The sequence below is a fragment of the Microtus pennsylvanicus genome, chromosome 11 (genome assembly GCF_037038515.1).
Source record: "Microtus pennsylvanicus isolate mMicPen1 chromosome 11, mMicPen1.hap1, whole genome shotgun sequence".
Taxonomy (NCBI): domain Eukaryota; kingdom Metazoa; phylum Chordata; class Mammalia; order Rodentia; family Cricetidae; genus Microtus; species Microtus pennsylvanicus.
The window spans coordinates 26,131,963-26,233,865 of NC_134589.1; the positions used below are offsets into that span (position 1 = coordinate 26,131,963).

General features: G+C 46.1%; 3 protein-coding genes and 1 pseudogene across 5 annotated transcripts; 2 read left to right on the forward strand and 2 right to left on the reverse strand.

The window, feature by feature from the left end:
* The first annotated feature begins 9,344 nt into the window (after positions 1–9,344).
* Atp5mc1 (ATP synthase membrane subunit c locus 1) lies at positions 9,345–12,126 on the forward strand. Of its 3 annotated transcripts, none has more exons than XM_075990982.1 (5): positions 9,345–9,442; positions 10,027–10,073; positions 11,075–11,161; positions 11,454–11,632; positions 11,905–12,126. In XM_075990982.1, exons 2-5 carry the CDS (start codon positions 10,035–10,037, stop codon positions 12,017–12,019), a joined length of 420 nt encoding a protein of 139 aa, XP_075847097.1. In that variant the 5' UTR covers positions 9,345–9,442; positions 10,027–10,034; the 3' UTR covers positions 12,020–12,126. The 3 variants fall into 3 exon arrangements, with proteins under 3 accessions (XP_075847097.1, XP_075847096.1, XP_075847095.1); XM_075990981.1 differs by having other exon boundaries at positions 9,418–9,512; XM_075990980.1 differs by lacking the exon at positions 9,345–9,442 and adding an exon at positions 9,450–9,641.
* Positions 12,127–20,739: 8,613 nt separating this feature from the next.
* Ube2z (ubiquitin conjugating enzyme E2 Z) lies at positions 20,740–34,957 on the forward strand. The gene is made up of 7 exons (XM_075990983.1): positions 20,740–21,171; positions 23,069–23,141; positions 24,988–25,175; positions 27,574–27,685; positions 29,631–29,743; positions 31,295–31,385; positions 33,005–34,957. Exons 1-7 carry the CDS (start codon positions 20,849–20,851, stop codon positions 33,173–33,175), a joined length of 1,071 nt encoding a protein of 356 aa, XP_075847098.1. The 5' UTR covers positions 20,740–20,848; the 3' UTR covers positions 33,176–34,957.
* Positions 34,958–35,931: 974 nt separating this feature from the next.
* Snf8 (SNF8 subunit of ESCRT-II) lies at positions 35,932–46,588 on the reverse strand. Its single transcript, XM_075990984.1, has 8 exons — positions 46,435–46,588; positions 46,111–46,161; positions 41,912–42,050; positions 40,505–40,609; positions 39,857–39,929; positions 38,185–38,326; positions 36,963–37,037; positions 35,932–36,151 (listed from the first exon to the last, which is right to left on the reverse strand). Exons 1-8 carry the CDS (start codon positions 46,486–46,488, stop codon positions 36,014–36,016), a joined length of 777 nt encoding a protein of 258 aa, XP_075847099.1. The 5' UTR covers positions 46,489–46,588; the 3' UTR covers positions 35,932–36,013.
* Positions 46,589–51,581: 4,993 nt separating this feature from the next.
* LOC142831566 (uncharacterized) lies at positions 51,582–76,774 on the reverse strand (annotated as a pseudogene).
* Positions 76,775–101,903: the final 25,129 nt, after the last annotated feature.

Consider the following 101,903-nt stretch of genomic DNA (forward strand, 5'->3'; position numbering starts at 1 on the left):
AAAACAATGATAGATAGGGGCCAGTGAGATGACTTGGAGGGCAAAGGGACTAGTTGCCAAGTCTGACCGTCTGAGTTAGATCCCCGGGAATTCAAGACTAGCCTCGGCTGTAGTATGAGGAGACCCACTCTGACCACTGCATGCAACCACAGCACTCAGGAGGCAGAGACAGATTGATTTCTTTCTGTAAGTTCAAAGTCAAGGTTAGCCTCGAAGAAAAAATAAGTTAAAGCATAGACTCTCTCTGGCACCTTATCTGTAGTGGATGGACTCCAAGACCCCAGTACATGCCTGGAACCCAGTAGACAGAACTTTGATAACTGTGGATCTGGTAATGATGAGCTAAGCTATTAAGTGACTGACTTGCTGATAGCTTGTACCGGGCAATGCTAGACAAGGGGAAGATTCCCCTCCAGGGACAGGACATGACGGTACAAAATTTCGCCATGCAACTCAGACTGGTGTGCACATTTAAACTGCCCTTTCCCATACAGCATCCTCTCTCCGCCTACCCTCACTTTCCCCTCATTCTTGATGCAGATATTCTTGTAGCTCAGGCTAGCCTTGAACTCACGATGGCGTCAAAGAGCTTTAACTCCTGATCCCCCTGCCTCCATTTCACAAGAGCTGGGTCACAGGTGTTTGCCATCTCACTGTTTCTGTCATTCTGGAGACTGAACCCAAAGTTTCATGGGTTAAGGAGGTCATCAGATCCCCTGGGACTGGAGTTACAGACAGCTGGGAGCAGGCATTTGAATATTTTTATTAGGGGCCAGAGTTCTAACTTTTCAGTCATTTTGCTTTTCTATTGTTTCAGAATCTTGTTGTGCAGCCCAAGTTAGCCTAAAATTTATGTCAATCTTCCTGCCTCAGCTTCCTGAACACCAGGATTACACCTGTCTAACTTTAAATATTCCCATTAGAAATATAGCCGGGCAGTGATAGCGCACACTTTTAATCCCAGCACTCGAGAGGCAGAGGCAGGTGGATCTCTGGGAGGCCAGCCTGGTCTACAGAGCACAGGCACCAAAGCTACAGAGAAACCCTGTCTCGAAAAACCAAAAAAAAAAAAAAAAAAAGAAAAGAAAAGAAAAAAAGAAAAATTAAAAAATTGCCAGAGGTGGTGGCGCACGCTTTTAATCCCAATACTCAGGAGGCAGATGCAGGCGGATCTCTGTGAGTTAGAGGCCAGCCTGGTCTGCAGAGCAAGTTCCAGGACAGGCTCCAAAGCTACAGAGAAACTCTGTCTTGAAACACCAAAAAGAAATAGAAAAAAAGAAAGAAAAGAAAAAAGTAAGAAACCATTGTGAGCTTGGGCTGCTCACAACCACCTGTACCTCCAACTCTAAGGGATTCCACACACTCTTCTGGCCTCCTTGGGTACCTACCACATGTGGCATGCACTTACACACACACATACACACACACACACACATACACACACACACACACACACACACTTCAGCTCACTCACACAAAAATATAAAACATTTTTTAAAAGTTCTTTGAGGCGCCGGGTGGTGGTGGCGCACGCCTTTAATCCCAGCACTCGGGAGGCAGAGGCAGGCGGATCTCTGTGAGTTCGAGACCAGCCTGGTCTACAGAGCTAGTTCCAGGACAGGCTCCAAAGCCGCAGAGAAACCGTGTCTCTAAATACCAAAAAAAAAAAAAAAAAAAAGTTCTTTGAAGCCAGGTGTGGTGGCACATGCCTTTAATCCTAGCACTTGGAAGGCAGAAGTAGAGTCAGACAGATCTCTGTGAGTTGAAAGTCAGCCAAAAACAAACAGGGGCTGGAGAGACGGCTCAGTGTATAAGAGCACTCGTTGTGCTTTCAGAGCCTGGGTTCAATTCCCAGCACCCATATAGCAGCTCACAACTGTCTGTAACTCCAGTTCCAGGGGACCTGACACCCTCATACAAAATATATACAGGCAAAACACCAGTACACATTAAATAAATAAATCTTTAAACAAACAAACAAAATTTGAAGATTGGAAAGATGGTTCAACAATTAACAGCACTGACCGTTCTTCCAGAGGTCCCAGGTTCAATTCCCAGCACCTCTGGAATTGGAATTACTCTACCAGCACAAACCAGTACACATACGATAAGAATAAATAATATTAGCCGGGCGATGGTGGCGCACGCCTTTAATCCCAGCACTCGGGAGGCAGGTGGATCTCTGTGAGTTCGAGACCAGCCTGGTCTACAGAGCGAGTTCCAGGACAGGCTCCAAAGCCACAGAGAAACCCTGTCTCGAAAAACCAAAAAAAAAAAAAAAAAAAAAAAGAATAAATAATATTGTTGTTGTGACTGGAGAGACAGCTTCATGGTCAAGAACACTGGCTGCTCTTGCAGAGAACCAGTTTCAGTTCCAATTCCTAGCACTCATATGGTAGCAAGTAACCATCCCTAACTCCAATTCAGGGGATTCTCATCTATTTTTGTTGTGGTTTTTGGTTTTTTGTTGTTTTTGTTTTACAAATCAAGGTTTCTCTGTGTAGCCAGGCTGGCCTCGAAGTCAGAGATTCACCTGTCTCCCAAGTGCTGGGATTAAAAAGGGCACGTGGCACCACTGCCCAGCATATACATAAATATTTTAAAATATATTTTTTTGATTTTTCGAGACAGGGTTGCTCTGTGTTTTGGAGCCTGTCCTGGAACTCGCTCTTGTAGACCAGGCTGGTCTTGAACTCACAGAGATCCGCCTGCCTCTGCCTCCCAAGTGCTGGGATTAAAGGCGTGTGCCACCATGCAAATATTGCAAAAAAATAAAATAAATAAATATTGCTTTTGCAGGGTGGTGGTGGCACATACCTTTAATCCCAGTACTCAGGAGGCGGAGGCAGGCAGATCTCTGTGAGTTGGAGGCCAGCCTGGTCTACAGAGTGAGTTCTAAGGCAGGCTTCAAAGCTACACACAGAATCCCTGTCTCGAAAAATAAATGATAGATAGATAGATAGATAGATAGATAGATAGATAGATAGATAGATAGATAGATAGATAGATCTTGCTTTTAAATGTTTTTTGAGGTTTTTTGGGGGGGTTGTTTGTTTGTTTCTTGGTTTTTCTTTTTTTTTTTAAGATTTATTTTTTATTATGTATCCAGTATTCTCAGTATTCTATCTGCATGTCTGCCTGCAGGCCAGAAGAGGGCACCAGATCTCACTACAGAGTGTTGTGAGCCAGTTGCTGGGAATTAAACTCAGGACCTTTGGAAGAGCAGGCAGTGCTCTTAACCACTGAGCCATCTCTCCAGCCATCTGTTTCTTGGTTTTTCAAGACAGGGTTTCTCTGTAGCTTTGGAGCCTGTCCTGGAACTAGCTCTTTTAGAGCAGGTTGGCCTCGAACTCACAGAAATCTTCCTGCCTCTGCCTCCCGAGTGCTAGGATTAAAGGTGTGCACCACTACAGCCCAGCTAAAACGTTTTTTAAAATAGCAATTAGTGTTAAATACTGTTGTAGTTTGCTTTCTGCGGCTGTGATAGACAACATAACCAGAAGTAACGGGAAGGAAAGGGCTTACTACATCTTACAGTCTACAACCATCATGAAGAGAGGCCATGGCAGGAAGCTTGAGGTAGGAATTGAAACAGAGGCCATGTCAGAACACTGCTTACTGCTTTACCTGACTGTGGTAACCTGAATGTAACTGGCCCCCATAATCTCATATGGAGAGGCACTGTTAGGAGGTGTGGCTTTGTTGCTCTCTGAGGCGCACACGATGAAGCTCCGACCCAGAATGGACGTAGGCTAGAATCTCCCTGGTAAGTCACCTCGTGGGCTACACAGATTATAAGAAATGGGCTAGCCGGGCGATGGTGGCGCACGCCTTTAATCCCAGCACTTGGGAGGCAGAGGCAGGCGGATCTCTGTGAGTTCAAGGCCAGCCTGGTCTACAAGAGCTAGTTCCAGGACAGGCTCCAAAGCCGCAGAGAAACCCTGTCTCGAAAAACCAAAAAAAAAAAAAAAAAAGAAATGGGCTAGTCCAGGTGCGAGAGTTAGCCGAGAAGAGGCTAGAAGAAAATGGGCCTTCGAGACCAGCCTGGTCTACAAGAGCTAGTTCCAGGACAGGCTCCAAAACCACAGAGAAACCCTGTCTCAAAAAACTAAAAAAAAAAAAAAAAAAAAAATTAAAAAAAAAAGAAAGAAAATGGGCCAAGCAGTGTTTAAATGAATACAGTTTGTGTGTTTTTATTTTGGGGCATAAGCTAGCCAGGCGGCCCAGGGTGCTGGGGACGCAGCCCGACGGCTCCTATTCCAACAAAATGGCCTTGTTTGGAGGAAGTCTGTCACTGTGGGACCCGGCTTTGAGGTTTCCTATGCTCAGGATACTGCCTAGTGTTTCAGTTGACTTCCTATTGCCTGCAAGATTTTTGTTTGTTTGTTTGTTTGTTTTTTTGTTTTGTTTTTCGAGACAGGGTTTCTCTGTGGCTTTGGAGCCTGTCCTGGAACTAGCTCTGTAGACCAGGCTGGTCTTGAACTCACAGAGATCCGCCTGCCTCCCGAGTGCTAGGATTAAAGGCGTGCGCCACCATCGCCTGGCTTGCTTGCAAGATTTTTTTTAAAGAATTATTTATTTATTTATTTATTTATTTATTTATTTATTTATTTATTTATTATGTATGCAGTATTCTGCCTGCACGTGTACCTGCAGGCCAGAAGAGGGCGCCAGACCTCAGTACAGATGGTTGTGAGCCACCATGTGATTGCTGGGAATTGAACTCAGGACCTCTGGAAGAAGAGTCAGTGCTCTTAACCGCTGAGCCATCTCTCTAGCTCCCTGCCTGCAAGGCTGTAGGTCTCTCAGCCACTCCTCCAGCACCATATCTGCCTGCGTGATGCCATGTCCCCCACTATTACGATGATGGACTGCACCTCTGAAACTGTAAGCAAGTCCCCTCAATTAAATGTTTTCCTTATAAGAGTTGCTGTGGTCATGGTGTCTCTTCAGAGCAATAAAAATTCTAAGACACCCTGCCCCAGCAAAAACTGCTAAGACTCCCCCCAGCTTATTTGTTGATGTCTTACATATTCCAGGACCACCTGCTCAGGGATGCCACTGTCCACAGTGATCTGGACATCCCACATCAATCATCCATCAGTCAAGATGTCCCCATAGACTTGCCCACAGGCCGAGTTGATGAAGGCAGTTCTTCAGCTGAGAGTCCCTCTTCCCCACTGATACCAGCTTGTGTTGTGTTGATAAGAAAGCATACCCACAGGGCTGGAGAGCTGACTCCATGGTTAAGTGTGTTAAGAGTGTTTAAGAGTGTTCTTCCAGAGAACTGGTTCCATTCCCAGCACTCACAAGTCAGCTCACAACCTCTGTGACTTCAGTTTCAGGGATCCAATACCTTCACACAGACATACATTGTTGGACCCTAGCGTCCAAACACTGAGGAGGAGTCACCCCCAGAGACCACCTCACACACCACAACCGATGCAAAAGCATGAGGATTTTATTAATTCTGTCATGACAGGGTCCCTCAGCATTTGGGAAGCCGAGAGACCCCGAATAGCTGGTACAGTCTACTTTTAAAGGGGCCACAGAAGCAAGGGGGGTCGTTCTTTGGCTATTCTGATTGGCTTATTCGAAAGGGCTATTACCAATAATTGGCTGGAGAGCTGTTGCCAGATCAGATGAGGTAAGAGGTCATTTTGACCCCGTTTCCCAGGGGACTGAATCAAAACATACGTATATGGGTAATTGTTCAGGAACTGAGTATGAGCATGTGTAGCTGTTAGGTCCTTGGTTCCCAGGGGAGGAGGGGAAGCACTATGGCACGGAGGCTGAGAGGATTCAGAGTTGTCAGAAATGGCTTCAGGATTGTCTTAAAGTCTTACAACATGAAGGCAAAAACACTAATGTATGTAAAATAAAATTAAAAACAAAAAACAAGCTGGGTGGTGGTCGTGTATGCCTTTAATCCCAGCACTCAGGAGGCAGAGGCAAGTGAATCTCTGTGAGTTCAAGGCCAGGCTGGTCTACAGAGCTAGTCCCAGGACAGCTAGGGCTACACAGAGAAACCCCATCTCAAAAAAAGAAAAAAAAAAAAAGAAAGAAAAAGAAGAAAACAAAACCCCCCACAAAAACCATACTCTCTTCTGATATCCTAACCATATTTATTTTTATGTGTTTATACGTTTGTGTGCCAGTGTGTGCATGTGTCTGTCTGTGTAGGCCAGAGGACATTCTATCCTTTCTCAGGTACTTTCTACCTTTTTTTTTTTTTTTTAAAGATAGGACCTGGAATTTGCCAAGCTAGAGAACTCCAGAGAGCCACGCTGCCTTCTCTGGCAATCCCCAGCACTGGAATTACCAGTCATGCCACTATGGGTTCTGGAATTCAGCTCTCTTTACTGAACTCCCTCCCCAGTCCCTGGCATCTATCTTTTTTTTTTAATCAGTTGCTTGGTGTTTTTCTGAACAGAGAGCCTCATTACACAGTCCTGACTGATCTCGAACTTGCAGTTTTCATATTTTTACATTATGAACCTTTTCTGTTTTTTAAATATATATATATATATATATATATATATATATATATATATATATATATATATACCTGAAATTTTTATCAGTATTATCACACTTGTAATTCTAGTCCTGGGAAGGCAGAGGCAGTAGGATCCACTCCAAATGCAATAGCAGGTTGATCTGTATAGCAAGTTCCTAGTCAGTCAGGGTTACATACCAGAGACAAGGTTGTCTCTGAAAGAAAAAAAAGGAAGGAAAAATTATTCTTTTTTCTTTCTTCTTCTTCTTCTTCTTCTTCTTCTTCTTCTTCTTCTTCTTCTCTCTCTCTCTCTCTCTCTCTCATTTTGATTTTTCAAGACACGGTTTCTCTGTGTAGCTTTGGCTGTCCTGGAACTCGCTCTTGTAGACCAGGTTGGCCTCGAACTCATAGAGAGATCTGCCTGTCTCTGCCTCCTGAATGCCGGGATTGAAGGTACATACTACCATACCTGGCAAGAAATATTCTTAAATTGGGCATGATGGTGCATGCCTGGAATTGAAAGCCACCCTAGACTACATGAGACCCTGTCTAAAAAAAGAAGGAAAAGAAAAACATCATGATTTTATTTTATGTATATTCCTGCTTACTTTTAAAGATTTTTATTTTAATTATGTATATGTTTATATATCTGCATGTCAATGTGTACCTGAATGTGGGTGCCTGCAATGCCCAGAGGTCATTTTGAATCTCCTACAGACAAAAATGGAGTTATAGAGGGCTGAGAGCTGCCTGACATGGATGCTGGGAACCAGAGTTCGGCCCTCTGGAAGAGCAGCACATATTCTTAACCACTGAGCCCCTCTCCAGCTGCTATTCCTGCTTATTTCATTTTTTTGTGTGTGGGGGGCAAGGTTTCTCTCTGTAGTGCTGGCTGTCCTGGACCTCACTCTGTAGAGCAGACTGGCCTCAAACTCACAAAGATCCACTTGCCTCTGCCTCCCGAGTGCTGGGACCAAAGCATGCACCACCACCTCCTGCCTACTGCTTATTTTGTAAGTGGACTACATAGCTGATTTACTCGGGGCTGGTAAGATGGGTCAGAGGTAAAGCAATAGTCTTCCAAGAGAGACAATAAGCGTTCAATCCCTGTAACCTACGGTGGAAGGAGGGAACTGAGAGCTGTCCTCTGATAGCTACAGTGCCAATGTGGTGCCCACAGTTGAAACTCACAAATACAGTAACACACACACACAAACACACACACAGGGCTGGAAAGGTGGCTCGTCAGTTAAGAGCACTGTCTGTTCTTTTACAGACCTGGGTCTCATTCCCAGCACCCACATAGTGACTCACAAATATCTCTAACTCCAGTTTCAGTGAATCCAATGCCCTCTTTTGGTCTACTAAGGCACCAGGCCCTATGTGCTACATACTCATAGGCATGGGCAAAACACCTATACACCTTAAAAATTTTTTTAAAAAAAGTTTATTTAAGCATTTCCTATCACTGAGCATTTCCTTTTCATATTTAGTAAACTCTGTACAAGACATGGTGGAGAATGTCTTTAACCCTAGCACTTGGGAGGCAGAGACTGGGGTAATCTCTGTGAGTTCAATCTCCGGGACAGCCAGGACTACATAGAAGGAAGGGACTTGTCTCAAAAAACCCCAAAGCAAAAACTCTGCGATGCACATCTTTTTTTTCCCCCCTGAGAACCTTTGCATAACATTATTTAGTACAGGTTCCTAGAAGCGACAGTACTGGGTCAAAAAGGGTGCCGTATATAAAGGTTCTCAGTGACTCAAGGATTACTGGGTCAAAGAGGATGGCTCATTCATAGCATTCCAAATAAAAACACTGCCAAACTGCTTTCCAGGAAGGTTTTCTAATTCATACCAGCTGTGTGGGAACTGCGTTCCTAATTCTCTGCTCCTACCCTTTGTGCTTGTGGCACCTATGTGTGGTTTCGTTAGCGGGGTTTTGCTACTTAATCCAGACTGGCTTGGGGCTTGTGCGCTAGTGAGTAGTGCTGTCTTCGCCTTCTGTTGCCTGGATTTATAAACATGCACCACCCAACTTCTTCGCACGCTCCATTCTACCTAGTACTGTTTTCTTTTAGAATCCGCCTCCGTTATAATTTTCTGCCCCCACCTTGCTTTTTTCTTTTTCTTTTCTTTTCTTTCTTTCTTTGTTTTGTTTACCTAAACTCATGAAGCTGAATCTGGCCTTGAATCCCTGATCTCCCTGTCTCCACCTGCTAAATGCTAGGATTACAGGTGTCAAACACCAACCCTGGCTTTTAACTGTGTTTTGGGGGAAAAAAATCCAGTTTGTAAGTCCATGTCTGCTGACCACTGACAGAGGCCCACAAGAGCAAGCACACTACTTGGAAATTTTCCAATCTCCCTTAATTCTCAGGCGGAAGCGGAGATTTTTACAAATCACTATGGTGGAATATACCGCAAAGGCGTCGGCTTTCCACGCCGGGAAGCAACGTCTCGCGGGATCTCGGTGGTCCTTGGGCCCTCGGACTGGACTACAAACCCCAACATGCAACGCGCTCCTAGGTCCGAGCCACCGAATGAAAGCGCGGAGCCCGTGTCACGTGTCCGTCTACGTCAAGCACCCGGTGGTCTCTCTCTCCCACGCCTTTTTCTTCCGCTTGCACCTTGGTCGCCATTTTATGTTGAAGGTTGTAGAACCTCCAAGTCTTATCGACTCTATGGTGGAGCATTTCGGAGTTCGACCAATCCTAACACCGATCTCGGAAAAAGAACCCGCCTTTATCCGCAAGGAGGCGGGAATCGCCACGAAGCTCCTGTGGAGAGAGAGGAAGAAGCTGAAAGTGACCAATAAGAAAGAAGGAGTTGATGACGTCAACCAATTGGAACGCGGGAAGATAACGGCCAATGGGAGTGGAGGGACCCCGGGACACGTGGGTGGGGGAGCCGAGCGCTGAGACCAAGGGCTAAAGCTGGGAGGTGAGTCAGTCACCTTGAGCAGCCAGAGTGCCGTGGGCCGAGCAGGGGCTGCAGGGGAGTGGGAGTGCAGGTGACTTGGGGCCGGGAGCCAGGGCTCCGAAAAGCCAGGGCTGGGCCACGTGGAGCAGCATTCGTCTCCAGGGACGGGGAAAGACTGCGGGAGTTTTTAAGCTTTACCAATTAATGTTAATTACCAACGGTAATGAGCGATAAACGGCCGCTGGGGAGAGTAGGGGACAGCTATGTAACATGGGCAGGATCCTGCACGACGTCTGCCAGTTTCTGCCTCCAGCCTTCCCGGGAGACTATTCCTTTTTTGCAACATTTCCCTCTTGGGGCCTGAGCCGCCTCCTTTATTTCCGATCTCAGTTGCTGTTCTTCTGCAGACCCGCTCCGCAGAAAGTGTTTGACCCCGGAATCGGCGCTGTCCTTCTGACCTCTAATGCCCTCCCTAGCTTGGGCACAGGAAAAGAGGGGTCGGGGAAAGCCAGCGGAGGTGGATGGGGACGACTAAAGGTCGCTACGATAAGCAGACAACCAGGCTTTCATAGGAATTATGGTTTTTTTTTCCTCTTTTCTTGCAGATTGAAAAATGCAGACCACCAAGGCACTGCTCGTTACTCCAGTTCTGGTAAGCTGCGGCTCCGGGTTACCCTATAGTGTCGTGTGTGGAATGGGAGCGAGCTTGTGTAATGAATGGAGAAAGAGGAGCTGGCGCCCATGATGGTGATGGCTCTTTGGGGAGGCCATAAGATTTGGTGCAGGTAACCTATCCTTATTCAGGCCTGTAAACTAAGCTTCGTGGCTCTCTGAATGTCCTCAGAGAGACTGCAAATGACCTTTTATTGTAGCCCTGGTTTAGATATGTAGCCAGACAACCGGAAAACAGTTTTTCTAAACCTTGCCTGCATGTTCAGTTCATCTGGAAAGCTTAACACTCCCAGTGTCCAGACTGCACCTTAGACCAATTGCATCAGACTGTGAGAATAGAGGTGGAACTCCAGCTTTTTTTTTTTTTTTAGAACTCCCCAGGTGGTTCCAATGTTCTGCCAAGTTTGACAGTCATTGAACTAAATGATGTGTCAAGAAATCCATTTCACTGGGGTCTCTCCTAAGATGGCTATCCCCAGAGCCAAACCAGGCTTTCTGGCCCACTGCATACAGGCCATGTTGCTGTGAGTGCGTTTTAGTAAATTTCTCCCTTTGGTGCCTTTTGTTATCTCAGTACGCTTCCTATAGCTGACTGGATGTTGGAGTCTTACTCTATTCTAGGAAGTTGGTTAAAGCTGTGCCCTTGGAAATGAACTTTGGTACCTGGTTTGGTTTGGGCTTGGTTCTGAGGATTGCGCCCAGAGCCTTGTGAGTGCTCTCCAGCCTGATTCACGATGTCAAATGGTGCTGGTGCCACTGCTGGCTACTGTAGACTTTCAGGACAATTGTGTCCGCTGCAGACCTACTCAAGAGAAATAAGAACAAGTTAATTGACCTTGAAATTCGATGAACTGGTTTTGACAGACTCTTATCATTATCAATTAGATTTGGTTTTGGTTTTTCTGGTTTTTTTTTTTTATGTATTTTGGGTTTTGGTGTTTGTTTTTGATTTGGATTTGCTATGGCTTTCTGGTTTTACAGATCCGCTCCTGTACCAGGGGTCTAATCAGGCCTGTGTCTGCCTCCCTCTTGAGTAGACCAGAGGCCCCATCTAAACAGGTTAAACAGGTAAGGAAGTAAGGCTCCTCAGGCTCTCCCTAGGCAAGACTGAATGGGTGTTAGGAGAATTGGAGAATCTATGATGCTCTTGTAATTCTAAGACTCAAATAACAGTCATAGATGTGACTTGCCTTGCCTGAAAATAGGGCTGACTTTCACCCTGCAAGCAGGGTATTCTGCCCTTGTCAGGCTCTCACAGCTGTTTCTTAGCTTGGGTGGGTGGGGTGAGAGTGGAGCCAGCCCCCTGTCAGGTGCCTCACTGCCCCCTTGTTCCCTTCCTTCCTCCTTTCCTCTCTTCTAGCCTTCCTGCAGCAGCTCCCCTCTCCAGGTGGCCAGACGGGAATTCCAGACCAGTGTTGTTTCCCGGGACATTGACACAGCTGCCAAGTTTATTGGTGCTGGGGCTGCCACTGTTGGTGTGGCTGGATCCGGGGCTGGCATTGGAACAGTGTTTGGTAGCTTGATTATTGGCTATGCCAGGTAAGTTTGGGGCTGCCCATAGTATTTTTCAGTATAAGTTCCACCCGGTTAGGGCAGAAACATAGCAGGAAGGGGGCCTTTGTGTTGATGTTATTTACCCCCTATTTCTCCAGTGGCCTAAGTCAGAATTGAAGTATGTATCCCACCTGCCACATGTGAACTTGCCAAATTGTTAGTCTCCTTTCCTAGCCGTGTAGGCGAGGCCCTTTTGGGATAGTAGCATCTTCCCCCCTCCCCTCTCCTGGACCCTCACCCTTTCGTGTCCCTGGCAGGAACCCGTCTCTCAAGCAACAGCTCTTCTCCTATGCCATTCTGGGCTTTGCCCTGTCTGAGGCCATGGGGCTCTTCTGTTTGATGGTCGCCTTCCTCATCCTCTTCGCCATGTGAGGCTCCATGGGGTCACCCAGCCGTCCCTGCTGCTTCGACTCCATGCCGGTCCTGGTGCTGGAGTGTGCTGAGCTTTACCATTAAACAACAACGTTTCTCTAACCATATGCCTGTGCCTGTCTTTCTGCTCTGTGGGGCTGGAGGAGCCTTTGGTGGAATGAGAAGTCACACTTGGGTCAGCCTTGGTGATAAGGGTCCGGGTGTCTCTCAGAACAGCTATGAAATAGCCTGGGTAGTCATGGTTGGTACTTTATCCTTTTTAAGTCCCATGTTACTGGCTTTTGTTTTGTTTTAGTTTAGTTTAGTTTTGTTTTGGCGGGGAGGGGGTCTTGTTTTATTTTGTCAAGTTCTTAGGACCTTACTGTGTGGCTCTGGGTGGCCTGGAACTGGAACTTTCTATGTAGACCATGCTAGCTTTGAAATTATGAGATCCACCTGTTTCTACCTTTCCAGTGCTGAGATTAAAGGCAAGTGCCACCACCGCCCAGCAGCAGGTAACATTTTTTTTTTTTTTTTTTTTTTTTTTTTGGTTTTTCGAGACAGGGTTTCTCTGTGGCTTTGGAGCCTGTCCTGGAACTAGCTCTTGTAGACCAGGCTGGTCTCGAACTCACAGAGATCCGCCTGTCTCTGCCTCCCGAGTGCTGGGATTAAAGGCGTGCGCCACCATCGCCCGGCAGCAGGTAACATTTTTGAGGAGCTTAATTTGCAGCAAACTCTACTAAATGTTCAACAGCAATCCTATGAATTGTAGGCATAGCCATTAAACTTGTTCAGTACATGAGGGACCTATGCTTTAGGGAAGCAAAATAATTTGTCCAACACACTGAGCAGGTAAGTGGAATTAGCCTACACTTAAACATGCTACTCATTCTGCCCCCTCCCTCCTAATCTTCATTTCCACACAATTTAAGGTAGCATATTAACGTGTTGAGCTGGTGAGATGACTCTGGGGTAAAGGTTCTTTTTTTGAGGCAAGGTTTCTCTATGTAGCCCTGGCTGTCCTGGAACGCACTCTGAAGACCAGGCTGGCCTCCAACTCAGAGATGTGCCTGCCTCTCTCTGCCTTCCAAGTGCTGAAATTAAAGGGTGTACCACTATACCCACCTGAGTAAAGAAAGGTTCTTGCCACATGCCTATTGACCTGAGTTTGATTCTGGGAATCCATAAAAGATCAAGGTTGGGGTCAGCCACTTTAATTGTATCTAATTCACCGTGAGTTTCATTTTTAACATCAATAACTTCGAAATGTTATTGAATAAACAGAAGACAAGTTTCTTCTTAGAGAATCTATAATCTTTGCATGAGACTGAGGGTACTGTTGGAGGGTGTCACCTAATGAATTGCTTAGCTTCGTGTAGCATCTTCTGTGCCTGGGCCTTCCCTCACCCTCAGTTGGCTAAAATGGCACTGATAACCAGGTAAGATAGTGATTAAACTGCTGCCACCCCCCTGGGGTGTGGTGTGTATAGACACACTGGCATGAGAGTTTTTGTGTGCATGCGGGCACTCAGGCCAGAAAAGGCTGTCAGATCCCCGGCGACAGGAGTTACAGGCAGATGTGGGTAGTGGTTCTGAACCCACTCTGCAAAAACAGTATGCACTCTTAACCATTAAACCAGCTCTCCCATAAGGAACAAGTTATTTTTTTTAAGTATTTATTATGTATACAATATTTCATCTGTGTATATGCCTGCAGGCCAGAAGAGGACACCAGACCCCATTACAGATGGTTGTGAGCCACCATGTGGTTGCTGGGAATTGAACTCAGGATATCGGAAGAGCAACCCATGCTCTTAACTGCTGAGTCATCTCTCCAGCCCAGAACAAGTTATTTTTATAAGTAAAGAATCCAGCCGGGCCATGGTGGCGCACACCTTTAATCCCAGCACTTGGGAGGCAGAGGCAGGCGGATCTCTGTGAGTTCGAGGCCAGCCTGGTCTATAAGAGCTAGTTCCAGGACAGGCTCCAAAACCACAAAGAAACCCTGTCTCGAAAAACCAAAGAAAAAAAAAAAGAAAATGTCAAATGGACTTGGGTTGGAAATGTTGGCTTGCTGCATAACCTTGGGTGAATTACCGAATTCAGCACAGTGATAAGAACAAGTTCTACAGTTTTATTAACCAGCTATGCACCCTTAAGACAGGATTCCCCACCTCTGTGCCTTTTCCTTGGTTTCTTTCTTTTTTTTTTTTTTTTGGATTTTTGAGACAGGGTTTCTCCGTAGCTTTTTTAATCGAGTGCTGGGATTAAAGGCGTGAGTCACCACCACCCGGTGACATTTTCTCCTGTATTTCTTGCCTTTGTTGTGTAGGGACCAGGTAGTTCAGTGGTTGGCTTAGGGTGTTTCTGTTCAGTGGGGCAGTAGGAACATAGCTTACAGCCACTAGATAGCAGAAGCAACAGGCTCTCAAGCTGACTACCATTGACAATGTCCTCTTATTTGGTTTTCCTAAAGAAATTCCCCCAGGGTTACCAACCAGTGCTAAGTCCCAAAACAGACTGGCAGTCTGAAGCCAAAGACAAGGAACAGGACTGAGGTTGGCCTGGCAAAGTGTCACCAAGGGAGCAATAGATGAGCTGGCAGTGCTGTTACAGAATACCATAACTCTTGGGACACGATGCTGGCACCCTTGCCCGGTCACTTGCTTTAGAGGTAATCAAAGAACACTCCCCAGGGAAAGTAGTTGCTTTTTCCTTCCTGTGAAATACCGGGAACCTATTTTTCTTCAAGAGACTGAGAAGGGGGGCTGGAGAGATGGCTCAGTGGTTAAGAGCATTGCCTGCTCTTCCAAAGGTCCTGAGTTCAATTCCCAACAACCACATGGTGGCTCACAACCATCTGTAATGGGGTCTGGTGCCCTCTTCTGGCCTGCAGACATACACACAGACAGAATATTGTATACATGATAAATATTTAAAAAGAAAAAAGACTGAGAAGGATCTTCCCTCCAATCCCAGGCTTTACAGACTCTTGCAACTGACTGAACTTAACAGATCAGCAGGGCTGGGAATCTGGCAGATGGACTCTTGGAGGGGAAAATGCTTTCATATCCACTATAGGCTAGTTAGTATTATAACCTCCACTCTAAGCCTTTTTAGGATCTGTGGCAGAGGAGTTGGTGCATGCATGAGATTATTTTGCTTATTGCAAAATACTTGTAAATGCAATTGATCTTAGGGAGTTTGTGTGAATAAACTGCTCTGAGAAGAGCATAGGAACCACAATCTTGGGAGCTGAGCGTGAGTCTGGCAGTGTGGCTCAGTGGTAGACTGCCTGCCTAGCTAGTGTGTTTGAAACCCTGGGTTCCATTTCCAGCGAGAGGCAGGGAAATCAGGAATGCATGGGCTTAAGAGGCAAGCAGAAATACAGATCTCAGCCCTGTCCCATCCTAGTTAAAATGTTACTATCTCCTCTGGTGACTTCATCTACTGTGGTGATATGTTTATGTACGTGTGTCTGGGTATGTGAGTGTAGGTGCCTGAGTTAGTCAGAAGTGTCATATCCCCTGGAGTTGGACTTTCAAGCCCTTGTGAGCTGCCCAGTGTGAGTGCTGGGAACCAAACATGGGTCCTCTGCAAGAGCAGTTATGCACTCTTAACTGCTGAGTCATCATTCCAGCCCCTGAACCGGAGCTTTTACATGAGTGCTGGAGATCCTAACTCAGGTTCTTGGGCAGCAAGCACTTTCCCAACTGGAGTGTTGTTTATTACATTATTAAACAGCTATTGTGAATGTGTGTGGTGGCTTATGCTAGTAAGCCCAGTACCCCAGGAGGATGCAGACAGTAGAAGTAACAAGCCTTTGCTGTAGCTAGGTTCAAGCCAGCCAGGCTTATGTGACATCATACTTCAAACACCATCAACAGAACTGAATATATTCATGTTGGGGGGAGTGTTTTCAGTTATTAAAACCTTTCAAGTATCTGGTCCAAGCTCTGATTTTTCCTTAGTTCCAGGTTTCTGATCTAGTAGGGAAATGTTCATGTATTCCTGACATCGCACCAAGACAAAACCCTGAGTGCTGGAGGGAAAGGAATGCCTGCCTCCACAGCCCTGGGAAGTGGGAGAAGAATCCTCATGGTGCATCTTTGCAGAAAGTGATCTGAACACATGTCAACCCCTGCTGCCTGAGGATGACACCTGCAAGGTGTTAGCGAGTTGTACTGGCCCAGTGCAGAAGTTGGGGGGATCTAGAGGGGGACACTCGGGAAGCTGGCTCAGCTGTCAGCCAGTCCCACAGGGCATAGAAGTAGTTCCAGAAAGCCTGCACTGCCCTCTAGCCAAGTTCCCTGTGGAAAGGAGCCAGATGTTGCCTTGAAAAAGTCAATGGAGACTGGAAGGAGTTTGCCAGCTTCCTTTCTGATCACGTGTCTCCTCATATCACCCCCACCCCCACTCTCTAAGTGTCCTGAGTCCCTCTGGTGGGTGGTGAGCTGGTCCTTTAGTAGCTGCCATCTTCAGCAGTCCCTCAGGCCTTGACTTGCAGGTTCTTGGTGGAAAGTTTGGCTCAGCACTTTAAAAACAAATACCTAAGGAAGGGGTGGAGAAGAAGTGAAATGCTGGAGATCTATGGCCGGGGGAAGGGCCTGTGGCCGCAAGGCAGGGCCTCCTTCCCATCCTGCTGACCTTTGTGCAGCAACCTAATGGCCCTAGAGCTACAAGGACAGAGGCCCCGGGCTTCTCTGTTCTAGAGGAGGCCCTAGCTAATGGCCAGACGTGAGTAACCAAACCACTGAAATAAAGTAGCAAGTGCTATAATAATAAAGGATGAACAACCAACCATAAGAACCAGAAGAGGGGGTAATTAAAACTAATTCATAATAATAATATGCCTGGAAATGTTACGGCTTGGCAGAGAAAGTGGAATTCATCCGGCTTTAAAAGATGTGTAAGAATAATAAGCGTTTATTATTAGCCCTGGGCAGTCATTGTGTCCATTCATTATCACGTTTTCTGCTTTTAGTATCTTCAGTTATTGTCCAGTTTTACTATGAGGAGCAGAGGTTTGGAGAGGTTAAGTAAGATTTCTTCTGGTAAAGCAAGAAGGAAAGAGTATTTTAAATAGAAAAAATATTATGTAGAAAGGCCTAAAATAGCTGGGCATGGTGGCACGTGCCTTTAGTCCCAGTACCATGGAGGCAGAGATAGGTGGATTGCTGTGAGTTCCAGGCTAAGAGAGCTATATAAAAGGGGGACGAGGTAGAAAGGAGAAGGCGACAAGTCAGGGAGGTGCCAATTATCCTTACAGTGCTTGTCACTTTTAAAAACACTGGTACTGGGCTGGAGAGATGGCTCAGTGGTTAAGAGCATTGCCTGCTCTTCCAAAGGTCCTGAGTTCAATTCCCGGCAACTACATGGTGGCTCACAACCATCTGTAATGAGGTCTGGTGCCCTCTTCTGGCCTGCAGGCATACATGTAGAAAGAATATTGTATACATAATAAATAAATAAATATTAAAAAAAAAACAAAAAAACACTGGTACTGGGCATGGTGGCTCGCGCCTTTAGTCCCTGCACTCTAGAGGCAGAGGCAGGTCTGCATTCAAGGCCAGCCTCGTCTACAGAATGAGTTTCAGGACAGCCGGGGCTACACAGAGAAACCCTGTCTGGAAAAATGAAACAAAAAACCCACTGGTGCAAATATCACTCTCATCCTCAGAAAAACCTCAAGGGGTGGTATCTTCTCCTCCATTGTATAATGCAAAACAAACAAAAAAAAAACAGAACTTTAAAGATGGTGGGATTAAAAAGTAATCTTTGGCCAAGTGTGATGAAGCATGCCTTTAATCCCAATACTTGGAAGGCAGAGGCAAGTAGATTCCTGGTCCGTATAGGCAGTACCAAGACTGCACAGTGAGACCCTGTCTCAAACAAATCACCCTAATCTTTTTGGGAGGTGTGTTAGTGAGAGGGTCTCATAGCCTAGCCTGGCTTCAAAGATATATAGCCAAGGGTGACTTTAAACTCCTTACTCTCCTGCCTCTTCCTCCCAAGTGCTAGGATTACAAGATTGTGATATCATGACTGGCTCTAAAAGTCAAATCTCCTAAACTAGGCAAGCATGGTGATGGATGCCTGTATCCCAGCCTTGGAGGCTGAGGAAAGAGAAAATCCTTTCAGATTTGAGGCCAGCCTGTGTTACAGGGTGAAACCCTGTCTCAAAAACCTTATTTCTTATGTCTGAATCTTAAGGCAATATTCTGGTTATTACCCCATCATTTCCAGATCTTGAACTTGAAAAGTGTTTTAGCCAGACATGGTGGTGCAAGTTTATAACCCTAGCACTCAGAGGGCTGAAGACCAGTAGGAGTTGGAGGCTCATCTCGCTATGTAGGTAGATGGAGGGAGAGAAGAACCATAGTATAAAAGCGAGAACACACAGAGGAATTCCTCCATTCCAAAGGCAGGTTTGGGGCCTCTGTGACTGGAACCAGGTTTGGTTCCCAGCACACACATAGGGTTTCACAATCATCCACAACTCCAGCTACAGGAAATCTAAAAATGCCCTCTTCTGACCTCCATGGGCACCAGGCACACACTTGGTACACAGACATGGATTCAGGCAAAACGCTCATACATGTAAAATAAAATAATGTTTTAATAAAATGTTCTCATTAAAAAGAATCAAGCCCAAACAAAGATACATCAACAAAACATGGAACCACACTAAAATATTTTACTGATTCACCAGGTGGTGGTGGCACACCACTTTAATCCCAGCACTCAGGAGGCAGAGGCAGGTGGGCTCTCTGTGAGTTCAAGGCCAGCCTGGTCTACAAGAGCTAGTTCCAGGACGGACACCAAAGCTACACAGAGAAAGCCTGTCTCGAAAAACAAAAAAAAATTACTGATTTTATTTACTGTTAAGTTCCTAAGATAAATTATACTAAGCCCTATGCTGAATTCACAAATAACAAGACAGAGTCTCAGGTGTGTGCGGTTAGAGGGTGCAGAGGGCAGGGCAACTCATCCCAAAGGACCATAATTAGTAAAATGACAAGGTAATATGTAGGGAGTGTGGGAGTAACGGTGGCACAGAGTGATCTGAACTTGTCTGGAGTCAGATGCAGTGCCGCCACCTGCTCTCAGTGTGATCCCGTGTGTATGCCTGACCTTTGGATGCCTGCTCTCTTCCCGCTTGTCAGAAAAGGCTAATAACAGGCCTCACATCATAGAACTGGTGAAAGGAATAAATAAGATGAAGCAGATAAAAAGTGTGTGGCCCGAAGCACTCGATTAGCAGCTTCAATAAAATGTTAGCTATTTCCAGATCCCCAGGCCATTTGAGAAAATGCACAAATAAAGAAAACAACGGGCTTTTGGGTTTTTAAGAGACAGGGTTTCGCCGAGTAGCCCTGGCTATCTTGGAACTCGCTCTGTAGATAAGGCTGGTCTCAAACTCGCAGAGATCTATCTGCCTGCCTCTGCCTCCCAGTGCTGGCATTAAAGGCATGCACCACCACTGCCTGGCTTGGAACCCAGGCTTTTCATTTGTTGGTTTTTATTTTTTGAGACGGGGTGTCCCTTTGTAGCCCAGGCTGACCTTGAACTCAATTTGTGGGACCAACTATTCTGGAACTCATGACCCTCCTGTCTCCTCAGCTTCCTTAGTGCTGGAATTACAGGCATGTGCCATCCTAGGAACCAGGCTTCTTTGGAGTGTTGGGGAGAGAATATCGGGGAGACCTAATCCAAAGTGAGGCCCTGGGCATTTGTTCTAGAATGAGTATTCATAAATGTACTGAAAATAATATGAGTATTTCACTGGCTGTAGTGGTTTATGCAGGTAATCTCAGCACTGGGGAGGCTGAGGTAGGCAGCTGTATATAGAGACCTTGTCTCAAAACAAACAAAAAATTCATATACTTTGCTGTAGAAATATCAGTATGTTATGAATGTTGCCTCAGTCCAGCTGGAAGGGTTGTCTAAATTCTCAGGCGTGTGGTACCACTGGTTTTCAGGCAATTTTATGAGACCGTATACACACACGTTCTCATATTCGTGTCTGGAGGACGCGGTTTAAGGTCTGTTCCGCTTAGTCATAAAATTAATTTTCTTATTACAAATCTCAGTATAGCTCTAAGAAATTCAGAATTTCAAACCCTTAATTCTAGTATTAGCGGGGAGAAAAAATACTGAGCTTGGAATCAAGCTTGATGTTTGACTCCCTCTACCTAGCTGTCACAATCTCCAGGGCAATGCCTAGCAACAGCTCCTGACCGTAAGCAGGCCCTTCATAAATAAAAACTGAGCAAACAGAAACGAGGTGGTGTTTCATTCGCAGGTTCTCATTCCGTTTTCCCTCTTGGTCCAGCCGCAGGCAGAGGGCAATAGTAGTCCTTGGTGGAAGACAACGAGGCATGATCCATCACAGAACCGTGGAGACGCGAAGGACCCTAACTTAGTCAAGCTTTCCCTTAGAGGCTGGACCTCAGTCCTACCCTAGAAGAGCATCCGATGGTCCCTCCCTTTAAAGTGATAAACTGTGGCTCTCTCCATTTCTCTGAACCTCCTCCGCCCAGATCAACACTTGAACATGAAGCCTTCCACGGAGGTGGGCTGCCAGGGCCTCCGGAGGAGAGCCGAACTAGTGCCAGCCTGGAACGACTAGTCCGCTAGCCCCCGCCCCCAGCCCTGGAGGACCGTGGGTGGACGCTCTGGCAGCACGCCTCTCTCTCGCTGGTCCGGGAGGAGGTGGGCGGAGCCAGCGCCGCCCGGGCTGGGGAAGCGGAGGGTGGGGACACTCTGGCCCGGCTCTCGGTGGTGCGGGAGCAGCGGCCGCTCTGGTCGGCGGACGTGCTGCTGAGCAGTCCCGGAAGCGAAGCAGCGATGGCGGAGAGTCCGACTGAGGAGGCGGCGACGGCGACGGCTGGCGCCGGGGCGGCAGGCCCAGGGGCGAGCGGTGTTGCCGGTGTGGTCGGCGTTAGCGGGAGCGGCGGCGGCTTCGGGCCGCCTTTCCTGCCGGATGTGTGGGCGGCGGCGGCAGCGGCGGGCGGGGCCGGGGGGCCGGGGAGCGGCCTGGCTCCGCTGCCAGGACTCCCGCCCTCGGCCGCTGCCCACGGGGCCGCGCTGCTTAGCCATTGGGACCCCACGCTCAGCTCGGACTGGGACGGCGAGCGAACCGCGCCTCAGTGTCTACTTCGGATCAAGCGGTGAGCCGGGGTTTTTCCTCCCTCAGCCGGGAGCTCCGGGACTCGACCTTCCCCGCCCCCCCCTTCCCCATCGGGGCTCACTCCCGCCTCATGTCTTCCAGGCCCAAACCCTGCGGTCCTTCGCTGACGGGGCTTTAGTGTCCCTCCCTCCCTCTCTCTCCTCAGCACTCAGCCCTGCACGCCCAAACCATCCACGGTGCCCTCGGGCATACCCCGCCCCTTGGCGACCTCCGGCGAGCCTTGCGGCTCGGTTCTGGACGCCCTTTCCCTACCCCCTCCCATTCGCCCGAAACCCGACCCTTTTGCTCTTCGGTAATGTTGGGTCCCGCCCTTCGCGCCTCCTCTCTTCCTTACCCCACCAGCCTACCTAGAGGCTGCCCTCAGGCCCCACCCATAGGTCCCCCCTCATCTCTTCTGGAACCTCGCTTGGGACATACTCTGCCCGCATTCCTTGTTGCAGACTCAAGCCAGCCTTCTTCTTCTTCTTCTTTTTTTTTAAACCTTACCTTTCCTCAAATCCCCACCATATGGTCCTTTCCCCAGGTCTAGATGGCCTTTCTGACTTTCCAGGTCTTCTCTTGAACTCCTTTTTCGGTCTCCCGAAAGCTGCCCCACTCTCACACCTGTTCCGGAAACTCAGAGTTCCTCCCCTCTGCTAGTATCACTTTGGATTGTATTAGCCTATTCAAAAACTTTTTCCCTGTATTTCCCCCCTGGATTGTCTGTCTGATTTACTTTTTGTGAAGCAGATACACTCTGTTCAAATGTAGGAAACAAAAGGCCTATGGCCTTTCCGTGCTTGTTTCTTGGGTGACTGATTTTAGATCGTATCGCTTCATAGATGAATGTGTTTTTGCAAAAGTGCTTACTTAGTGTAATACCTATTGCATGGGAAAGGGTAGCCCTGTTGAACAGCTTCCTGATGACCAGACTTGACTCTCTTCATGCCCTTCATAGGCATTATCCTGAACATTCCAAGTCCCTTCAGGTGTTTGCCCACCTACATATTTTTCAAGTTTCTAGTAAATAAACTACACCGTGCGTTTAAAGGACCTGGCCCAGTGCCTGATACAGAACAGCAACTTCACAGAGATTTCCACCTCTAACTTCAACACAGAGTTTGACCCCATGGCAGTTTGATGCCCCAGTCCTGATACACCTTTGAGTTTGGCACAAACATGTTTTTGGTCTGCTATCCTACCATGTCTCCGGACTTCCTCATAATTGACTTTTCCTTGAGCCAGTTCTCAGCTGATCCATTCTAGTTGATTAGATAATTACCTAGAAATTTCATTTATCCTGGTTACTAAATGTCATCTTCTAGATAGGAAATTGTCATTTCAGAGGGTTCCCTTCTCCCCACCATGAAGAACTCTATTCTGTTAGTTTCCTGGAAACACAGACCATGGTGGACTTACTCCTGCAGTCTCCTTACCAGCAGAGGTCCACCATGTGGCTTTTGGAACAAGTTTAGGAGTAGACTTGATGCCTTCCCAATTACTTTTTTTTTTTTAAGTCTCTGTGCTTGGTTGTAGTGCCTGGGAATCTGGGAAGTGGATGGGAAGTAAATGAGCTTCCATGTAGGAAGAAGTGAGAGGGATGTGGCTTTTCCAGGATGACATCTGTTTCTGATCCCATTGGGATGTTGGCTTATTTTTTTCTTTTCAGTGCCCCCCACCTCCAAGGAAACAATGCCCCTTTGATAATAATTTGCTCTCTGCCCGCCTGACGAGTATTCAGATGAGGTTTCTCAGCCAACAAGACAGTGCAAACATTTGTGGTACCAAGCACCAATTTCTCGAAACCCCTGGGCTCACTGAAGTGATAATAGCTGTCCTGCTCCAGGGTTTTTCCCTTTTCTCTCCTCATTCCTCCAACTTCTCTTGATGTTATACAGGGATATCATGTCCATTTATAAGGAGCCTCCTCCAGGAATGTTCGTTGTACCTGATACTGTTGACATGACTAAGGTATGTATCTTGATGGGGTGGGGGCAGGGGAATTATTGGAAAATTAGACTCATAAAGTTGAAAGAGCCTAAAACATTATTTAGCTTTCCTCTTGTAATAGTGATGAAATCAAAACCCCAAGAAAGTAAGTGGCTTGTCCAAAGTTGCACAGTGAGAAGTGGAGCAGAATCTTGAGTGGGTCTGTTGTTAGGGTACACACAGGTATTGTTAGGCTTGGAAAATCCTCAGATTGACAAGATGTGCCTCTTGTTCCAGGCCACTCTTTCCCTCTCAAATGCTCCACCCTAGGTGATAAATTATGGTCACCCTATCCATTGTACCCCCAAGCTCTTGTTCCATCTTAGCATCTTGATTTTTACTATGGTACTGCAAGTCAGGTGCAGGGAAAGCTGGGGATGTGGTCATCTTGGTTTGTGATAAAGGATCCTTTTCTAGATACTAGATTTAGAGTATCTCCCTCTCCCAGAGACCTGTCCTCTCTTATCCTCTACACAGAATGATCTACATAATGATCATATTTCTCTGGCATATGTACCTAGGCTTCTCTATCATTGAATGTTCTCAGGAGTGAATTTGGACATATGCTGTTTTTGGGAAGAAATCAGATTTCCTAAATCTAGTGTTTTAAGCAGTAACTAATGAGTTCAGATTTCCTAAAGTAAAAACTCAGCTTTTGTATTCTAATATACTTTTTTATTTTAAATAGACTTTTTTTTAAATTGATTCCCCCCACCTCCTTTTTTTTTTTTGTTTTCACATGGTTAGAAATGTTTTTTCCTGGGACATGGTGTCTCCAGTCAAATGCTAGAGTAATATGCCAATACTTAAGGCCTTAGACTTGATGCCAGTTGACTTTACTATTTCCAGAGTTTGCAGACTAAAATATAGCCTACTGTGTTGCCAGGACAAGGTAGGATTATAGATTGAGGCATGGGAATGCAAGGTCCTTTCCCCTTTGGCTGTTATTCTGAGCATACTTAAGTTGTTAGAAGCCTTTGAAAAAGAGGTAGAATTGAGCCAACTGAGGTTTGCTTCTCTTCTTGAAGGGAGATTATGTCCAATAATTACAACTTGTGGAGGAAGAGAACTTAATGTTATGTTTTAAGGATTGGTGATATATATATATATATTTTTTTTTTTACAGCTGTGTTGGGGGGTTTTGGGGGATGGTTTGTTTTCTTTTAATGTACTCCTGAGTTTACTCATTTTTCTTTGTATCTCTGACATGGAAGTGGTAGTTTAGATCCTCTGGAGGCAAGAAGCAGATACCTACCTATGCATCCATTGTAGTCGTCATTTCTGCACTGTTATTGGTGCTGGTGCTGTAACCTCCAATCCTTTTCTTCCATTCATCTTACTTCCCCTTCCTATCATACAAACATAGAGTAGAATTGTGTCATAAGCATGGTTAACCTTTGCAAATCCAAACATCCTAGTAAAAATATGTATTAATTCCTTAAACATAAGAAAATGCTATTTTACATGTTTAGGTTCCATTTGTTGTCCATACACCAATCAGCGAGGTCTGATGGGGGAAAAACAAAAACAAAACCCCAACCTTTAAGGTAATATGGACAAGGGTCATTTTTCACCTTGGGCTTTAACTTTTGAATATAACTCCAAGTGTGAGGTATGATGCTGTCCCACTATAGTGAGATTCACTTAATTTGAAGACCCACTTATGGGAGTGAGCCTCCAGGCAGTTCATTCTGTGTGGTGAGGACTTGGAATATGAACACCAGGCAATGCATGTTCCTGGTGTGGGTAGCAGGTGGAAGCCAGGAGGGGCTGTGGTGGGGCATCACCTCACAATTTTGAGATTTTGAGATGGGGTTTTATTTTACAGATTCATGCATTGATCACAGGCCCATTTGACACTCCTTATGAAGGGGGTTTCTTCCTGTTCGTCTTTCGGTGTCCACCCGACTACCCCATCCACCCACCTCGGGTCAAACTGATGACAACGGGCAATAACACAGTGAGGTTTAACCCCAACTTCTACCGCAATGGGAAAGTCTGCTTGAGTATTCTAGGGTAAGAGGAGATTTCTAAGTGGCCAAGTTGTTATTAGCAAATAATCACTTTAGAGCAGCCATCATCAACTGTACCTCAACTGAACCCACAGCATAAAAGTGGTCAACTCTTTAGTTCTCAGGATGGTTCCTGACTGGTGTCATTCTAGATGGAAAGGAAGGAGTAAGATCAAATTATTATATATAAGGAATGTCTTAGGAAGTGGTCTACAAGTGTGGTGTCTGAGCTGCCACAGCAGTATCTGCAGACTTGAAAGTCCCATTCTATGAGATGTACCAGAAATTTTGGAGCATGCCAGTGGTCTGCTTTTGGGGCTATGCGAGTGATTATGCTGTACACTCCTTTGAGAACTAATCCCTTAGAACATTAGGGTCTCACTTTTTTCCATAAGGCTCGAGAATGACTCTAGGACTGTTGTATTCATGTAGGGGGTGTCTGATTGGAGTCTCCGAATGGGTGCCTTTGGAGGCGGTGGTGCTAATAATGTTTATGATAAAATAATAATTGAATTTAAAAAATCCGAGTTTGGATTATAGCAGTTATGAAACAGGTATCAAGTACACTCCCTGGATGCTACTGGGATGTTGCTTTGTGGAATTTTTACTCATTTTGTGTCAGCTGCTTTTGTGAGTTTAAAATTCAGAATGAAGAATGTCTTGTAGCATGTTTTAGATTGTTCTTTTGTGATCCAGAGTTCCTTGAGATGGAGAATAAATACGGATTGGATGTTAAGAAAGTCACCTAAACTGGTGATCCTGTTTGTTTCTTCCATCTAGCACATTTCTAGGTTTGTGTGAGAAAGGCAGCTAAAACATACTAGAGATATGGTTCGTATTTTTCTAGAATTCTCAAATCTAAGGCTATGATATACTATAGTCTATACTGTTGATAGATGACAGTTGGAAGTCCCTTTGAAGGAGAGTGCCCATAATAAGTCTTTCATCTTATTAGGCTACACAAGTGTCTCTGCTGGTGGAATTGGGTGTATGTGTGTGTCCCTTGGTAATATGACAGCTGAGTCTTGGGGTTGATGTGAAATTTGTTCCTGAAAGCGTCAGTGAGCTAACATGAAGCCATTTTGGATACTTAAGAGCCATAGAAAGAGCGGGCAAAGAGTGGTGGTGGAAGAAGTTTGTTGCATGGAAAAGACCCATCCAGAAATAGAAAACTTACAGTTAAGAATCATGGAGTAGAAAAATTCTTAATATTTTTAGTTGGCTACATTAGCTTTATTGGCTTACTTCCTTCTCTTCATACCTAGAAAGAATCATTGAGCTGACTGGCTGCTGAAAGAAATGAAATGAGAGCTGACCGTGTTGACTTGAATTCCTGTCCATGTACAGTGGGAAGTAGAAGGCAAAGTTGCTAGGGAACTGCTGGGAGAGAGCAACCTGTGAAGTTACTGTTCCACACCCCTGACTCAGGCCTTCCTCGAGTGTAGAAGAGAAAAGGCAGTGCTCAGTTAAATAAGCTAGTCTTGGCTCAGGTTGTGTTCCGCTTCTCTCTCTCATGGCATCTTGTTTATTAATTGATCTAAAATAAATATCTACAATGCATGGAAGGGCTGATCTCTGTTAAGGCCAAGGCCAGTATGGCCTATGTGCCAAGTTCTAGAACAGTTAGAACATTAGTGAGACCCTACCTCCAAAAAAAAAAAAAAACCACTGATGTCCAACTGACCCACTTCTTTAATGTCTGATGTGGATGTGGTTTATTTAGGAGTGGTGTATTGCATACCTGTAATCCCTGGAATTGAGACAGAGACGGGAGAGTTGCTTTTAAGTTGGAGAATAGCCAGGGCTATTCCAAGACCCAGTCTAAAAAAAAGATTGTGTGGGGTATTTTCCCTGGTGTTCAACTTGTTCTCCACATTGTGAAAATGTACCTACCACCTTCCTTTCTATGTTAACAGAGTTGTGTATCTTCAGAGATTTATCCTGCTTGGCTTGTTATAGAGCAGAGTCCTTGACCATGAACTTCATCGTGTAGCCTTATAGACAACAGCTTTAGCCACCTTTGTGCCTCTGATTAGCTGTTTTTCCTCCACCAACTCTGTCACCACCAATAAATAAATAAGCATTTTGAAGTCACAGGTTAACATTTAGACAACCTTTAGAGTTATTTTTATTAACTTTGATCCTTGTTTTGGTAGGGTAATCTTTCTTGGCTACTGTTTCTCTTCTAGCTCAAAGAAAGTCTTTTCAGAGTTGTCTTGCTTGCTCTCTGTTTCCTTCTGTTCTCAGTTGATAGAAGGATATAGGCCTTTGACTGTTCTGGTAAATGAGAGTAAGACAGAAGCTGGGAATTTCCCAAGTGTTAATAGTGAAAGAGAAACTTCCGGTGAGTCCCTGGCTGTTCTCTGCATCACCCTCTTCCTGTCCCTCTGCTGTATTTGCAGTACATGGACTGGCCCTGCCTGGAGCCCAGCCCAGAGCATCTCTTCTGTGCTCATCTCCATCCAGTCCCTGATGACTGAAAATCCCTACCACAACGAGCCAGGCTTTGAACAGGTAAGGACTCTTACTCTGTGTGCTGAGGCCTGCAATATCAGAGACTATAGGTGCTCTGAGCTGCCTCTTGAAAGTCTTTCTCTTTTTATACTAGGATAGCCCCACATAACGCCAGTGTAGGAAAGAAAGGGAACTGACATGGATGCTGTTTATTTGTGAGAATTACAGTAACAGCTGGGCATGGTAAAGCATGCCTTTGATCCTAATACGAGGGTTGCAGAAGCAGGTAGATTTCTGAAGTGAAAGTAAGCAAGGTCTATGTAGTGATTTCTAGGCCAGGTAAGATTGAATAGTGACACCCTGACTTAAAAAAAAAAAAAAAGAAGCCCAGCGTGGTGGTACACGCCTTTAATCAAGTGTGTGTTATGTGGTGTACATGCATGCACATACGTACATGGCATGGAAGCCAAAAGAGGGTCACCTGAAGCTGAAGTTGCAAGAGATTGTGAGTTGCTAGATATGATTGCTGGAATCCAGACTCTGGCCCTCTGGAAGAGCAGCAAGTGCTCTTAACTAGCCTCATAGACTAGATTTCCTTGCTCCAGTCTTTCCCAATACTGAGAATCACAAATCACAGACCTGTGTCTTTCTCTAGCTGTCTATTATTTTGGAGATAGAAAGTGTACTATATTATTTGTATAGTTAAAGGTGCTAGTCTTGGGTCAGGTGATGGTGGTGCATGCCTTTGATCCCTGTACTCAGGAGGCACAGGCAGGTGAATCTCTGATTTCAAGGCCAGCCTGGTCTACCAAACAAGTTCCAGGACAGCCAGGAATGTTACACAGAGAAACCCCGTCTTAATAAACAAAAAGTGGCAGGGGGGCTAGTCATTAGTAAAGGCAAGAATATCCTAATTAGCTGGGCGGTGGTGGTGCACGCCTTTAATCCCAGCACTCGGGAGGCAGAGGCAGGCGGATCTCTGTGAGTTCGAGACCAGCCTGGTCTACAGAGCTAGTTCCAGGACAGGCTCCAAAGCCACAGAGAAACCCTGTCTCGAAAAACCAAAAAAAAAAAAAAAAAAAAAAAGAATATCCTAATTAGCATTGCCAAAAAAAAAAAGTCATAGGAAATGCACATTTACCAAAGGTAATGCTGTGCTATTCCTATATATGTGTATTGTTTAATGTTTATGCTAACTATGAGGTAAATATTGTCCTAATTTTCAAGTAGGCGATAAAGGATTTTATTTTGTTTGTTTTTCAGATGATCTCATTTAGTCCTTATTATGTGTGTATTATGCACATGCATGTTTGGGGTAGAACCCTATGGCCAAGTGCTGTATAACTTATTTACATATGTCTAGCCCCCAATTTTTGCCTTTTTTTTTTCTTTTCTTTTTCTGAAACAAGGTTTCTCTTGTGTAGCTTTGAAGCCTGTCCTGGAACTAGTTCTTGTAGACCAGGCTGGCCTCGAACTCACAGAGATCCGCCAGCCTCTGCTTCTTGAATGCTGGGATTAAAATTGCACCACCTGGTGGATCTGTGTGCCTCTGCCTCCCAAGTGCTGGGATTAAAGGTGTGCACCACCACCACCCGGCAATTTTTGACTTCTTTTTTTGTTTGAAAAGTTAAAAGGTTCTTTCTTTGATAACTTACAGTAGATAGTGGTGGTGGGGTGGAGCCCTACAGACATGAAAAGGAATTAACCAGAAGCCTTCAGTATTGTTCTCCATTTCATCCTTACTTAATAGGTCTTTCATTGAGGTAATCTAATGGATCTGGTTTACTGGTTACAGTCATTTGACCTATAATAGAATGGCTGTTTTTATAGAGAGAGAGGCCAAGGATCCGAGGTTTAGTTGTTTGTTTTGGACCTACAATGGATAAGGTGTTCTTGGACCGTGTGTGTGTTTATTTGGGTCATGTACCCTGTACTAATCCTGAGTATCTTTGTACTAACTTTTCTCCTTGACTAAATGGGTACTATGGTATTTTTCAAATTATAGGAAAGACATCCAGGAGACAGCAAAAACTATAATGAATGTATCCGGCATGAGACCATCAGAGTTGCAGTCTGTGACATGATGGAAGGAAAGTGCCCCTGCCCTGAACCCTTACGGTATGTGCCACTAAGTGTCCATCCATTTTAGAGAGTCATTTTGTACCTGTGAGGACCTTTGCATCAGAGTCCGTTGTTAGTAGAAAGAGGGAGGATTTATTAATTTATTCATCCATTTGTTTATTTATTTATTTATTTTGGTGGCGGGGGGGGGGTGTTCAAGACAGGGTTTCTCTGGGTTTCTCTGTGAGTTCGAGACCTGCCTGGTCTACGGGAGCTAGTTCCAGGACAGGCTCCAAAGCTACAAAGAAACCCTGTCTCAAAAAACCAAAAAAAAAAAAATAGTATGGGCCAGGCAATGGTGGCCTATGCCTTTAATCCCAGTACTTGGGAGGCAGAGGCAGGCAAATCTCTGTGATCTCTGTGAGTTCAAGGCCAGCTGGGTCTACAGCTACAGAGAAACCTTGTCTCAAAAAACAAAAAAAAAAAAAAAAGAGAGAGAGAGTGGGAGTGAGTGTGGAGTATGATGGGGAAGGTAGTGCATATCTTCAGAGAGCCTCTGATTTGATGAAGGGGTGGAGAGAACCCAATGAGAGTAAACTCCATTAAAACCAATTTCAATGCCAGGATGGTGCATCCCTGTAATCCCAGCACTTGGGAGGCAGAGGCTGACAGATCTCTGTGAGTTCGAGGCCAGTGTGGTCTTCAGAGTGAGTTCCAAAACAGTCAAGGCTACACTGAGAAATGTGTCTCAAAAACAAAACAAAACATTTTTTTCTGAGTGCTAAAACTAGGTGAACTTACAACAAAGTCAGTTTAAATTTCCTAAGAGGGAGGAAGGTTGTATGTATGTATGTATGTAATGAGAGACAGAGAGAGAGAGATATGTGTGCGTGCGCAAGAACTCTTGGATACCAGAAGTCAGATCCCCTGGAACTAAAGTTACAGACAGTTATAAGCTGCTATGTGTGTGCTGGGACATGAACCCAGATCCTCTGGAAGAATATCAGTGCTCTTTTTTTTTTTTTTTTAAATTTTAATTTTAATTATGTACATGTATTTTTTTTTTTTTTTTTGGTTTTTCGAGACAGGGTTTCTCTGTAGCTTTGGTGCCTGTCCTGGAACTAGCTCTTGTAGACCAGGCTGGCCTCGAACTCCCAGAGATCCACCTGCCTCTGCCTCCCGAGTGCTGGGATTAAAGGCGTGTGCCACCACCGCCCGGCTGTATGTTTTTTTTTGCCCATGGATAAGCACAGGCTAGAAGAGGGTGTCAGATACACTTGAGTAGAGTTCAAGCAATATGAGCCACCTGACGTGGGTGCTGGGAAACCAACTCGGCTCTTCTGCAAGAGTAGTCTCTTAACTGCAGAGACATGTGCAATTTGGCATTAAGATTAGGAAGTGACTGGGCAGTGGTGGCACATATCTTTAATCCGAGCACTCAGGAGGCAGAGGCATGTACATCTTTGTGAGTTTGAGACAGTTCCAGGATAGTCGGGAATACTCAGAGAAACCCTGTCTCAAAAGGAAAAACAAAAACAAAAAACCCTAAGATTAAGAAGTGACTGGGACTTGTGCCTCATGTTTCTGACTTGTCTGTTCAATTCCCAGGGGAGTGATGGAGAAATCCTTCCTGGAGTATTATGATTTCTATGAGGTGGCCTGCAAAGATCGCCTGCATCTTCAAGGCCAGACCATGCAGGTACTATAGTATTTTCTTGCTAATTCTCGAAGCCCCACACAGAACCTGAAGAATCCTCCAGGTTCCATCCGCATCTCATAAAATGTTACAGCCAAAGAATCCTTTGTCATTTGAGGAGCTGAAGCCAGCAAAAAAAGACTGCTTTGCTTAAGAAAGTGTGTGGAGATGATTTCTAGACATGGCATAGTCATACTCAGTCAAGTTGGAACAATCTGTTCTGGAACATACATTACAACCTTTCTTTAGTCCTTTCAGCTCTTCCAAGAACATACAGACTGCTGAGAACCTCAAATATTATAGAGAATCACTGTTGGAATTCTGACCCTGACCCTAAGGACTCATGGGGAACACTGTTGTAGGGTAGCCTTAGGTGTGTAGTGTCATGTTGATTCCTGCTCTAAAGGTGGTAATAAGTTCTCTGCTTGTACTGGGGAAATGTGTGCTGGCTTCATATAAGAATAGGCTCTGGGGCTGGAGAGATGGTTTAGAGGTTAAGAGCACTGATTGCTCTTCCAGAGGCCCTGAGTTCAATTCCCAGCAACCACATGGTGGTTCACAACCATCTATAATGAGATCTAGTGCCCTCTTCTGGTGTGAAGGCAGAAAACTGTATACATAATAAAGAAATCTTAAAAAGAAAAAGTAGGAGACATTAGAGGAAGCCTGCCCAAGTCTGTTCTCCATGAAGAGATTTCGTCACTGGTACCTTTTAGCAATTACCAATGTTGAGATTGTGAAGAAGTGTTCAGTGAGGTATGGGTGAGAGGAGCAGTTTCTGGGGAGATGGCGTGGGGGAAATGTTGCCAAGGATGAAGGAACATTTGAAGAACTGATAGTCCCAGAGTAAAGCTAAAATCCTGCCTTGAAGACTATAACCCTCATGAGTGAAAAAGGTGGACCATTGATACAGTGACCATTACTGGCACCCACTGATAGCTGCTCCTAAGACTAATGTTCAGTTGAGGTTGTAGTTGGTTGAGGATTTAGTTCATTGGTAATACACTTGCATAGAATGTACGGGACTTAGAGAATGAATCTTTATAACCACAAAAGGTAAACATGGAAGAAGTTTTTGTTTTGTTTTTTTGTAAAGAATTTTTTTATGATGGATTTAACTTTATTTTATGTGCAATAGTGTGAGGGTGTCAGATTGCCCTGGAACTGGATTTACAATCACTTATAAGCACTGACTATCCCTCCAGAGGACTAGTAACTCCAGTTCTAGGGGATTGGAATCCATCTTCTGAACTCCATGGGTACTGCACATATGTGCTCTACAGACACAGACATGCAGACATTCAGGCTATGCACTCGTATACATAAAATAAAAATAAATAAGATCTCAAAACAAATTTATTTATTTATTTTTTTCCAAAACAAATTTAAAAAGAAAACACAGACCCACCTTCTTCCAGTCTTCCTTGATACCTCATAGAATTTCCCCCATATCCTCTATTGGCTTACTTTTAAAAAGAGTGCAGACATGTTTTAGTGTGAGCCCAAGCTAGACCTGTTTGGGGCAGTAATACACTTTCCTGTGGACCCTGTGCTGCACTGTGCATCCTCTGCCCCTGTGCAATAGACGTGAATCTTGCATCCCCTTGTCTTTTCCTCCACAGGACCCTTTTGGAGAGAAGCGGGGCCACTTTGACTACCAGTCCCTCTTGATGCGTCTGGGACTGATTCGGCAGAAAGTGCTGGAGAGGCTCCATAATGAGAATGCTGAAATGGACTCTGATAGCAGCTCATCTGGGACAGAGACAGACCTTCATGGGAGCCTGAGGGTCTAGACCCTGCTCCCCTGCCCCTCCCCCAACTCGAAAGTCCCAGCAGAGCCCCTCCCCTCACCCCAGGGACGGAGAGGCACTGTGCATCTCCCTTCAAAAGTGTCGGCTTCCCGGCATCCCGCAAGATGGCAAGAAGCAAGCAAACTCAATTCCAGGGTTGGGGGTGGGGCTGTTCCCAATCTGACCTCCTTGGTGCTGGAGCACCTGGGGCTATAGTCAATCCTGGATCAGGGCCAGGGCACTTTTGCAAGAGGACCTAGAATGGTGGCCTCTGGCAAAGCTAAACAACCAACACACCTCTCTGCAGGGCCAGCTAATTAGGGACAGGAGAAGACAGAAAATGAGAACCCAAGAGGGAGCATGCCCAAGTGGTTTATAGGGATAGCTGGGAGTTTGGGTGGGGTGCTGTCTGTGACACTTAAGCAGTCTGGTTGGTTATCTGTTTGTCTTCAGTCTTGAAGCAGGGCTTCCCAACACCCTTTTCCTCCCTTCTCCCATTATTTTCCATGGTCCAGCATAACTTTGTTTTTCCTAATTTATAGTCACTGTTCTAGACAGACCAAAGAGAAGAACAGTGGTGGGGTCTGGGCTGCTGATCAGTAAGCTTTACCTAGCACCTGAGCACCTTTCTCCCTCGCACCATTTCCTCAGCATTTTAGGTTACAGGTGGAAGGTAAGTCCCACTGGGACGGAGCCCAGGTTGCTGTTAAGCCTGCACAGGTGTCAGAGGAAGCTGCTTACTGTGTTCCCACAATCACTGATTTGAAAGGTTCCCAGCACAGGCAGCTGCAGCAAGTATGGGATTTGAGCCACTACATAAAATAGTCTCTTACAGATTTTCCTGAATACTAGTCAAGGAGGGTGGTTTTCTTGGGGTAGAACACGGGGAGACTTGATACTAGACCCTATTTTGTTCAGCTGTTCTTTTGTATTTTCATCCCAGTCTGTAGTTCTGTCCTCCCTTCAGACACCCCCCCATCCCCTGGGGCTTTGTGAGCATGGAGAGCCAATGGCAAGGAGGTTGTGGTGGGGACTGGAGACTCCTCCCTTTATCTCTCCCCTGTTACTGGCTCTGCTCCTTTTTTGAATTTAGCTACAGTGATCCTTCAGCTGGTTGAGTCAGAAAAACATGTTTTCAGTGGCTTGGGATCAGAGGAATCCATCCTTCCCAGTTTGATACAGTTCACACTTTTCAGGTTTGCTGTTCTGACTCCTAGTAGGTAGTTAGTGATCCATGTGGTACAGGCCTCCTGCACTATCCAGCCCCGAGGAATGCAGAGAACTACCTGCCCTGCCCGCTGCTATAAAGGTCTCTGCCTTGTGGATCATGGGACTCCCTAGAAGATACAGGGAGAAGATAGGGCACAAAGAGGGACCTCTTGGGAGGGCAGAAAGAAAACTGGACAGGGACAGTTCACTTGGGGAGCAGAAGTTTGTTTAGGCTACCTGGAGGCTGGGTCTGATGTGCAGACTTGAAAAGAGACCCTGCTTCCAATTTCCCTCTTCCATTCCCAGAGCTAGTCCAGGGCCGAGAAGAATGACTTTGGTCTGTGGGTCCAGTGTTGTCTGTCATCCATTTAAGTGTTCCCACTTTGAAGTGACAATCTTCTCCTTGGCCCTGCCATGGGGCAGAGCATGGCTGGCATAGCAGCCTGACTTTGATGCCCTAATCTTAAGTTGAGGAAATATATGCACAGGAGTCAAAGAAATGTCTTTATATCTGACTGTACATAAATGAAGTTTTCTTTTTTCCTTTTTGGTGCAATAAAGTTTGTTTTGGCAGAAGGAGGAAGCACCTATGGGTGTGGGAGGGTTTGTGTAAAAACATGAAATCAGTGTTTACTTCAGCTGGGCTAAGAATTGCAGGCGGGACGCCTGTTCCTAGATGCTGAGGACTGGGGTTTCTGTGGGAAGTTGTTGTGTCTAGTTTGAGATTTGGAAGAGGAGAGTCTCCATGTGCTGTGTCCAGTGGATTCAAAAGTAGCTTTCAAGACTGACTGAGCATGTCCTGTGAGGACAGTTTGAGGTAGAGATGGGCCCACGCTATGGCAGCCAAAAGATGTCTCAGCGTTGAATCCACTGTATTTCAGTGTCTAGGTGGTGATCAAGCACTTTATAAATACTAGGCTATAAATTTGAGCCTCCATTGCCACCTCATTCACTTGCTTTCTGAGGTAAGCTTTTCCTCTTGGTTGATCATGAGTGTAGGAAATGCCCAGTGCAATTAATTATGCCCATCTAGCCTGTGCCGTGAGGACAGGGATGGGGAAAGTGGGCTCTGGGGCTAGTAGAGCCAGACATTAGCTTTCACAACCTCTGGCATTCACTACCCCATGAATCATACCTGCTTGCTGGAGGCTGCTTCAAGGCCGAATGGGCAGTGACGTAAAAGAGTAAGGTGGGGACTAGCAGTTGCCCACCTTGAGTCTATAGGAGCTGGTAAGGAACCCGAACAAAATGCAGTATCAGCTGCACCGGACTTCAGATCCTTCAGTCTGGTCTCAAACTAGAGGGTCCACAGAAGACACTGAAGCTAAGTCACAGTGACTGTGAGAGCCTAGGTCCACAGGGATAGGAGTGAGGAAGTTTGCATTAGTGGAGTAATAATTTGAGCTGTATTAAGGCCAGACACGAGACACTGCTTCTTGGCCCAGCGCTGTGGGTTTGTTGGTGTCCTTTTATGTGTTGTTACTCAGGTTATCTTACTGGATAAAAGATAAATCCTGGGGGGGGGGGCAAGGAAAAACTTAGGATGAAGCTTTTTTTTATAAACAAAATTGTCCAGGTTTATTCACAGGCAGGTCCCCTTCTGACTGCTGCTGTTGTCCTCTCCACACTCTGTCAAGGGAAGGCTTCTCTGGCCTCCTCAGCTGAGATCTCCTGCGAGTAGAGATCTGTGAAGAGAGCTGGCAGCCAGTAGTGGGCCTCCCCTGGAGCCTGCAGGTCCAGCCAGGCTAGGCCTTCCTTTAGCAGGTGTTCCTGGAGAGAAGAAGAGGGCTGAATTGAGGAGAGGGATTATGGGTACCTCTGAAGAGCTAAGCAGCCCCTCATCCACTTTAGCATATGCCTGCCTTTGTTCACACACCTAAATGGGAACAATGTTTCACTTTGGCCAAGATGTAAAAAACAAATGGCACCAAGTATTTTAACAGCTGCAGGAAGGTAAAGCTGCAGTGTGATAAAGATGGTGGGGTAAGGCACAACTCCAGCAGCATATGCTATATGCTGTCAGTCACTCCTCTCCAGCTCCTCAGAGCAAAGTAGGGATCAGGGTTCTGGATGGCTTGGAGATAATATGCAGGGAGCAAATGGGAGGGACTAGCTTCCTAAAATAAGCTGTGTCCATATTTTATGTTCTCTCCATTTTATAGATAGAAGTGCAGAGAATTGCTGGGATATGGAAAAGGTATTCTAGCCTAGGTTTCACTAGTACGAATTTGTATATACAAAACTATCCACCATATAATATAAATTTTGTAATTACAGATAATTACCTTCAGTGGTTACCAATTTTTGCTCTGTGCTATTATTTCCAGTACAAACTATATCACTGTCTTGACTGACCAACAGCTCCAGGTTTCATGTGTCCAGGAAAGCTAGTGGGTATCATTGGTCCCTTGGTAGTAAGTTTGCGTATCAAGGTAAGAGGCCAGCTTTAGGAAGCTCTGCCTTCTCAGTGCTACCACAGAAATGCTGGGCTTCCTGCTAGTGCTTCAAGGTAGCAGGCTTCAAGGTAGGAGGGAAAGAGCAAAGCTGCTCTTTGGGCGCCAGACCATCTCCTGTCACATACCAACACTTGCCGCGCTCGCTCTGTCTCCCACTTGAGACTGGCTTTGATTTCACTGACAGTCACGTACCCATTTTTCTGAAGGAAAGAGGGATAGGAACTGAATCAGTCAGAGTGTTCATTTCCTGGGGCCTAGCACCTGCAGAGAAGCAGGATTTAACAAGCCTGAGCACACTGAGAATGGGAAAGTTGCCAGGAGAGAAGTGACTTTCAGGAGATAGGATGGAGAAGGACTGGTCCAAGGCACTAAGATCCCAAGATACACCATCATAGGGAACTCCAGAGTATGCCAAGAGAAGATTCCAGATGACTAACCAAGAAGGAACAAAGATAATCATAAATTTCATCTAAATATTGGGCTGGAGAGATGGCTCAGAGGTTAAGAGCATTGCCTGCTCTTCCAAAGGTCCCAAGTTCAATTCCCAGCAAACACATGGTGGCTCACAACCATCTGTAATGAGGTCTGGTGCCCTCTTCTGGCCTGCAGGCATACACACAGACAGAATATCGTATACATAATAACTAAATAAACATTTAAAAAAATTTTTTTTAATCTAAATATTTAAATATAAAGCCCCTGCGCCACATCACCCTACCCTTCCTCCAACATTGAATGAAAGCCCCTTGCTCATTATGTTTTATATTACAGAGTTAAAAATGAACACATCAGGGCTGGAGAGATGGCTCAGTGATTAAGAACACTGGTTGTTCTTCCAGATGGACCCAGGTTCAATTCCTAGCACCCACATGGCAGCTCATAACTGTAATTCCAGTTCCAGGGGACCCAATATACATTGCAAAACACCAATGCACAAAAGTAAATTTTAAAAAACATCTTTCCTATGTCATGGAGATGAGGATGTTGGGGGATGTTTATGCTCCAGGCATGCTGAGGAACTGAGTTGGGGGGCTGGCAAAGTTTTAAATTTGTGAGGAATCCACAAGCGTTTGAGACATCAGAGGGTCTGTCTGCTCCAAAAACTTGTCTGCACGACTGCCTGCCTGACTAGACTAAGCTCAGGGCAGAGACTGTACCAGTCTCTCTGTCCTGCAGCCTAGATAGGTGCTCTGCACTGCAGTTCTCAATATTAATGTCTGTTGAATGAGCACAGGCATGAGTAGTTCACAAGACAGTCTCCACCAAAGACCTGAGCAATGGGCAGGTGCACACTGTTCCTGACTCCAGCCCAGGCTGCCCCTCAGTGCTTTTTAAGGCACACCCTACCTCTGCCAGCTGCAGCACAACGGTGTGATCCATATTGAGCTCAGCTGGAACAGACTGAATGAGGTAAGTGCCGCCCACGGGGATGATGCCAAAGCCAGTGCCCAGCGCTTTCAGCTTCTTGATGGCCCTGATCAGGTCGTCTCTGGAGTGAGGAAGAGCAGCTTCAAGACCCTTGGCAGATCAGGCCTGACACTCAGATGCGTAAGTGAAACTGACCGAAGAGCCACCAGGCTGGAGTGTGAACTACAGCAAGTGAGAATGCTTGTCCATCCGTAAAGGGCAGCAGCTGATTACTGCCACATTTTATGATTGTAGTTGGAAACTCATGAAGAGAAAAAGAAAACTCCCAGAACCTGTGCAGATCATACACAGCCAGCACACAAGGAGGTTCATGTCCCTTGCCAGAGAAAGGACATCAGTCGTTTGAATGCCCTTCTGAGCCCCGAGGAGCAGACTTAAATCTCTTTGAATACACCAGCTCACCTCCTCTGAAAAAACTGATGTGCAAAGAGCATGGCTAATAGCCTTCTGCCCCTGCTTTCTTTTTCAATAATCCTGGTCTTCATTGTTATTTGAGGCAGGTTTCTTGGGAGCTACATCTAAAACAGCCATTTATTTATCTTTTCTTAGTTGGATTCACACAGTTGGATCATCTAGGTCAATTTATGCCTCATTACCTCACCCTCAACTTGGTCCCCAGCCTTTTTAGGTGCCTGTATTAGTCTCCTTGACACCAAATAATCTCAACCCATTAAAAAATTTAACATAGCTGGGTGGTGGTGACATACGCCTTTAATCCCAGCACTAAGGAGGAAGAGGCTGGTAGATCTCTGTGAGTTAAGAGGCCAGCCTGGTAACTGAGCAAGTTTCAGGACATCCAGGGCGGCACAGAGAAACCTTGGCTCGGGTAGAAAAAAAAAAGTTTACTGTATACCCGATGTGGTGGCACAGACCTTTAACCTCAATACTACTAAGGCAGTGGCAGATGGAGTTCTCTGAGTTTGAGACCAACCTGGTCTACATAGTGTGTCCCAGGCTACACACTCGGGGGGAAAAAATAACCACCACACACAAGAAAAGAAAAAGGTTTTATGGGGCTAGGTATATAGTTCAAGTGATGGAGACCTTGCCTAGCATAAGGACCTGGGTTTGATCCACAATACCACCAAACGCAGAAAAAAAGGAACTTATTTTTATCATGCAGAAGATGGCGAATGGCTCTAAAGTTAGCCTTAACACTAGAGGACTAGGAGGAGGGTGTTGTGTTCTTTCTAGCCCAGTGTACTGCGCTCCTGTAATTCCAACAGTCAAAAGGTGGTGGGGCTGGAGAGAGGGCTCCACAGTTAAGAGCTATTCTTCCAGAGGACCTGGGTTCAAGTCCCAACACCCACAAAAATCTCTGACTCCAACTCCAGGGAATCTGAAACCACCTTAAGACCTCCTTGGGCACTGTACACACATAGTACACAGACACAAACAGGCAAAAAAAAAAAAAACAAACCAAAAACCCATACACATAAAATATAAGGAAAAAATGTGTAGCTGGGTAGGAGATCAGGAGTTCAAGGCCACTCTGGGATCCTTAGTGAGATTCCAGGACAGTCTAGGCTACACAGAAACCCTTTCTTAAAAACACTCTGTAATACCCCAAGGGACTGGAAGCAGGACCTACTGGCTGACGTCCTGAGCAAACTTGCCCCTTCCTTTCAACACCTGCTGATGTAGTTCCTCCAGAGTTATCAGACCTGTTAGAGAGGGCAGAAAGACAATAAAAACACCACTTCAGATATATGGACCCTCTTCCACTCAACCTCAAACAACAAAGGTCACTCTAGTTCGCCAACCTCTCCTAAACTAATAGGCCAGACCATAAAAGCGAGGACTGGGACCCTGTTTCCATAGGGAAGGCCCAGGAAAATCTGAAAATGAAGGCAACAGATGAACACGGTGGCTTCCCCCAGGATTCCCTCACTCAGGAGACAAAGGTAGACCATGAGTTCCAGGCTGGCCTGGGCTACGTAGTCAGCCAACCTTGTCTCAAACAACAAAAAGACGGCACCACCAGATGACCGATTTGATTGTTGTTTCGTTTGAAACAAGGTCTCTGCCTGGTAGAGCCGACAGGCCTCCAACCATATAAGCAGAGTTGGCCTCCAACAACTCACAGTGACTATGAACTTTTTTTGAGACAAGGTCTCTCACTAAATAGCCCTGGTTCAAACAGCTAAGATATGCCTCAAGACCTTGCAGGCCTTCAGGCTATAGGATTTTAACAAAGGAAAACAGAAGAGCCCAGTCTACAAGACCGAACCAACCTTACCTCCATTCCGATGTTTTAGGGCCAGGCACACTTCAATAATCTGGACGCCCAGCTCATAATAGAAGTCGCCAACGCCCAACATCTCAGACCAAAACCCTTTTCCAGCTGAAAAAAAAAAAGTTGTATTATTCATTTTCATCCCTTCTTTTAACACTAGATTAAAGCTTCTAGCCTGTGTGAGTCTTCCTACCTAACCCCAGGTCCTGCCTTGCTTACTACTGAAGAGCTTCTGAGCCAGTCCATGCAGAGTGCATACCTCAAGTCCCAGCGTTCTGAGGAGGGAGGCAGGAGGACCAACAGGTTCATAGCAAGTTTGAGGCCAGCCTGGGCTACATGAGCTCCTGTCTCAAAGTGGGAATGGGAGAGGAGCAGAATAACAATAACTCAGTAGGTAAAGTGAGGCCTTGAGTTTTATCCCAGAGCCCATGTTATAAAAGCCAGGCATGGAAAATGTGCCTGTGACCCAAGGACAAAGCAGACAAGCACATCCCTGAGACTCACTTGCTAGCCAGCCTAGCTACTATGTGATTTCCAAGCCCTGAGAAACAACAGCCAAAGTTGTCTTTTGACCTGCACCCCCACTGCCCACACACAGAAGCTCCTGATTATGTCCTGGTAAAACCCCCTCACTGTGAACTGAAAATGCATTCGAGGGAGCTATAGTAGCACACAACTGTAATCCATCATTTTAAAGCTACAGGATATAGCTAGTTTGAAAGCAACCTAGTCTATATGAGATGCTGAGTTCAAGGCCAGCCTAGGCTACACAGTGAATTCCAGGCCAGCAGAGCTACATAATAAAATTTTCAAAAGGAAATGGGGCCGGGAGGAGGGGGGCACACCACTGGAGATGCCTCAGCAATTAAGAGCACTTGTAGCCAGGCAGTGGTAGCGCATGCCTTTATGCCCAGCACTCGCGAGGCAGAGGTAGTTAGAGCTCTGTGAGACTGAGGTCAGCCTGGTCTACAGATTGAGTTCCAGGACAGGCTCCAAAAGCAAAACAAATAAATAAACAAAAAAACCCAAAGTAGCCTCTACTACAGCTCCAAAGAGTTCTGACGTCTCTGACTCCAGAGGGCACCTGTACTCACGTGCACATCAGACCCCACGCTCATGTACCTCAACATAATAAAAAAACATCTTTAAAATACTTTCCTTTTTCTAATAAGAGGAAAGTCAGGGAAAGAGAAAAGGTGCACTACAAATTGTCCAAGGAAAGTTGATACCCACAGACTACAGCCTGCACATCAGAAGGGCACACACCATCCTCCTACATGCTCCCTAAACACACATCCTCCATATTTCCTTGCTGGCATCTAGAGAAGCCCACAGAAGTGAGGTTAACAGGGGAGCTTCTATCCCTTAAGGGTCTTACGAGAACACCAGGCCCCACAGACAGTCCCTTACAGGCCAGAGGATCCACCCCAATGGTAGCACACATGTCTTGGAACTGAACTCGAAACTCAGGGTTCTTGCGGATCTCTTGCTTGTGCTTGCTGGCAAATTCTTCTAGGTTGGTCTTAAACATGTCCAACTGTTTTGACATCTGTTAAGAAAGACAAGCGGGAAAATCTGAGCAACCCAAGTGTAATCAAGGCTAAAGATAGGTCCCTAGCCTGGTGGCAGAGAAAAGTTTAAAATAACCAGTGTCTGGCTGGTGAGATGGCTCAGCGGTAAAGGTACTTGCTATGAAGCCTGACATTCTGTTTGTTTGTTTTTTTTTTTTATTTATTTATTTATTATGTATACAATGTTCTGTCTGTGTGTATGTCTGCAGGCCAGAAGAGGGCACCAGACCTCATTACAGATGGTTGTGAGCCACCATGTGGTTGCTGGGAATTGAACTCAGGACCTTTGGAAGAGCAGGCAATGCTCTTAACCACTGAGCCATCTCTCCAGCCCCGAAGCCTGACATTCTGAATTTTATCCCTGGACCACACATGGTGGAAGGAGAGAATCAATTCCTGTACATTTAAATTGTTCTCTGACCATCTCACATGTATTGTGGCCGAGCCCACATACTACACACAAATAAATGCAACAAAAAACAAAAAGAAGCAGTTTCCTTCAGATCCATCACTACCCTATTTATTATGTGCTTTCTCTTTCTGTTTGGGTCCTTTTCTTGAGACAAGGTCTCATGGAGCCCATCTGCGTTTGAGCTCACTGTAAAACAGTGGAAGATGATCCTCTGGCCTGTACTCGCCTGGTCCTGAGATGGTGCGCATGTGCAGTGGTGTTCCACTCCGTGCTCTCCCTACCTATACGTAGCACAGTTGTGTTGCAGGCAGAAGGGAGATGATACTGTCTCCTCCATTCTAAAATCTGTATTTGTGTTCAGTATCCCTGTCCTGAAGAGCAACATGCATGTCTAATGCATTTTTCTCTTCTTCCTGGAGAAATTCATTCAACTGAAGGTACATCTAACAATCTGTTTTTTTCTTAAAAATGAAAGAACAGAATGCTCCTGCAAACAGAAATGGTTTGGCCCTAGAAGAAAGGCTGGGCAGGAAGAGTGAAGACTAAGAATTGGGATTGTATTGGTTACTGAACCTTTAAATCTTGTGCCTCCAGATAAAGAATTGCTATGGTGGAGCATGCTGGAGCCCAAAGCCATGTATAAGCCTTCGGAGATTGCAGGATCTTTATTTGAGCTGTATAAACTCTCTCTGTGCCTGATTAACAAAGAACAGCTTTTAGGCTACTGAGAGGAATCACTCCTGGTCCAACATCTCCTTATTTCACAGAAAATTACTCCAAGTCTCTGTGTTCTCTTAATAACCTCTCTCAGTTAAAGCTCATGTGCCATCTTCCCTAGAAACAAGAATTTTTTAAATTTTAGTTATTTATTTTTTGGTTTTTGATTTTTCAAGACAGGGTTTCTCTGTGTAACTTTGGAGGCTGCGCTGGAACTTGCTCTTTAGACCAGGTTGGTCTCGAATTCACAGAGATCCCCATCTGTGCTGGGATTAAAGGCATGAACCACCACCGCCCAGTCTTAATTATTTATCTTTTAATATTTATTTATTTTATGTGTGCATGTTTGAGTCTATATACGTGTACCACATGTGACAAGAGCCTAAAGAGGTAATACGGGTTTTGGATGCCCTGGAACTGGAATTACAGGCACTTGTGAGCTGCCACGTGTGTTCTGGAAATCAAAACCGGTCCTCTGCAAGAGCAGTAAGCACTCTTTTTATGAGACAAGGTTTCTCTGTGTAGCCCTGGCTGTCTGAGAACTCTCTCTGTAGACCAGAATGGCCTCGAACTCATAGAGATTCACCTACTTCTGCCTCCCGAGTTAAAGGCAAATGCCACCAACACCCTGCAGGATCTGACATGCTTCAGGCTTCTGCAGGCACCTGCATGTATGCATGCAAGCATGCTCACACATAAACACAACAATCTGTCTTTTTAAAAACTTAAAATGGAGCCGGACGGTGGTGGCGCATGCCTTTAATCCCAGCACTCGGGAGGCAGAGACAGGCGGATCTCTGTGAGTTCGAGGCCAGCCTGGTCTACAAGAGCTAGTTCCAGGACAGGAACCAAAAGGTACGGAGAAACCCTGTCTCGAAAAATCCAACAAAAAAAAATAAAATAAAAAATAATAATAATAAAGACTTAAAATGGCCATGTGGTGATAGCACAGGCCTTTAGTCCCAGCACTCAGGAGGCAGAGGTAGACAGATCTCTGTGAGTTTGAGGCCAGTCTGGTCTACAAGAGCTAGTTCCAGGACTGGCTCCAAAGACTACAGAGAAACCCTGTATCAAAAAACAAAAACAAAAAATGACATGTTAGGTCTATTTTTCGTAAGATCAAGGGCACATTTAAGGCTGAGCCACCTCCTCCGCTTCAGGAGTCACGATACCCTAGTGCACTCTGAATCCACACACAAAAAGGATGATGCTAGAGAAGGAACCTGCATCAACTCTCCTGCGCATGCCCAGTGTTGTAAATGTCGGGTTCAGCAGGTCAGGCGTATTCTCAGTACTGTGAGATATTTAATAGAACCTGTGAGTTGAAACAGCTCAGTGATGGCACACAGGCGCAGCACATCCCAGGCCCTGGGTCTGACAAAGAGCCCCCTAATAATAATGACAACAACAATAATAATAATAATAATAAAAGGATTTGAGTACGGTGCTGTACTTGAGTCCCGGCAGTTGGGAGGCTGAGGCAGGTGGATATCTGATTTCAAGGCCAGCCTGGTCAACACAGCTAGTTCCGCAGCACTGATACACAGGGGGACCCTAGCTCAAAAAAATAAAAAATAATAAAAAATAAAAAATAAAGGAGCCGGGCGGTGGTGGCGCACGCCTTTAATCCCAGCACTCGGGAGGCAGAGGCAGGCGGATCTCTGTGAGTTCGAGACCAGCCTGGTCTACAAGAGCTAGTTCCAGGACAGGCTCCAAAACCACAGAGAAACCCTGTCTCAAAAAACCAAAAAACCAAAAAAAAAAAAAATAAATAAAGGAAAGAAAGGGCCGGGAACAGCTACTTTAATCCCACACTTGGGAGGCAGAGGCAGGAGGATCTCTGTAAATTCAAGGTCAGCCTGGTCTATAGAGTGAGTTCTGGGGCTGCCAGGACCACATAGAGATAGTGTCTCAAAAACAAAAAAAAAAGGTGCAAAATATGAAAAAAAGGTGCCTGCTCAACAGACTGTTTAACCTTGAACAACACAATTCTTTTCAATCATTGTGACTAAAGATTATCGTTTAAAATGGCTTATGTAATAGTATGATCTAGAAAACTTTCTGTTTCACTTCTTTAGACACGCTTCATGGATCCAACTTGTTTACACTTTCCTATTGCAATGCACGTCCCACTGCAATGCTATTTGCAAATAAATATCAACATTCTTAGGGAGAAGTTATTCTGATTTTTTTTAAATTTTTTATGATTTATTTATCTTTATTTTATGTGCATTGGTGTGAAGGTGTCAGATCCCCTGGAACTGGATTTTCAGACAGTTGTGAGCTGCCATGTGGGTGCTGGGAATTGAACCCGGGTCCTCTAGAAGAGCAGTCAGTGCTCTTAACCGCTGAGCCATTTCTCCAGCCCAGTTATTCTGATTTTTAAGGAAAACGTGTTTCAATTTTTGTTGTGCTGAGAACGGCATTCAAGTGCATGTTAGGCAAATCCTCTAACTCTGAGCTACATCTCCAGCACACTGATTTTTTTTTTGTTTTGTTTTTTGAAATCTAGGGTGACATGGAACTGTAATGAGGCTTGAACATGACCAACCACATATGTAAGGAAAACAGAGGTCCGGGAGTGATGGGTAGCATATGCTACTCAGGAGACTGAGCCTGGGGAACCAAGCACAAACTGGAAGCTCAGCCTGGGCAGCAAGGTGAGACCCCCATCTTAAAAAGTAAAACAATGAAAAGGCAATAATCAAGTAAAATAAAAGGGAAAACGGGGAAAACACACAAGTCTAATCACTCAAAAATCTTAGCTATTATTAGCGAATCCCTAAAACGAAATCTGGATTTGAGTGACACCCAATGTTTAGTTCAGTCTAGACAGTCTATAACATCAAAACTATGCTGAGTAGTATTGTTCGATCTCCGTTTCTGACTCGAGCCTGACAATTACTCACCTGGGCCAGCTGGTCCTCGGCCAAGACGGTCCCTCGCTCCTTGTACTTGGCCTGTAAGACAAAAAGCCCGGCATGAGTTCAGACAGTGAGCGCTAAGGCTCCCATTGTGCTGCCACAGCTTTAGTATGTAAGGGTAAGGATCTGTCTTAAATAATAATTTCATCGGCGGCTTCCTGACACTCCAGGGCACTCATTCCGGAGCTCCGGAGAAGCCTGTCTTCTGCCAATTGTTAGAAGGCGATTTATGGGAAGACAACTCCGCTCCGGGAGAATTGGGTGTCTCGCGGGGAGAGTAGGCTGCGGCCCACCCTCCTCCCTGCTCACCTCCGCGAGTTTCTTCTTGGCGATGGCGCCAGCTCCCACCCCGCGCCGGTGCATCCCCACCCCGGGCCGGCGGGCCGCCCCGCAGCCGGGACACCAGCTCTCTGCGTCCCTGGTTCTACTGCCGGCTCCCAACGCGGAAGCCCGGTGCCGTGCGTCATCCGCGAGCGCCGGAAGTCGCGCGCCCACTTCCTGTTGCGAGTCTTGCGCGGTGAGTGGGGGCCCCCCTCGCTTTTTCCTGGGGCCACGTTGCACGAAGCCCTGACGACGTCGAAGGCGCGAACCCTGCTATGTGTTGTATTTCTCTATGCATCCACGAACGTGGCTGCCTGCTGTTCTGAGGCTCCAGCGCCTAGAGAGCAACACATGCTTCTGGGACATCACCAAGTCTTGTGTTGACCATGAAAGGAGCCATTTTTTTTTCCAGACAGGGTCTAACAATACATCTTTGGCTAGGCTGGAGCTCACGTTGTAAGCCAAGCTGGCTTCGAATTTACAGAGATCTCCTGTTCCTACCTTAGAATGTTGGGATTAAATGCATGTGCCATTACGCCCAACTGAGGGATTAAAGATGTGTTCCACCACCGCCCAGTTTAGCTGTACATTCTTAATCTAACTCAAAATCTCTGCAAAAGAATTCAACAGGTAAACTTTATTAAGTCGGAAAGCGTTCTGTCCTGTGTCAGACGGGCTTACTGCATGGACTTCTTGTCTGCCTCTCACAGGCAGTGTGATGCAGTTAACACTTGCTACCATGTTAAAGAGCTGGTGAGGCTTTAGATGAGATCACTGCAATTAAAAACTAAATAGAGAGTCTTTTACATTGGCTGGCTTGTAGAAAGAACATTATACAAAGGGAGAAAAAAGTATATAACTCTTTTTGAGTCTTTGTTGTTCCCTTAAAATATCCAAGACCCCACAAATGTAGATCCAAACTTCCCTCTGAGATATTAAATCCTTAGCCGGGCGGTGGTGGCCCACGCCTTTATTCCCAGCACTCAGAAGGCAGAGGCAGGCAAATCTCTGAGAGTTCGAGGCCAGCTTGGTCTACATAGTGAATTCCAGGACAGCCAGAGCTACACGGAGCAACCCTGTCTCAAACAAACAAAAATGTAATTTCTATCTGGTAAGTACAACTGTAATTCAAGCTCTTGGAAGACAGAAGAACCAGGGGCTCAAGACCAGTCCTGGCACCCACTTCCCACACAAGCAAACACTGTTGTTCTTAAGAGTCCACATATAGGGACTGGAGAGATGGCTCAGTGGTTTAGAGCTATCTTCCAGAGGACCAGGGTTCAGTTTCAGCACCCACATGGCAGCACACAGCTGTCTGTAACTCCAGTTCCAGGGGACCCAACACCTTCACACAGACATACATGCAGGCAAAACATCAATGTAAATAAAATAAAAATAAATTATTTTAAAAAAAGAGTTCACATATAGAAAGAAATTAACAAAAAGATAATTTTAGCTGGGTGGTGTTGGTGCATGCCTTTAATCCCAGCACTTGAGAGGCAGAGAGTTACAGAGAAATCCTGTCTCAAAAAAAAAATAAAGAAAGAAAGAAAAAATAATTTTAAATGCCTGTCATGGTGGCTTCATGCCATTAATCCCAGCACTCAGGAGGAAGAGGTTAGCAGTTCTCTAAGTTGGAGGCCAGCCTGGTCTACATAGTGAGTTTTTCTTTCTTCTTCTTCTTTTTTTTTTTTTTTTTTTTGAGGCAGGGTTTCTCTGTGTAGCTTTGGAACGTGTTCTGGAACTATCTCTTTTTTTTTAGATTGGATATTTATTTAGTGTGTTGTGGAAAAGAAGGGGAGAGGGAAAGAGAAGGGGAACAAGGAAAGAACAGAGAGAGAGAAGAAGAGGGGGAGAGGAGAGGAACCCTGGCAGCAGCTACCTCTTTGGGAGAGAGCTGGAAAAGAAAGGTGGAACTAGCAATTGTAGACCAAGCTAGCCTTGAACTCACAGAGATCCTCCTGCCTCTGGGATTAAAGGTGTGAGCCACCACCAACCAGCCCATAGTGAGTTTCAAAACAAGAATTACATAGTGAGACCCTCTCTCTCAAACACAAAAAACAATAAAAATGTGAAATATAAAAATAAATATTTAATAATAATAGTGATAATAGTTTTTTTTTCCAGACAGGGATTCTCTGTGTGGCTCTGGCTGTCCTGAAATCTGCTTTATAGACCAGGCTGGCCACAAACTCAGAGACCTGCCTACCTCTGCCTGCTGAGTGCTGGGATTAAAAGGCGTGTGACACAACTGCCTGACTAAAACCTATTTTTATTTTTTTAATTTTTTAAAAGATTTATTTATTTATTATGTACACAGTGTTCAGCCTCCATGCCTGCAGGCCAGAAAAGGGCACCAGATCTCCTTACAGATGGTTATAAGCCACCATATGGTTGCTGGGAATTGAACTCAGGACCTCCTGAAGAGCAGTCAGTGCTCTTAACCTCTGAGCCATCTCTCCAGCCCCTAAAACCTATTTTTAATAAATCCTAAAGGCTTCACTAAATATAGTAATAAGAAGAGCACTCAGCATCAAAAGACACTTGCCTTGATGGCAAGCCTGATGACCAATCAAAAGTGGCATCATTGAACCCACGTGGTAGAAGGAGAGAACCAACTCTTGAAAGTTGTCCTCTGTCCTCCCCAAGAGCTCCAGTGCACACACATGGATGCAAACATGCATGCCCATGCACACAGGAATACACATAAATAATAAATAAATGTAAAAACTATGTAGTAAGGATGAAGGCACAGCTCAGCCTTTAGTTGCTGTGTGGCTCTTGCCCAGGGAGAGGGGAAGAGGAAAATAAACCTCCGAGCAATGAGGTTTATTGCATGGTACAGTCCTCAGAAGCTCCAGAAGATTAGAAGGGAAGAAACAAAATCACCAAAAATGCATGAAAATTTAGAAGTCATCCAGACATGGTGGAGCACGCCCTTTTAATCCCAGCAGTTTGGAGGCAGAGGCAAGCAGATCTCTGAGTTCAAGATCAGCCTGGTCTGACCAAATCAAGTTCCAGAACAGCAAAGGCTACCGAGAGAAACTCTGTCTTGGAAAATAAAGAGTAAATAATGACGATGATGATATTAATTTCAAAAGTCTAAAAAACTTAAATGTTTTTAAATTTTATATGTATGTATGTTTTGCCTGTGTGTATGTATACTGTATGTGGGCAGTGCTCTAAAATGCCAGAAGAGGGCATCAGATCCCTTGGGGCTGGAATTCTAGACAGTTGTGAACTGTCTTGTAGATGCTGCGAATGGAATCCCAGGTTCTTTGACAGAACAGTCAGTACTCCTAATTACCTCTGAACCTACCCTCCAACCACTCCCCCAAAATATTAAATTCAAATTGTATTTGTAAAGAATATATAATTTTGGGTTTTTGAGACAGGATTTCTTTGTGTTTCTTTGTGTTCTGTAACTTGCTGTTGTGGACCAGGCTGGCCTTGAACTCACAGAGATCTGCCTGTCTCTGCCTCCCAAATACTGGGATAAAAGTTGTGCACCACCATTCCAAGTTAAATTTCTGTTTTAAGATAAAGTCCAACTGTGTAGCCCTTGCTGCCCTTGAACTCACTGTACAAGCCAGACTGGTTTCAAACTCAAAGAGATCTGCCTGCCTCTGCCTCCAGACTGCTAGGATTAAATATGTGGGCCACCACACCTGACATTTTATTTTGTCTTGAGGCAAGGTCTCACTACATCATCCTGTCGCTGCAGTCCAGGTTGCTTCAGACTTGTAGCAATGTCCCACCTCATTGTCCCCAGGGCTGTGTTTCAGGCCTGCACCATCCCTTTGAGGCCTGAGGCCTGACTGCTACCTAGCTCTTGTATGTACTCTCCGCATTGCTTGCCTTCATATTGACTTTTTTATTTTTTAATTTATGAGTTTGTATGTGCGTCTGTGTGGGGCTATACATAGGTGAGGCCAGAAGGGCATGTTGGATCTCCCGGAGCAAGAGTTATAGGCCAGGCCTGGCGGTGGTGGCCTTTAATCACAGCACTCGGGAGGCAGAGGCAGGCGGATCTCTGGGAGTTCAAGGCCAGCCTGGTCTACAAGAGCTAGTTCCGGGACAAGCACCAAACCTACAGAGAAACCCTGTCTCAAAAAAAAAAAAAAAAAAAAGAGTTATAGGCCATGTGAGCCACTGGGAGAAGGTTCTCGGAACTGAACCCGGTTCTCTCATTCTTACCACTAAATGCTCTCTCCAGCCCATTCATTCCCTGGCATGTCCCCCAGTCTCACCTTAAATGCCATTTTCTCACCACATTACACCTAGAAAGAACTATTCTGGCTGGGCGGTGGTGGCACATGCCTTTAAATCCCAGCCTGGTCAGATCAAGTTCCAGGACAGGACCCAAAGCTACACAAAGAAACCCTCTCTCAACAGCCAAACAAAATAACAAAAATTAGGACTTTTCTGTCTTTCTCCACGCAAATCATCACGCTGTGTGGTTAGTAGTGTGTGTGTGTGTTTGAAGATGAAAGCTTGCTGGCTGTGGAACGATGTATGTGTGTGTGTTTGAAGATGAAGGCTTGCTGGCTGTGGAACGATGCATGTGTGTGTGTGTTTGAAGATGAAGGCTTGCTGGCTGTGGAACGATGCATTTGTCTCCACTGCTTGGAAGGCCCATGTATGAAAGAGCCTGCCTTTATTTGTGTTTGCTTGCTTTTGAAACATTAAGGCAGCCTGGAGTAGCTAAGTCTGTCCTTGAGCTCCTGATCCTCCTGCCTTCCCCTCTGCAGCACAGGTTTGACAGGCTTGTGACATCATGCTTGGTTAGCATGAAGGGCTGCATTGGGTCAGTCTGCTTCATGATTACAAACAGTGATTCCGTCGGAATCCCTCCTGTCTGCGTTGACTTTCCAGTATGCTTGCAGCATGCGCAGAGGCATGACTGGAAGTGTCGCTTTCCTCTGGAGGCATGGACACACCCAGGATACACACAACCGTGCCCAGTAAGGGCTCAGCTGACATTTAAATAAGTTTTCAGAATAGACACCAGGATTTACTTTAGCTCAAGACTTTATTGGTTTGCTTCTCTCAGACACTTTGGACTTTGGACCAGGGCAGAAGCAGGAGCTGAGCAAGCAAAGGGCAGAGTCCAGTCCTCCTCTGAGCTAGGTCAGTCACTCAGACCTGGAAGAGGGGAGACAAGGAAAGAGAGGTGATTACCAAGAGTCAGCGCAGGAAATTTATCCTGGTGCCCAGGCATAGAGAAACCACTCCTACCTGCAAATAATCTTTCTTTGTTTGTTTTTGAGACAGGGTTTCTCTGTGTTTCAGCTCTGGCTGTCCTAGAACTTGCTTTGTAGAACACAGACTGGCCCCAAACTAAGACATCCTCCTGCTTTTACTCCCAAGTTCTGGAATAAAAGGTCTGGCCACCATGCCCAGATACGGTTTTCTTTTTCTTCTTTTTTGTTGTTTTTAGAACTCACTGGTATAGACTGGACTCGGGCTTGTAGACAATCTTAATGAGGTCCTCCCGCCAAGGGCTAGGTGACAGGTGTGAGACCCACCCCAATTATATCTCTGATTTTAATCAATATGCTGAGGTTCTGAATGGGTACTTTGCTGGTGTGTGTTTGGACATAGATCTGAATGAGGTCTAAGGATAACGGTGCGTGTAGTGGCACACACCTATAATTCCAGTGCTGAGGAGACACAAGGATCATGAATTTGAGACCAATCTAGTTTACACAGGGCACTCTGGACCAACCTGGGCTAAGACTCAGAGGTAGAGCATTTCCGTAGCAATTCCAGAGCCCTGGGTTCAATTCCCAACAAGACATACATGTGCACACAGTCAATGAGAGACAAACACACACATATTGTGTGTCACCTGGAAGCCTAAACTTCTAACTAACAATCTTGCAACACCCCCATAGCCTGGTGTCCCCCTCCTGAGCCGGCAGAGCTCTATTTGGTCCACCATCCAGGCCAGCAGCTCTTGAATCAGCAAGCCCCTGAGCACATCTTCATCATTGGGGTTCTTGGGCAAGGAACTGCACAGGAGAGAGATTGCAGGAGCCTAGATGATTTGTTTTTGGACAGAGTCTCACTCTGTAACCCTAACTGGCCCAGAACTTACTATGTAAACCAAACTGGGCTGCCTCTGACTCTAGAGTGTTGGGATGAGAGCATGTGCGAACACCTGCTAGGGAGCAACACAGCTGGCTTCCTCGGGCTATCTCCACTCTCAGACCCCTAGCCTCTTTTGTGTTGGGCCCTATCTGGTTCTGTACAACCACAGAATATATGGACCTCAATTCAGGCACAATAAACCACAGTATTGCAGTGACATAGCTTATCCATCCACCTCTAAAAGCATCGCAGACTGCATCCCAGTGACCCCAGAGACCATCCCTGAGCATCCATTCATCACTTCTTCCCAGAACGGGAGGCTGATTTCAGGGGTCTGGCTTAGGGAGAATATCCTGGATCCCAAACTGCCTTCCTGAGGCTTGGCAAGGAGAAGCCAACACTAAGGTCCCTCATTCCCTGCTCCCCTGGCTACAAGGAATCCATGAATATCATTGAGTCACAAATTTTAGAAAGTCCTCAGGGCATCCTCCAGGACTTCACACTTTTGAGCTTAGAGAAGGGGGTTCCTATGGGGGAGTCCCTGCACTCCTCTGCAGCCTGAGAGAGGGCGCTGCTGTGGATCACTTAACCATAAAAGTGTGTTATATTTGTTATGTTGCACATGTTTAATTATGTAAAGACATGCTGCTGTTTCACCTTGCCTGTCAAAGACTCCTGATTGGTCTAATAAAAAGCTGACTGGTAGAGGCTGGAGATATGCCTCAGAGGTTAAATAAGAACCGTGGCTGCTCTGTCAGAAATTCTGCATTCAATTTTCAGCAACCACATTGTGGCTCAAAACCATCTGTAATGAGACCTGGTGCCCTCTTCTGACCTGCAGGCAGAACACTGTATACATAATAAATAAATCTTTACCGAAAACAAAAACAAAAAACACAATAGCTGGAATTAGAGGGATAGCAGGAACTGTCAGGCACAGAGAACAAACAGAAGGAATCTACGCTCTGGAGAATAGGGAGAGGAGAGCGAGGGAGAAAGAAAGGGGGGCACCCAGGGCCAGGGACAGCCACCCAGTAGGTCACCAACTAAGAGCTAATGGTACAAGCATAAGCTAAGGCCGAGCATTCATAACTAAATCAAGTCTCCCTTCACGATTTGGGAGCTGGTTGGTGGTCCAAAGAAAAGACCTGCTGCAGGGAGCAGTGAAGCCAATGGGCTGGAGGCTGTTCCCCCTCTCTCCTCATGGTGGACTCACCTCTGTTGTCCCTCTGTCTCCTCATTTCTCTCAGACTGTCCTGCCTGCTCCAAGGCCTGGGCCTCTCTCTGGGTGATGTTGTGTTTCCAGCTGGTGAGATGAAGACGATTTGGGGGTGAGCCGACTGGAGGAACAGTTGGAAGTCCCCCACCCAGGGACACTGACATCTTTGATACCTCAACAGTAGGAGCAACAGTGCCTCTTCCTCCACATCCTAACCCCCCAAACCCCACCGTGACTGCTGTGTTCAGTTGCCTCCCTCATGGAGGGCTCCTCAGAATCCACCAGGCTGAGGAAACAGCAGCACAACAAGGTTTGGCATAGGTTGGAGAAGCACAATGGTGATTTATCTACAGAGTCTGAAGCCAACAGGAACCCAGCTCCTCCTGCCTTCATCGCCAGACTTTTATGGTCCCTCTGAAGCTTCTACGCTCTTCTCTATTTCCTCCCCTTAGAAATAAAGGACAGGAGAACACCTCATCTGCAACAGACATCTCTATTGCCCAGTCAGAGACTCAGGACATGGCCACTACCTCCTCCTCATTGACTAAAAGGTGTCTGTGGGGTTGTGCACCTCACAGTCTGTATGGTCTCCTAGGAGGCAATATGAACATAGCAGAGTTTGGTGTGGGGACAGGAGGGCACAGGGAGTTACTTACTTGATCTTCTTCCCCTTCTGGGCCAGCAGCCAGTTCACAAACTCATGTTGGCGGATCTTGTCCATGAGGATGCTGTAATCGCTGATTAAAGTCCCCTCTGCATACCTCGGGCCTCGAAGCCGGAGGCTACCAGATATAGCTTGGGATCTGAGAGGCGAGAGATAGAAACCAGGATCTCAGGGATGGGAAAAAGGTTGGGGACATCACATTGCTTGATTTAGTTCTTTGGTTCAGAGTAAGGAACTGAACTCAACTCACTGTGAGTAATCCCAGTACTTGGAAGGCAGAGGCAGGAGGATCACTGAAAGTTCAAGGCCAGTCTATACTATGTAATAAGAGATCATCTCAATAATAGTAAGAGTGAAGTAATAACAATAGTATTCAGCACTCAGGGGGCATAGACAGACCAAGCTCTGTGAGTTCAAGGCCAAGGACAGTTAGAGCTACAGAGAAAGAACACCCTTGAAAAAATATCAATAATATGAATAAATCAGGGTGGTGGTGGCCCACTCCTTTAATTCCAGCACTCAGAGGTTGAGGCAGGTGGATCTGTTTGAATTTGAGGACAGCCTGATCTACAAGAGCTATATCCAGACAGGCTCCAAAGCTACACAGAAACCCTGTTTCAAAGCAACCAAAAAAAAAAAAAAGCAAAACCAGGTGTTGAAGTTAAGTCTCAGAGGCTAACAGGACCATCTGCTCTACCAGAGGACCCAGGTTCAATTCCCAGCACCCACATGTCAGCTAATAACTGCCTATAACTACAAGATCTGACACTGTCACACATACATGCAGGAAAAACACCAAAGAACATAAAAATAGAGTAAGTAAATTAGTAAAATAATAATAATATTAATAGTGAGTTCAGGGACGGGTCAGATTGTTTTGCAAATAAAGGGGTTTGCTATCATTCCGGACAACCTGAGTTCAACCCGCAGGACCCACATGATAGAATATCCAAAAAAATAATAATAATAACAATACATGATTTCATCCCAACGCTATGAAACATATTGTTTGTATCCCTGCTCCTTTTTTTATATTTATTTATTACGTATACAATATTCTGTCTGTGTGTATGCCTGCAGGCCAGAAGAGGGCACCAGACCTCATTACAGATGGTTGCGAGCCACCATGTGGTTGCCGGGAATTGAACTCAGAACCTTTGGAAGAGCAGGCAATGCTCTTAACCACTGAGCCATCTCTCCAGCCCCCTGTATCCCTGCTCCTTAAATGTGTTGTTTTTGTTTGTTTTCTTGTTTTTCTAGACAGGGTTTCTCGTGAAACAGTCCTAGCTGAGCCAAACTCACTTTGTAGACCAGGCTGGCCTCAACCTCACAGAGATCCACCTGCCTCTGCCTCCCTAGTGCTGGGATTAAAGGCGTGCGCCACCACTGCCCTATGAGAATGGGGTTCCTATGAGGGAGTCCCTGCACTCCTCTGCAGCCTGAGAGAGGGCGCTGTCGTAGATCACTTAACCATGTAAAAGTGTGTTCCATTTATTTATATTGCACTTGTTTAGTTATGTAAAGACATGCTGCTCTTTCACCTTGCCTGTCTAAGACACCTGATTGGTCTAATAAAAAGCTGACCAGAGAGGACGGAGAGAAGACTCAGAGGGAATAACTAGTCCTGGCTGCTCTTCCAGAGGTCATGAATTTAATACCCAGCAATGACATGGTGTCTCACAACCATCTTTAATGAGACCTGGTGCCATCTTCTGGCCTGTGGGCAGAACACTGTATACATAGTAAATAAATCCTTAACCAAAAAAAAAAAAAAAAACCCAATAACTTGGCAGTAGAGGGAGGGCAGGAACTGTCAGGCAAAGAGAACAAGTAGATGGAATCTAGGCTCTGGAGAAGAGGAAGAAAGCAACGGGGAAGAAAGGGAATCACCTAGGACCAGTCAGCCCGTCAGTTGCCAGCTAGCTTCCAGTAGCCAGACACAGCTTAGGAAAAGGAAAAAAGCCTCAAAGAAAAATGTAGATAAAGAGAAACAGGTTAAGTTATAAGAGCTAATGGTACAAGCATAAGCTAAGGCCGAGCATTCATAACTAAATCAAGTCTCCCTTCACGATTTGGGAGCTGGTTGGTGGTCCAAAGAAAAGACCTGCTGCAGGGAGCAGTGAAGCCAATGGGCTGGAGGCTGTTCCCCCTCTCTCCTCATGGTGGACTCACCTCTGTTGTCCCTCTGTCTCCTCATTTCTCTCAGACTGTCCTGCCTGCTCCAAGACCGGGGCCTCTCTCTGGGTGATGTTGTGTTTCCAGCTGGTGAGATGGAGAAGATTTGGGGGTGAGCCGACTGGAGGAACAGTTGGAAGTCCCCCACCCAGGGACACTGACATCTTTGATACCTCAACAGTAGGAGCAACAGTGCCTCTTCCTCCACATCCTAACCCCCTAATCCCCACCGTGACTGCTTGTGTTCAGTTGCCTCCATCACGGAGGGCTCCTCAGAATCCACCAGACTGAGGAAACAGCAGCACAACAAGGTTATTCATAGATTGGGAGAAGCACAATGGTGATTTATTTACAGAGTCTGAAGCCAACAGGCAACCCAGCTCCCCCTGCCTTCATCTCCAGACCTCTGGAGACCCTCTGGGGCTTCTACACTCTTCTCTATTTCCTCCCCTTAGAAATAAAGGACAGGAGAACACCTCATCTGCAACAGACTGCTCTATTGCGCAGTCAGAGACTCAGGACGTGACCACTACCTCCTCCTCACTGACTAAAAGGTGTCTGTGGGGTTGTGCACCTCACAGTCTGTATGGTCTCCTAGGAGGCAGTGTGAACATAGCAAAGTTTGGTGTGGGGACAGGAGGAGTGCAGGCAGTTACTTACTCGATCTTCTTCCCCTTCTGGGCCAGCAGCCAGTTCACAAACTCGTGTTGGCGGATCTTGTCCATGAGGATGCTGTAATCACTGATTAAAGTCCCCTCTGCATACCTCGGGCCTCGAGGCCGGAGGCTACCAGATTTAGCTTGGGATCTGAGAGGCGAGAGATAGAAACCAGGATCCCAGGGATGAGGAAGAGGTTGGGGACATCACATTGCTTGATTAAGTCCTTTGGTTCAATGTAAGAAACTGAACTCAACTGACCCTCAGAGTGCATGCCTGTAATCCCAGTACTTGGAAGGCAGAGGCAGGAGGATCACTGAAAGTTCAAGGCCAGTCTATACTATGTAACAAGAGATCATCTAAATAATAGTAAAAATGAAGTAATAACAATAGTATTCAGCACTCAGGGGGCAGAGACAGAGCAAGTTCTGTGAGTTCATGGCCTGCCTGGTCTACACAGTCAGTGTCAGGAAGGTTAGAGCTACAGAGAAAGACCAAGTCTCAGAAAAATAACAATAATATGAATAAATAAGGTGGTGGTGACACACGCTGTTAACACCAGCACTCGAAGGCAGAGGCAGGGGGATCTGTGTGAATTTGAGGCCAGCCTGGTCTAAAAGAGATATCTCTGGACAGGCTCCAAAGCTACACAGAAACCCTGTTTCAAAACCAGCAAAAAAAAGGAAAAACCAGGTGTTGAAGTGTTTGTTGGCTTAGTGGCTAACAGGACCATCAGCTCTACCAGAGGACCCAGGTTCAATTCCCAGCACCCATATGTCAGCTAATAACTGTGTGTAATACAATATCTGACACTGTCACATTAACATGCAGACAAAAACCAAAGAGCATAAAAATAGAGATAAGTATATTTAAAATAATTATAGTAATAGTGAACTCAGGGATTGGTGAGATTGTTTGGCAAATAAAGGGTTTTGCTGGGCTGAAAAGATGGTTCAGAGCTTAAGAGTACTGGCCGTTTTCCAAAGATCCTGCGTTCAATTCCCTGCAACCACATGGTGACTAGCAACCATCTGATGAAATCTGGTGCCCTCTTTTGACCTGCAGATATACATGCAGGAAGAATGCTGTATACATAATAAATACATAAATATTTTTTTAAAAAAATAAAGAAATAAAGGAGTTTGCTATCAATCCTGACAACCTGAGTTCAACCCGCAGGACCCACATAATAGAAAAACTAAAAAAAAAAAAGAATAATAATAACAATAAATTATTCATCTCAACCCCATGAGACATGTTATTTTTCTCATTGCTCCTTTTTTGTTTTGTATTTGTTTGTTTTCTTGTTTTCAAGACAGGATTTCTCTGTGAAACTGTCCTAGCTGACCCAGAACTCACTTTGTAGACCAAGCTGGTCTCAAACTCAACAGAGATCCACCTGCCACGGCCTTTCTAGTGCTGGGATTAAAGATGTGTGCCACCTTGATTTTAACCATTTTTAAAATTTACTTTTATTTTATGCACATTAGTGTTTTGCCTGCATGGATATCTGTGTGAGGGCATCAGATCCCTGGGAACAGGAGTTAGACTGACTTGTCATGAGGGTGCTAGGAACTGAGTCCAGGTCCTCAGGAAGAGCAACCAGTGCTCTTAACCACGGAGCATCTCTCCAGCCTTCCCCTCTCCTTTTACGTGGTGGTGGAATCAAACCCAGGACCTTGCCAGGTGGTGGTGGCAACTGTCTGTAACTCCGGTTTAGTGTGCCCGACAGCCTCACACAGATATACACACAGACAAAACACCAATGCACATAAATAAAAATTAAAACAAGGTTTCATCCCTCTTAGCCTGGTGGGAGGTCGGGCACACCTTAATAACAGTACTAGGGAGGCAGAGGCACGCAGATCTCTGAGTTCAAGACCAGCCTGGTCTACAGAGTGAGTTCGAGGACGAGGACAACCAGGACTACACAGAGAAACCCTGTCTTGAACCACCACCACCACCACCACCACCAGTTTGACTAGTTTCTGTGTCCCTATTTTGTAAATGAGTCACTTGCCATCCAAGGACACAAGTCTGACGACCTGAGTTCAACCCAGAAGGCACAAAGAGGTGGTAGGAGAGAAAGAATTCTACAGAGGTGTCCCCTGGCCACCACTTTGCTGCCACACAGTATAAATGGCAGATCCGGGATTCAGCTACTTAATTTGATCCCAGGTTCCTGGGATGGACCCAGGTCTGTTGTCTCAATTCTAGGAGTAGAACCTGTGGGTCTCATGCATGCTAGGTAAGACTGAGGAGTGTTCCCCAGCCCCAACCCTCTGAGATTTTTGTTGTTGCTGTTGTTTTGTTTAAGAGTGGTTTGTTATGGTCTCTTGTATTCCAGCTTGCCTCAAACTCACTGTGTTACTGAAGTTCCCCGTGAACTCCTGATCTCGCTGTGCCCTCTCACTTGCCCTGGGAGGTCGGCAGCACCATACTGACTTCCTGAGTCTCTGTTCTCTCTTTGATACAGGGTCTCATTCTTTAAGCCTGGCTGGCCCTCACGGCCTGCCTCTGTCTCCAGAGCACAGGAACTAAAGACGTGGGCTACCATTGTTGTCTGTGAGTTTTCTTTTCTTGTAGTTGTTTTGTTGGTATTTTTATTTTTGTTTTGTTTTATGAGACAGGATTTCTCTGTGTAGCCCTGGCTGTGTTGGAACTCTCTCTGTAGACCAGTTGCCCTTGAACTCAGAGATCTGCCTGCCTCTGCTTGCTGAGTACTGGGTTTAAAGGCATGGACCATTACTGCCCGGTCTGAGTCTTTGTTCTTAACAAACTCAAGGTCTGCTCTCCTTGTAAGTATGTCTGCCAGCTTTCCCTCACACTTCCCACGTGCCAGCTTTGTATCATACATGGATTGTCCTTCATCTGAGAAAAACCGGTACTGCTTTGACGAGTCTCAGCCTTGGTCCCCAAACACATCAGAGCCCTGGCTATACTTACCCTCAACTTCTGCTCCTCCTCATTCTTCTCTTCTTCTCTTTCTCTCACTCTAGACTCTGGTCTTGCTTTATAGCCCAGGCTAGCCTCAAACTTTCAATGCCCCTGCCTCTGCCTGCCAAGGGCTGGAGTTGCAGGAGCGAGCTGCCAAACTCAGCATAACACTGTCTGCCTTGGCATTGGTCCGCTGGAGCATGGTTATGTGGTCCGTGTCTGTGCCTACCTTGGTCCCTGTAGTCACTGAAGGCAGTAGCCAGCAGTGGCCCTCAGTTTACAACTGTCTGCCCTGCATCTGGTGCCCAGGAAGCTCCTGTGAGATCCCAGTGAATGTATGCATGCATCAGCGACGGCTAGTTTTCCCAAGGGAGACCCGACACTGCAGACTCTCTGCCACCAAAAGGGCCTTCCTCAGACCTGGCAAAACACAGTCTTCCTCACTCCCACGGAAACTCTTAATACATAACTCTCCAGTTCTGTCCTCATTTCGTGCTCAGGCTGCAGACTGGCTTTCCCTCCACTCTCTCCACTCCCTCCGCTCAGCCTGGAGTCCCTCTCTTTTTCAACACCCCCACCCCAAGCCAGTTTATATTCCAGCCCCATCCACCTCCCACTCCTACCTGAATTGAACTTCTTCTTCTCCCAGCGTGTTCGCCAGGAAGAGCAGCACCAGCGGCAGAGAGTGGGTCTTCATAGCCACCATCTTCCTAGGTTGTGTGCCCGAGCTGAGAGGAAAACCGAGCCATACTGCAATCAGGGGGGTATCAAGGAGGCTACTTGAGGCTGGGACTTGGGTAAATGCTGAGAGCTGGGGTGGGGTTACACGAAGTGACTGCAAGGGACATGAGCCTTGACCCAGAGCTGGTCCTGCTTTGTGTAATCTGAAGCAAGGACTGGGAAGAAAGTAGCAAAGGCCTAGGTGGTGGGAACTCCCTTCTTGGCTCATTACCAGACATCACAGGGATAGGATTTGGTAAGATTATCCCCTTAAAGCCCTGACAAAGTTCTCAGCAGCCCACCTTCCTGCTTCCAACTAAGCTGTTATTCAGCCATCATATCCCTCCCCGAGATGAAAGGCACACAGAGAACCATCCTGAACACACACGCGCGCACACACACACACCCCGTCTTCGGCTTGAATAACGTGGCTCAGCAGTTCTTCCTAAAGGTTGGGCTGAGCTTCTTCTGTGGTCTCATCCCTTTTCAATCTTCTGGAGAAACAGCAGGCAGGAAGAAACCTTCCCCCAGATCCCTGAGGGCCAGAGCTAGCCTAAGGCTGTGAGACCTGGTCTTCCTAGGAATCCCTTTGAACTATCTTCTAGATTCCCATTCAGACAAGGAATCAGGGTAAAGAGCCAGGAGAGCCACTTCCGCCCAGGCCAGCCCATCACTCTCCCAGCCTCTCTCTTACCTGACTGCTCTTCCAGCTTTTCCACAGGGCAGGACAGGGTCCCTCCCTTCTACCTGCTGGCTCGCAGGATCCTGCTTCAAGACCCTGTCTTGGCCTCTTTATATCCAGGCACTGCAGAGGCACTGATTAGCCTGGAAGCCTCTTATCTCGGGGACTCATGCCCACTGCTCCTGCCTGGTGAAACCCATTGTAACCTAATGATGCTTACCTTTCTACCTGGGCTGTGCTAATGGGTGATTAACATTTGGGTATCTCCAGCCCTATCTGGAGTCTGCCTGGTGGGCAGAGAGGCTTGTGGCCCCCATTTTCCCTCCCCTCTTCTTTCCTGGGCACAGGGCCCACTGTTCTCTACCCTCCTTCCTGTTGGGTGATGTGGGTGGAAAGGGTCATTTTGGTGATCGCCAACTGAGCCAGCGCCTTGTAATGGAGCAGGCAGCCCCACAGAGCCATCCGTGACTTCTGGGGTAACAGGAGGGACCATGGTGGTCTGAATTCCAGGTACGGATATTAACTGTTAATGGTGGCACTGTGGAGAGAAGGCTGCCAGAGTTGGTGTCTTGAGAATTCCTAATGATTCTGGTGAACTGGAGTTTAAGGCCACATGGTTTCCTCCTTGGGGCAGTGTAACATAGGAATATGTTGGAGGCTCCAGAAAGATCTAACTCCCTCCCCAAAGTGTTGTTTTAGACGCACAGCCCAGGCTGATCTCATTTGATTTGTAGCTGGTGTTGTCCTTGAACCCTGATCTTCTTTTCTCTACCTCGTAGGCACTAAGATTGTGCATTGCTGAGGCTTCATCCACGCTAGTAGGCAAGCATGCTCCCTGGGCTCGTCCATGTTAGGCAAGCATGCTCCCTGGGCTCGTCCATGTTAGGCAAGCATGCTCCCTGGGCTCGTCCATGTTAGGCAAGCATGCTCCCTGGGCTCGTCCATGTTAGGCAAGCATGCTCCCAGGTGTTACATCGCTAGTGCCCTGTAAAGACTGATGAACCAATCACTGAGGAGCATGCCTGTACTCAGGGGCTGAGGAAGGAAAGTTGCTGAGAATCTGATGCCAGACTGGGCTATACAATGAAACCATTTTAAAAATTAAAAAAAGACCTCGGTGGTGGTGGTGCATATCGCTAATCCCAAGTGAGTAGAAGGCCAACCTGGTCTACAGAGAAAGTTACAGGATGGCCAGAGCTATACAGAGAAAACCTGTCTCGAAAAACATTAATAAATAGATTAATTAATTAGTTAATTATTATAAGGCTAAGCATAGCACTCCGGAAGCAGAATCAGGCAGATCTCTGAGTTCAAGGCCATGCTGGTCTATAGAGCTAGTTCCAAGACTGCCAGAACTACACAGAAAGACCCTGTCTCATACAGCAAAACAAACAAAAACGTTTAAAAGTTTTTAAAAGGCCAGGTGTGGTGCTGCACACCTTTAATCCCAGCACTCAGGAGGCAGAAGCAGGCACATCTTTCTCTTCAAGGCCAGCCTGGTGTACAGAGTGAGTTCCATGATAATCAGGATTACACAGAGAAGCCCTGTCTTGAAAAAGAATGTTTTTTTTAAACCTGAGCCCCTCCTCAATGGCCAAAGCCTGTCATCCTCTCCATCCTGCATCTCCACGGGGCCCTCTGAGGTAACTTCATCCTTCTGAGCTCTGACACAGGGCTTGCTACCTTTTGTCAGTCTGAAGGCCCTCTAGGAGAAGCCCAGACAGCGGGACCACATCCTCTCAGGAGAGGGAGGTTTCCTGAGGTTCAGGGCTGTCTCCCCCTCAGTCCAAAAACTCTTCAAAAACTTGTTTTGCCTTTCCACAATGACTTAGAACCTGGCTCTGGCCATAGGGATCAGACTCCATTTTGACAATCCCAAAAGTCCTTTTTCTCGGGCCCTTCCTTCTTCACCCATCCTGGTCCTTGGAACCTTTACCCCAGCAGCCTGCTGTGCTGCCTATAGCTTCAGGGCCTAATCTAGGTCACTCTATTACCCTGGTGGCCTCTGTGGAAGATCCAGGAGGGAGTTAAGTGCCCCTGTGGGATGAGAGGTCGCTGGACTGGAAAGACTGCTCCTTCTGCCTCCTGGAAACCTCACCTGCCTACTCAGCCATCACCCCTCCTCTTACCACCTTCTTCCCTGGGAGCAGTTCTGCATGGCATCTCCCAGCTACCAACGGGCTGCGATAAGATATCAGGTCAGATTTAGTCTCCAGAGTGGAGGCAGGGGCTGCCTGAGATCTTGTATCCTGCTCAGCAACATAGCTAATGGGTTTGTGGGGTTTGCATCAAAGCCTTGGTACTCTTGTCTGAAGGGGGAGGGTATCTAAAAAAAGTAGATACCATTGTCTGGTCCCTAGAATCTGGTGTGAAAGCAAAGAGAAGGAAAGCCCTGTGGTCAGTCCCCAAGACCACGAGAGCCCAGGGACATGTCAATGTGTTCTGAGATTGCGCCTTAGCTCCCTTTCTGCCAGCCTGTGCAGCCTTGTCTCCCAGCTGTCCCTTGATTTCTTTGTTGTTACTGTCGTTCATGTTGGCCTCAAACTTATGGTAATTCTCCTGCCTCAACCTTTCTTGCATTGGCAATACAGGGGTGTGTCAATATATCCAGTTTGTTTGAGACAGGCCTGAGGGGTTCTCAGGTAGCCCAGCTTGGCCTCAGACTAACTATCTCCTTGTCTGGCTGAGAATGGTTTTGGCTTTTGACTGTCTTGCGGCCATTTCCCAAGTGTTGGATTACAGGTACGCACTACCACATCCATTTTTTTCTGTTTTGTTGTTGTGGTCTCTTTGTTTTGTTTTATTTTATTTGCTTTTTGAGAAAAGACCATACCCTGCAGCCTAGGCTGTCCTGAAAGCAACTATATAGCCCAGGCTAGTTGTCTCTAATCTACAAAAATCCTCTAGCCTCAGCCTCCTCCGTGCTTCGTTACAGGAACTAATTGTAAAACTCTAGAAGAACTCTGAAGCCATTTCTGACAACTTTGAGGCCATTTCTGAGGCCTCTCGGCCTCAGTGCTCCCCCCTCCCCTGTGAACCAAGGACCTAAACACTTCACATGCATGTACTGGAATGTTGTGGATGTTCTCCAGATAGAACTCAGTTATTGAAATTGGGGCAAGATAACCCTTAGATGTTGACTCAGTTCCTGATGTTTTGAATCAGTCCCTGGGAAGGGGTCAAGGTAATCCTCAAATGTTTCCTCTTACCTCACCTGATCTTGCAACTGTCCTACAGTCCTGGCTCGGACCAATTATTGTTAATAGCCCTTGAAATCAGCCAATCCTAATAGTTGGAAAAACAACCCCCAGACTCCCCACTTGTTTCTGTGGCTTTTTGCTTTAAAAGTAGCCTGTACCAGCTATTCGGGGTCTTTCTGGCTTCTTGAATGCTGAGAGACACTGTTGCAACAGAATTCATTAAAATTCCCATGCTTTTACATCAACTGCATTGTGAGAGTGCTTTCTTGGGGCAACTCCTCCTCCGTGATTGGACTTCAGGGTCAAACATAACCACTACATCTAGCTTGTTTGTTTGGGGGGATAGAATCTTGTTTTGCATCTCAGGATGGCTTCAAATATGTGGTCCTCCTGCCTCAGTCTCCAAAGTACTGGCTTTGCAGGCTTGTACCACCATCAGAAGTGTCCCCTTGTCCACAAAGGGACAAATCAAAGATGATGTGTCCTGGGCTCTGGGAAGGGAAGGGGTGGGCTGGAGTCTAGAAGTTTCTCATCTTCCCAGGACAAACAGAAAGCAAAGAGGAGAGGGCAGGTGGAGAACAGAGATACCCACAGGCCCCCAAAGGGCGGCTTAAGAGGCAAGAAAGTGGAGAAGCCGATCCTGAGAAGCTTCTGGAGATTGGAGACCTAAGAGAATTTTTTTCCCTTTTAATTGTGGTGCTGAAGATCAGATCCAGGGCTTTGCAAATGCTAAGCATGCATGCCACACTTGATGCCCTCGGTACAGGCTTGCAAGATTTGAGCAAAATAGGTCCATAAATCCAAGCCACATGGCAGCCCAGCATGCCAGTCTACAGGGAGTAGATCCCTGGTGTTCAGTCTGGTGTAGTTTCAGCTGGGTGGAGGGGGTTTAGGAGGAAGCATAGTCCCCTTCTGCCTATTTCACTGCAGAAATGTTCAGGATGTGTGGGGTCAGAGGACACAGGGACTGTGAGGCAAGAGCTTACCTTGACTCACTCCAAGCAGAGAGAAGATGGAAGATATGTCTCGAGAGGAAACCCCGCCTGAAGAATCAGCGCTTCAAGATGAGATGGGGAAAAGCTGGTGTGGTGAGTCCTGTCTGTAGTGCTTGCACTTGAAAGGCTGAGGCAGGAGAATTCCAAGTTTGAGGCTAGCCTACACATAAAGTGAGTTCCAGGCTGGCCTGGGCTACAGCGTTCAACATAGTCTCAACTACAGCAGAGTTTTCGCCCAGGGTCCCTGCTGGCTCTTCCAGCCCCAAGCGGTGACTCACCACCACCTCCCCATACAGAAGCCACAGACATTCCAGGTCCAGCCTGCGTCATTGGCCTTCTGACTGAGAGCAGGTCTTCTGGCCTGAAACTCTGCTTTGGGTGCTCTTGTCTCCAGATCCCCTGGCTGACTCAGGAAACCCACATCCTTTCTGATCCCTCATCTGCCTCCTGCAGAGCAGGGGACCAGAGGTGACACAGTGACTGCTGATCCATCATTGGTTCTCCGGATTCCCACAAGGACCCCGGCAGAATCACTAACTGCTTCCCCATCCCATTGTCCAGCTCTCTAGATGAAAATAGTCCTTTCCAGAGGGCTCGTCAGAAAAAAACAGACTACCTACAGCCTTCCCTGGCCAGCTAGTGTAAGGAATCCGCTGAGGTACTCAGCTCAGGGCCTGGGCAGGTAGTCAGTTGATAACCTGTTTGTCAAGAGTGAATGAAGACCAGCATTTGAGCTTTTTTTGTTTTTCTTTGTAGCCCTGGCTGTCTATCAACTTGCTCTGTAGACCAGGTTGGCCTTGAACTCAGAAAACAGCCACTTCTGTCTCCCAAGTGCTACAATTAAAGGCTTGTACCGCCACCGCCCGGCCTCCGACATTTGAAACCCAGCAATACATAAACTTTGTGTGGTGGCATAGGCCCGTAATCTTATCCCTTACGTTCAGAGGTCAGAAGATCAGAAGTTCAAGATCATTCTTAGCTAGGTAGTGGGCTTGAGACTAACCCTGGACTCTATGAGACATTCTCTCAAAAACAAAAAGAAAAAAAAAACACCAAAACAAAAACAACCACCCAACAACAAAATCCACTTCCCAGTAGCTCACAAACTGCCTGTAACTCTAGCTCTGGGGGATCTGAAAACCTCTTTAGATTTCTGTGGGTACCTCACCCACTGTACGCATGCACACACACACACACACACACACACACACACACACACACACACACAGAGTAATGGCTAGACGTGTGGCTCAGAAGATGGAGTGTGCTCTGCTTTCCTGCAGAGGGTAGACCAGAGTTCAATTTCTGGCAACAATGTCGGGGTGCTCACAGCTGCCTGTAACTCCAGAGCAGCTGTAAACACACACACACACACACACACACACACACACACACTCCGTTCCACATAATAAGAATAAATCTTAAAATTGTGTTGATACTGGGGCTGGGGAGAAGGCTCAGTGGTTAAGATCTCTGCCTGTTCTTACAAAGGTCCTGAGTTTTATTTCCACCATCCACATGGTGGCTCACAACCATCTGTAATGAGATTTGGTGCCCTCTTCTGGCCTGCAGGCATACATGTGGGCAGAGCACTGTATACATAATAAATCAATAAAATGTATTTTAAAAAAATTCTATTGATACCCAAAGGTGCTCTGAAGATTGGTCAGAGCGAGGAGCTTCCTCTTGCATTGGGCCGTGGTAATGCAGACGCTCCTGAGGATAACTGACTGTTGAGTGACCAATCCTATCAGGACAACTGTATCACATGCCTTCTATCCCCCCACTCTCTCTATATATAATTTTGTACCTGTATATACACCAGCGGCCCAGAAGAGGGCATCAGGTCTTATTACAGATGGTTATGAGCCATCATGTGGTTGCTGGGACCTCTGGAAGAGCAGCCAGTGCTCTTCACCACTAAACCATCTCTCCAGCCCTCATTTCTATTTTTTTTTTTTGAGGCTGTCTCACTTTGCAATACTGTCTGCAACTTTTGCTATATAATCTAGGCTAACCAGAAACTCACAGAGTTCTGTCTGCCTCTGTGTCCTGAGGCTTAAAGGCAGGCGTCTTTATTCCTGGTATTATTCCCTTTTTTGTTTTGTTTTGTTTTCCTTGAGATATGGTTTCTCTGTGGGGCTCTGACTGTCCTGGAATTCACTCTGTCAACCCATTAGTCTTGAACTCAGAGATCCCCCTGCCCCTGCCCCCCAAGGACTAGAATCAAAGGTGTGCACAACCACACCTAATTAAAATATTTTGTACATTTGTGGGGTGTGTGAAGGTCTAAGGACAACTTTTGGAAATGAGTTCCTCTGTTATGTGGGTCCTGGTGTTTGAACTCAGGCCATCAGGATTAAAGGCACCATTAGCCTCTGAGCCACCTTGCCTGCTCCCAGTGGGTGCTGGTTACTGTTACTGTTGTTCATTTAAAACTATGAAAATAGTAAAAGAGACTATTGGATTTTCAGCAGAAGGGCTGAAACAGTGGCTCAGAGGTCAGACGTTCAGAACACAGCCTGGCATGGTGTGCCCACCTTTATTCTTTCATCACAGCAGGTAGGTGCAGGAGGGGCTCTGTGAACCCAGCGTGTTCTCCATAGCCAATTCCTGGCTAGTCAGAGCTACAGAGTGAGACCCTACCGAAAATATAAAGGAATATAAAATACAATTTTCATTTAGAAAAGCTTCAAGGTAGTGGGAGGGAACGAGAGAGGAAGGTGGGGTGGAAATGTGACCAAAAAAATATATGTATGAAAATGTCAAAGAACGAATTAAAACTGTCTCTGGTTTGTCAAGACATGGTTTCTCTGTGGAACAGTTCAACAGTCCTGGCTGTCCTGGAACTTGCTTTGTGCTGGGATTATAGGCATATGGTGTCACCACCAGCACCTGGCGAAAGTTATTTTTAAAAAAGTGAAACTAGCAAGCCGGGTGTTGGTGGCTCACAGAAAGGGAGGACTGGTTCACCAAAAGATAGGACTCCTTCTAGGCTATGTTTTTTTTTTTTTGTTTGTTTTTTAAATCCAATGCCAGAGGAGACCAGACTCTAGAAGGGAAGAAAGGAAGGCAAGACTTTAGTAAAGGCATTTCTTTCCTTCCTTCTTCATTCTTTCTTTCTTCCTTCTTTTTTCTTTTTAAGGTGGTGTCTTTCTATACAGCCCTGGGTGTCCTGGAACTCACTGCGTAGATCAAGGTGGCCTAGAATTCACAGAGATCCACCTGCTTCTGCCTCCTGAGCATTGGGATTAAAGGCAAAGGCTACCACACCAGGCTCATATGGGCAAATTTCAGTGTCTTTGCTGTTGGTGGAATTTTGCAATTTGTACCGAGCAGATGCTCTGTGTGCCCACAGAATCCTTTGTTATTACTTGATCGATGGAATTTTTGATAGGTCACATTTTTCAAACCACTGAGCTCGTGGAGGTATAACAGGGTCCATGTGGTGAAAAGAATGAAGACCACTCACTTAGAGAGAGGAAGCGGGATGGATGATGTCCTGTGGTTTCCAGTGTATTGGAGAACATGATCCACAGCAAGAAACTCCAGAACTGATGAAGGAGACTCCTGGCTTCACCTCCAGAGGATTCCAGAGGATCCAATGAAAACAAAAGCTCTGGATTTAGAGGACAGATGTGCCTGCAGGATCCAGGACGGAGGTGCCAGGTGTGACTAGGAGCGCTTGTTCCTCTACTATATGTAACGGCGGCCCGGGGCCCAGAGTCTCAGTGCACACCACCTCATTCTCCTATGACAACATGCATAATTAATCAGACCTTTAGCTAAAGTCAGGCCGCATCCGGGATTGATCCAGAGAGCTGCAGTTAGACCTCAGCTTTTGGTCCTAATGGAAGAAATTCTGATGGCATCAAATCCTGGGACAGCAAATGATGATTCTTAACTACTTCTGATTTAGTTTAGAAGCATATTCTCGGATGGATCATTTCAATACTCATTTGATGTTTTAATAGTTTTGCTGTAAAATTACGGGGGATTCTGTCCAGAAATCTTTAAAACTAAGAGAAGGGAGGGAGAGAGACGGAGAGAGGAAGTTAATGAGTACTATTCCCAGAGAGAACTACCAGAGTCCTTTTTCCAGTGTTCCAGCCACCTTTCCACTGCTCTCCCTTCTTATCAGATTCTTACCCAGTCTCCCACCCCAGGTACCATTAGACAGCCCAGGATGAACTTAACTCCGGAGCTTCCTAGCTCCATCTTTCAAGTGCTGGGATTGCACTCCGGGCTCTAGTATGAAATGTCTATGATTAATAAAGACAATACATAGTTTTCCAAACAATAATAAAAGCTCATACATAGCTGGCACTCAAAGTAAGATTTAGAACAAACTCAATACTTTTTTTTTTTAAAGATTTATTTCTTATGTATACAACATTCTGCCTCGGTGTACGCCCGCACGCCAGAGGAGGGCGCCAGATCTCAGTATAGATAGTTGTGAGCCACCATGTGGTTGCGGGAATTGAACGCAGGACCTCTGGAAGAACAGCCAGTGCTCTAAACCTCTGAGCCATCTCTCTAGCCCCCAACTCAATACTTTTGAAGTTCCCCATCTGTCCTTCTTGGATCAACCCTGGGCCACTTTGCAGGAACCAAGCCCATTCTGCGTTCTCTTTTCTGTGCCCCACTTCTTCCGGATGTATAGCTAAACAATTTACTGCTTAGTTTTATGCATTCTTGAACTTATAGAATTAGAACCATAATGCGTGTAATTCCTGCCTCTCAGAGCTTCGGATCGCTGTGAGAGTCCCCTGCTGGTGCTGTCACTGCCGTCACTGTCACTGCTGATGACGCCCCCATGGCATGGTTACGGCAGACCTTAGGGATTTCCAGTTTTGCTATGACAAATGTTGCATTAAGTATTATTTTATTGAAAGTTTTTTTACATTTATTTTTTGTGTGTAGGAGTTTAAACCTACAGAAATTGGTGCTTTCTTTATACCAGTTGGATCCTGGGAATGGAACTCAGGTTCTTGACCACGAGCATCTTTACCTTGGAGTCATCCACTGTACAAGCTATGGTGTATACGTCTATAAGGACCAATGTGCACATAATGCCCTGCCTTTAAAGGGTCTTTTATTTTCCTTCCTTCTTTCCTTCCTTCCTCCTTCCCTTAAGTATATAGCCCTGGCTGTCCTGGAACTAGATGTGTTGACCAGGCTGGCCTGGAAATCTCTGCTTCTGCACCCTAAGTGCTGGGATTAAAAGAGTGCACATAGCACCTGGGTAAAGGGCGTTTCTTATTGTGTTAAAATTGTTCTCCTTCCAATTATTCAACAGGTTAAAAATTCCTTTCATACAACCTGTGGGATGCGATTTCACTAAACTCAGTTTTTGTTTTGTTTTTAAAGACAGGTTCTCTCTACATAACCCTGACTGTCCTGGAACTCACTCTGTAGCCCAGTCTGGCCTCAAACTCACAAAGATCCCCCTGCCTCTGCCTCTTGAGTTCTGGAGTTAAAGTTGCCCTATTTCACCATCTTCTTCCTACTAACAAATCTTAGAATTCTTTTTAAAAACTTTCAGGCTTAGTTTAGTTTCAATTTAGATCACTGTAAACTTTGGTTTTTGTTCTTGTGTTTTTCTTCTCTTAGTAGTGGTGGCGGATCTGATAGCTAGCACATTCAGTTCCCAGCCCTCTGACAGGAGTAAGAACGGAGCTCCAGAGGGCTTGGGGAATCACCAAGAAGAAAAGCTCTTTCAAAGTGGCAGTTTTGAAGGACATAACAAAATAAGCCTTCTTCTATGGCTAAAGGCTAGGAGTGACAGTCCCAGAAGGAAGACGCTAAGATGGCTCTTAGCTGACAGCCTTGAGTAGAGTCCTTCTCCGGGATTGCTAGCCTGGCTGTTTGGCCCCAGGGGAGTCCAGCACAACCAGGCATGTGGCAAGCAGCTGACATAGTTGCCTGCCTACCTGAAGGCCTGCCTGGAGAAGGATGTGCAGGCTGTTTGACTCAACTCAGGGAAGGGGTTCAGCAATTGATGTGCAGGGCAGGACTGTCTTGAGCACGGAGCACCCACAGGACAGTTCACAAGCATCTCTGATTCCAACTCCAGGGAATCTGAAACCACTTATGGCCTCCATGGGCACTGTACACACATAGTATACAGACACATACAGGCAAAAAAAACAAAAAACCCAGACACGTAAAAGATATATTTTAAAAAAAAGTAGGTGGATAGGCCATCAGGAGGAGTTCAAGGCCACTCTGGGCTCCATAGTGACAGTCCAGGACAGTCTAGGCTACACAGAAACCCTTTCTTAAAAACACTCTGTAATACCCCAAGAGATTGAAAGCAGGACCTACAGGCTGATGTCCTGAGCAAACTTGCCCCTTCCTTTCAACACCTGCTGATGTAGCTCCTCCAGAGTTACCAGACCTGTTAGAGAGGGCAGAAAGACAATAAAAACACCACTTCAGATATATGGACCCTCTTCCACTCAACCTCAAACAACAAAGGTCACTCTAGTTCGCCAACCTCTCCTAAACCAACAGGCCAGACCATAAAAGCGAGGACTGGGACCCTGTTTCCATAGGGAAGGCCCAGGAAAATCTGAAAATGAAGGCAACAGATGAACACGGTGGCTTCCCCCAGGATTCCCTCACTCAGGAGACAAAGGTAGACCATGAGTTCCAGGCTGGCCTCCAACTATGTAGGCACAGTAGGCCTCTAAAAGCACACAGTGACTGTAAAACTTTTTTTTTCAGACAATGTCTCTCACTAAATAGAGCTGGTTCAGCTGAATTTCACAGAAACCTGTCTGCCTCTTCCTCCTGAGTGCACACCTGGCTTTGTTTGTTTTTTTATTAATTAATTAATTTATTTATTTATTATGTATACAGTGTTCTCTCTGCATGTATGCCTGCAGGCCAGAAGAGGGCATCAGGTCTCATTACAGATGGTTGTGAGTCACCATGTGGTTGCTGGGAATTGAACTCAGGACCTTTGGAAGAGCAGGCAGTGCTCTTAACCGCTGAGCCATCGCTCCAGCCCCTGCTTTGTTTTTTTTTTTATTGAGATAGGGTCACTACGTAATCCAGGTAGCCTTACCTTCTACCTAGTCCAGGTTGGCCTCCAATTCATGATTCTTCCTGAGACTTTTCTAATGAAATTACAGGTGTGTCCCTTATTTGGCAGCAAGATTTTTTAAGTTTTTTTAAATTTTGATTTACTGTACTGTGTGTCTTTATTATGTGCGGGATATATGTTTGGCCATGCTATGATGTGCGTACGGAGGTCAGAGAGCAAGGCTGTGGACTCAGTTTGCTTCTTCCACCTTTATGTAGAATGCAGGGATTGAATTAATGAAATCAGGCTTGCGCAGCAAACGTACTGCATGCTGAGTCAGCTCACTGATCCTCGATGACTCACATTCAGGTTATCTGGTAACGCAAAGGCTTAGCAGGCATCACCTCTAAGATGACGTGTACAGACTTCAGAAAGGCAGGTCTGGCCTACAGGTCTACCTGCAGTCACAATGAGATCATCATGCCCCAGTCCAGAGCCGACCTCCTACCTCTGTATTATTTAACCTTGGCTGTGGAGACTAGCCAGGGATTAGACCACGTGAAACAGCTAAGATATGCCTCAAGACCTTGCAGGCCTTCAGGCTATAGGGTTTTAGAAAAAAATCAGAAGAGGCCAGTCCATAAGACCGAACCATCCTTACCTCCATTCCGATGTTTTAGGGCCAAGCAAACTTCAATAATCTGGACACCCAGCTCAATAGAAGTCACCAATGCCTAGCATCTCAAACCAAAACCATTTTCCAGCTGAAAACAATAATTAAAAATAAACACACACAGAAGCTTCTGAGCATGTCCTAGTAAAACCCACTCACTGTGAACTGAAAATTCATTCTAGGGAGCTATAATAGCACACAACTGTAATCCAACTTTTTTTTAAATTTATTTATTTATTATGCATACAATATTCTGTCTGTGTGCATGTCTGCAGGCCAGAAGAGGGCACCAGACCTCTTTACAGATGGTTGTGAGCCACCATGTGGTTGCTGGGAATTGAACTCAGGACCTTTGGAAGAACAGGCAATGCTCTTAACCACTGAGCCATCTCTCCAGACCCTGTAATCCAACATTTGAAAGCTACAGGATATAGCTAGTTTGAAACCAACCTAGTCTATATGAGATGCTGAGATGCTGAGTTCAAGGCCAGCCTAGGCTACACAGTGATTTCCAGGCCAGCAGAGCTACATAATAAAATTTTCAAAAGGGAGTAAGGGGGTGGGGGATACACCACAGGAGATGCCTCAGCAATTAAGAGCACTTGAAGCCAGGCAGTGGTATTGCACGCCTTTAATCCAAGAACTCAGGAGGCAGAGGCGGGCAGATCTCAGTAAATTGGAGGCTAGCCTGGTCTACAGAGTGAGTTCCAGGACAATCATGACTGTTACACAGAGAAACCATGTCTCAAAAAATTACATACACACAAAATAAATAAATGAATAGATGATAGATAGATAGATAGATAAATTAATAAATAAATAGAATAGAAGAAAATAAAATCCCATGATTAAAACAATTTAATCCCAGGACTAGAGAGGCAGAGGGGAGCAGAATTCTGAGTTGGAGGCCAGCCTACTCAAGAGTGAGAATAATTCTTCTCTTTTTGAGGCTGGAGATGACACACCAGTTAAGAGCATTTCTTGCTCTTCCAGAGGACCCAGGTTCCATTCCTGCGCCCAAGTCAGGCAGCTCACAACAGCCTCTAACTACAGCTCCAAAGAGTTCTGACGTCTCTGACTCCAGAGGGCACCTGTACTCATGTGCTCATCAGACCCCACGCTCATGTACCTCAACATAATAAAAAAAACATCTTTAAAATACTTTCCTTTTTCTAATAAGAGGAAAGTCAAGAAAAGAGAAAAGGTGCACTACAAATTGTCCAAGGAAAGTTGATACCCACAGACTACAGCCTGCACATCAGAAGGGCACACACCATCCTCCTACATGCTCCCTAAACACACATCCTCCATATTTCCTTGCTGGCATCTAGAGAAGCCCACAGAAGTGAGGTCAACAGGGGAGCTTCTCTCCCTTAAGGGTCTTACGAGAACACCAGGCCCCACAGACAGTCCCTTACAGGCCAGAGGATCCACCCCAATGGTAGCACACATGTCTTGGAACTGAACTCGAAACTCAGGGTTCTTGCGGATCTCTTGCTTGTGCTTGCTGGCAAATTCTTCTAGGTTGGTCTTAAACATGTCCAACTGTTTTGACATCTGTTAAGAAAGACAAGTGGGAAAATCTGAGCAACCCAAGTGTAATCAAGGCTAAAGATAGGTCCCTAGCCTGGTGGCAGTGTCTGGCTGGTGAGATGGCTCAGCGGTAAAGGTACTTGCTATGAAGCCTGACATTCTGAATTTTATCCCTGGACCACACATGGTGGAAGGAGAGAATCAATTCCTGTACATTTAAATTGTTCTCTGACCATCTCACATGTATTGTGGCCGTGCCCATATACTACACACAAATAAATGCAACAGAAAACAAAAAACAAAAAGAAGCAGTTTCCTTCAGATCCATCACTACCCTATTTATTATGTGCTTTCTCTTTCTGTTTGGGTCCTTTTCTTGAGACAAGGTCTCATGGAGCCCATCTGGGTTTGAGCTCACTGTAAAACAGTGGAAGATGATCCTCTGGCCTGTACTCGCCAGGTCCTGAGATGGTGCGCATGTGCAGTGGTGTTCCACTCCGTGCTCTCCCTACCTATATGTAGCACAGTTGTGTTGCAGGCAGAAGGGAGATGATATTGTCTCCTCCATTCTAAAATCTGTATTTGTGTTCAGTATCCCTGTCCTGAAGAGCAACATGCATGTCTAATGCATTTTTCTCTTCTTCCTGGAGAAATTCATTCAACTGAAGGTACATCTAACAATCTGTTTTTTCTTAAAAATGAAAGAACAGAATGCTCCTGCAAACAGAAATGGTTTGGCCCTAGAAGAAAGGCTGGGCAGGAAGAGTGAAGACTAAGAATTGGGATTGTATTGGTTACTGAACCTTTAAATCTTGTGCCTCCAGATAAAGAATTGCTATAGTGGAGCATGCTGGAGCCCAAAGCCATGTATAAGCCTTCAGAGATTGTAGGATCTTTATTTGAGCTGTATAAACTCTCTCTGTTCCTGATTAACAAAGAACAGCTTTTAGGCTACTGAGAGGAATCACTCCTGGTCCAACATCTCCTTATTTCACAGAAAATTACTCCAAGTCTCTGTGTTCTCTTAATAACCTCTCTCAGTTAAAGCTCATGTGCCATCTTCCCTAGAAACAAGAATTTTTTAAATTTAAGTTATTTTTTGGTTTTTGATTTTTCAAGACAGGGTTTCTCTGTGTAACTTTGGAGGCTGCGCTGGAACTTGCTCTTTAGACCAGGTTGGTCTCGAATTCACAGAGATCCCCATCTGCGCTGCGATTAAAGGCATGAACCACCACCGCCCAGTGATAATTATTTATCTTTTAATATTTATTTATTTTATGTGTGCATGTTTGAGTCTATATACGTGTACCACATGTGACAAGAGCCTAAAGAGGTAATACGGGTTTTGGATGCCCTGGAACTGGAATTACAGGCACTTGTGAGCTGCCACGTGTGTTCTGGAAATCAAAACCGGTCCTCTGCAAGAGCAGTAAGCACTCTTTTTATGAGACAAGGTTTCTCTGTGTAGCCGATTTCATCGGCGGCTTCCTGACACTCCAGGGCACTCATTCCGGAGCTCCGGAGAAGCCTGTCTTCTGCCAATTGTTAGAAGGCGATTTAGGGGAAGAGAACTTCGCTCCGGGAGAATTGGATGTCTCGCGGGGAGAGTAGGCTGCGGCCCACCCTCCTCCCCGCTCACTTCCGCGAGTTTCTTCTTGGCGATGGCGCCAGCTCCCACCCCGCGCCGGTGCATCCCCACCACGGGCCAGCAGGCTGCCCCGCAGCCGGGACACCAGCTCTCTGCGTCCCTGGTTCTACTGCCGGCTCCCAACGCGGAAGCCCGGTGCCGTGCGTCATCCGCGAGCGCCGGAAGTCGCGCACCCACTTCCTGCCGCGAGTCTTGCGCGGTGAGTGGGGGTCTCCTCGCTTTTAGATGGGCCCACGTTGCACGAAGCCCAGACGACGTGGAAGGTGCGAACCCTTGTCTGTGTTGTATTTCTCTATGCATCCACGAACGTGGGTGACTGCTGTTCTGAGGCTCCAGCGCCTAGAGAGCAACACATGCTTCTGGGACATCACCAAGTCTTGTGTTGACCATGGAAGGAGCCATTTTTTTCCAGACAGGGTCTAACAATACATCCTTGGATGGGCTGGAGCTCACATTGTAAGCCAAGCCGGCTTCGAATTTACAGAGATCTCCTGTCCCTACCTTAGAATGTTGGGATTCAATGCATGTCCCATTACGCCCAGCTGAGGGTGCCACCTTGAGCAAAAGCCAATATTAAAACATTCTTAGAAGAAGAAGCAGCACTCTGAAAGTTTTGTGCCATGCACTACCCAACTTGCTTTGTTTTATATTTTAACAAAACCCTCAGAATCGTGAGTTGATATTGCATTTCACAAGAGATCTGGGGATCTGCCTTAAATTACTTATGATTTAGCCATGAGTCAGGCTGTCTGACTCAAATTCAAGTTATAAGCTGTAAATTCTTCTTGGTATTATGGGTTTGGTTTGTTCGTTGAATCAGGGTCTTTACATAGTGCTGGCTGACTGGAACTCACTATGTAGACCAGGCTGCCCAGAACTCACTGTGTAGACCAGGCTGCCCTGGAACTCACAGGTTCTTGTTGCCTCCTGAATGCTGAGATTAAAGGTGTTTGGCACCATGCTGGTCTGTTAACTGTAAATTCTTCTTGTTGTTGTTTTTGTTTTTTCAAGACAGGGTTTATCTGTTTAATAGCCCCGGTTATCCTGAAACTCACTTTGTAGACCAAGCTGGCCTCAACTCAGACAGAGATCTACCTGCCTCTGTCTCCTGAGTACTGGGATTAAAGATGTGTTCCACCACCACCCAGTTTAGCTGTACATTCTTTTTTTTTAATAATTATTTATTTATTATGTATAAAATATTCTGTCTGTGTGTATGCCTGCAGGCCAGAAGAGGGCACCAGACCCCATTACAGATGGTTGTGAGCCACCATGTGGTTGCTGGGAATTGAACTCACGACCTTTGGAAGAGCAGGCAGTGCTCTTAACATCTGAGCCATCTCTCCAGCCCCAGCTGTACATTCTTAATCTAACTCAAAAATCTCTGCAAAAGAATTCAACAGGTAAACATTATTATGTCGGAAAGCGTTCTGTGCTGTGGCAGACGGGCTTACTGCATGGACTTCTTGTCTGCCTCTCACAGGCAGTGGCATGCACAGTTAACACTTGCTACCATGTTAAAGAGCTGGTGAGGCTTTAGATGAAATCACTGTGATTAAGAACTAAATAGAGGGGCTGGAAAGATGCCTCAGAGGTTAAGAGCATTGGCTGCTCTTCCAAAGGTACTGAGTTCAATTCCCAGCAACCACATGGTGGCTCGCAACCATCTGTAATGGGGTCTGGTGCCCTCTTCCGGCCTGTAGGCATACACAGAGACAAAATATTATATACATAATAAATAAATATTAAAAAAACTAAATAGAGAGTCTTTTACATTGGCTGGCTTGTAGGAAGAACATTATACAAAAAGAGAAAAAAGTATGTAACTCTTTTTGAGTGTTTGTTGCTCCCTTCAGATATCCAAGACCCCACAAATGTAGATTCAAGCTTCTCTCTGAGATATTAAATTCTTAACCGGACTGTGGTGGCTCACGCTTCAATCCAAGCTACGAGAGGCAGAGGCAGGCAGATCTCTGAGTTTGAGACCAGTCTGGTCTACAAGAGCTAGTTCCAGGACAGGCTCCAAAGCCACAGAGAAACCCTGTTTGGAAAAAAAAAAAGATATTAATCTCTTTTTTTTTGTTTGTTTTGTTTTTCGAGCTGAGTTTCTTTATGGCTTTGGAGCCTATCCTGGAACTAGTTCTTGTAGACCAGGCTGGCCTCGAACTCATAGTGATCTACCTGCCTAAATTCTTTTATTAGTATTTTTTATTATTTAAAGGTTTATTTCTAGTGTTCTGCCTGCATGTCTACAAAGCAGAAGAGGGTGCCATTGTCACTATAAAGTGTACCTATCTCATTGTAGACAGTTGTGAGCCACCATGAGGTTGCTGGAAATGAAACTCGGGACCTCTGGAAGAGCAGCAAGTGTACTCAACCTCTGAGCTATCTCTTCAGTTCTCTTCTTTATTGTCTGTGTATTAGTATGTGGGCACGCATGCCACAGTGCATGTGAGGAAGTCAGAGGACAATTTTGTGAATTCTATTTTCTCCTTCCACAGTAAGTTCTATCAAGAAGAATCAGTAAAATATAGCCAATATGAAGAGTCATTTCTAGATCTGCAGAGATGGCTCATTAGTTAGGAGTACATGTCGCTTTTTCTGTTTTGTTTTGTTTGTTTTTCAAGGCAAGGTTTGTGTAATCCTGGCTGTCCTCAAAGTAGCTCTGTAGACCAGGCTGGCCCCAAACTCGCAGCTATCCACCTGTCACTGTGTCCTGAGTGCTGGGAATAAAGGTGTGCACCAGACATGTTACCTTTTGCAGAAGACCTGGGGTTAATTCCCATCACCCACATGGTGGCTCATAATCATCCATAACCGAAGTTCTGGGATTTTCGCACTTGTAAAGTAAAATAAATAAACTTTTTATTTCAAGTAATTTCTAAGTCAAGCTTGATGGCTTATACCTGAAATCCCAGCATCCAGAAGCCAGAGGTAGGCAGATCTCTGAGAGTTCAAGGCCAGCTTGGTTTACATAGTGAGTTACAGGACAGCCAGAGCTACAGGGAGAAACCCTGTCTCAAACAAACAAAAATGTAATTTCCAGTTTGCTAAAAGCTTGCGCCGAGGCATGACTGGAAGTGTCGCTTTCCTCTGGAGGCATGGACACACCCAGGATACACACAACCGTGCCCAGTAAGGGCTCAGCTGACATTTAAATAAGTTTTCAGACTGGACACCAGGATTTACTTTAGCTCAAGACTTTATTGGTTTGCTTCTCTCAGACACTTTGGACTTTGGACCAGGGCAGAAGCAGGAGCTGAGCAAGCAAAGGGCAGAGTCCAGTCCTCCTCTGAGCTAGGTCAGTCACTCAGACCTGGAAGAGGGGAGACAAGGAAAGAGAGGTACTTACCAAGAGTCAGCGCAGGAAATTTATCCTGGTGCCCAGGCATAGAGAAACCACTCCTCCCTGCAAATAACCTTTCTTTGTTTGTTTTTGAGACAGGGTTTCTCTGTGTTTCAGCTCTGGCTGTCCTAGAACTTGCTTTGTAGGACACAGACTGGCCCAAAACTAAGACATCCTCCTGCTTATACTCCCAAGTTCTGGAATCAAAGCTGTGGACACCATGCCCGGCTACAATTTTCTTTTTCTTCGTGTTTGTTGTTTTAGCTTTAATTTGGGGGGTAGGTTATCACTACATAGCCCTGGCTGTTTTAGAACTCACTGGTGTAGACTAGACTCGGGCTTGTTGACAATCTTAATGAGGTCCTCCCGCCAAGGGCTAGGTGACAGGTGTGAGACCCGCCCCCAATATAGCTCTGATTTTAATCAATATGCTGAGGTTCTGAATGGGTACTTTGCTGGTGTGTGTTTGGACATAGATCTGAATGAGGTCTAAGGATAACGGTGCGTGTAGTGGCACACACCTATAATTCCAGTGCTGAGGAGACACAAGGATCATGAGTTTGAGATCAATCTAGGTTACACAGGGCGCTCTGGACGAACCCGGGCTAAGACTCAGAGGTAGAGCATTTCCATAGCAATTCCAGAGCCCTGGGTTCAATTCCCAACAAGACATACATGTGCACACAGTCAATGAGAGACAAACACACACATATTGTGTGTCACCTGGAAGCCTAAACTTCTAACTAACAATCTTGCAACACCCCCATAGCCTGGTGTCCCCCTCCTGAGCTGGCAGAGCTCTATTTGGTCCACCATCCAGGCCAGCAGCTCTTGAATCAGCAAGCCCCTGAGCACATCTTCATAACTGGGGTTCTTGGGCAAGGAACTGCACGGGAGAGAGATTGCAGGAGCCTGGATGGTTTGTTTTTGGATAGAATCTCACTCTGTAACACTGACTAGCCCAGAACTTACTATGTAAACCAAATTTTGCTGCCTCTGCCTCTAGAGTGTTGGGATGAGAGCACGTGCGAACACCTGCTAGGGAGCAAACACAGCTGGCTTCCCCGGGCTATCTCCACTCTCAGACACCTAGCCTCTCTCCTGTTGGGCCCTATTTGGTTCTGTACAACCACAGAATATATGGTCCTCAATTCAGGCACAATAAACCACAGTATTGCAGTGACATAGCTTATCCACCCACCTCTAAAAGCATCACAGACTGCATCCCAGTGACCCCAGAGAGACCGTCCCTGAGCATCCATTCATCACTTCTTCCCAGAACAGGAGGCTGTATTCAGGGGTCTGGTTTGGGAGAATGCCCTGGTCTCCCAAACTGCCTTCCTGAGGCTTGGCAAGGAAAAGCCAACACTAAGGTCCCTCATTCCCTGCTCCCCTGGCTACAATGAATCCATGAATATCATTCAGTCACAGATTTTAGAAAGTCCTCAGGGCATCCTCCAGGACTTCACACTTTTGAGCTTAGAGAAGGGGGTTCCTATGGGGGAGTCCCTGCACTCCTCTGCAGCCTGAGAGAGGGCGCTGCTGTGGATCACTTAACCATATAAAAGTGTGTTATATTTGTTATGTTTACTTGTTTAGTTATGAAAAGACGTGCTGCTGTTTCACCTTGCCTGTCAAAGACTCCTGATTGGTCTAATAAAAAGCTGACCGGTAGAGACTGGAGATATGCCTCAGAGGTTAAATAAGAACCGTGGCTGCTCTGTCAGAAATTCTGTATTCAATTTTCAGCAACCACATGGTGGCTCAAAATCATCTGTAATGAGACCTGGTGCCCTCCTCTGGCCTGCAGACAGAACACTGTATACATAATAAATAAATCTTTACCAAAAACAAATCAAAAAACAGAACAAACGAACAAAAAAACACAATAGCTGGAATTAGAGGGATAGCAGGAACTGTAAGGCACAGAGAACAAGCAGAAGGAAGCTAGAGTCTGGAGAATAGGGAGAGGAGAGTGAGGGAGAAAGAAAGAGAGTCACCCAGGGCAGTCAGCTCGTCAGTCGCCAGCTAAGAGCTAATGGTACAAGCATAAGCTAAGGCCGAACATTCATAACTAAATCACGTCTCCCTTCACGATTTGGGAGCTGGTTGATGGTCCAAAGAAAAGACCTGCTGCAGGGAGCAGTGAAGCCAATGGGCTGGAGGCTGTTCCCCCTCTCTCCTCATGGTGGACTCACCTCTGTTGTCCCTCTGTCTCCTCATTTCTCTCAGACTGTCCTGCCTGCTCCAAGGCCTGGGCCTCTCTCTGGGTGATGTTGTGTTTCCAGCTGGTGAGATGGAGAAGATTTGGGGGTGAGCCGACTGGAGGAACAGTTGGAAGTCCCCCACCCAGGGATACTGACATCTTTGATACCTCAACAGTAGGAGCAACAGTGCCTCTTCCTCCACATCCTAACCCCCTAAACCCCACCACTGCTTGTGTTCAGTTGCCTCTCTCACGGACGGCTCCTCAGAATCCACCAGGCTGAGGAAACAGCACCACAACAACGTTTGGCATAGGTTGGAGAAGCACAATGATGATTTAGAGAGTCCGAAGCCAACAGGCAACCCAGCTCCTTTTGCCTTCATCTCCAGACCTCTAGGGTCCCTCTGGGGTTTCTACACTCTTCTCTGGTTCTTCCCCTTAGAAATAAAGCACAGGCCGGTCGGTGATGGCACACGCCTTTAATCCCAGCACTTGGGAGGCAGAGGCAGGCAGATCTCTGTGAGTTTGAAACCAGCCTGGTCTACAAGAGCTAGTTCCAGGACAGGCTCCAAAACCACAGGGAAACCCTGTCTCAAAAAAGAAAAGAAAAAAAAAAAAAAAAGAAAAAAAGAAAAAAAAAAGGGAAAAAAAGAAAGAAAGAAAGAAAAGAAAAAGAAAAAAGAAATAAAGGACAGGAGAACACCTCTACCTCCTCCACACTGACTAAAAGGTGTCTGTGGGGTTGTGCATCTCACCGTCTGTATGGTCTCCTAGGAGGTGGTGTGAACAAAGCAGAGTTTGGTGTGGGGACAGGAGGAGTGCAGGCAGTTACTTACTCAATCTTCTTCCCCTTCTGGGCCAGCAGCCAGTTCACAAACTCGTGTTGGAGGATCTTGTCCATGAGGATGCTGTAATCACTGATTAAAGTCCCCTCTGCATACCTCGGGCCTCGAGGCCGGAGGCTACCAGATGTAGTCTGGGATCTGAGAGGCGAGAGATAAAAACCAGGATCCCAAGGATGGGAAAAAGGTTGGAGACATCACATTGCTTGATTAAGTCCTTAGGTTCAGAGTAACAAAATAAACTAAACTGGCCAGAGAGTGCATGCCTGTAATCCCAGTACTTGAAAGGCAAAGGCAGGAGGATCACTGAAAGTTCAAGAACAGTCTATACTACGTGACGAGAGATCATCTCAATAATAGTAAGAGTGAAGTAATAACAATAGTATTCAGCACTCAGCGGGCAGAGACAGACCAAGCTCTGTGAGTTCAAGGCCAGCCTGGTCTACACAGTGAGTGTCAGGACAGTTAGAGCTACAGAGAAAGACCAAGTCTCAGAAAAATATCAATAATATGAATAAATCAGGGTGGTGGTGGCCCACGCCTTTATTTCCAGCACTAGGAGTCAGAAGCAGGTGGATCTGTTTGAATTTGAGGCCAGCCTGGTCTACAAGAGCTATCTCCAAAGCTACAGATAAACCCTGTCTCAAAAAAAAAAAAAGCAAAAACCAGGTGTTGAAGTGAAGTCTCAGAGGCTAAGAGGACCAACAGCTCTACCAGAGGAACCAGGTTCAATTCCCAGCACCCACATGTCAGCTAATAACTGTAACTACAAGATTTAACATTCTCATACATACATGCAGGCAAAACACGAAATAACATAAAAATAGAGATGAGTAAATTAAAATAATTATAATAATAGTGAACTTAGGGAATGGTTGGATTATTTGGTGAGTAAAGGGGTTTGCTATCAGTCCTGACAACCTGAGTTCAACTCGCAGGACCCATTTGGTACAAAAACTAAAAAATAATAATAATAACAATAAATGATTCCATCCCAACCCTACGAGACATACTGTTTGTATCCCTGCTCCTTTTTTGTTTTGTTTTTGTTTCTTGTTTTTCAAGACAGGGTTTCTCTATGAAACTCACTTTGTAGACCAGACTGGCCTCAACCTCACAGAGATCCACCTGCCTCTGCCTCCCTAGTGCTGGGATTAAAGGCACGTGCCACCACTGCCCTATGAGAATGGGGTTCCTATGAGGGAGTCCCAGCGCTCCTCTGCAGTCTGAGAGAGGGCACTGTCGTAGATCACTTCACCATGTAAAAGTGTATTCCATTTATTTATGTTGCACTTGTTTAGTTATGTAAAGACATGCTGCTCTTTCACCTTGCCTGTCTAAGACACCTGATTGGTCTAATAAAAAGCTGACCAGAGAGGATGGAGAGAAGACTCAGAGGGAATAACTAGTCCTGGCTGCTCTTCCAGAGGTCCTGCATTTAATACCCAGCAATGACATGGTGTCTCACAACCATCTTTAATGAGACCTGGTGCTATCTTCTGGCCTGTAGGCAGAACACTGTATACATAATAAATCAATCTTTAACTAAAAACAAAACAACAACCAAAAAAACCCCAGTGACTTGGCGGTAGGAAGATAGCAGGAACTGTCCGGCAGAGAGAACAAGTAGATGGAATCTAGGCTCAAGAGAAGAGGATAAAGAGAACGAGGAAGAAAGAAAGAGAGTCACCCAGGGCAGTCAGCTCGTCAGTCGCCAGCTAAGAGCTAATGGTACAAGCATAAGCTAAGGCCGAGCATTCATAACTAAATCAAGTCTCCCTTCACGATTTGGGAGCTGGTTGGTGGTCCAAAGAAAAGACCTGCTGCAGGGAGCAGTGAAGCCAATGGGCTGGAGGCTGTTCCCCTCTCTCCTCATGGTGGACTCACCTCTGTTGTCCCTCTGTCTCCTCATTTCTCTCAGACTGTCCTGCCTGCTCCAAGGCCGGGGCCTCTCTCTGGGTGATGTTGTGTTTCCAGCTGGTGAGATGGAGAAGATTTGGGGGTGAGCCGACTGGAGGAACAGTTGGAAGTCCCCCACCCAGGGATACTGACATCTTTGATACCTCAACAGTAGGAACAACAGTGCCTCTTCCTCCACATCCTAACCCCCTAAACCCCACCGTGACTGCTTGTGTTCAGTTGCCTCCCTCATGGAGGGCTCCTTAGAATCCAGCAGGCTGGGGAAATAGCAGGACAACAAGACTTAGCATAGGTTGGGAGAAGCACAATGGTGATTTGTTTAAAGAGTCTGAAGCCAACAGGCAACTCCTCCTGCCTTTATCTCCACACCTCTGGGGTCCCTCTGGGTCTTCTACACTCTTCTCTTGTTCTTCCCCTTAGAAATAAAGGACAGGAAAACACCTCATCTGCACAGACATCTCTAGTGCCCAGTCAGAGTCTCAGGACATGGCAACTGCCTCCTCCTTGCTAACTAAAAGGTCTATGTGAGGTTGTGCACCTCACGGTCTGTATGGTCTCCTAGCAGGCGGTGTGAACAAAGCAGAGTTTGGTGTCGGGACCAGAGGGGTGCAGGCAGTTACTTACTCGATCTTCTTCCCCTTCTGGGCCAGCAGCCAGTTCACAAACTCGTGTTGGCGGATCTTGTCCATGAGAATGCTGTAATCGCTGATTAAAGTCCCCTCTGCATACCTCGGGCCTCGAGGCCGGAGGCTACCAGATGTAGTCTGGGATCTGAGAGGCAAGAGATAGAAACCAGGATCCCAAGGATGGGAAAAAGTTTGGGGACATCACATTGCTTGATTAAGTCCTTTGGTTCAATGTAAGAGACTAAACTCAACTGGCCCTCAGAGTGCATGCCTGTCATCCCAGTACTTGGAAGGCAGAGGCAGGAGGATCACTGAAAGTTCAAGGCCAGTCTATATTACGTAACAAGACTGGCTCAAAAGCTACAGAGAAACCGTGATGGAGGAGGGTCATTAGTCTATGTCTTACTTTCATTGGTTAATAAAAAAAACTGCCTTGGCTTTGATAGGAGAGCAGCTTATTTAGTCAGAGTAGACAGAACAGAATTCTGGGAAAAAGGCAGTGAAGCAGTCGCCATACTTCTCCTCTCCGAGATGGATGCAGGTTAAGAATATTCCTGGTTAGATACCACTTCGTGGTGCTATACAGATTACTAAATAAGGGTTAATCAAGATGTGAAAGTTAGCCAATAAGAGGCTACAGATAACGGGCCAAGCAGTGTTTAAAAGAATACAGTTTCCGTGTAATTATTTCAGGTAAAACCATTCCAATTACTACAAAACCCTGTCTCAACCCCCCCCCCCAAAAAAAACAGGTGTTGAAGTGATAGCTCACTTTGTAGAGCAGGCTGGTCTCAAACTCAGCAGAAATCTACTTGCCTCTGCCTTCCTAGTGCTGGGATTAAAGGTGTGTGCTACCTTTATTTTAACCCTTTTTAAAATTTATTTTTATTTCATGCTCATTAGTCTTTTGCCCTAATGGATATCTGTGTGAGGGCATCAGATCCCAGGAACTGGAGTTAGACTGACTTGTCATGAGGACAACCAGTGCCCTTAACCATGGAGCATCTCTCCAGCCCTACCCTCTCCTTTTTTTTTTTTTTTTTTGTTTTTTTTGAGACAGGGTTTCTCTGTAGCTTTGGTGCCTGTCCCAGAACTTGCTCTGTAGACCAGGCTGGCCTCGAACTCCCAGAGATCCGCCTGCCTCTGCCTCCCGAGTGCTGGGATTAAAGGCGTGCGCCACCACAGCCCGGCTTCCCCTCTTCTTTTGCGTGGTGGTAGACACAAACCCAGGACCTTGGCAGGTGGTGGTGGCAAGTGTTTGTAACTCCAGTTCCAGTGTGCCCGACAGTCTCACACAGATATACATGCAGACAATCACCAACGCACACAAATAAAGATTGAAAAAAGTTTTACCACTCTTAGCCTCGTGGGTGGTGGGGCACAGCATTAAACCCAATATTAGGGATTAAAGCTTGGCAGTGACACAGCTTATCCACCCACCTCTAACAGCATCACAGACTGCATCCCAGTGACCCCAGAGAGACCATCCCTGAGCATCCATTCATCACTTCTTCCCAGAACGGGAGGCTGATTTCAGGGGTCTGGTTTGGGAGAATGCCCTGGTCTCCCAAACTGCCTTCCTGAGGCTTGGCAAGGAGAAGCCAACACTAAGGTCCCTCATTCCCTGCTCCCCGGGCTACAAGGAATCCAAGAATATCATTCAGTCACAGATTTTAGAAAGTCCTCAGGGCATCCTCCAGGACTTCACTCTTTGAGCTTAGAGAAGTGGGTTTATTTCGTTTGTTTGTTTTATTTTTGAAGTTTTTGTTTGTTTGTTTTCTCAAGGCAGGGTTTCTCTGTAGCTTTGGTGCCTGTCCTGGAACTAGCTCTTAGACCAGACTATCCTTGATCTCAAAGAGATCCACCTGGTTCTGCCTCCTGAAAGCTGGGATTAAATGCAGGCGTGCACCACCACCTCCCAGAGAGAAGAGGGTTCCTAGGAGGGAGTCCCAGCCCTTCTCTGCAGTCTGAGAGAGGGCACTGCTGTGGATCACTTAACCATGTAAAACTGTGCTCCATTTGTGTATATTGCACTTGTTTAATTATGTAAAGACATGCTGCTGTTTCACCTGCCTAAGACACCTGATTGATCTAATAAAAAGATGGCTGCCAAGGATGGAGAGAAGACTCAGAGGGAATAACTAGCCCTGGCTGCTCTTCCAGAGGTCCTGCATTTAATACCCAGCAACAACATGGTGGCTCGCAACCATCTTTTATGAGACCTGGTGCCATCTTCTGGCCTGTAGGCAGAACACTGTATACATAATAAATAAATCTTTATAACAAAAAATAAAATAAACCAAGCTTTCAATAGAAGGATAGCAGGAACTGTCAGGCACTGAGAAGAGGGAGAAGAGAACGAGGAAGAAAGAAAGAAAGAAAGAAAGAAAGAAAGAAAGAAAGAAAGAAAGAAAGAAAGGAAGGCAGGCACCAAGGGCCAGTTAGCCCATCAGTCACCAGCTAACTGCCAGCAGCCAGACACAGCTTAGGAAAAGGAAAAAAGCCTTGAAGAAAAATGTAGATAAAGAGAAACAGGTTAAGTTATAAGAGCTAATGGTACAAGCATAAGCTAAGGCCGAGCATTCATAACTAATTAAAGTCTCCCTTCACGATTTGGAAGCTGATTGGTGGTCCAAAGAAAAGACCTGCTGCAGGGAGCAGTGAAGCCAATGGGCTGGAGGCTGTTCCCCCTCTCTCCTCATGGTGGACTCACCTCTGTTGTCCCTCTGTCTCCTCATTTCTCTCAGACTGTCCTGCCTGCTCCAAGGCCTGGGCCTCTCTCTGGGTGATGTTGTGTTTCCAGCTGGTGAGATGGAGACGATTTGGGGGTGAGCCGACTGGAGGAACAGTTGGAAGTCCCCCACCCAGACACTGACATCTTTGATACCTCAACAGTAGGAACAACAGTGCCTCTTCCTCCACATCCTAACCCCCTAAACCCCACCGTGACTGCTTTTGTTCAGTTGCCTCCATCACGGACGGCTCCTCAGAATCCACCAGGCTGAGGAAACAGCAGTACAATAAGATTTAGCTTAGGTTGGGAGAAGCACATAGTGATTTATTTAGAGAGTCTGAAGCCAACAGGCAACCCAACTCCTCCTGCTTTCATCTCCAGACCTTTAGGGTCCCTCTGGGGCTTCTATGCTCTTCTCTATTTCCTCCCCTTAGAAATAAAGGTCAGGAGAACACCTCATCAGCAAAGACATCTCTATTGTGCAGTCAAAGACTCAGGACATGGCCACTACCTCCTCCTAACTAAAAGGTGTCTGTGGGGCTGTGCACCTCACGGTTTGTATGGCCTCCTAGGAGGTGGTGTGAACAAAGCTGAGTTTTGGGAGGGGACAGGAGGGCACAGGGAGTTACTTACTCGATCTTCTTCCCCTTCTGGGCCAGCAGCCAGTTCACAAACTCGTGTTGGCGGATCTTGTCCATGAGAATGCTGTAATCGCTGATTAAAGTCCCCTCTGCATACCTCGGGCCTCGAGGCCGGAGGCTACCAGATGTAGCCTGGGATCTGAGAGGCGAGAGATAGAAACCAGGATCCCAAGGAAGAGAAAAAGGTTGGGGACTTCACAATGCTTAATTAAGTCCTTTGGTTCAGAGTCACAAACTGAACCCAACAGGCCATGAGAGTGCATGCCTGTAATTCCAGTACTTGGAAGGCAAAGGCAGGAGGATCACTGAAAGTTCGAGGACAGTCTATACTATGTAATGAGAGATCATCTCAATAATAGTAAGAGTGAAGTAGTAACAATAGTATTCAGCACTCAGGGGGCAGAGACAGACCAAGCTCTGTGAGTTCAAGGCCAGCCTGGTCTGCACAGTGAGTTCCAGGACAGTTAGAGCTACAGAGAAAGACCAAGTCTCAGAAAAATATCAATAATATGAATAAATCAGGGTGGTGGTGGCCCACACCTTTAATTCCAGCACTCAGAGGCAAAAGCAGGTGGATCTGTTTGAATTTGAGGCCAGCCTGGTCTACAAGAGCTATCTCCAGGACAGGCTCCAAAGCTACAGATAAACTCTGTCTCAAAACAACCAAAAAAAGCCGGGCAGTGGTGGCGCACGCCTTTAATCCCAGCACTCGGGAGGCAGAGGCAGGTGGATCTCTGGGAGTTCGAGACCAGCCTCGTCTACAGAGCTAGTTCCAGGACAGGCTCCAAAGCCACAGAGAAACCCTGTCTCAAAAACCAAAAAAAAAAAAAGAAGAAAAGAAAAAACCAGGTGTTGAAATTTTGGCTTAGTGGCTAAGAGGACCATCAGCCCTACCAGAGGACCCAGGTTCAATTCCCAGCACCCACATGTCAGCTAATAACTGTGTGTAACTACAAGATCTGAAACATTCACACACACATATAGGCAAAAGACCAAAAAACATAAAAATAGAGATAAGTAAATCATTGAAATAATTATAATAATAGTGAACTCAGGGATTGGTGAGATTGTTTGGCAAATAAAAAGGTTTGCTGGGCTGAAGAGATGGCTCAGAGCTTAAAAGTATGGGCTGTTTTCTAGAGGTCCTGAGTTCAATTCCCTGCAACCACATGGTGACTAGCAACCATCTGATGAAATCTGGTGCCCTCTTTTGGCCTGCAGATATACATGCAGGAAGAATGCTGTGTACATAAGAAATAAAAAAAATCTTTTTTAAAAAAATAAAGAAATAAAGGGGTTTGCTATCAATACTGACAACCTGAGTTCAACCCGCAGGACCCACATGATAGAAAAACTAAAAAAAAAATAATAATAATAACAATAAATATTCATCCCAACCCCATGAGACATGCTCTTTTTCTTGCTGCTCCTATTTGGTTTTGTATTTGTTTGTTTTCTTGTTTTCAAGACAGGATTTCTCTGTGAAACTGTCCTAGCTGACCCAGAACTCACTTTGTAGACCAAGCTGACCTCAACCTAAACAGAGATCCACCTGCCACGGCCTTTCTAGTGCTGGGATTAAAGATGTTTGCCACCTTGATTTTATTCGTTTTTAAAATTTATTTTTATTTTATGCACATTAGTGTTTTGCCTGCATGGATATCTGTGTTAGGGCATCAGATCCCTGAGAACAGGAGTTAGACTGACTTGTCATAGGGTGCTAGGAACTGAGTCCAGGTCCTCAGGAAGAGCAACCAGTGCTCTTAACCACGGAGCATCTCTCCAGCCCTCCCCTCTCCTTTTACGTGGTGGTGGAATCAAACCCAGGACCTTGCCAGGTGGTGGTGGCAACTGTCTGTAACTCCGGTTCAAGTGTGCCCGACGGCCTCACACAGATATACACGCAGACAAAACACCAATGCACATAAATAAAAATTAAAACAAGGTTTCATCCCTCTTAGCCTGGTGGGAGGTCGGGCACACCTTAATAACAGTACTAGGGAGGCAGAGGCCCGAAGATCTCTGAGTTCAAGACCAGCCTGGTCTACAGAGTGAGTTCGAGGATTAGGACAACCAGGACTACACAGAGAAACCCTGTCTTGAATCACCACCACCACCACCACCACAAGTTTGACTAGTTTCTGTGTCCCTATTTTGTAAATGAGTCACTTGCCATCCAAGGACACAAGTCTGACGACCTGAGTTCAACCCAGAAGGCACAACGCGGTGGTAGGAGAGAAAAGAATTCTACAGAGGTGTCCCCTGGCCACCACTTTGCTGCCACACAGTATAAATGGCAGATCCGGGATTCAGCTAGTTAATTTGATCCCAGGTTCCTGGGATGGACCCAGGTCTGTTCTCTCAATTCTAGGGTTAGAACCTGTGGGTCTCATGCATGCTAGGTAAGACTGAGGAGTGTTCCCCAGCCCCAACCCTCTGAGATTTTTGTTGTTGCTGTTGTTTTGTTTAAGAGTGGTTTGTTATGGTCTCTTGTATTCCAGCTTGCCTCAAACTCACTGTGTAACTGAAGTTCCCCGTGAACTCCTGATCTCGCTGTGCCCTCTCACTTGTTCTGGGAGGTCGGCAGCACCACACTGACTTCCTGAGTCTCTGTTCTCTCTTTGATACAGGGTCTCATTCTTTAAGCCTGGCTGGCCCTCACGGCCTGCCTGTGTTTCCAGAGCAAAGGAACTAAAGATATGGGCTACCATTGTTGTCTGTGATTTTTCTTTTCTTGTAGTTGTTTTTGTTGGTATTTTTATTTTTGTTTTGTTTTATGAGACAGGGTTTCTCAGTGTAGCCCTGGCTGTGTTGGAACTCTCTAGGTAGACCAGTTGCCCTGCCTCTGCCCGCCAAGGCCTGGAGTTGCAGGAGCGAGCTGCCACACTCAGCATAACACTGTCTGCCTTGGCTTTGGTCCTCTGGAGCATGGTTATGTGGTCTGTGTCTTTGTCTGCCTTGGTCCCTGTAGTCACTGAAGGCAGTAGCCAGCAGTGGCCCTTGGTTTACAACTGTCTGCCCTGCGTCTGGTGCCCAGGAAGCTCCTGTGAGATCCCAGTGAATGTATGCATGCATCAGCGACTGGCTATTTATCCCAAGGGAGACCCTACACTGCAGACTCTCTGCCACCAAAAGGGCCTTCCTCAGACCTGGCAAAGCACAGTCTTCCTCACCTCCATGGGAACTCTTAATACATAACTCTCCAGTTCTGTCCTCATTGCGTGCTCAGGCTGCAGACTGGCTCTCTCTCCACTCCCTCCGCTCGGCATGGAGTCCCTCTCTTTTTCAACAACCCCATCTCAAGCCAGTTTATATTCTAGCCTCCTCCACCTCCCACTATTACCTGAACTGAACTTCTTCTTCTTCTCCCAGTGCCGTCGCCAGGAAGAGCAGCACCAGCGGCAGAGAGTGGGTCTTCATAGCCACCATCTTCCTAGGTTGTGTGCCCGAGCTGAGAGGAAAACAGGGCCATACTGCAATCAGGGGGGGATCCGGGAGGCTACTTGAGGCTGGGACTTGGGTGAATGCTGAGAGCTGGGGTTGGGGTTACACGAAGTGACTGGAAGGGACATGAGCCTTGACCCAGAGCTGGTCCTGCTTTGTGTAATCTGAAGCAAGGACTGGGAAGAAAGTAGCAAAGGCCTAGGTGGTGGGAACTCCCTTCTTGGCTCATTACCAGACATCACAGGGATAGGATTTGGCAAGATTATCCCCTTAAAGCCCTAACAAAGTTCTCAGCAGCCCACCTTCCTGCTTCCAACTAAGCTGTTATTCAGCCATCATATCCCTCCCCGAGATAAAAGGCTCATCCTGAACACACACACACACCCACACACACACACACACCGTCTTGGGCTTGACTAACGTGGCTCAGCAGTTCTTCCTAAAGGTTGAGCTGAGCTTCTTCTGTGGTCTCATCCCTTTTCAATCTTCTGGAGAAACAGCTGGCAGGAAGAAACCTTCCCCCAGATCCCTGAGGGCCAGAGCTAGCCTAAGGCTGCGAGACCTGGTCTTCCTAGGAATCCCTTTGAACTATCTTCTAGATTCCCATTCAGACAAGGAATCAGGGTAAAGAGCCAGGAGAGCCACTTCCGTCCAGGCCAGCCCATCACTCTCCCAGCCTCTCTCTTACCCAACTGCTCTTCCAGCTTTTCCACAGGGCAGGACAGGGTCCCTCCCTTCTACCTGCTGGCTCGCAGGATCCTGCTTCAAGACCCTGTCTTGGCCTCTTTATATCCAGGCACCGCAGAGGCACTGATTAGCCTGGAAGCCTCTTATCTCGGGGACTCATGCCCACTGCTCCTGCCTGGTGAAACCCATTGTAACCTAATGATGCTTACCTTTCTACCTGGGCTGTGCTAATGGGTGATTAACATTTGGGTATCTCCAGCCCTATCTGGAGTCTGCCTGGTGGGCAGAGAGGCTTGTGGCCCCCATTTTCCCTCCCCTCTTCTTTCCTGGGCACAGGGCCCACTGTTCTCTACCCTCCTTCCTGTTGGGTGATGTGGGTGGAAAGGGTCATTTTGGTGATCGCCAACTGAGCCAGCGCCTTGTAATGGAGCAGGCAGCCCCACAAAGCCATCCGTGACTTCTGGGGTAACAGGAGGGACCATGCTGGTCTGAATTCCAGGTACGGATATTAACTGTTAATGGTGGCACTGTGGAGAGAAGGCTGCCAGAGTTGGTGTCTTGAGAATTCCTAATGATTCTGGTGAACTGGAGTTTAAGGCCACATGGTTTCCTCCTTGGGGCAGTGTAACATAGGAATATGTTGGAGGCTCCAGAAAGATCTAACTCCCTCCCCAAAGTGTTGTTTTAGACGCACAGCCCAGGCTGATCTCATTTGATTTGTAGCTGGTGTTGTCCTTGAACCCTGATCTTCTTTTCTCTACCTCACAGACACTAAGATTGTGCATTGCTGAGGCTTCATCCACGCTAGTAGGCAAGCATGCTCCCTGGGCTCGTCCATGTTAGGCAAGCATGCTCCCTGGGCTCGTCCATGTTAGGCAAGCATGCTCCCTGGGCTCGTCCATGTTAGGCTAGCACGCTCCCTGGTGTTACATTGCTACTGCCCTGTAAAGACTGATGAACCAATCACTGAGGAGCATGCCTGTACTCAGGGGCTGAGGAAGGAAAGTTGCTGAGAATCTGATGCCAGACTGGGCTATACAATGAAACCAATTTAAAATTAAAAAATACCTGGGTGTTGGTGATGCATACCAGTAATCCCAAGTGAGTACAAGGCCAACCTGGTCTACAGAGCAAATTACAGGATGGCCAGAGCTATACAGAGAAAACCTGTCTTGGAAAATATTAATAAATAGATTAATTAATTAACTAATTAATTAATTCAACTATTAATTAACTAGCTAATTAACTATAATGCCAGACAAAGCACTCTGGAGGCAGAAACAGGCAGATCTCTGAGTTCAAGGCCATGCTGGTCTAAAGAGCTAGTTCCAAGACTGCCAGAACTGCACAGAATGACCCTGTCTCATACAACAAAACAAGCAAAAAAGTTTAAAAGTATTTTAAAAGGCCAGGTGTGGTGGTGTACACCTTTAATCCCAGCACCTAGGAGGTAGAAGCAGGCACATCTTTCTCTTCAAGGCCAGCCTGGTGTACAGAGTGAGTTCCATGATAATCAGGATTACACAGAGAAGCCCTGTCTTGAAAAAGAATTTTTTTTTTAAACCTGAGCCCCTCCTCAATGGCCAAAGCCTGTCATCCTCTCCATCCTGCATCTCCACGGGGCCCTCTGAGGTAACTTCATCCTTCTGAGCTCTGACACAGGGCCTGCTACCTTTTGTCAGTCTGAAGGCCCTCTAGGAGAAGCCCAGACAGCGGGACCACATCCTCTCAGGAGAGGGAGGTTTCCTGAGGTTCAGGGCTGTCTCCCCCTCAGTCCAAAAACTCTTCAAAAGCTTGTTTTGCCTTTCCACAAGGACTTAGAACATGGCTCTGGCCATAGGGATCAGACTCCATTTTGACAGTCCCAAAAGTCCTTTTTCTCGGGCCCTTCCTCCTTCACCCATCCTGGTTCTTGGAACCTTTACCCCAGCAGCCTGCTGTGCTGCCTATAGCTTCAGGGCCTAATCTAGGTCACTCTGTTACCCTGGTGGCCTCTGTGGAAGATCCAGGAGGGAGTTAAGTGCCCCTGTGGGATGAGAGGTCGCTGGACTGGAAAGACTGCTCCTTCTGCCTCCTGGAAACCTCACCTGCCTACTCAGCCATCACCTCTCCTCTTACAACCTTCTTCCCTGGGAGCAGTTCTGCATGGCATCTCCCAGCTACCAATGGGCTGCGATAAGATATCAGGTCAGATTTAGTCTCCAGAGTGGAGGCAGGGGCTGCTTGGGATCTTGTATCCTGCTCAGCAACATAGCTAATGGGCTTGTGGGGTTTGCATCAAAGCCTTGGTACTCTTGTCTGAAGTGGGAGGGTATCCAAAAAGAGTAGACACCATTGTCTGGGCCCTATAATCTGGTGTGAAAGCAAAGAGAAGGAAAGCCCTGTGGTCAGTCCCCAAGACCACGAGAGTCCAAGGACATGTCAATGTATTCTGAGACTGCACCTTCGCTCCATTCCTGCCAGCCTGTGTAGCCACGTCTCCCAGTTGTCCCTTGATTTCTTTGTTGTTACTGTCGTTCATGTTGGCCTCAAACTTATGGTAATTCTCCTGCCTCAACCTTTCTTGCATTGGCAATACAGGGGTGTGTCACTATGTCCAGTTTGTTTGAGACAGGCCTGAGGGGTTCTCAGGTAGTCCAGCTTGGCCTTAGACTAACTAACTCCTTGTCTGGCTGAGAATGGTTTTGGCTTTCTGACTGTCTTGCGGCCATTTCCCAAGTGTTGGATTACAGGTACGCACTACCACATCCAATTTTTTCTGTTTTGTTGTTGTGGTCTCTTTGTTTTGTTTTATTTTATTTGCTTTTGGAGAAAAGACCATACCGTGCAGCCTAGGCTGTCCTGAAAGCAACTATATAGCCCAGGCTAGTTGTCTCTAATCTACAAAAATCCTCTAGCCTCAGCCTCCTCCCTGCTGAATTACAGGAACTAACCACTACATCTAGCTTGTTTGGTTTGGGGAATAGAGATTTGTTTTGCATTCAGGATGGCTTCAAATATGTGGTCCCTCTGCCTCAGTCTCCAAAGTGCTTGGGTTGCAGGCTTCTACCATCTTCAAAAGTGTCCCCTTATCCAGAAACGGACAAATCAAAGATGATGTGTCCTGGGCTCTGGGAAGGACAAGTGGTGGGGTGGAGTCTAGAAGTTTCTCCTCTTCCCAGGACCAACAAAAAGCAAAGAGGAGAGAGCAGGTGGAGAACAGAGATACCCACAGGCCCCCAGAGGGCACCTTAAAAGGCATGAAAGTGGAGAAGCCAATCCTGAGAAGTTTCTGAAAATTGGTGATTTTTTTTTTCCCTTTTAATTGTGGTGCTGAAATCAGATCCAGGGCTTTGCAAATGCTGAGCATGCATGCCATACTTGGTGCCCTCGGTACAGAATTGCAAGACTTGAGCAAAATAGGTCCATAAACATAAGCCACGTGGCAGCCCAGCATGCCAGTCTACAGGGAGTAGATCCCTGGTGTTCAGTCTGGTGTAGTTTCAGCTGGGTGGAGGGGGTTTAGGAGGAAGCATAGTCCCCTTCTGCCTATTTCACTGCAGAAATGTTCAGGATGTGTGGGGTCAAAGGACACAGGGACTCTGAGGCAAGAGCTTACCTTGACTCACTCCAAGCAGAGAGAAGATGGAAGATATGTCTCGAGAGGAAACCCCGCCTGAAGAATCAGCGCTTCAAGATGAGATGGGGGAAAAGCTGGTGTGGTGAGTCCTGTCTGTAGTGCTTGCACTTGAAAGGCTGAGGCAGGAGAATTCCAAGTTTGAGGCTAGCCTAGACATAAAGTGAGTTCCAGGCTAGCCTGGGCTACAGCGTTCAACATAGTCTCAACTACAGCAGAGTTTTCGCCCAGGGTCCCTGCTGGCTCTTCCAGCCCCAAGCGGTGACTCACCACCACCTCCCCATACAGAAGCCACAGACATTCCAGGTCCAGCCTGCGTCATTGGCCTTCTGACTGAGAGCAGGTCTTCTGGCCTGAGACTCTGCTTTGGGTTCCGTTGTCTCCAGATCCCCTGGCTGACTCAGGAAACCCACATCCTTTCTGATCCCTCATCTGCCTCCTGCAGAGCAGGGGACCAGAGGTGACACAGTGACTGCTGATCCATCATTGGTTCTCCGGATTCCCACAAGGGCCCCGGCAGAATCACTAACTGCTTCCCCATCCCATTGTCCAGCTCTCTAGATGAAAATAGTCCTTTCCAGAGGGCTCGTCAGAAAAAACAGACTACCTACAGCCTTCCCTGGCCAGCTAGTGTAAGGAATCCGCTGAGGTACTAAGCTCAGGGCCTGGACAGGTAGTCAGTTGATAACCTGAGTGAATGAAGACCAGCATTTGAGCTTTTTTTGTTTGTTTATTGGTTTTTTGAACCAGGGTTTCTCTTTGTAGCCCTGGCTGTCTAGCAACTTGCTCTGTAGACCAGGATGGCCTTGAACTCAGAGAACAGCCACTTCTGTCTCCCAAGTGATGCCATTAAAGGCTTCTACCACCTCTGCCCTTCTCCCACATCTGAAACCCAGCAATACATAAACTTTGTGTGGTGGCATAGGCCCGTAATCTTATCCCTTAGGTTCAAAAGTAAGAAGATCAGAAGTTCAAGATCATTCTCAGCTAGGTAGTGGGCTTGAGACTAACCCTGGACTCTATGAGACAGTCTCTCAAAAATACAGAAAAAAGAACCCAAAAACAAAAACAAAAACAACTACCCAATAACAAAAGTCACTGCCCAGTAGCTCACAAACTGCCAGCAACTCTAGCTCTAGTCGATCTGAAAACCTCTTTTGATTTCTGTGGGTACCTCACTCACTGTACACACGCACAAAAACAAACAGAGTAAGGGCTAGACGTGTGGCTCAGAAGATGGAGTGTGCTCTGCTTTCCTGCAGAGAAGAGACCAGAGTTCAATTTCTGGCAACAATGTCGGGGTTTTCGCAGATACCTGTAACTCCAGAGCAGCTGTAAACGCACACACACACACACACACACACACACACACACACACACACACACACACTCCCTTCCACATAATAAGAATAAATTTTTTTTTTTTTGGTTTTTCGAGACAGCGTTTCTCTGTAGCTTTGGTACCAGTCCCGGAACTAGCTCTTGTAGACCAGGCTGGCCTCGAACTCACAGAGATCTGCCTGCCTCTGCCTCCCGAGTGCTGGGATTAAAGGCGTGCACCACAACTGCCCGGCAAGAATAAATCTTAAAATTATGTTGATACTGGGGCTGGGTAGATGGTTCAGTGTTTAAGAGCTCTGCCTGCTCTTACAAAGGTCTTGAGTTTTATTTCCACCACCCACATGGTGGCTCACAACCATCTGTAATGAGATTTGGTGCCCTCTTCTGGCCTGCAGACATACATGTGGCCAGAGCACTGTATACATAATAAATAAATAAATAAATAAAATTGATTTTAAAAAATTATGTTGAGGCCGGGCGGTGGTGGCGCACGCCTTTAATCCCAGCACTTGGGAGGCAGAGGCAGGAGGATCTCTGTGAGTTTGAGACCAGCCTGGTCTACAGAGCTAGTTCCAGGACAGGCTCCAAAGCCACAGAGAAACCCTGTCTCGAAAAACCAAAAAAAAAAAAAAAAAAAAAAAGAAAAATTATGTTGATACCCAAAGGTGTTCTGAAGATTGGTCAGAGAGAGGAGCTTCCTTTTGCATTGGGCCGTAGTAATGCAGACACTCCTGAGGATAACTGACTGTTGAGTGACCCTCTATCCCCGTATTCTGTATATATATAGTATTCTACCTGTATATACACCAACAGGCCAGAAGAGGGCATCAGGTCCTATTACAGATGGTTATGAGCCATCATGTGGTTGCTGGGACCTCTGGAAGAGCAGCCAGTGCTCTTCACCACTAAACCATCTCTCCAGCCCTCATTTCTGTTTTTTTTTTTTTTTTTTTTGAGGCTGTCTCACTTTGCAATCCTGTCTGCAACTTTTGCTATATAATCTAGGCTAACCAGAAACTCACAGAGTTCTGTCTGCCTCTGTGTCCTGAGGCTTAAAGGCAGGCGTCTTTATTCCTGGTATTATTCCCTTTTTTGTTTTGTTTTGTTTTCCTTGAGATATGGTTTCTCTGTGGGGCTCTGACTGTCCTGGAACTCACTCTGTCAACCCATTAGTCTTGAACTCAGAGATCCCCCTGCCCCTGCCCCCCAAGCACTAGAATCAAAGGTGTGCACAACTACACCCAGCTAAAATATTTTGTACATTTGTGGGGTATGTGAAGGTCTAAGGACAACTTTTGGAAATGAGTTCCTCTGTTATGTGGGTCCTGGTGTTTGAACTCAGGCCATCAGGATTAAAGGCACCATTAGCCTCTGAGCCACCTTGCCTGCTCCCAGTGGGTGCTGGTTACTGTTACTGTTGTTCATTTAAAACTATGAAAATAGTAAAAGAGACTATTGGATTTTCAGCAGAAGGGCTGAAACAGTGGCTCAGAGGTCAGACGTTCAGAACACAGCCTGGCATGGTGTGCCCACCTTTATTCTTTCATCCCAGCAGGTAGATGCAGGAGGGGCTCTGTGAACCCAGCGTGTTCTCCTTAGCCAATTCCAGGCTAGTCAGAGCTACAGAGTGAGACCCTACCGAAAATATAAAGGAATATAAAATACAGTTTTCATTTAGAAAAGCTTCAAGGTAGTGGGAGGGAAAAAGAGAGGAAGGTGGGGTGGAAGTGTCACCAAAAATATTTATGTATGAAAATGTCAAAGAACGAATTAAAACTGTCTCTGGTTTGTCAAGACTTGGTTTCTCTGTGGAACAGTTCAACAGTCCTGGCTGTCCTGGAACTTGCTTTGTGCTGGGATTATAGGCATATGGTGTCACCACCAGCACCTGGCAAAAGTTATTTTTAAAAAAGTGAAACTGGCAAGCCGGGTGTTGGTGGCTCACAGAAAGGGAGGACTGGTTCACCAAAAGGTAGGACTCCTTCTAGGCTATGTTTTTTTGTTTGTTTGTTTGTTTGTTTGTTTTTTAAATCCAATTCCAGAGGAGACCAGACTCTAGAAGGGAAGAAAGGAAGGCAAGACTTTAGTAAAGGCAAATTTCTTTCCTTCCTTCTTCATTCTTTCTTTCTTCCTTCTTTTTTCTTTTTAAGATGGTGTTTTTCTATACAGCCCTGGGTGTCCTGGAACTCACTGCGTAGATCAAGGTGGCCTAGAATTCACAGAGATCTGCCTGCTTCTGCCTCCTGAGCATTGGGATTAAAGGCAAAGGCTACCACACCAGGCTCATATGGGCAAATTTCAGTGTCTTTGCTGTTGGTGGAATTTTGCAATTTGTACCGAGCAGATGCTCTGTGTGCCCACAGAATCATTTGTTATTACTTGATCGATGGAATTTTTTGATAGGTCACATTTTTCAAACCACTGAGCTCGTGGAGGTATGACAGGGTCATGTGGTGAAAAGAATGAAGACCACTCACTTAGAGAGAGGAAGCGGGATGGATGATGTCCTGTGGTTTCCAGTGTATTGGAGAACATGATCCCACAGCAAGAAACTCCAGAACTGATGAAGGAGACTCCCTGGCTTCACCTCCAGAGGATTCCAGAGGATCCAATGAAAACAAAAGCTCTGGATTTAGAGGACAGATGTGCCTGCAGGATCCAGGACGGAGGTGCCAGGTGTGACTAGGAGCGCTTGTTCCTCTACTATATATAACGGCGGCCCGGGGCCCAGAGTCTCAGGGCACACCACCTCATTCTCCTATGACAACATGCATAATTAATCAGACCTTTAGCTAAAGTCAGGCCGCATCCGGGATTGATCCAGAGAGCTGCAGTTAGACCTCAGCTTTTGGTCCTAATGGAAGAAATTCTGGTGGCATCAAATCCTGGGACAGCAAACGATGATTCTAAACTACTTCTGATTTAGTTTAGAAGCATATTCTCGGATGGATCATTTCAATACTCATTTGATGTTTTAATAGTTTTGCTGTAAAATTACGGGGGATTCTGTCCAGAAATCTTTAAAACTAAGAGAAGGGAGGGAGAGAGACGGAGAGAGGAAGTTAATGAGTACTATTCCCAGAGAGAACTATCAGAGTCCTTTTTCCAGTGTTCCAGCCACCTTCCCACTGCTCTCCCTTCTTATCAGATTCTTACCCAGTCTCCCACCCCAGGTACCATTAGACAGCCCAGGATGAACTTAACTCCGGAGCTTCCTAGGTCCATCTTCCAAGTGCTGGGATTGCACTCCGGGCTCTAGTATGAAATGTCTATGATTAATAAAGACAATACATAGTTTTCCAAACAATAATAAAAGCTCATACATAGCTGGCACTCAAAGTAAGATCTAGAACAAATTCAATACTTTTGAAATGTCCCATCTGTCCTTCTTGGATCAACCCTGGGCCACTTTGCAGGAATGAAGCCCATTCTGCGTTCTCTTTTCTGTGCCCCACTTCTTTCGGATGTATAACTAAACAACTTAGTGCTTAGTTTTATGCATTCTTGAACTTATAGAATTAGAACCATAATGCGTGTAATTCCTGCCTCTCAGAGCTTCGGATCGCTGTGAGAGTCCCCTGCTGGTGCTCTCACTGCCGTCACTGTCACTGCTGATGATGCCCCCATGGCATGGTTACGGCAGACCTTAGGGATTTCCAGTTTTGCTATGACAAATGTTGCATTAAGTATTATATTATTGAAAGTTTTTTTACATTTATTTTTTGTACATTTATTTTTTGTGTGTAGGAGTTTAAACCTACAGAAATTGGTGCTTTCTTTATACCAGTTGGATCCTTTAATGGAACTCAGGTTCTTGACCATGAGCAT

What these genes read in the sequence shown, in the direction of transcription:
- Atp5mc1 (XM_075990982.1), top strand. Translation starts at nt 10,035, where the DNA reads ATGCAGACCACCAAGGCACTGCTCGTTACTCCAGTTCTG. An exon ending in TGCTCGTTACTCCAGTTCTG is followed by an intron (nt 10,074 to 11,074) that starts GTAAGCTGCGGC and finishes CTGGTTTTACAG; the next exon opens with ATCCGCTCCTGTACCAGGGG. An exon ending in TTGATTATTGGCTATGCCAG is followed by an intron (nt 11,633 to 11,904) that starts GTAAGTTTGGGG and finishes TGTCCCTGGCAG; the next exon opens with GAACCCGTCTCTCAAGCAAC.
- Ube2z (XM_075990983.1), top strand. Translation starts at nt 20,849, where the DNA reads ATGGCGGAGAGTCCGACTGAGGAGGCGGCGACGGCGACGGCTGGCGCC. An exon ending in ACGAGCCAGGCTTTGAACAG is followed by an intron (nt 27,686 to 29,630) that starts GTAAGGACTCTT and finishes TTCAAATTATAG; the next exon opens with GAAAGACATCCAGGAGACAG. An exon ending in CCCTGCCCTGAACCCTTACG is followed by an intron (nt 29,744 to 31,294) that starts GTATGTGCCACT and finishes TTCAATTCCCAG; the next exon opens with GGGAGTGATGGAGAAATCCT.
- Snf8 (XM_075990984.1), bottom strand. Translation starts at nt 46,488, where the DNA reads ATGCACCGGCGCGGGGTGGGAGCTGGCGCCATCGCCAAGAAGAAACTC. An exon ending in CCTAAAACATCGGAATGGAG is followed by an intron (nt 39,930 to 40,504) that starts GTAAGGTTGGTT and finishes CCTCTCTAACAG; the next exon opens with GTCTGATAACTCTGGAGGAA. An exon ending in TTGTGCTGCAGCTGGCAGAG is followed by an intron (nt 37,038 to 38,184) that starts GTAGGGTGTGCC and finishes TCTTTCCTTCAG; the next exon opens with AAAAATGGGTACGTGACTGT.